The 144,179-nt window shown below is 40.3% G+C and overlaps 2 protein-coding genes across 6 annotated transcripts in view; one reads left to right on the forward strand and one right to left on the reverse strand.

Annotated features, from left to right (window-relative positions):
• Window positions 1-2,907: 2,907 nt before the first annotated feature.
• On the forward strand, window positions 2,908-116,850 carry bsna (bassoon presynaptic cytomatrix protein a). 3 transcript variants are annotated; one of them, XM_046396890.1, is made up of 17 exons: window positions 2,908-3,387; window positions 35,456-36,796; window positions 74,678-75,136; window positions 82,662-88,031; window positions 88,859-88,900; window positions 89,504-89,668; window positions 90,366-90,622; window positions 91,229-92,165; window positions 95,929-97,579; window positions 99,320-99,820; window positions 102,296-102,624; window positions 105,026-105,119; window positions 105,690-105,821; window positions 106,064-106,119; window positions 108,054-108,193; window positions 108,816-108,909; window positions 113,966-116,850. In XM_046396890.1, the coding sequence occupies exons 1-14, from the start codon at window positions 2,914-2,916 to the stop codon at window positions 106,102-106,104; spliced, it is 11,793 nt and encodes a 3,930-aa protein (XP_046252846.1). In that variant the 5' UTR covers window positions 2,908-2,913; the 3' UTR covers window positions 106,105-106,119; window positions 108,054-108,193; window positions 108,816-108,909; window positions 113,966-116,850. The 3 variants fall into 3 exon arrangements, with proteins under 3 accessions (XP_046252846.1, XP_046252845.1, XP_046252847.1); XM_046396891.1 differs by lacking the exon at window positions 2,908-3,387 and adding an exon at window positions 30,858-30,957 and having other exon boundaries at window positions 99,257-99,820; XM_046396889.1 differs by lacking the exon at window positions 88,859-88,900 and having other exon boundaries at window positions 99,257-99,820.
• Window positions 116,851-122,578: 5,728 nt separating this feature from the next.
• The window catches only part of LOC124063116 (oxysterol-binding protein-related protein 2-like), a 26,986-nt gene continuing 5,385 nt past the window's right edge, over window positions 122,579-144,179 (reverse strand). Inside the window, exons 2-15 of one of the 3 annotated variants that reach the window (XM_046396437.1) lie at window positions 140,459-140,525; window positions 135,865-136,231; window positions 133,000-133,126; window positions 132,103-132,178; window positions 131,766-131,900; window positions 130,989-131,086; window positions 130,704-130,886; window positions 130,479-130,586; window positions 129,365-129,454; window positions 128,896-129,016; window positions 128,183-128,308; window positions 127,789-127,912; window positions 127,281-127,371; window positions 122,579-127,044 (exon numbers count right to left, since the gene is read on the reverse strand). In XM_046396437.1, the coding sequence (XP_046252393.1) occupies window positions 126,942-127,044; window positions 127,281-127,371; window positions 127,789-127,912; window positions 128,183-128,308; window positions 128,896-129,016; window positions 129,365-129,454; window positions 130,479-130,586; window positions 130,704-130,886; window positions 130,989-131,086; window positions 131,766-131,900; window positions 132,103-132,178; window positions 133,000-133,126; window positions 135,865-135,901 (1,419 nt within the window). In that variant the 5' untranslated portion in view covers window positions 135,902-136,231; window positions 140,459-140,525 and the 3' untranslated portion in view covers window positions 122,579-126,941. Of the gene's footprint in view, window positions 127,045-127,280; window positions 127,372-127,788; window positions 127,913-128,182; window positions 128,309-128,895; window positions 129,017-129,364; window positions 129,455-130,478; window positions 130,587-130,703; window positions 130,887-130,988; window positions 131,087-131,765; window positions 131,901-132,102; window positions 132,179-132,999; window positions 133,127-135,864; window positions 136,232-138,676; window positions 138,833-140,458; window positions 140,526-144,179 lie in introns of those variants that run through there. The other 2 variants (XM_046396435.1, XM_046396436.1) reach the window with 2 other exon arrangements.

Raw genomic sequence — 144,179 nt, forward strand, 5'->3', positions numbered from 1 at the left:
GCAATATCAGTACTTGCAAGAGCATTTCTTGGACCTGTAGACTTGGTAGAGAAAGACAAAATGGGTCACATAAGTTTACTTCTATTTTGAGAGCTTAAATGAAAATGTCAATAAAGAAGCAATTCAACAAAGGAAAAAAAGACAACGTGGTCAGTGCCGATTAAAAGGATAATAGAGAGTGAGGGGGCAATGAAGAGAATAGCAGTTGTGTAAAGAGAGATGCATGAGATGGAGAAAAAGAAGTTTGTTGAGAAAAAGATGGCAAACAAGAAAGAGAAAAAGAAAATGTCAGACATAAAGAGAGAGAGAGAGAGAGAGAGAGAGAGAGAGAGAGAGGCCAGACATGATCAGAATAGCCACAAGAAGAAACTGTTTCAGTGAAAAGGGAAGCAGGCTGCAGGCACACTGAGCCTAGACTCATTCAGCACAGACAGTAGAACAGTTCATCACACATCCTATCCCATTTTGGAGTAAAGGAGTGTCAATACACGATACTATACATGAGATATGATAACGTAAGACACTAGTACAATAAATAAATTTGTGGGACCTACAGTAGAAGACTCCAGTAAGTTAAAAGTGAAACAAGGAATGTAAAAACTATAACAAACACTGCCTTGAAAAACGAGGTGCGAGAACAATGAGGTTTACTCTCTTCTTTTTCTTTCAAACATAAAAACAGCATACAAAAGAAGTCTTTAAATGTTAGTTTATGTTTCAGAGGCGCAGGTAGCTGGGCAACAGGGCCAAAAGCTCTTCCTGTGCAGAGGTTACAATGTTAACTCTCGATCACAGGAAAAGATTTAGGTGTGTATTTGATGCATATATTACTGAGTGGGTTTCATGTGGGCCTGCAGATTGAAAATAAAATAGTTTCAGCTGTTGCTTTGGGGAAAAGAAACTGTGGAATTAATGAAATGTTTGAATTCTGAGCAGAAAGTAAGACACTGTAATGCATTAAATACTTGCAGAAATAATCTCAACATACATAACTCTCAAAATTAAGATTTAAAATATTACCAGCAGAAGAATGTTGTGTATTAACTTCAACAGGTTTCATATGTTCTCATTTTTACAACAAAACTGCCACAACACAGCACACACTCACACTCGTGTTTGTCACATTATTGAGAAGAGTCGCTCATGCTGACTTTCTATCACCACACGTACAAAGAAAAGGGAAACAGCTTTGAAGAATATTTCAGAACTGTTTACATGTTCTTCTTTTAATAATTTAAAAGTGTCTTCAGGCAGAGTTTTGTGCCGATTTGCTTACCCTCAGGTGTGTGTTTGTGTCTCATGCCTAAGGTGTGTGTTGAATTAATTTTGTCTAGGTGCGTGCATGTTATTTTCTGCCTGAGGTGTATGAGTGCATGACGCCTTTGACACACGGTTGAAACGCGAATGTGTGTGCATGCATTCTCGGTCTTGCAGCAGTTATGTTTCACTTTCATTTGTTGCTGCCTGCGGATGTTCAGAGGTCCTTTTGTGGCTTTCAGCAGCTCCAGATGAATGAATGCGTAATTATTTTGCTGTTTTTTTAATGTTGTTTCTGCTGCTGTGTCTCTGGCAGTGAGAAGATAATTGAATTTGTCTGAATACAGTGACAATTAACAGACTGAATTCTCCTACAGTGCTTATTCATTTAATAATCCATTAAATAAAATAAGATATTTTTCCATCACGTACTGGGGTGCCAATACTGTATAGACTGTATAAAAAATAATTGCATTCTGCAACAAATTTCCTACATAAAATTCAATTAACAAAAACAAAATAGATATTCAACTTTAAAAATAACTTGAAAAGGTCTTTGATGTGCAGTTATGGCTTCATACATGATGTATTGAAAGACAAACTAAAGCTACCTGTCCCAGTCAAAAAGTCTTCTTCCTCACCAGTCGACCGCGTAGAAAACATGGAAATAAAGAAACGGCGTTATCCTTGTATTGCATTCTAGAAGAAGTTAGTGCCGCAGGACAGAGACACAAGCTAACATTAACTTACACTCTAATATGCACCCAGGCTCCCACACAAATAATACATAGTGATTGTGCTAGTTTTGTGATCTTTTAAAAAGAAAATAACTTGTAACCCCACAAAATAATGTAGCATGAAACATCTCTGTTCTTGGAAGTTACAGTTGCTGTAAGCTAGCTGAATGAGCATGATAACATTTGTAGCTTTTGTTAGAGCACCAAATATTTTTATATACTCTTTATATATGGCATTTTGCTTTACTACAATTAATGCTTGAACAGCATGTGGAGCAATTCTAAACTTGACAGATCTGCCATGCCTTGTTGAGATTACTAAGACATAACAACAAATGTTGCTCAGTGGAGGGCTTCAGCAGATCACATCTCAGAACTGCTAATCTGAACTACTTTCTACAACAGAAACAGTCCACAGTCATGCAGTTTCAGGGTTGTTTTCTGTGAATAAGGAGTGAATAAAGTTCATTTAATTCCCATTGTGCCAGAGTGATAGCTAGATGAAATCTGCCCTGTCTTTGTAACTGTAATTGTTGAAGTCCTTTTGTAGAATTTGCAAGCAACTTGTATTCTAATTGATGTTAACCTGTTTTCTCTTACTTTGTCCCTCTTTTTCAGGGGTCCTATGGGTCCGATGGGTAGTCCCAAGCCAGGCATGCAACAAGGAGGAATGGGAGGAATAGGAGGAGGTGGTATGGGAGGAATGGGAGGAGGTGGCATGGGAGGCATAGGAGGAGGGATGGGAGGAATGGGAGGAGGTGGCATGGGAGGCATAGGAGGAGGAGGGATGGGAGGAATGGGAGGAGGTGGTATGGGAGGCATAGGAGGAGGAGGGATGGGAGGAATGGGAGGAGGTGGTATGGGAGGCATAGGAGGAGGAGGGATGGGAGGAATGGGAGGAGGTGGAATAGGAGCAGGCATGGGCACTGCTGGAGGAATAGGGTCCAGAGCTGGCGAACCCTACCGCCTGGCCACTCACGAGAGTCCAGTTTCCCCCCGACATATGCAGTCCAGCCAGGGGCCAGGCATGGGCCAGAGTCCAGGGTCTGGTCATGGGATGGGTCATGGTCCGCCTGGGTCCAGCTTGGGAGGCCATGGAGGTCAAAGTCCTGGTCAACACGCCTCGCGTCGAAACCTCCAGGTTGACTTCAGCAGTTCAGGTGGCTCCAGGACAGGCCGGTCTCCCTCGGTGTCTCCTGACCGTGCCGTGACACCCACCTCACCCTACTCACTGCCGCAGATTGCACCGATGCCAAGCAGCAAATTGTGCCCAGTGTGCACCACCACAGAGCTGTCCAACCCACCGGCTGTACCCAACTATAACACCTGCACCCAGTGTAAGGCCACCGTCTGTAACCAGTGCGGATTCAACCCCAACCCGCACCTCACTGAGGTGGGTCAGTTTTCACAAGATGTCTGAGTGGATTTGTCAGTGTGTGTATGTACAACATGGTTTTACAGGGTTTTTGGTTTTTTCCCGCATCATTTTACCTCATTATTTTGTGCAACAAGGAAAGACTGCTGTAGTTTTCTGGCTGTGTAAATGGAATCAATAAGCAAATACTGCTGATTCATAGTAAGGAATTAAGCATTTGGGTATGAATACAATTTAATCCGGACAAAAGGCGGACAAAAGTCATTGTTGATTAATGTTTCAGTTTTGGATGAGAAACAAAAGGACATATATAAAAACAGACAGCATAACGAATTTGTCTGGTTTGTTGCTGGAGTCAGCAAGGAAGGAGAGAAAAGCTTTTATTTTGGCAGTAGCTACTTTATGTTTTTGTGCCAGTGATACACCTTTGACTTGAACAAGACTGAACAGAAGTGAACAAATGAAGAGTTAGGGTGGAGAAAGTGATTGAAAAAGTTTGAGAGGGATGGTTTCAGGTGAGGGGGATAAATGAGGTCAGGGAGAGAGAGAGAGAGCGAGAGAGAAGAAGAGCGAGAGAGAGGAAGAGAAAATGAAATTTTTGAAAAATATCTTGCTTATCAAAATCTTCCCGTTACTGTTACTTATTTATTTATTTTGGTGAAAATCAGAAAAAAAATAACACCACCAAGATTTAAACGTGAATACTTATATATGTTAATCAAAGAGTAGTAATTTAGTGCATGAATGACCAAATGAGAGAATTAAGCATGAAAGCAATGTGTGTTGTGTTTTTACTGCAGATCTGTGTGTGTTTGCGATAGACAGTGACAGTAAGGGCTGTGCCAGTGCCTCTGTGTATGTGTGTTTTAGTTCACTGTGCTCAGGTGTGACGTGAACACAGGAAGTCACATGCTACAGTTTTTGGAATCCAGAGAGAGATGGAGGAAACATTCCCTGAGAGGTTGAGAAAGACAGTCTTATGCGACTGCAAAGTTAGTCAGAGATTAATGGAGGGGAGAAGAGGAGGGAGGAGGTTAAGAGGCTCTCTTTGATTGAGAAGAGGTTGACTCTTGCCTTTGGTGACAGGTTCAAACTATCAGCCGGGTGTCAGCAATTGAAGACAAATATCAAATCTCAGCCTCCCTGGGCAGACAGGAAAGACTTCAGACGGAAAACACAACCATGCAAGGTCCAGAGGCACGAGGCTACGTCTGATATATTAGCCATGCTGGCAGCCATTGATTCCCACTGATGCCAGGTCCAGGGGCATATCATGCCAAACAGCACGATAAACACTCTGCTGGATTAAACAACTGAGTTTGTGCTGTTGTGTTTCATTTTTCATTTGCTTTTGTGGAGGAGAACCTTGGCACCAGAACCATTCATGTGTACCTGGTACATCATTCATCCTGATGCTCCATGCTCACAAATTAGTATCCACTGCTGAGAAATAGCAAATGACTAATTCCTTTAATAATATCACTTAAATACTGTACTGGAATTGGTTACTGATATGTTTGCAGATTCATACATTTTCTTAATAATAATAATGTGTTGTCAATAACATAATATTATCAATCTTAATAAATCTGCAGGTTGTAAATTATCATTAGCTGTACACCATATTTCATATTTCACCATATTTCACAAATTACCTTGCTTCCTATGTGAACAAAGAATTGACAGATCAATATGAGATTCATAAAGGTAAACAAAAAGATATGTAAAATGAAAAGAAATTTTGCATTTTTCTGCATTCATCAATTTTTGCTGTGAAAATATTTGAAAATATTTCCATTCAAATGGATTTTTTGCAGATAGGGGAATCAATGAATAACTGGCAGAGCCTTAAAAGTTCATTGTCTCCTTATTTCAGAATCAGAACATTTTTTTCACTGTCCATATTCACATTTCCTTCTGTGCCTCTGCCACCCCGTGTCCTCTACCACCGTAACTGGGCTGCAGTCCATTGCAATCCACTTTGCAAGGGAGTTACTTAGTCAGGTTGACTGCCACTGAATGCCTGGTCTAGTGTGGCTTGATGAGGCTGCCTGCCAGTGCTAGCATCAGGGGCCATGCTAACTCGGGCCTCCGGGTTTGTTTTGAAATGCTTTACATTTAGGTGATATTTCAGGTTTGAAGTACTTCGATGGTATGAAAATTCCTTACTGCAGAAACAGCAAGGAATGTTTAGCAACATGTTCTTGTCTGCCGCCATCTTGTTTCAAAGCCACTGTGGCTGGAATGGGTCAAATGGCATTGGAACGAGATTAATTTTTTAACGTGTTAATTTGATAGAACAAGACAATCTAGCTATCAATGTTTCTATCCCCAAACCAATCTCAAGATTTTCACAAACAAATGTGTACTGTCGGCTGTAGCTTGAAGTAGCGGGTTGAACGGTGAAAGGGATGTAAGATGATTATTTATGTGATAGCCTACAAAATAAGTTCAGAGGGGTATTGTAAGCTCCTGGCAGCTGGTGTGGTGACGATGACAGACTGAAGGACTTTAATCAGTGTTCATACTCAGATTTTCATTAATGTAATTTACTTCTACTGTTGAGATGTCCGCAAGCAGCTCATTAATTTAGAACAGTGAACAGACAGTTTTTCTACGTAGCACTTGTCCATTATCAGGAATTCACTGACCCCCTGCAGCCAATCAGAATTGAGGATTCACCCAGACTATGGTTTAAGTGCTTTTAATTTTTATTTACTGTACTACTTCCACATAATGTAGATTGCCTCTTCGTATACTTTATGCAATGTTAGTAACTGATTTTGGTCTTTGTGCCATTATCACCCAACAAGCGTATTGTCAGTGTCCTGAAAACAGTCAGCAGTAAGTTTTTTTTACATAAGTCTTAGTCACAGCATGTCATGGATGTTTTATTGGTTGTGATTGGTTGTGGTTGTGATTTAAATTCACTTGCTGTATTTACAGTACAGCCGCTTCTGTCTGGCTCATGTGGGATCATCTTTAAGACCAAACTTTGATCTCTGCTCAGGTAGACAGGCTTGTACACGGGCTTGTGTTCTGTCTGTGCACGTGTGTGTGTGTGTGTGTGTGTGTGTGTGTGTGTGTGTGTGTGTGTGTGTGTGTGTGTGGATAATGCTAATGAAGTGGAAGGAGTGAGGAGTTGATAAGCCTCTGACTTAGGGATTTGGGCTGCACTTAATATTACACACACAAGTGCAGATACGATTTGTACACACCCACACACAACATATACTTACCCCCCCTTAGCTCAACATAATTCATGCAAGAACCCTGTGCAATAAATTGTGATGTTAATTAATTGAAGGAACCCACAGGGATTTCCTGTTGGGCAAAATGGAAAACACAACACGAAATGCAACACAGCAGCATCACATCCAACCACCACCTTTAAAGGAGGAATAAAACAAAAGTTACCCTACAAATTGGGAACACATTCAAATGTGCTTTGCACACAAAGCTCTGCTATATTTTATCTCCTACTCCTTCATCTTGTACAGCTTAATGCACTGGTCCTGTTATTGTTTGTGGTCTCATGAATTATGAATTAGCTCCATATTCTCATTAATTTTCACTGTTTTTCACTGTTCAAATTATTGTCTTTGCTAATCAAGATTTACTCAATCCTTCTAATCTTATAATTGGGATTTTGTTTCATTTTTAGAATATCTACCAATGGATTTTCAGTAGTAGTGTCATGGGAATGCACATACAGGATGTATGTTCCTTGAGATGTTTTAAAATAAACATAAATATTAACTTAATTTTTAAAACTTAGCAATATATGGCACACTTCTTTCATACAGCAAATATTTGCGAGCAAAAAACCCTGAAAGGATCCAGCTTTGTTGTGTCTGCAATTATGGATTAATACTTAAACTGAACATTATCCATTATTATCACAGCTAATCAATGTTCTGTGTGTCCTGGTAATCTAATAAGCAGCACCAGGCTCCATATCTGTTGTACTATGCTCTGATTCCTTTTGCATCAGATAACATTTAGCTGGCTTAGCCAGGCAAGCCAAAGAGATTATTTTACATTAACAGGTCTCACATGTTTCATTATGACAAGCACAAAGCTGCACAAAGTCCCGTCATGCCTTCCTTATGTGTAAGTGATGTTCACTTGATTGGAGGAACATAAGATAAAAAGAACTATGAGCCATTTTGTAACTTGAACCTTTATTTCAAAAGCACAGAATTTTTCTTTGACAGCAGTGTGCTGAGAGTCGACTGTCCTGCTAGAATTGCAGATTAATACTTAACTTAACTCAACTCATCTTCCTCTGTCATTATCACACTTAATCAATGTACTCTCTTTCCTGGTAATCTAATAAGCGTGGCCAGTATCCATATCTTGTTACATTCTGACACCTTTTGCATCAGATAACGTTTAAAAGATGGAACCAAGAGACGGGCAACAATTATGAGGCCAAATAGAAGGATCTGATTTAGAGTGTTTAGGAAAATGACTTTCTACATGACTTAATGAGGAGTCATTTGATTTACAGAATGTGCCTAGCACTTAAACATACAATTAAGAAGAAAAGAAAAGATTGGCTTTTCATTTTATTTTTACTTTATTTGTTTGACCAAAAGCTCAGTCAGAACTCAGTCCAACTTATCAGTCTAGTTAAATTGCTTATAGTCAAATCATGTTAAAATCATGTTAATCATGTTAAAAACATTTCTGCAAATTAACAAATTTGAGTCTTTAAACATTTGAAACACTGAAACATTTGATCCTCCTAAAATGTAAAGCTTTCAGCAAAAATCAGATCACTGAGCTATACACATCTCTTGATGGCAATATCAGTCAGAAATATATCAGCTGTTGAATGGACTGCAGTGAAATCTGGTTCAATATTAATGCGGCGAGGAGGATGAATCCTACCGTCTTTGTTATCCCATGAAGTTTTCTTGAGCTCCTCCAGCAGAGGTGGATTCCATATAACTTAGCATAGACATTCATGTTCCCCATCAAACAATTTGTAATAACTTTTGTGGTCCCTTTGCTTTTCTTCTAGCACCATCATCAGTTGAAGAAGGTGATTATGGTATAAACATTGTACCAACTGTGTGACTGTGGTATGCCAGTGTTAGCATTTAGAGCATGGCTGTGCCTACAGTAAGCACAGATTCACACAACTGCTAGCATGGATGTAGACTTGCACAGTAGTGGCCAGTGTATGTTGCCTTTAGGTCGAGATCACTAATTTGATTCTAAAGTGTTTTTCTATAGTGTTCACTGTCTGAGATCATTTCCATTGCTATTATAAGGCACATTAGCAGTTAAAAAATTGAGAAAACTTCTGTTCTTGATACTACAGTGATTTGTGCTTTAGAAATGTTAACAGCAAAATTACTGGTAGCATTTTTCTCTCCAAAATGGATAAACAGCACGTTGGAATGAACCAGCTGAACACCTTTTCATTTCATGTTTTTGTGTGTGATCTATGCTGCCATTGTCAGTTTAGCGCCTTAAAAGGATAAACCCTGAGTGTTGCAGCACTTATGAATATGGATGAGGGATATTCAAACACCCACACGCCATGTATCTGCAACTCATTTGTATGAGTTATTCAATCTCTGAAAAAGTACACCTGAGAAAGATGCTGAAAAAACATAAATGTGGTGGCTTATAGCTGAATGCTGGGCATGAAAATGTTGTGTGGAAGTGCTGCAAGTTGTCACCTTTTCCAGATGATCTGGAACTGAGAAAACAATTTAAGCAATTAACTGTGGCCTTTAAATGTTTTGTGCACTACAGCTGTTCAGTAATACCACCCACTAGTCACACAGTGACAGCTCGAGTTTGAACCAGCAACCAACTGCTCAGCTTTCCTCATTTGCAGAGCTTTACTGAGTTCTAAGTGGCAGATCAACTCTGGAGACTGAAATAATAATCTCATTGGCAGAAACTGATCCTTTGCTCCATTATGAATAAATATACGGTAATATCTTCCTTTTTTATGCAGAGGCATTCAGTAGGTCAACATGCTATAGATTCATGCTGTATATTTAGCCTTTCCCTCTCTTACCTTTTTCTTTACTTCATCTCAATGTTATATTTATGTAACATTAAAACATTATATTCAACTTCTACAGCCAGGATTGAACATGAGACTATTGCTGTCTCCAGAGCAGCTCAGAGAAAGAAATTAATTTTCAGAGTTAAACCAATCAATTGAAATTGGTTTGAAATTGTTCTGTAAGTCATTTCTTGCTTTAGCAAAGAATTGGCCTGTCTTTCAAGGTAATGATCCTAGGCAAGGAAACAATTAAGCACCTCTGCTTAGCATTTTGAAAATTTAATTAGCTCCAATCATGACTTGCAATGTTTTTCAGGGTCAGTTCACTCAGTTTGGAGCATTGATAATAATAATAAAAGTGATGGAATGGATCACTGTGTAAAAACACGGGTGCTTTGTCTATAACACCACCCAAAGGATTCTGCAGGGACATTTGGAAGCTTTGAGTTTGTTTGATGAATTTGACTATGTCAATATGATACCAATACTAGTCTCTTTACAATGTCTTACTTTATGAAACAGAAATAAAAAACGTGTTTCTGTAAAATTTTCATTTAACTAAAAGTTTTAAGGTCTCAAATGTTAAATATTGTCGACGAGACCTTTGTAAAGTGCAGTCCAAAACTAGCAAAATTATGCACTGCTTTTCCTCTGTCAATGTGTTGATTGTTGTTGACTAAATTACAGTTTATGTCAACTGTGATTCAGTCAGTCTCAGAGATGGAAAATACATTAGTAGCCTGTGGTCATGCAAATGATGTATTGATCACACAGTTTTTTGCTTCAGTTTAGCCAAACACAGAGTACCATGCAGACGTGTGATCCTTGATGCAAATATGCTTAGAAAAGTAACTCTATAAGCCATTAGTTAGAGGAATGTAATGCGCGCAATTTTGTGGAGGCGTTTATCCAAAGTACCTTGAGTGGGTGGTCCACTGGAAATGGAAACTTTTAACTCTGGCTTATGACCACAAACCAACAACTAACGAGGCTCATAGGAGAGATGAACCGATGGGTTCAATAAATCAAAACACATGTGAAAATACAAAGCAAACAATTTAATCACACAGTTTATTCCACAAAAGCAATATTTTCTACTGCCACGAACTTTAAACACATCACTTCCTGTGCGAGGTTTCAAACTGCAAATTAGAAATGTATACGTCCTGAGTCACTCAGTTAATTCACGCGGCTCAGTTTCCTGAATCCTCCTTTTCATTAACCCTGATCTGTTGAGTCCTTAGCTGCACTTGCTGCTAACAACCCAAATAAATACAAAATTATAAATTGTGTCATTCATAATCTCCTTATAGTCTACCCCAGCATAAATTACATGCACTAGCAGTGGTTCCTACCTTATTCCTCATCTGGGGACTTGGGGAGCTGACAGAGATAGGTTTTTGGATAACTTCCTGCTTGGTCGGGAACATAGCTGATCTGGCTCAGTTGGATCAGGCTGTAACCGACTGAGCCGAGTGAGTGTGCAAAACTCACAGTGCCAAAAAGAGCCAGATCCATAGCACCATAGCACTTGTAAGTGTCACGAGTCCTGCGGATCCATTGGCTCCATTGGTTCCTTGAGTCCAATGATGACAAATAAGAAAGCAACTGCTGGTAGACCATGTAATTTATGCTACTGGTTGCAACAGCTTCTTGCTAACAACTACTCAGAACAAGTAGGGTAGATTATGAAGAGTTTGGATTTAAATTGGTTGTTAGCAGTAATGTTACATTTTGCTTATTTAATACCCCTATTGACTTTATTTATCCCAAAGACATGACACCACATAGCAATCTAACGTGTAGCTAAAATCTTTCAGTGTTATGTTGGAAACAAACATTCTATAGTTCTATGCTCTGCTCCAATCCGTAGCTGGAAGTGAAACATCATTTGTTATGTGTTTCATAGTGATATAGAGATATTGCCTGCACCTGTAATTGTGCGAACTTGGACTTGCACGATGCAAGAGGACTTTGGAGTTTGGTTTCACCAGTAGGTTCTTGGTGATACTGACTCAAGTGACGTGCTTTGATAAGCTGTCAGTTTCTTGGCATCATCGTACTTTTGTTTACTAGGCTGATTGCATTGCAGGACTCAGGACTTAATGCAAGTCTTTGCAGATGAAGACAGATGAGCCACAGCTGCCCTGACTGGAGTTTTTTTTTTTTTTTAGTTTAATGTTTAATGCCAGTGAACAAAACAAACAAAATGATAAAAGCAAAAGAAAAATAGACACTGTTGTTAACACATCTCGACTACCTGCATCCGTCTCTCCAACTCTCAGCCATTTGTCATGTAAGCCTTTTGGCAGCACATCTTCCTCTCTGTAGCCTGTTTGTTGTTCAACAGACTGCGTACTAATTTTAGACTCAGCGTGCACATAGAGCTGCTAATAGAAATGGGAGTGTGTGTATGTGTGCACTTGATTAATTAGTTTCCGGTGAAATCTGCATATTGTGCTTTTCTGTTCCCTCCTCTCAAATCTTAGCACCTGCCTGTCACGCACTATTCATGTGAGTGTGTGTTACTTCATTGTGTACAGAAGACAGTAACACACAAAAACAAAGTGTTCTCCCGTGACTGCAGATGAACACTGTAAGCAATGCACCATTTTGAAACATTATCGAAACAAGTAACTGTTTATTACTACTTACACAGAATTTCTGATCTTGTAAGTTCTTTACTTATTGCTTTTCAATTATCATCATGACAGTACAGTCATTTAATTTGTAAGTGACTCAAGTATTTACAGAATGTACAGTTAAGGGAACATCCATCAGAAAGTCAAAACATCATTATATTAACATTTTATTTTCATAGATCTTTAACATAAAAACCAAAATAATGGTTTGGCTTGATCACTGGTATTTAGTTTATTATTTAATCTGAAGGAAAAATGTAAGTAATTGAAACAAAAGGTTTTATATCTGACATGCTTCCAACAACAAAACAGAAGGTGAATGTTACCTTCTCCAAAAAGAATGAGTTTGGATCATCCACTTGTGGATGGATTGACTCACAGTCAGGACTTCCAGATCCCTCCCCTGATCCCGACAACATGTTGAAGCAGAGAAAGAACAGCAAGGTGAGGGGGTGACCGAGGTAGCAAACCTACCCATGCATTGATCCACCTTTCTACTGCACCTCCTCCTTCCCGCCGTCTCTCCATCCATCCATCCCTACCTGTTTGTGGTGCAATCAGCTGAGGAAATGAGGCACACGCTCAATATCCACAACTGCTTTTTCCACAAGTCCCACAAATTGAACAACAGAATACATCACTGATCCATGCTGTCCAGAGCAATGATGAGAAACATTATCTGACTGACACCACTAATGACATCTTACTGATCTTACTCCCTTGTGGCGAAACTTCGCTTAGGTTTAGGCGCAGAAATATATATATTTTTTTATTATTACGTCGAAATGGCTTTAACAAAAAGTTGGTCTGAACCTGACTTCTCTCTTGTCAGACTTTGTCACTCCATGATAATATCCTGATTCTAGCAGCTGCTAGAATGCTTTGTCACTTGTAATATAAATGAAAAAATATTGTTGTTGGGCCTTTGGAAACAAATGATTTTCTTGTTTTTCCCTCAGGACAGGGTCATTTTTTATACCTCAACTATAATCTTTCTTTGCAGACATATTGAAAATGTTTCCTCATGAAGCTGATAAAAATGTAATGCAGCATTTTTTCAAAATATCTTTTTTGTTTCAAATTATTCAGCGTAATTTCTGAGAGATGTAGATCAGATAATGAATGTCACCCTGTGATTGCTATGTATTATTGCCAGGTTTGTCTAATTGACCCAGGCTTTTGGGTGAGCAGTCTGGGCTGTTTGGCAGCTTTGGCTTCTCAAACTACATGTGAATGAGAAAGGAAGAAAGAGAAAAAAGGTGTTACAGTGTAAGAAAAAGTGAGACAATTACAGCAAGGAAGAAAGTGTTAAAACAAGGTTTAAAAAACCAGAGGTGATAGACAGGTACAAAGATAAAGACAGATTTACAGTGAGGACATCAGCACATGTTATCACCTCTGCTGATGCCTGATGTGGAGAACATTCCAGTCAGTTTCACTTTTGAGCTGTTGTTCATCATGGCCAATTAAACCTCACATTTGCAGTTCTCTCTGTCACACGCAGATACAACAAAAGGCAGCGTTATTATTAATAGCAGAACTTGCTATTTCTGCACATGCACACGCACGCACACACACACCACACACAGATTTCCCCCTGAGAGCACTGAAAGATACAATTCTGACAAACCAAAAGTAACGTGTTAGCAGAAACAAATATTAGAAAACCAGAAAATACTGATACAAGAATAAAGACTGTAACAGGGGTGGGTAACATTTATTTTTTTCAGAGGGCCATACTGACTTGGACAAAGTAAGTGAATTACCACAAAATGGGAGCTTAATTATAGCAAACTGGAACTTTTCATACTGATCTTTGTTATCTAGTGAATCCAACCCATACAGTTAAAATATTCACCATCAGAGAAAGTCTTAGATTTGAGAGCTTGTCTGTTGTTGTTTCTCTTTCCCTGTGATGGCAATTTTGTGGTATAGTTTATAGTTAGTGTGCTTGGTCTTAAGAATGTCTTTTAATGTTGTATTCCTGTTGTACTCACATTCCCTTTGAATGGACATTAGTGACAGCATGGCCTGGGGGAAAATAATTTTCTGTTACTCAACCATAATATAATGTCTGTAAGTAATTCGGTGCATTCACTACATAGTAGTACCATGTAAATAGATGAAATTTTAGCTGGAGCATAAAATACATGATGTGATGAGTGCATATTGTGTGTGTGGCTCCAGTGCTGGCAGCCCTGTTCCTGATAGCACTCCTGCTGCCGATAAAAACAATAATAATAATAATAATAATGCTAATGACACAGGTTACAGGAATGACACCTTGGTAATTACTACTTACTCACTGATGACATAATATACTTATCACCATAATGGCAGTTTCCCACCCAGAGAAATGGAACCAGCCGCTAATAAAAGCAAGAAACAATTTTTATCTGTAATGACGGACACGACCGCGCTGACCTAAATGAGAGGACATATTTTCATCAGTGCTGACAGGGGATAATGATTATAATTCAGAAGACACCTAGAATTAAGTTAAATATAGTAGCTGGTGTCTGCTCATCACTGCTTCATTGTCTCTCCCGTTTCTTCTGTTGTTTGAGCACCTACTGCTGCTCAAACAACAGTCTTCATGCAGTGTTTCAGAGCAAACGTATCTTCACGTAACATGCTCTGTATAATATACTGGTATTATATATGTACGACCAAGGTAGGATGATTCTTTTTTAAAATTTAATCAAAACTTTCTTTGTATGCTACAACAGAAACAGACCAAAGTATGCTCATCATAATAAACAAAGCTAGCCAAATGGCTTCAGAAGATCTCCCCCAACTGAAATCAAGCTGAATGTAAGTTTAAAAAAAAGTGAGCCAGTCTGTACCACTGCACATTATTACTGGCAAACTCTTCCTACCGGCAAACTCTTCCTACCAATAACAGTAATCCTAATTGAGAAGCAGAAACACTGGCTTAGGTTAAATCATATGACAGGACCAAAAAAAAAAAAAAAAAGCAGTCGCAAATAATTTATATTAGTCATTAATGTGGTTGTCGTTGCCAGTGAGAATTTAAAGCGATTGCCTGAATCCTGACATGCAATTAAGTTTCATTTTAAGTGATGAAAGTAATCACGTCTCACCACCTTTCAACTTTGCTGAGATGTTGGTAAAGCATTTTCCGAGCTGGGTTGGAAACATCCATTTTCCTTTCTTCACAACAACTACAGAGCAGAGACATTTTTCTTTCTGTCCATCACTCTGTCTCCGTCTCTCTCATCTTCCCTCATTCTTGGCATTTTTGGTCTGCATTACTTCCTTCCTGCTCTCTTCTCTAACACCCTCTGCCTTTTATTCACCTCCCTCCTTTCTGTCTGCCTCTCATTTCTCCATCTGCTCGTCTTCAGTCTGTCTCTCCTCTCCTTGTGGTATAGTGGAAACAGTCTGCCATGCATGGCCGTCTGTGAGTGAATGGGGAATCAAAAACTCCAGCATTGGCAGAATAAACCTCCACCAAGCTGCAGAAATCCTATTTGAAAACCTCCAGTTGCACTGACAGCTCAGTGGAGATGCACAACCCTAACCCTAACCCTACAACATACAGTCGCTATGGACTCACATTTGCTTTTAAAGAGCATTAACCACATTTATTCTGAGGACTCACTTCCTCACTGCACCCGTATGTCATTGTTCTGCACCAAGAGAGGACAGCACAGTGAAAAGAATCATTTAGTTAGTTAAAAGTGATTAATTCCTTATAATGTTATTGTTTTTTTTAATCTGTTCTTTATTTCAGGTCTGTTGTGTCATGTAATGACAAATTCATGTACTGTATATGACTAGCAGGGTGGCAGGACGGGACATTTGGCACACCCATATGGTAAACCACACTAAGTGATTAACAAAACATCTGGTGTAAAACAAATCTATTGTGCATTATTAGAATAGGAAATCAAGACTTCATGACCTGCTAATGGATTGAATAGTAGACTATCCAGTTGTATCAGTTACTGAGGGAATCACCAACGCAGCCAGTCGTGACACTATTTTGTAGGACATGTTCATCTTTACCAGACTTCTTCTGACTATGAGTGGCCCCAGTAGGAATAACACCTCTAACCCTGTCTGTGTTACTGTCCTGGTCTTTCCAATTAGGCACACAAAAGCACACTTCCTTCTTCTTCTTTTAAAAATCTCCTTTCCACTTGACATTTTTCTATTCCCCTCTGTCCTCCTCAGCCTCACTCCTTCACACCTTTTTCGATGCTATCCTGCTTCCTTTTATTTTTCTTCCTGTCATTCCTTTCCGACACCTTTATCCCCTCCTTCCACTCGTCTCACTCAGGGCTGTTAATAGTTTTCACACCTTGACAGGGGAACAAGACAGTCGCCATAGAAACCAGGTCATCCGCAGTGAAGGTCATTGTATCTATAATGTGTGTTTGGGTGTGTATAAACTGAAATGGCGGCCAGCATGTTTCCATGTGTGAAGCTCTCTGGGCGTGTTGGAACATCAAGGCGGAGAGGTCTGCTGGGAGTGACTGTGATGGCAACGGCATTATCCGGGCCACCAGGGGACTGTTACTGTACATGCAAACACAGAAACAAACATGCATGTAAAGTGGTTCAAAATCAGGAACAGAAGACACTCACAAACATAAATAACAAGAGCATTTCTTGTTCCTTCTGTCTCCTTTCAGTGTCTCTTATTTTTCCTGTCTCCACAGAACTTACTCATAGCCTTCTCTCTGTGCATTGTTTACTCTTGTCTAGTTGTTGAGTGTGTTGTTTCAGGATATTATGCATGGGTGACAATTCGTAGAAGTGATTACTTTCTTTTCCAATTTCCAGGAATACCTCAAAAGCTGCAGACACAACAAAATCTAAACCTAAATATAAATAAATAAATAAAGAACAACAACAACAGCAGCAGACCACCGTCACTTCCTATCTACTTCTCCTTCTTCTTTTCTTAGTAGTGGGTTTTTATCTGTTTTATTTTATTTGCAGTCATAGTAGGCCTCTCTGTGACAGCAATAATGGAGAGTGCAGCAACATCAAATAGAAGCCCAGTGCTGAATCTTTATGGACAAACTAGTTTGACATTTGTAGTTTTTACTATCTGTGCATTTTTATTGGTCCTGATGATAGCTAAGACTGTAGGATTTTACTATCTATATTAACAACATGTGAAGTTCAGTTTTGGAGGACCTAATATCCACAAACAGTCACCTTCAGTGGTGGTTTGAGACACATTGTAGCCAGATGTTGAAAAGGTATAACTATGATTTGTACTCCTCTATGTCAGTAAACAGTGAGTGGAAATAGTCACAGACAGAGACAGATGTTCTCTGTCTCATCAAATCAGCAAGGAAGAAGAACAGCTCCAACAACTCCAACCAAAAACACGATCAAATGGTGCACCAAGCTGCTGTAGTACACCTCTGACCCATGATCAGTTCAACTGAATAATCAGTGTGGGTGAGAGAGCGTCAGTGTATACAGGTGTGGGAGTTAGACCCTGTGAAGCAAATAAAGCTTTAGATGATAGAGATTTTATTCCTTCTATTTCTGAACACCCTGTGTTTCATCCTGTCCTATGGTGGCCGTTTCAAATACAGTGTTTGGTTTGTCCATTCCACACTACTGTGGAAACTTGTTGATGCAAGTGACAGTGGTGTGTAAGAGGACCTGCTCCCTCAACACAACAGATTTAGTTCAGGTGATTATACACTGGTGAAAACGAATGTATGATTATTATATTCCATCTCTGCCCATACTGGACCTTTAAATATCATGCCAAACAGATTTCACAAAAACTGGACTCAAACACACCTTGTTGGTTTCCTAGTGTGGCTTTTTGAATTGAAACTGACCCTTAAGGTAGAGTAAGGCGAGAAGCATCTGCCAAATGGCATGTTTTTTTGTTTTTGTTTTTTTTGCTTGTGGTTATTCAGGAAATGGAAAAAAAATCACAGCAAACACCAATGTACCTGCCTACAGTCGGCTTTGCTGTTGTGGAATAAATTTTCCACTGAATAACAGACATCGCTTATGGGAAACTATGACTGGTTGTGTGTGTGTGCACCTCACTGTGAGGCTTGTTCAGCGATATCCCTTAATATAACCCAGCGGAAGTATCACAGTGAAACCTGTGTGTGTATGTGTGTGCGTGGACCGTGTCCGTTCTGCATCTCTAACCTGGCACCGGTTAAAGCTGTGCCCACTTGGCAGGAGAAGCTACCAGAGAGACAGAAACAGAGCAAGAAAACAAAACCTGAATGTGGAACTGGGCCATGCTTTAATATTATGCTTAAATATTATGCTCTCCGTATTGATCCACATTATCATGTGGATATATTGTGATGGACAATTAAGTCCAAATAATTTGATTGATTTTAAGTTCTCCTGTACATACTTCCTAACATACTGATATCAAAATAATACTCTCAATTAATAACTTTATTCACATTGGCAATCGAAAACCTCCGCCTTTTTTAAAATTTCTTGAATTTGTTTTTCTCTGGTTTTCTCTTGAATTTGGGAAGTCCATGGCATGATCCCTCACTGGCTTCCCACCGCAAACAATGAAACATTTATTGGTATGCGTTGGTTTCAGGTACTGCTAACAGAACTGATAAGGCCTGGTCTGCACAGGCCTGAAAGAGAGACCCCAACATGGACTCTATCCATGCTTTCCCAACTGAACCCCTATGACACTACTGAATTTGAGACCTGAACCTGACATAAGACCTGACGCTACATTTTGTGTATCTTCTTCAAAGACAAAGTTAGGCTTAGGCTTTCTCCTCTCTGTTGTACCTCCTTTTACTCCCGCTCCTCACCTCACCGTTTCTGTGTCTTCTTATCACCCCTTCCTCCATTTTTTTCCATCTCTTGTCTCGTTCTCCTTGCTTTTCACCTTTTCTCTCACCTCTCTTTCTCTCTCCCTGTTTGTGCTTTTCTTACTCATCCTCTGAAGTGTGCACCAGAAACATTTTTCTTCATGTACGGTGGGTATCAGGTCTATTTTGAAGAAGTAGGGTGGTATGGAGCAGAAAGAATGGGAGAAAACAGGAGGGACAAGGATTCTCTCTACACATGCATTAACCATGAGAACAGAGCAGCAGAGAGGCTCCAGCCAGGCGAGATCTGGAGAGGGAGAAGCCCCAGGCAAGCAGCAAACACCTGGACACACACATGCACACGTACACACACACACACACACACACACACACACACACTTAGAAAAATAAACATGCATCAGCTCACATACACTCACGCTAATACATACATGTGCACACATGTAAATGACTGCAGCTGCAAGTCCAGAAGTTCAAGGACTGAAATTTATAATGAGCTGCTTTAAATGATTAATGTCTCCCTGCTGGCACACAGATGCAGCCATAGAGAGAGAGAGAGAGAGAGAGAGAGAGAGAGAGAGAGAGAGAGACAGACAGACAGACAACCAGCACCTATGCTGATCAAGACTAACTGAAGAAAGAAAAATGTAGAGAAGAAAAAGATGTGACCTTTTTAGATAACCTGAAGTCATTTGATTTGGTGTTAAAGTAACATCATGTACCTATTTACCTTACAGCTTTAGAATGATTTTGATGTTGTTGTCTCCCTCTTAGCTATTCGGCGTATCCACGTATCATTTGTTTCTACAATATGTAGCTTCAGTGACAGAGTAGGAACTCGGTGTCTGCAAAGACAGACACTTAGCTGGACTTTGTGTTGTTGGACTCGTAAATAATATCAGCTGGCTTGCTAAGTTGTGTTGTTGTTGTTGCACTTGCTTTATGTCTTGCTGTATTCGCAGTGTTGTTGACACTCTTGTTTTTGATCGGTAGCTTGTTATATCAAGGTGCTACTGCTTACTGTTCTACATCGTGTTCACCACTTGTGCAAAGTTTGACTGCTGCATGGCAAAAATGTTTGAGCGTCACTGAGAACAACACACATTTTCGAAGTGATTTTTACAATGAGCATCCATTCTCTGCATTGCTTCACATGACACTTGTCTCTGTCTCTGGAAGAACAGCAAGCTCTTGTGAAGCAGTAAGCTTTTGTTTCAATCTTTTCAGTGATCCAGTGATTCTTGCCTTTCGACTCCTCCGGTGTAGGTGACAAATTTCGTTGTCTTTTTGTAACCACACATAGAAGGGTTATCATTGATGAGGCCTCTCTTTTGGGAGGACAACTTCATTTATCACTGCCTTTCAAAACACAGTTATAAAAATATTGCATATCACTGTTGAAAAATACATATGTCTTATGATGCAGCAATGCTATGGCTAAGATTTGGTTATGTTAAGCCAGAAAAATGAAATGCTTAAGGTTAGGTAGTGTTCACCGTCATGCTGTTCTGGGACATTTGCTAAAATGAATGATGCCGCTCGTCACGTCAGTCAGTCAGCTACCTGTCAGCTGAGAGAAGGTGTTTAAGGACACAGCCACGGACACTTCCTCTTCGTGTCACTGATGTCTCACACACACATTTGTGCATATCCACACACTTTTGATCATCCTCCCTCTCAGACTCAGACACATGCAGATGCCACTGATGTCCAGTTCTGTCACACATGCACACACCAAAGGGGAGGAATATGTTGGAGATAAAAGAACAAGAGGAGAGAAGGAGCGTCGTCGGCAGAGCGGTGGTTGATGGAGCAGGAGAGACTGGCCGTAGGAGGCTTTTTTAAAGGCTGACTGGGCGCTGCTCCCTACGTGATAAGACTGTTGGGCGTGGAGGTGATACGACTCATTCACACACGTTTACCTCTGCAAACAGGTCTGCGCTGTCTGGCTGGCTTCCTGGGTGGAAAAATGTCTTGTCAGTCTGTCCCTCGAAGACCACACACACACACTTTTGTGCTGTGTCCTCAATATCATGTCTGCCTCATGGGCTGGTTCAAGTCATCAAAGGAATCTAATCAAAGCAGATAATTAAAATGTTAAATCAATTAATCAAACTCTGTTAGCAGGTCACTCTTCCCCTCTGAGAAAATCTGAAAAACTTTTCACATTTCTTTTCTTTTAATCTTCATCTCCAACACACCCAAAAATGTGAAGGTGTGCCGCTTGTTTGCTTTAATAATGTGCAGTCAGCACATGAGACTGCAGGTATGACGCTGAGCTGATAAGCGACAGGTTCTGGTGATGCTGCAGTAAAATTTTAATTAAGCCTTTCGCAGTCCAAAAGCAATACACGGCATTTTCTGGTCTGCTTCTGCATACACATCTGCTCTGTAAATCCTTTCACTCCTGTAAATCAGGATTATAAATGTATATGTATATATTTTTTGGCCTCATGACATGACTCTGACTCTGACTGAACAACAACACACATTAGCTCTTGTGCTAATGTCTCCTTTTTGTCTACTTTACCAACATGAACACATCTTGTCCTGCACAGCAAGCAACCAAACAAGCATTCAGCGTGGAAAAGTCCCAACATAAGAAAATATCGGTCATCAGCTTCTCATATGCAGTAGATTAAACAGCATGTCAATGTCACTTTAGTCCGTTTGTATGATCCTTCCTCTTCAGTGCCACTCCTGAGCAAATTTTTTAAGTTCTATAACAATGAAAAGTAAAAAAGCAAAAGTAAAAAAGGAGCATTTCTGAATTTCTTTTAAATTTCTATTAACAATAAAAAAACTATTAAACAACATTATTAACCATACATTTTTAAAAAACATATTATATAAACATCAGTTTCAGTTAATTTGTGATTTCAACTGAAACTGTTGGCTGTACTGTAGCATTTCCAGATTAGCCCACAAGTAACATATGAACAGTTTCTGATCGGCAATCACTAGTGTTAATTTACGGTTAAGGTTGAAGCAGCATGGCTGGTTAAGGAACATCAGGAAATAATTAACAAAGACTGCTATAGGAGACAGGACACCTGCATAAAACATGTTTCAATGAGGAGGCCTCTATGCTAACTTTTCACTGCATCATGTCACAATACTTGCTCTACTAAAGCTCTAAATTAACACTGAGCTGTTTGAATAAATGACCAGTGCTGGTGATTTGCTTAAGAAGACAGTTTCTCCTCCCCCAACCAAATATGTAGCAGCCTGACATCCCTGCAGACAGAAAGAAAGCGTAATATGAGTTTTGAACCCCATTAGCTGGCAGAGCTCTCTTTAATGAATAATTGACAAGTTAAGGCTCGCTCTGGTCTTTCCCCGGCTCGTCATGGTCTCCTCCTCCGCTCTTTTTCTCCTCCTCTGTCAAAAACTGCTCTTTGCGTTTTGGTGAAGAGGGTACAGCTGTGTATCTCAATTGTTTTACCATCTGCCAGTTTGGGCAGATTTGTGAGCATTCAAAATAAAAAGTTGCTCAGCTCACCCTCTTTTGGTAGAGGCACAGCTTTTGTGCTGGTTATTATTCATCATCGCTATAACCTATTTTATAGATTTTTTCATTGTTAGACAGTACATTTAGTAACAATTTGACTTTGTTATTGTCACGACTGAACTGTGGATCAGAAACCAAATGCACAACTCTCAAAGTTTCAAAATAAAGGTTTTATTCAAAAAAGTACAATCTGAAAATCACTCTTCACAGAGGAAAAACCCTACACTAAACTAAGAAACAAAAACTCAACAGACTGAAGCTTGGCTAAGAAAACAGAAAATCACTAAAGCCAAGCAACAAAATAACAAGACCTGGCAATGACATGGAGATGACACTGGTTGTCTGACACAAGTGACAAGACAAACTAACACAGGAAAAAGTGAGACAAGGACTATATACACACACAAGGTAAGGGAACAGGTGGAGACAATCAGGGCGGAGACAGGTAATTCCAAAGGAGGGAAAACAGACAAAGGGAAAAAGCAAAGCTGATGACAATAGACACAGGTAGGAGGTAGTGACAAAATAAAACAGGAAATCACAAGACAACACACACAAGACAAAAACTGATCAAATAAATTTAACGATGTTAAATTTCTTGGACATGACAGTTATCATATTCTATACCTGCTCTAATATGTCTGCATTTTCAGATTTTTCCATCCTGGAATGTCAAACATGAAGAGTTGTTCATCCCATGTAAAAGAGCTGTTGATCCTAAACAAACACTGTTGTCCGTGGCTGTGTCCTTTTTTTTGTCCAATATTACTTGTTCATAAATTTAAAACCTTCTGTTATATGTCACAATAATTGTCTGAACCTGATATTATAGTAGCATACTGAAACAGTTTCTCTTGGATAATGATAAATATACACAGATAAATATTCACATGAAGCGTCCCTTTGTGTCCCTTTCTCACTTTCCCTGTCCTATTTTGCATAAAAATGCACATTTACACACACACACACACACACGCACACTTCCCTACATAGTGTTCACATCGAGGCTGTGATCATATATGTTTGGGCTCAAAGTGCTGAGGCAGATTTCAATTAAGAAACATGCATTAAAGTGTGATAGTGGTCAATACAATCGACCTGCTGGGGTTATTCAGTGAAGGGAGGCAGTGGATGATAGACATCAGAGGTGCGTGTGTGTGTGTGTGTGTGCTTTGGAGCACAATCTCAGAAGTGAGAGGCGAGTGTGTTTTATGACTTTCTCTTGGCCAGGGGTTTGCTGATGGTAATCATGCTGAGATAGACCTTTGTGTGTGTGTGTGTGTGTGTGTGTGTGCGTTTGTGTGTGTGTGTGTAGTCCATTCATCAGGACAAAGCAGAGAATGAACTGTCAGCCGCAGTGTTATTAGATCTTGAATGAAGTAGGAGTATTTCTCTGTGTCTTATGTTGTATTTCAAGGTTCAGACTTGTCTCTCTTTTCCAGAGAAATGCATGAATGTAGAGCATGGATTAGCAGTTTAATAAAAGTCACCTTTAGTCCTGATTGTCATCATTTCCACCAATTTGGAAACACAAGTACGACAAAATGAACTCAATATAAAAACCACTGAGATTCTCATTAAGCTGTTTCCTTTGTGGAACAAGAGAGAAGCGCAGGCCATGTTACTGCTGCTGACAAATGTCCCACAGCATCTGTTACATCTGGTATGAGTATTCAATTATTAGGGAGAAAATGTTTGTTCAGTGCGCCACTGCTCACCAACAGCCTCGCTTGTAAATGTACAGTGTGAACCCACTGTAAAGGGCAGCGCACACAAATTAACCAAATCATATTCTACAAATTACCAGTAAATGAATGATTAAGTGTGATGACATCCCTAGTTTACAAAATGCTATGTATCAATTTATCATTATCTGTTTATGTTCGTTAAAATTGATACTTCAGCATCATTAAAATCTCAGGCATCTAATCTGTCAATGTGTTCTAATTCTGTCAAAGGAGGACTTACAGAGCCCTCCTTTTAAACTGCATAGTTTTTCTTTTTGACGCCATCCATCTTTTTGTCGGTGCTAAGCAGCAGGTTTACCCACCTTTTAATGGTAGCATAAATCTTTAGAAGTGATATTTATAATACAGCAGTTGCACTATGTATTGACTTTACTGCAAGGTATGCAAACTTTTTTCTAAAATGGTGATCATCTTAAGTTTGCACATTCAGTATATGCAGCAAACGGGTGATGATGGCGTGTTGTGTTCGAATGTCTCTGTAAGTCATGACAAGGTAACAGTTAGCCAGAATGCACACTACAGCACCTTGAAACTGAAGTCAGTATTAAATATTACAGTATTCACACCTTTTTTTATTGTGACATGTCAAAATACATAACTTAAAATTGACCCACATAATATAATTATTTGTTAAAATGAAATGTAAAATTTGTTTCATTCTTGCATGACCCACCAAACTGATACATCTTGACTAAAACATACACATGCCTTCAGGCTGCTGTCATTACAATAACATCACATTAAACACATCAATCCCACCTTACCTTAACTTATTCATTCTGCTTTATTTTAGAGATTATTTTGCATTTCAGTTGTTACTAGTGTAAAATACCAGGTTTTCAAAATAAGTTAAGTACGGTTTTGGCCAGCCGAAACTTGTTGGTCTTCTGATCCTTAATCTTTGTGTTGAGTTATCTGGTGGTCCTCCTGCTATCCTGTTGTGAGACAACTCACCTTGTTCTATGGTTGCTCCTTCTCTCAGTTGTCCTCACAGTTGTGTTGTCCCTAACATCCCGTACGCTTTAATTGGGTTTGCGTAAAATTCACCAGACACTTGAGCTCATGGGAATGTCTGTTGACCTGTGTGTTTGTGGGCTTTCTGACCTTCGAAAGACCAGTTTTAGACCTTGAGAGTGAGGACAGCTTTGGAAAGTGGGGACATTTTGGCCCATCTCCAATATTTCAAAGGGCTTTTTTAGGTTTAAGACTCAGAATTAGATTATGGTCAGCTTAGGCATGTGGTTGCTGTGGTCAAGGTTATGCTTAGGGGCTAGAGAATGCATTATGTCAACGGATGTCCTCACTGTTACATAGAAGAAATAAAAATGTGTGTGAGTGTTTCCATAATTAGCTGTAAAATCTCAGTGCTTCATCATGGCAATACTTCCTGGAAGGTCCTCTCTCTCTGTGAGGAATATTGATCAGTACATTAGTGTGCTGCCATGACTGTGAGCGGTCAGACAGACTGTTCACTCACTGGAGTCACTCTGCATAAGAGCCTCCACTCAGTGACTAAAGTCAAGATAAATACGAAACATGCAATGAGCCCACATGTTCCTCCCTGCAGAGCTGCTAATGTTACATTTTATGTTCTGGCCTTTCTTATATTCCTTAGAGTTATAAATCTAAAGTGATGCACATGTCTCATACTGTTAGGACGTGTTCTATAAATTAGGACCAATACTGCTGCTGCTGTTGTGCACAGCCTTGCTTATCTTAGTTTCCTCATAGGTATCATAACAATTTGAGGAAAATACAGTCCTGCAAGGCCGGAAACAGCACATGGAGGTAATAAATGTTTATTGGAGCATTATATTGTGTGCAAACTCTCTGATATGTATATATATATATATATGTAAATATATGGGGTTGTTTGATTATTTAATCTTATTCCACTTCCTGTTACAGGTATGAGATGTAGTTGAAAGCTCGAAAAATTTAGTAATTGTACTAAATCTGTTATGTTATGCATAGTGTTTTCAAGGTCTAGAATAAATGTCCTTACTGAACAACATACTTCTGTTTTGTCAACCATATGGGGATTTTTTTTTTTTATGTTTTTTATCATACACTGGTGGGAATATATAACAACACTATGACATAAAATATTCTAAACTCCACTTACTGTAATGAATTTTGTTAGGCCATGATGTAGCAAAATTCCACAAAAAAAGAGGAAAAACTTTTCTGAATGTGAACAGTGGCCAGTTGCATGGAGACACCAGGATCAGCCGAGGTCCTTGGCTTTGCTTCCACGTTGGAAATGAGAAAAATCTCAGCCCATCTTTTTTTTTACCAAAGCGATCATGTGAACGATTGCAGCAGTTAACGACGCAGCATGTTTGCACCATGTTTTAACTTGTTTAAACAAAACAACAGAACACAAGAGCAGCCGGCGTAAACACACAGTAGTTCAGTTGCCCGCAAAGCCCACAATGCATTGCGGTTTTCCCACTCTGCTATGTCACACTTTCGAGCCCTATAGCCTTCTAAGCTGGGTGTCTCAATTTGGCTTTATGAGTCAGTAGTTCGTCCATCGCCGCAATATGGACTGATTATGAGTTGATCATAACGTTTAAAAAATTGCTACATGTAATAAAACAATCAACAGCTATTGTCTTATACACTGAATTTTATTCTGCAAAGCTCAATCTGCATTGAATTAAAATAAATACAATCATAAATACATTTTGTTTGAACATATATGCACATTACATCATTTGCAAATAAAGTGAGATATATGCATTATGTATGGCATATATGCAATAGTCAGACATATATGAGCTATATATAAGGCATTATGTATATATGCACCTGACTGTGGCATATATGTGGATATATATGTTATATATGTACATACAGGCACATACATGACCCTAAATATGGCATACATGCAACATATATTCTATGTATATTCTGCATATATTTGGATATATGTTACATGTGGGAAAACCAAACAACTTACCCCCACTTCACAAAGAGTTATTGGCTGATGTGAGCACAGTGTCAGAAATGACACGATGAAGTGGAACAGAATGGAAATTCAGTTTCTTTCATTTGTTTTAAAGTACTCATTCTGATCTGCATTATCCTTGATTTATGTTATGCTTTTAGTTCTTTTGATAAGTACTTTGTAACGAAATGATCCATAAAGCATCTGCTCTTCTCTTCTGTTTTGTTGCCTCGACACTCTATATTCATGTCATGGTCATCCTCAGCCTGCATGCCTACAGACACTCCTACTCTTGTATGTTTGCCCTTTTCCGGTGCCTCCTTCGCTCCTCTGCTTTTCCCTGAAAGGCAGCACACAGAGTTGATAGACAGGTCTATTAAAAGCTGCATACCATGTCCCTGCGTCAAGATGCATATGGATTCCGCAAGAACGTGCAAGGCTGTCTAATGCACTACATGCATGGTGGTGTTTGTGTGTGAATGTATAGTGTGTGTGTGTGTGTGTGTGCGTGTGTGTGTGTGTGTGTGTGTGTGTGTGTGTGTGTGTGTGTGTGTATGTGTATATGCATATATGTGGCCTGTCACCATAACAGACCACAACACCAAACCAGAAGCAGCTTCTTACACCTGTGGTGGGTTTCATTTACTTTTCATTTTATGTGACATTTCCAGCCACTCTGAGCCAATTACAGCTCATGGCAAGTTAATTCAAGCTTACTTTGATGTGATAGAGGCACCTGTGAGCATGTCATACTTACTTACTTTTTGTAATAGACCTCCACTGTTACTCCATGGTGAGTGAAATTGTGCAACAACAAATCTGTTACTGTTATGTTTAGAAGCAGCTCTTGTACTCTCTTATACTCTACTTCCCCATTGTATACTCGAGCTGGTGTTGATAGATGCAGTTTTGCTGATACTGTCACAAAGACCACAGCTTCGATTGAGAAGTGATGCTTAAAGAGTGATGCTTGAGAAACAGTTTCACTTTGTCACTCCTCGCGATGCATATCTGACCCTTAGTTTGATGTGGACAACAAGATTAAAACTCATAGGATTTTCCACTTGGGTGGAAGCATAAGAAATAAATAAATTTTACTTTTAAAAACTATCAAGGTTTATCAGGTCTGTGATGTTATATGTAATTTTAATTTACTGCAAAAACACTGACATACAAAAGCACTGCACTCCTCCCATGGCAGACAGTTCTCCGTGTATATTTTATTCTCAGTTAGACTGAGGGGAAATACTTATTTATGATCAGCTGGCAGGTGTCTCTGAAAATATATCAGACCATCTCAAACATACATACCACTGCTCTGAGTCAGCCACAGAAGAGAACGCTGACATTGCATAATTCTCCAAAACTTGTATTTAATGCTGTTTTGAAATTATCATTTATAATTTATTTCTACAAATTTATGCATTGCAACTACAGTTTGGTTAAGGGTTGGGAAAAGCATTGATTGAAGGTTAGTGATGGGATGTGAGTCTGGTTTGACTAGCCTCACACTAGTGTCCATATCTCTGTGTCAAGGGCATAGCTGTGATTAAACGTTTAATTAGTTAATACATCCATTTTCTATACCAGCTTTATCCATGCAGGATTGTGGGGGGTTTCGAGCCTATTTCAAGGGGGGCGAGAGAAGGGGTGCACCCTGGACTGATTGCCAGTCAGTCGCAGGGCTGACACCCAAAGACAGACAACCACATGTGCTCACATAACGTAGCAATGTAGAGTAGCCAACTGACCCCCTCAAACCCAGAACCCTGCTGTGATCCAACAGTGCTAACCACTGCACTGGTTTTGTTTCAGTAGCACCTGATGCATTCATACAACATATGCTACTCTGTACACAGTAACATTTATTTGACCATTAATCTCATCTGCAGTTTGAAGTACATAGAAACAATGAGTTTGCAGTTCTGTAGTGAAACCTCTTTGTGACACAAAGGTGGTCAAATGAAAGGAGAAATGGCTGAAGACAGTCCAGCATGATGGGGCTAAGAGGTATTTATCATTCATATGGTCCATGGACCTGCCAACAGCGCAGGACTGTGCCTGGTTGCACTGGACAGTTTTCTGGCTATGATTGCGCAGCAGCATGGTGGACAACTTCCTGGAAATAGAGGCATTTTCAAAATTAAATCTAAATGAGAGTGCTGTTGGGATGTTTGTCCTTTGTACTGTGTTCAGTGGAATGCAAAGGAGAAATGTATGTGGATGTTGTGAATCACACCTCGGGTCTTCTCGGCTTTAACACCTGTTCAGCACTCGTAGTGTTTGGAGCTCTGTGACTTGAATATTTTATGTTGACAGTTGGTATGTGTGTGCTAGTGTGTGTGTGTGTGTGTTTCTGAGTGTGACTGGGGGTTGTATCCATGTAACACTTTGCATGCTACAGCCACAGGAAAAAACTCATCCTGTCATCTAGGTCTAAAATGTCAGACTTTCTTTTTTCTCTCTCTCCTGTTGACAGAACGGTGGCTTAGTTTCAAAAGTTAGTGTTTGTGTGTGTATTTGTGTGTGAGTGTGTGTGACTGAGAAAGTCACCAGTCAAAAGAGAAAGGGTACTATTGCTTGGTTCTATAAGTACTGCATACTGTGTTATTTAGGTCACTGAATACAGAATAATCAAATAAAAAAAATGGTACTTTATTTCCATCCATCCATCAATTTTATGTACCATTTTCTATAAAATTTATCTCTCATATTCTAATCCTTCTTACCTGAGTTAACTGTCAACAAAATGTGGTACATCCTGGACTGGTCGCCAGTCAATCACAGGGCCAACACACAAAAACAGACAACCGCACACGCAAGCACTGACACCTAGGGGCAATGTAGAGTAGCCAGTTAACCTAATGTGCATGTTTTTGGGACGGTGGGAAGCCAGAGTACCCAGAGAAAACTCACACAGGCACAGGGAGAACATGCAAACTCCACCTGGAAAGGGGTCCAGACCTAAACTTGAACGTGGAACACTCTATCTGTGAGGCGACAGTGCTAACCAGTGTATCACCGTGCTGTGTGGTACTGTATTTCATCAGGGATAACTCAGCTGATGTCCTTTTCACTTTTGTAACTGGCAGATGCATAGTAGCAGAAAAAAACAACACAAACACTGAGACAGAAGAAAGGGAGCGCTCATAGATTTCCTCCTCTAGCTGTCTTAGCTCTCTGATTGGAACTTGGTCCTCCCACTTCCTCCCCATTCCTCTCTGTGTCTCCTGTCTAATTAATCTAAGTTGGAGTCACAGTGAACTCTGCTCTGTGAGACTTTCACTTCCTTTTTGACTCCAAAGTAGAACTGCATGATATGGACTAAGTCTCATATTCCACCTGTTTTGACATATTTTACAGCTGGTGTTTAGTTGATTCACTCTCTGTTACTCTGTTAAAGCCAATTCATGTATACTTCTTGCCACGTCCTGGTTCTGTCTTTTTGTTTTTGAGGCCATGTGTCATGTTTCTTGTGTTCCCATGTTTTATGTTCAAGGTTTCTGTCGCGTCCTGGTTCTCTGTCTTTTGGTTTTGAGTCCATGTGTGTCTTGTGTTTCCATGTGTTATGTTCAAGGTTTTTGTCATGTCCTGTTTTATTTTGAAAGCGTTACTTCCCTTTGTGTCCCGTTTTCATGTAGCTTTGCTTTTGGTTATCCTGATTGCTTTCTCCCTTCTAATGTGTGTCACCTGTGTCTCATTGTCTTGCCTATTTAATCCTTGTCTTCCCAGTCACCTGTGTCAGAGTGTTACATTGTCTACCTCTTCAGGTTCTGTTTTTTTTCCATGATTCCATGCCAGGATATCTTTTGTCTCACCTTACCATGCTACGCCGTGAACTTTTCCACAGTCTTTTTTCATTGATCTCATGACACAGTAAGTGTATTCTTTTTTTTTTGAGTTTTGCTTTAATTAATAAAGACTATTGTTCGGACCTCTGCCTCGCATCTCAGCCTTTTTGACTCTGCATTGGGGTTCAGCTCTCCCTGCATCAGGGGAGAGCTGAACCCTTTTTTATGAGAGAAATGAGAGAAAACATTTTCTCTCCATGTTTCTGTGATGCAGTGATTAGTACTTTTCTTGAAATGAGCTATACTTTGACTTGCAAATCAATTGTAGACACAAGTGTCCCTATAGAAGGGGAAAGGGTCACACAATGGAGCTAAAGCAGCAAAATGCAAGTTACTTTAATCTGCTTTAAAAGCTACAACTGAATGCTGTATGATTAGAGATTTATAGCTCCTGAATGTGCTTCCCCTAAGGAGGCAGAATAGCATTGATGGAGTGTCTGGTTACCTATTTGTAAGATTTGTGACTGTCTAAATGCATTCTTGCTCCTGATTGCTTCTACATATAAACCTCAAATGTGGTAAACTGTGGGTGTCAAGTTTGGGAACAAGAAGCAGTGCATTGTCAACTCACGCTTACCAAGTAATATATGATACAAGTACATTTCAAGAAATTGATCATATTATGTATTTGTTTTGATGTATATTATTAAATCCAATAGTTCCAGTTCTTCTTTATTGGAAGCCATTAACCATGGTTCTGTGGTGTGTGTATAAAATGTTGCAAGGCTTTGAATACAGTTTACAATAAATGAGAGAAGTAAGCTCAAATTTGCTTTTGCAGAGGAGGTTTTTCAGGAAAATTAGGCCTGGTTTCATTCTCCTTTACAGTTCTTCGTACTGGAAAGCTCAGAGTCAGAATCATTGGAGATTGTCAGGATTCATTCTGTTCCTTTCAGAAAGGATATTTATAGCCATTTGTTCTTGTAATAACTTCCCTAGGCCCGAAAATTGCCTGAGCCTGGCCGACACGCCGACTGACTGGTTTGTGAACTATACACACTGAGTAAAGTAGCAAATAGACTATAACTTGAGGTGACTCGTGTACTCTCATGCTTTAAGGGACATCAGACACCTGTCAAAGCTGTCTGGAGACAAGCTTATCAGTCGCTGTCGGAGCTGTGGTTTTCAACATTGGGTCTGTACTCTGTAAAGGGTCCCTGGAGGGCCAGATGATGGGGATCATAAGCAGAGTCGGATGTTTTGTCTCAGGCTGCAGGCTGTGTATATTTATATATTTTTTTGTGTGTGTTTTTTTTGTTTTGTTTTTTATTATTGACCTCCATCTGCAAAGAGTAAAACTGTGTCCTGTTTTTACACACCGTGAATGATAGTTGGATTCCATTTAGCTGCTTCAGGATGCCAACTGCAGTTTGCGGAGAAGTTTTTTTTTATTCGCACCCACGCACTTGTAGTGCTGTCGTCCTGGGTTACTGCATTAACCCGCTTTCAATACATTTTCAGTACATGCTGCGTTCCATGGAGACCCGTTTTATTCAAAATGAAATAAATAAACATGACTTTGAAATAGCTCAATAAATAAATGAATACATGTATTTATTTCACCTTTATTTCATAAGTGCAATGAAAGAAATAAATGTGGCATTATGAAATAAAAATTCTGTGAAATAAAACAAAAAAAAATCATCATATTGAAAATTAATGAACATATTTATTGGGTTTATTTTATTTCATTTTGAATAAAGCAACACTCCATAGCTTTCTGGTCAATGTTCTTTTGAGAAAGGCACATTTCACCTTGGTGGCTTCATTGGGATTCTTTGGTTAAAGGTTAAGTGATTTAAAAAAAAAAAAAACTCTTCATCTGAGTTTGGCTTTGTGCTGTAGCTTTGTGGGAGTACACATATTATATCATTTGATTGTTTTATTTTGTTGCTCTGTTTTTGTTGAAACTGTTGGTGGGCGGTGTAAGCTGATAGCACTTAAAAACCAGCAATCAGTACACATGTTGTGTAAGGTATAAAGACTTACTCTTTTATTTTATATATATATATGCAGTAGTTTCACTGTCACTGGTGGTATTCAGGTGTGGAGATATGTATGTGTTTCTGTTGCCAACCCTCTACAAACCTCAATGGAACCACTTTTGTTTTTTAATTTTATTTATTTTTTACAAAAGTAATAGTCCCTATGTAACCCATCTGTGAAGTAGTGCATCTGAAATACAGGCATTGCAAGTTGCTATTTTAGCATTTTTTTAAGACAGCAACACAAGTCAAATCTGAAAATTTGGGCAAGCAAAGCCAAAAGTATCTTTATTGCTAGAGATCACTCAAAGTAGGTGAGGAAAATATTTAATTCAGAACTTGGTGAAGCGACTTTTGAAACAAACTCTTAACGTGATTCTTCCTCACCTGTTAGGACTCAGATGTGTAAAGGATGCATTGATTTTTCCGCAGTGAAGCAGGAGTGGATATTTTGTGCTTCTGTGCTGTTGATTAAGCTTGACATGATGAGAGCTGAAAAGCTGCTTGGATTAAAAAAAACTGCTGACTCCTCTCCCTTCACTGTTCGCTCCCTCTCCATCTCCCCCCTGCTCTGTCCTACCCCTCCATCCCTTGTTCTGTCCCTCATTCCTTTTGAGTGTCTCTTGTGATGTTGCTTATAAAGCAGAGGGATAGACAGGGACTCATTAAAATGCCCCCCCCCATCTACTTCTCTTTATCTCCCTCTCACCATCTTCATCAGATGTAATTATGGCAGCAGAACGTGGGAGGAGTCTGCACAGCAAAATTATACTTTCAAATCTCCTTCCGCTTCAGCTATTCAAGGAACGAGACCTATATTTTCAACTGATCAGAGAGAGAACAGAAAATCGAGAGTAAAGACAGGAAAACAAGAAAAAAAGTATAGGGGGAAAAAAGAGGGAATGCTGAGAATGAAACAGGAAGAAGGGAAGCAGTGAGGAGAGCAAAGATGACTACAAAGAGAATGTGTTAAGAAGGAAAGGAGGATGTCAGGCTGTAGCAGGGGCTGTAGCCGCTGAGTTAACAGAACATGGGATCAGTGATGCTGTCAAGCTAGAAAATGCCAGACAGCAAAGCAGACTGGGACAGCACAGTGGGAGGAACTGCTTAGTTAGGGTACGTGACTGATGCAGGGAATTTTTCTCCTCTCCTCTCCTCTCCCTGTGTTTTCCACATCATCCTCTCAGATTTAAGGATCTACCTTGTACACATTACTTGGGGGGTGGGGGGTTCAGTGAATAGAGGGTGGGGTGATACAGTATGTTTGCGCATTGCATTATGGGAAGGAAAGGGGATGGGAGAAACGCTTGGAACGTGCAAAGATTTACTAGCTTTGGTTGCAGAGGAGCTAAAATAGCACTATTTATGGCAGCTGGGTCGCTGTGGCGGATGCAAAGCTGCTGTCGGACAGACAGGACGTGAGCAGGTTGACACGGTTCACAGAGGAGCTGTGTGGTTTTTACAGTCGAGAGAAAATAGAGAGCCAAGCGAGGTTCGGACACAAGGGAGTATCAGTTCTTATCTGGAGGAAGAGGAGAAGGAAGGAGGAAGATAGGAGAAGAGGAGGAGGAGGGGTGATGTTGTTTTTTATTTATTTTATTTTCATATTCGTTTCTTTTGACTGTATATGTCCCTCATTTTATCTGTTTGTGTCTTGCTTGTGTCTACTTGATTGCTATGTGTGTGCATACCTGTGTACCCATGTGGATTTATGAGTGTGTATGTATGTGTGTCTGTGAGAGATGCAATGCTTTTCACTTTGGTTGCGGTTTTGGCTCAGCAATCACTCGGCGCTGCAGTCAATTTGTGGTTGATTTACCTCTCTCTCCTTCTATTTCTGGTTGATTACAACTATTCTCTCTGCACTTCTGTTTTCCACGACAAGAAAGATAGACCATATTCTGTGTAGTCATCCAAGTGCACTCTCTCCATCATGTGCAGCTTTGAAGTTGACTGAATAAATACAGTGTCCATGTGGTTAAATGAATAGAGATGCTTGTGCATCCTGTCTGAGTCAGCAGTGATATTTAAAGTAATCAATAGCAATCTGCTTTCAAAGACAGAATTAATGGATCATAGTGGTGTTTATATCCATACTGTCCTCTATGGCAATTCATTTATTCTCTTTTCTTTTTATTTGCTTTCTTTTACCTGGTTTCAGTGCTAAGACTTTTCTTATATCACTAAAGCAAACTTACAGCAGTCACAACCTCTTCAACCTCGCTGACCCAGTCAATACAAACACATGTTATGCTGCCAAGTATTGTTTAAACCCTCAGAAACGTATTTCAAAGTCCAGTGGAGATCCCAGAGATACAAAGTATGTCAGGCTGTTCCTTTTGGCTGGATTGATCCAGTCATAAAGACAGTTTGGGATTTAAATATTTCATGCTATCTAAATATAAAGCTTGAATGAAGAGTCAGAATAAGCTGATACAGAACGTATGTGATATTGTCAAGCAAACAAAATCGTTTGGAAAACTGGAATTTATGGTTAAAATATGATTTTAAAAAAAACTGTCTGTTTTCTGTCTGCAGGTCCAGGAGTGGCTGTGTCTGAATTGTCAGATGCAGAGAGCTCTTGGCATTGATATGACCACGCCTCGCTCTAAGAGCCAACAGCAGATTCACTCTCCGTCTCACCAAGCCAAACCCATTGTCCAACCTCAGCAGCCTGCACCTCAGCCAACACAGCCAACGCAGCAGGCAGCGGCAGCAGCAGCAGGGGCACAGTCCAAACCTTTGGGACAGAGTCAGGCCACCCAGCGGCAGCAGCAGCCTCAGTCTCAGCCCTATGGCCAGACTCAACCCTACTCCCAGTCCCAGCCATATTCTCAACCCCAGCAGTATCCCCAGTCTCAAACCCAGTCATACCCCGCACCCCAGCCAGGGCCCCAGCCTCATACCTCCTCAGGCTTGCAAAGACACCCAGGCCCTGCTGGCCCCCAGGCTCGGACAGGGCCCTTTCAGCAGGATATGAGGTCCGACTCGTACTCCCAGAGAGTTCCTGGAGCTCCAGGAGCAATTCCCGCAGGAGGCCCCAGCCAGCCTGGGGGTCCACGGATTCCCCACCCTGGTGCTGTGCCCCTTCCTGGCCTGACCAAGGCTCCCTCCCAGCCCGATTTGGGTCGTAGTTCTCCGATGCACCAGTCTATGGCACGGCACCATGACCAGACCAGGAGTGCCGGTTCCTCTCCAGCCCACAGACCGCAAAGTCAGGCCCCTCCTCCTGCCCAGGATGGCCTGACCAAACTGTTTGGCTTTGGGGCATCGCTGCTCAATCAGGCTAGTACCCTAATAAATGTTGACCCTCTACCCACTGCATCCACCCAGCCAAGCCCTGCACGTGGCAAAGTGGTGTTCAGCAATGCTACTCCTGACAACAGGCAGCAACAACAAGGGACCCCTGGTGCCAAACCATTTGGTATGGGGGGCCCTCATGCTCCAACTCAAATGGGTGGCCCTCATGCACCGAGCCAGATGGGGGGTCCCCATCCGCCCAGCCAAGTGGGAGGTACTTATCCATCAAGCCAAATGGGAGGTTCCCAAATGGGTGGACCACCACAGAAGCAGCAGACCATGACCCATCAACAAGGAATGCAACAGCAGCAGCAGTCGCCTGCTCACCGTCAAAAAGGGCCTCAAGGACAACAAAATCAGCAAGCACCTGCTCATCTGCAGAAAGCACCACAAAAGCAGGGGTCCATAGAGGCTCCTGTGCCTGCCCCAGAGCCTGTGAAGCCTAAAGTAAACTGTCCTCTTTGTAAAACGGAGCTGAATATCGGCAGCTCCGACCCACCCAACTACAACAGCTGTACGCAGTGTCAAAGCCAAGTGTGTAACCTGTGTGGCTTCAATCCCACGCCTCATCTGGTGGAGGTAAGAGATGTACACATACATACAGCACAGTGTACACACACTGTCTCGCACACAAATACATGTGTATATAATGCGATTAAAAGGTTTTTTACAACATATAGTGAAGAACAAGATACACAGACACACATTCAGGATCTTCTCCTCCCAGACAATCAATACCATTCAACACAAATAGAAAATAGGATTCATTCCACTGCTGAACTTCTTCCTGCTCACCTTGTGGATCAAGTTAGATCTGAACCCCTCATCTTTCTCTTTCCTCCAAAGAGTATTCCTCTATCCTTTCTGTCCTTAACTTAGTTTTGGATCTGACTGCAGGGTCAGCCTTTCAACCATGGATGCTTGTGAATGATTGAGTAGCAGAGTGACAAAGTTACATGATTGGTGCAGCCAGCCGAGCATCGCAGTTTTCCCATTGGTTGTTGCTTTTTGAAAATGAAGCGGTGGGAACTGTTGTCCATTAAGTCATGAGGAGATGTTTCCATTCTATTGACAGCCAGAGAGCCCGGCTGGGAGCTCTTGAGAGTGCGTTGGAGATGTACAATTTTTTTCACCTGGGGTGCTTGTCATATGGTTGCTGTGACATAGTGAAATAATAGTTAATTTATGTGTTACAGGTACCTTATTTCGCTTAAAACGCCTTGGCATACTTTGTTGGTAGTGATTAGTATTTAGTTTAGTTTATTTTTTTAATTTAGAAGTTTTAATTAAAATGAAAATTGATTTCAAATAAAACATCCTAACATCACAACCGTATTTAACTTTTTTTTTTTTTTTTTTTTTTTTTTAATAACAAATATTTCTGCAACCAGTTGGCCACATTTTCACAGACTGAACCCGCCAATAAAAAAGACCACAGCAACCTTTGAACCTTAGCTTCTCTACAAGTTAATAAGCAAACAAATCAACCAAATAGATAGAGATTATTTTCTCCAAATGTGCATGACAACTTTTATGACCCTCTGGGAGGAAAAAATACAAGCATATAAACTTTCTGTTTTATCAGTGCACATTCACATTCAAGTAACCATGTCACTTTGAAATCAACTCATCATCAACTTGGCATCCAAAAATTCATTAGCTGTTAAATGATTGAAGCCTTATTTTTAGAAACTTGAGAACAGGCCAACAACTTCCTTTTTCTTCAAGGCTACTCGGTTTACAAGGTGTGGGAGAAGAAAAAACAACCAGCAAAGAGTAGAATAAAAAAAATGAGAAAGCAATGAGCACGAAATGGAGATAGAAGAGGATCAGAGAGAAAGGAAGAGTATGAAAAGGAGAGAGACTGAATAAAGAGAGATAGAACAATAAAAATAAAGAATAAAGACCAATAAAGGGCATAAAGGTGGAGAATAGGAGAGAATAAACGTTTCTAGAGAAGTGGAACACAGGCATCATTTTCAGTTATGCTTTCTTTCTTTCCTCCAAAGTGATTCTACTCATGCCACAATGAAACGGGTGTAAAGGCCGACTGCTCTCTCACCTCCCCTTTATCGATCCAGATGCAGGCTTAGAGGTCAAAATAAGAAAGAGAAAGCAATAGAAAAGGGAAGAAAGCAAATTAAATGAGTTAAGGAAGGAAGGAAGTTAGAAAATGAAGAGTGGAGTGAGAAGAATTGAGGGAAGTATGTCAGGTAGAAAGAGAAAATGTTAGGGAAACGATGGTCAAAGAACAGGAGAGACTCAAGGATATGCAATATGTAAGGAGGTAGGGATGGGAAAGAGATATTATTAAGGAAAAAAGAAGGAGGGTAATGAAAAAGACAATAGTGTGGGTGGGTGAAGTGGGAAAGAAGGGCAAAAATAAGGAAAATGAGAAAGAAACAGATGAAAGAAAACACAGAAAGAAGCAAGGAAGCATGTAAGTCAGTCAGTCAGGCAGATTGAGAATGACTCTTGTTGTATTTACTTTAAAGCAGCCTGATGCCTTCAGGGTCTGTGGGGAGTGCAGTTGTTCACAGTACTGTACTGTAATTTACTGTCACCGCCTTAAGATATGGAGTTATATATAAATACTACTTCTGTGTACAGGACACTCATGAACATGTACACGCAGAGAAAAGAGAAAGAATGGATCAAAATGTTATTTAGACCGTGAGAAATCAGCGCCATTAATACTGTCACACACATGTAGATCAAAAGAGGACATGTAAACAGTGTGTGTGCATGCATGTCTGTATGTGTGTAATGTGGGTTAAGGCCTGCGGCTCTTGAGAAAAAGTGAAGGCAACAGAGAGGGAAGCTAGACAGAAGGAAGACAGGATGGAGAAAGAGAGACCACAGAAACATAAAGATGATGAAGGAGAATGGATCAGTAGAGACGTAAGGAAAAAAGAAGTGGGGATGTGGAGGCCAAGAGTGAAGAAAAGCCAGAGGATAAGTAGAAAATGAAAGGGAAAAACTCTTAAATGGTGAAGAAGAGGAAGTCAAAAATGAAAGAGACACAGATGAATAAAGAGACAAGAGTGAGATGAAGAGCAAAGGAGCAGTGCAAACAGATGGAAAGAGAACTGCATAGAAACTGAGCAGGAAAACAGACATATAGAGCTGAATCACGTGTAGCCTTCGGTCCAGAGGGAAGTCAGGCACACACACACACACACACACACACACAAAAGTCAGTAAGTAGAACACTAGGGAAAAAGACAAAAAAAGATACAGTGAGTGCAGTAAAGAGAGGGAGGAAAAAATGCGAACAAAAAGACTGTTGAAAATACAGAAGCACAGTTCTTACTAGGCTGACAGGGCAGTAAGGCTAAATTTGTTCATCTAAAGGCTTTCGATTCTTAGAACAGGGCTATTCAAGGGCTTTCCTTTTAGCCGTACTGACAAATGTTAAAGACAAATGAACGTAGTAAAAAAAAAATAAAAATAACAAGTGTTTCTTGTTTTCCTTTGAAATAACAAAAATATTTTGGTTCACATATCAGGACTAGGCACATCACAACGGAATTTAAAAAAGCTATCTATGTGATAAATGAACAGGAACCATAACTAGAGGTCATCACAGTAACACACATACACACACACACACACACACACACACACACAGCGCTGACATGTACATCACATCTATGAACATATGTGTGTGAGACATACATATCTTTTCAAATATTAGATTCATTTATGGGGGGCCACTCTCAGCTTTCTACTCTGCTGGAGAGATGGTGATCATGGTCAGATGGCTAAACCGCCATTTCGGTCCTGACTGAAATATCTCAGCTGGTTATGAGTGAGTTCTCCTCTCTTCAGCAGGTTATTCTCTGCTTTAGTCAGGTTGGTTCTTATTTTGTGCTCAGTAAACGAGCCAGAGCCATAACTGCAAACTCAGTAACTACTGCATGTTTGAATTTTGCCACTTTGCAATGTGCACACCAGATGCACATATTCACCAAACAAATACATCTAATCTATAAATAAATGCTAATGTGCTATTTTCCTAATCTTACTGTCAGACGATTGAGTTGTCTGTTTTCAGTATTTTTCAACAGGTCACTCCTGTCTTCACCACACAATATAATATGGACTGTGACAGAATACACGTTTGTGTCTTTACTGAAAAATGAATGTGTCTGACAAGGCAGTGCAGATGAGAGTTAGTATTTGAGAAAGACAGGAATGCTGTGTGATGGAGAAACATGGATGGCAGCGCTCGCTTTATTTATCAATAATTCACCAAAGTTTTTTATATATATAAAAATAGCAGGAGAGATGAAATATGCAGGGGGAAAGGCGGTGGCGTCTCCTGGAACAGAAAAGTAAAAAGTCAGAAGGTTTATCGTGCCCCGTCTCTTCTCTCTTTTTCTCTACGTAAGTCTTACCTCCCATAGATGTTTGCTTCTTCCATTCTTTACATTTTCCTAATAACCTTTTTTCTCTCTCTATTTTATTCTGCTCATTCTGTATTATGTCATTTCTTTTTTTTTTGTCATTTTCTTTCTTTCTGTCTGATTTTTTTTTTTGCTCTTTGCTCTCTTGCAGAAATGTGCACAAGTATATCTTAAGTGACAGTCTGAGCTCAGAATTCAACATGAAAACATGTTAACTAAACTAACTCAGTGTCTAGTATTGTACACACAGCCTGCTTATTAAGGTCTAGATGATGACACACCATGACACACACACACTCACACGATAAGCAGGTGTTAGTGAATGAGTGAATGAGGCCACTTCTCTGTCCAGGCCTGTCATTGGGGCGTTCACGGCTGTCATCACTGTTGTCGGAACAGTTATTAGGATTACTGCTCCCAGTCCACCTGTGAGCTAAATTAAAATGGAAGGAATCTTGGACATCTGCACTTAGATTTCACTTAGATTGGACAACCGTTCATCCTTTTGCCTTCACACTTGGTGGGTGCGTACCACTGAGTACACATAGAAGGGCTGTGTCGAGTGTGTAGCGGTTGAATGAGCGGCTCTCCAGAAAGATGCAAGCAGCAACACTGGAGGCTGAGCAATCACCCCGCTCTGAACAGGAGACGGTGCAGAGCATCAGGGAGAAGTGACTGTTTCCACACAATAAACAGTGCACAGATTTCATTGTTTCTATTCCACTGAACATGTAGTACGTATTGAGTTGATTGGTAGATGAGATGTGGCACAAATTCAGAAAAAGTGCCTAAACTTGCATTCTGCCCAATGAATGGAGCCTGTCTGGGCATAAAGACAGCTCCTTGCAAGCTGTCCTCCTCTTGATGGTGTTGCACTCAAATTTTTCCCAATGGCTTTGCTGACCTGCGTGGTCCCGTTATGTGCCTAAATAAGGCATTCCTGCTCAGTGAAAAGACGCAAAGCGACAGAATAAATGTTATATTCTACATACATGTAATCTTTGTGCAGATAAGAATATATTCAGATGCAATCACATTGTAACTGCCAACATTTTGATTAGCAGTGGTAATTTAATTGCGTATTTTTCTTTAGTAACTGTAACACATTAGAATTACATTTATTTTCTAATTTAATAACAGAAAACCATTTCATGTAACTTGTTGCTTCCCAGTCCTGCTTGCTGCTATAGTAACCATCTCATTGTGATGCCTTCTCACTCAGAGGCAATGTTCCGCCTCAGGAAAATGCCACAACAGCCAAAAGGTTAACGTGGGTAATTTAATGAGATTTTCAGCGTGTATATTTTTAATTATGTGTTTGTACGTGTGTGATAAGTTCCCACAGGTTGCCGTCAGCACTTTGGGGGTCATTGGGGCTAATGGTAATTTTTGTTTATTCCAACGTAACACGCTTCATTCATCTAATATTTCTTCTTTCTCTTCAACTAGCTGCTATCTGTTATGTTCACCTATTGTTTTCCCTGCTTTGTATTTTAGTTGGAAAAATAAATGAACAAATAACAATCTGTAAATTGATGAGAAGACGACAAAACGCCCAAAGAGGCACAAACTAATTGAGTGGGGAAGCACGAAGAAAATTTAGAAGCTGCATAATGTTCCATAAACTTTGTGGCTTTTATTCAACACCAAACGAATTAATGCTATAAACTAAATGAAAGACTATGACCAGGTCTGATTTACATTTAGAGACCAAAACCCTGACATACACATAGAGTCTTGCGAGTCTTTAAGTTCATATTCATCCTTGCATCTGCTCGCTCGAGTTCTTTCTTGACGCTAAGTGATTACAGTTAATTCTCCTTCACTCCAAACCGGCCACAATAATGACGTCTAATAACACAACAAAATCCGAATACCCCAATCAGAAAATAAGTTCGTTTGTGCAATATAGATTTAGAATACAATGTAAAAAATGAGTGAGGAGATGTGACGAGGAGAGAGGAGTCAGAGGCAGGAATTAAGTATGGAGTGAGTCATGCTTCTGTATTTAGAAAGAAATCAGAACAAAAATAGAGCACAGCGACGACAGAGCTCCTAATGGACGGACGGTTCGCTCCTGCACTTCAGGATGTCTCGCTACAATTAATAATACAACAACTCACCATCCTCTCCTCTCCTCCTCCCCCCGCCTCTGTCCTTCTCTCCATCTGCTCTTTTCATCTCATCTTCAGTGCTGCCTTATTTCAGGCTTCCTCTCCCACCCAGATTTTCCCAGGTGGGATTCAAACTGGCAACTTTGTGATCACTGCCTTGCTTTGAGCGTCTATATAGATAGCCTTCCCACTTGCTTTACACTTCTATCTCCTCTCTCTGTTCCATTTCTCCTTTTATTTCTATTTTCTGTCCCTTTTCACAGTTTGTCTTCCTTTGTCCCTCCGTGCTCTCATGTCTTTGCAGGAAGCTAAACATTTCCACCGCACTCTCTCTCTCTCTCTCTCTCTTAGAGCTCTTGACTTATTCAGCATGCACGTCACCTCACTTTTTTAAGCATTCATAAAACATGCACACAGAGAACTGCAAGACAAGTAACTTTTCCTGCGCATTTTGTTGGCTTTTCTACCCTTTTTTTACAGCCAGTTGCTTATTAAATTAGCCACCGAGATCACGACACAGTCAAGAAAAAAAAATTACCATCTGGTAGTCCAAAGTCTTTTAACTGTAAACTCTGCTCACTGAGGAGGTTTTGTTTTTTGAAGGGCACTGAAATTATAAATATAATTATAACTATAAAATCTACTGTCTATGATGATGACAACCTCTTCAACCACAGGCAGACCTGTCATTCAAACATAACATGGTTACTTTCTGTTTAAATCTTGTAAGTTCTGTATTTTAGAGAAATGTACATGATATGCCTTGATCGCGTGATGATCACTCAATAACATCACATAGCTTCAGTGATGAATACAAACTATGCTGTGTATGCGACAAAACATTCCACAGCTGAAGCTTTTGAAAGATTGAACTCTCTCAGCCCATCAAATGATTGAAATGTTATCCTCTGTTCAAACAAAGAATTGCAGAATAATTCAGTGGTTACGGAAGCCGAAGGTCCTGCCACTTTAACAAAGTAATGTTCACCGACTCTTTCCTGTTAAAGGACAAATGAATAAGGCTTTAATTTTTTTGTAACATGAAACATCTTGATGGATTGTTAATCACCCTTTCTCTGGAAATGTAGACAGATACCATGATTCTCTTCAGTATTTGAACTACTCAAACTGCAAAACACGATACCTCCAACAGGTTTCCAACTGATTCCTGACATTACACTAATGTACTGAGTTACGTAATGGAGATGAATGAATGAATTCCAATCACACATACTATCTAAATGTATGTCAATGAGTGCAATGAGACTTAAGACTGATGAATACCTGCCTGTTATTCAAAGTGACAAAATGTAAAATAATTTTCCACTCCACAGTCTCCAGACTTTACTCCTCCTCCTTCAGTCTGTCCACTTCACTGTTTGTATCCTCCCCTCCCACGGGTCTATCTTCTCCACCTCTACCTCCTCCATATCACCCCCTCAGTCCCTCAACTGTCCCAGTCCTGCATCTTTTCCTTTCTTCCTCTGCCCTTGTTCATCCTTCTGTCTTCCCTCTTCAGTTTGCCTCCACCCCTCAGTCTGTCTCCCCTTCATCCACTTTTATCCTTTCATCCCTTCATCCCCTTTCCCTGTATTTGCCTCTCTTCTTCCTCATTACTTTCTTGCTTTGAGCAGTTCGTGTTGTGTGGATGAGTTACAGTCCCATCTCTTTCACTTTTTCTCTTTATGCAGCTTGTGTTACACTCTGTGAGAGTCATCTCTCTGGTCCTGATCTCGCTAACTGTTTGTGTGAATATAAAGTTGCCTGCTGGAATCAAAGGCCTTACTTTGAAGTGCACACGCACACACACACACACACACACACACACACACACACACACACACATGTCTTTAGTTTTGCCCCCCTTGAACACAAGAGCTCTTAATCAGAGGCAGAGAGAGACTGTGGTGAAAAAGACGAAACATGTTGCAGCACATTAGTTTTCACTGGTTAAAACTGTTTGGAAAAAATCCTATTGAAACAGAATTTAGGGACCAGAGTTGTGTATTAAACATGATGTGGTATTGTGATTAAATGATTTAAAGAGAGAAAGAAAAGCTCATTCCTCCAGTAGAGTTCAGCAGGCTTATAGGGCCCCAACCGCGTTCAAAACATTAAAATTTCACAGCAAAATCAGTTCAGTCAAGTGGAATCACCACAATCAGTGGACTCACTTGCATCCCATATCAAGCCGTCTTGACAGTGCTGCACTTTGATGGAACTGAGGGTCAGAGAGTCTAAAATGTTCAGCTTCCCTGTTGGAGTGTAAACTTTTTTGACAACAGAGGGACGACTTGCAGGTCAGCACGGTGGTGCAGTGGTTAGCACTGTTGCCTCATAGCAAGAGGGTTCCAGGTTTGAATCTCGTTCTGGTCCTTTCTGTGTGGAGTTTGCATGTTCTCCCGGTTTTCTCCGGGTACTCTGGCTTTCTCCCACAATACCAAAAACATGCACATTAGGTCAATTGGCTGCTCTAAATTGCCCCTAGGTATGAGTGTGAGATTGTGTGGTTGTCTGTCTTTGTGTGTCGGCCCTGCCGTTGACTGGTGACCAGGCCAGGGTGTACCCCTCTTGCCCATAGTTAGCTGGGATAGGCTCCAGACCCCCTGCAACACTGACGGATAAGCGGTATAGAAAATGGATGGATGTACAAAATAACTTGCAGACATGAGACTATAACTCTAATATTTCATTACTGGTTCATATTACAATCCAGAGAACAAGACGCTGTTCTTTTTCTTATAATTTGTCATCAGTATGTATGTGTTACTTACATTTATATGGCCCCTGAACAGATAAATTCATATAAAAGACTACGTCAGGAAAGGAGGAAGAAAAGGAGGGCATTGAGTTTGCTTCGTCATTTTAACCACGGAGGAGCGGCTGGGGGATGTTTGCAAGGAAATGTTCTGTTCCAAAATGTACCCTGCTAAATTTTTCAGGATTGCAGGTGAGGACATCCTCTATAAATAGCTCTGGTTAGATAGCGATCTGTGAAAATAGTCCTTCATCACTGGCAGTGTCAAATTTGTTTTGTTTTTAAGTCTATGAATTTCAGTTTAGTGCTGTGTTGCTGGCTTACAACCTCAGGTATTTAAAGCTTAAAGAAAACCCCACACCGCAAAAAAAAGAAAAGGTGAAAGCACTGACTGATTTTAATTAGTGTATATTTTCAATCTAAGTTTTAACTTTTTAACTATTACATTTAAAGAAATTAAGGGAAACTTCTACATAAATGTTATGTATTACAAGTGTTAATTATTCAAACATTATACATAAATATATTTCATTCTGTCTCCTGTATTAAATCACACATTAAGTTATTCAATTTATACACATTAGCTCAGCATTTAATGTGACTATTAATATTGAACTTATGTCATTAAATTGTGGGGAAAATGTACTTATATTTAAAATATTTGAATTCATGGTTTTAGGCATAATTATTTTCTGTGTGTTTGACAGGTTTATCTTGTCTCATGTCTTTAAAAGTCCTGAGAAGTAGAGTATTTGGATGCGTGCCAGTACAGTGTCAAAATGTGTGAAATTCTCCTGCTGAACACCTAACGTGCATCAGCAGGCTGTGCTGAAGTACTCCTGCAGAAAATGCACGTTAATCGGAGTCCTAACATGACAATGTTATTGACCAGTGCTTACACGTGTGAGCATGGCAAACTGTGAATTACCAGTAAAGCATAACGCTTAAAATGCAGCAATGCACAAAAATAAAACAACTGTAGCTCCCATTCAAGCAATATAAACATATTACAACTCATAATTTAAACGATCAACACTGATGGCACACTCACTCAGTAACACAGACGTTTTAGCAGTGTAGCGCACACACTTCAACATAGATTTCACCCCAGCTGCAAGATACCGCTGAAGATATCAATGCTGGTGTTTCAGTGATATCTTAAACATAAAACATATGAAAACACAAAAATCCCATACTCTGCTACACCTGACAGTAGACCTTACAACCCTAAACTGTGATATGAGGTGAAAATGCTCATACATCATGAATATACTAAATGATGCCCTTAAATGCAACTCTCTCGCTTGCTCTGACTTGCCGATAACACGCAGAGTTCCATCCATCACTGACTACCATCACTACCCCATTTCATGTGTGTTAGACCGTACCCTTCCAGGATCTGGTGTGTTACTGTCCCCCCTGCAGTCAGTGGTAGCAGAGTTATTTTGAAGTGGAGGCTGTAAGAGAGGCAGAATGGCCCTCCTGGGGACCATCAAGTGATGCCTCCCTCCGAGAGCCTCAACATCACACACGAGGATGTACGGTACAGCTACACCGTCCACTACAGGGGGATTCAGGAACAAAAACACCTCAGTGCTTGATAAATGGAACCAGTTCACAGTCCCTTGAGGGTAGTAATGCACTTATGTAAAGACACGTTTGACCAAAAGGACACATAATGTGCGGAGACATGAAGAGACAGATCAATATATCTATCTATGGTTCAAAAAGAACAGATCTCGTAAGATGTAAGGAGATAGATGTGTGTTAGCCTGTGGTGCCTAATAGAGGCAGAGGCAGTACTTTTAAGTTTTGTATTTTTCCTGTCCTACTTTCGCTACTCTCTCTACCACGTTGCCTTTAAATGGGTCAGTGAGGAGAGCTGTTCCCTCCCCTGGGCTACACAGCTGATTAACAGCACCCCTTGCAAACACAAAGAGAGACTCCCACAGAAGCGCAATGTGTGATTCTGAACAAGTTTAAACCCAAAGGTGAAGGGACGATACTGCGGAAGAGAAGAAGGGAATTCCCTCACTGGGATGAGGAGGGACAGAACATGAATCCGAAGCTGCCCAGGAGTCACAATGGAGGACTTTATTTTAATGCCTTTAGGTGTGGAGGTGTGAAGGATGATTATGAGGAGGGCTTATCTCTCTCCAAAAAACACACAGCTGTAACTAAGGTTTTTGCATGTCCAAAATGCAGGATTCAATTGACCTGTTAGTGCTGAGACAGAATGCTTAATTAGGACAAAGAGTTTCACAGCATCTATTCATGAAAATAGTGCTGGCTGTATGGAAAATTAATTCAACCAAAACTGAGTCTTAAATATCCCTGCCATTAAAAATTATACTAATTGCTTCTCTAAAAATGGCGTCTGAAGTCAAGTTCAGTAAAGATGTAGAAGTACATGGTCAAAAATATGTGGACAACTGGACAGTATACCTATATGCCACTGTTGCTCCCATTCAGCCACCTTATTCATATTGGACAACAAAGTCTCACATCAGGATCGTCCTAAAGTTGCTGTGCTTTGCAGTCAAGTTCTTCCTCACCAAATTGGGAAAACCATTTCTTTATGGACAGCACTGTGTGGAAGGGAGCACTGTCATGATGAAACAGAAAAGTGTCAGGCTGGGGCTCAGAGCAGGACTCAGACACAGAGACTCGAGTTTCAAAAGATCAGACTTTATTAAAGACGTCTGAGACAAACCACTTGGCAGAGTGAAAAAACAATGAGGCTATGAAAATAACGTGTGTTCTTAGAGGAGAACACACGGCTATGAAACATTAACAACGAAAAGAGGAGAAAAGGAAAACAACGACTGGCTATGAAATTTTACGAAACAAAAGACGCTCCCAAATGAGGAATAAATCTACAATCTAAGGTAATAAATCTAAGAACAAAAAATCACTCCAACAGGAGGAAAATCTAAAATAACCAAACGAATAAATCAACAACCAAAAATCACTCTAGGAAGCTATGACTAATTCTGACTAGAAACTAAACTGAGCTCTAAAAGGTACAACAAAAAAATCACTCTCAAAGAGGATGCTTCAGTGAACTGACGAGGCAGGATACTATGACTGTGACTAGGAGCTGGCAGGAACACACAAGGACGAAACACACTGGCACAAGACAAGGGGAACGCAGACTATTTGAACACATGGAGGTAACGGGGAACAGGTGAATCGGGTAATCGGGGAGACAATCAGACTGAAGACACTTGAGGAAGGGTAAATGACCTGAAATGAGAGTGACTGAGATATGATGAGAGAGTTACTTTTCAAAATAAAACAGGAAATGACAAGACATAAACCCAAAACAAGACAAGACCTCACCACAGTGTGACAGAAAGGGTCTCTCCCAAACTTTTGGAGGCTTACTTTTGACTAAACTATCCTTGTATGCTATAAGTTTAAGAGTCAACGGCCTTGCTCTAGTGAACATCCAGTGTTACACATGGAGTAGGTCACATCTGTAGAAGGTTGGAATGGTTGGTTAATTGATTTTCATCCTCCATGAAAATAGACTGAAAACAATGGCTGTCTGAAAAGCAAAATGAATAAAATCATGAAAAAACATGACAATTGACTACATGCACTGAAAGACAAGACCTGTAACAGTGTTACAGTGTAAATATAATCCTTGCATCTGGAGTAAAAGAAGAAAACATCCTCTCCAAAGGTTATATAACGGCATATGATTGCCCGTGACACGGAAAAATGGCTTCCAGAAAGACTAAATGGAGAGCCCAGCAATCTGCAACCTGTTATCATGGACTGTGGAAATTTAAGACAAAATGAAGCAGCAGATTTCCAAAGGGATTGGAGAGCTAAAATGAGGCACAGCACACATCACAACCACTGAAGAAAAAGCAAAGTAGCAAAGGATCAAAGTGGTCTTAAAATTCTGAACCTCAGTAACTGCTTTGCCAATCGACAGTGATGGAAAACAAGACAAGCACTGTTTTACTAAGACAAAGCCTGAGGGCACAGACGAGATGAAGAAAAAAATAGTGTTGCTATAACTGAGTCCGCTGCAGAGCCATACTGAAGAATTCTCTTTGAGCAATATGGAACGAAGACACTTGATCTCCTGGAGTCATTGTGGCTGACTGGAGTAATAGTCTGAGTCTGGTGATATGGAGCTTGTTATCCCGAGAAGTTACAGCAGAGGAGGAATGTGGGTTTTGTTATATGTTATATTTTATGTATATGTTATATTTTACAGTGGGTATAAAAAAAAGAATCACCTCCTCCAAAATAGTCACATTTTGTTGCATTGCAGCCTGAAATGAAGACAGACACAAAATAATAATTTTTCTAGCTGTATTTACTCAGTGCAACTTATAACATCAACATGAAAGATATATCATAAACAGTAATAATAATAAAAATAAAAGAATAACCAAGATGGATAAAGAATCACTCAATACTTACCAAAATACTAAACTCAATCAGGTGTAACTAATCACCATCTCACTGGCACACCAAGCTGATTGACTTCCACCTGTGATCAATTGTAATCATTTTGATTAGTTCAGCATAACAACAGCTATTCCTGGAGCATTGCCGTTCTCGGTAGTGCAACTGAAAGCAAGCACTCAACTGTGGGAGGCAAGGCACTATCAGAGGATCTCTGGGATAAAGTTGTGAACAGGCACAGGTCAAAAGAAGGATACAAAACAATTTCAAAGGCTTTATCAATCCCTAGGAGCACAGTAAAATCTCCAGTGAAGAAGTGGAAAGTATTTGATACAACGGAGACCCTCCCTAGATCAGCATGCCCATCCAAAGTGTGTGAGCAGGAAACTGGGCAGAGAGGCTACCAAGAGGCGTACAGCAACTTTGAAGCAGTTACAGGAATTTATGGCAAAGAGTGTCATTGTGAGCCTGTGACAATAATAGCACAAGTACTTCACAAATGTGGGAAAAGGCCACACTGAGCTTTGTCGAAATGGACCTTGAAGGTCTGAGGCCAATTGGGGAAACATATTATGGTCACGTGAGACCAAAATCAAATTATTTGGCCTAAACACCAACGTTACGTCTGGTAGAAAGCCAATACAGCTCGCCGTGCAAACAACACCGTACCTACAGTAAAGCATGGAGGTGGTAGCATCCTGCTGTGGGGGGTTTCTCTGCAGCAGGGACTGGGGCACTTGTCAGGATAGAGGGGAAAAATGTATGGGGCATAACTATCATATTCTTGAGGAAAACTTGTGCCCTCTGCCAGAAAGTTGTCAATGGGAAGAAGGTTCATCTTCCAACATGACAATGCTTCAAAGCACACACCAAAACTGACCGCACATTGACTGAAGAAGAAAAAAGTGAATGTCCTCGAATCCTTGAATTGCTTGAAAGGTCACTATTACATTTGAACAGATCTGTAAAGAAAAGTGGGGAAATATTGCACAGTCTAGCTGTGCGTAGTTGGCAGAGAGACTCAAGGCCGCAAATTGGTTCCACAAAGTATTGAAACAGGGGGGTGATTCTCCATCCGTCTGACGCTTTGTTTCTTCATGGTAGAAACTCAGACTTCACTGCTGGCAGATGGTCCTTACAACCACACCTCTCTAGTACAGGAAAAAATAAAAATATTAATTAAAAGGTTTCTTTGCAGACATGCAGATATGACACACACTTCACAGGGATTTTTGCTTACGTTTTCTAGAAATCTAATTTGGAAGATTTGTTTGATTACCAGTAACTGTGATTATGTTCATATATGTTCAGCAATTTCATAGTTTATTTGATTTCACAATCTAAGAAATGTCTTGCCTTCACAGACTTGTAAATTGTTGATTGTTACATTTAAATGTTAGATGCTGACCCATTCTCTGCACTGAGACAAAGAAAAACAACCTGGACTAGTTGACAAAATGTGGAGCATCAAACAAACGTCGGATACTAACCGCCCGATGTTTCAGTTCTAAACTAAGATTATTCAGATAACGGTCTACTTTTTGTGTAAAAGTGCAGCATCTGTTCATAGCATGCCTTGAATTTTTTATTATCGTGTGTTTCCTAGCCAGAGTATCTGCATAACCCAGTTCTCTTAGTGACAGGGTGCATCTGTGGCTCAGGTGCAAAGAGCACTGTTGGGTCCAGGCACCTGAATGGTGGCAGGTGGGAATTGGAGGATATAGTTTGAGCTTCCTGTATCTTATTCCACAGTGTTGACCAAGACAAAAAAAATCTAAGAATGACCTAGCAAAAGAGGAACGGCCAAAAAATTATCGGATTCCTCTTTTTTGTTTTGGTTACAAATCCTCCCCAGGCTCTCTGAACACAGTATAATTTTTACTAAAGCAACATTCTAGCTTTAACAGCAGAAAACTGCCAACCTCTGCAACTGAAAGAGAACTACCGTATTGTGTACGCATATGGACTGAAGTAAAAAGAAATGTCTCCTTTTACGTCTTGCTGCCCCCACAGCTCTTTCTGGTTCTCTCCAGGGTTCTGATGTTTTCATATCAAAGACCAACACATTGATCTCCCTTTCTTTCCCATGTTATCTCTCCCTTTCACACCATTTTTCATTTTTCTGCAACATGAGTGACTCATGAGCTGATTTCTGCATGTGTCTGTTTTTGTTTGTGTGTTTTTCTCCATGAGGGAGGAAGATATATAATAACACACATAGTACTTTAGGAAGAAAAACGGAAGCACACACACACACACACACACACACACACACACACACACACACACACACACAGAGAGAGCTATGACTCACATCGATTATTGAGTGAAAAGGGTAAATGACTCAGACACTCTTCCTGTCTTTTTTTGTCTTTCTTCTTCTTTCTTTCTGTCATGGTACCACCACTCTCATTTATTCAGCTAATGCACCTTTTATACTTCCACATTTATATGGAGTATGAAGATGCGTGCGTGTGTGTGTGTTTGTGTATGAATGATGTGATGTGGAGGTGTGTGTTTTGCGGTCATGACAAACTGGGAGAACATTGATTCATGCCTTTGTTCATTCACCCACTTCCTGTCTGAATCTCCGCAGGTTATGGCTCACACCTCTCTCTGCACTCCACCAGGGTCCATTCACAATTTTAGATTTTTTTCTTTTTTTTCTTATACAGTTTATTTCAGGTATCAGAACTGAATCTGAGACACTCGTGAGACATAGAGTTTAAATGTTAAAAGTGTGAATTTAAACTGTTGGTAGTAGAACCCATAGCTTCATTCTGGAAATTGTGTAGGATTGATTTGTCAACAAAAAGATCCATATTAACATAACAGTATTAACACTTTGCAGGGATCCTGCAGCCTCTATGGCTTGAAGTTGCAACCACCTGACATCATAACGTATCGATTAAACAAATTGTGCTGGCCTGTGATACAAGTTTCACATTTGGAATCAGGTCATGTTACACAAATTTTAATACGTTCAGTAATGAGCAGGGCCATGAGGTACCCGGAATACCTGCATGCTGTTCTGGAAAACGGAGTCACAAGCTGGTACAGATTCAGTGTCTTTCCCAAGGACGCTTCAGCATGACAGTTGCTTGATATCACGTGCAACGCCCATTTAAAACATGAAAATCTGCCTTGTAATCATTCATCAGTCAGCTCAACAGTCAAGTTGTAGGCTCATGTGCACATGTGAGTCTACATAATAATAAACAAATTCAAAACCTTAATAACGCCAGTATTCTATATTAACTCCCCCTGACAGCCTGACATTGTCCGCTGTGGTTCCATGACGAATGTTGGTGGTCCGGCTGCCAATCAGCTGTCATATCTAGTGTGTGTGGCTGCCCGTCGCTGACACTGACAGCTACAGCCACCAATACACACACGCAGAAGAGAGACATGTGCATGCAAATATAAACAGTTCATCATTCAAGCATATGTGTTCGTAGAAATGTGTACTTGACCGGTCTGCTCTGTACACATACGCAGACACTCACAAAGGCATGCAAACACACACACATTTACATCCGAGATGCACATACACACAGATACACATCCCTAAAGATAGACGCAACTCAGTGTTCACAGAAAAAATCATGTAGACATATATATATAAGATAGAGAGTGTAACAAACCAAGTTTGTTGCTCTGTAAATGAAGTATGCAGCATTATTGTTATTTAATTTGAGAGTGAAAGACAGAAAGCCACAAAAACAGAGAGACTGACAGGAGAGAGAAGGAGAAAGAGAGAGACTATGGATGACAAGACTGAGAGAAGAGAGGAAAAGCACCAGACAGCCATGAAGGGAGATGAGAGGGGAGCAATTGAAAGTGAAGGATTGAGAGAAGAGAGAAATCAAGGGAATGACTTATATGATGACTCAGCCATGAAAGAGAGAGCGAATCTGACAGTGCGAGCAAGAGAATTAACCAGAGAGAGAGAGAGAGAGAGAGAGAGAGAGAGAGAGAGAGAGAAATGGTCAGAGGTCGCAAAACTGAGCAAGAGACTGAGGGATCTCGTGAGGGAGAGAGAGACAGAGACAGAGAGAGAAATAGATTAGATGGTATAACAAGCCAGATACTTTTACTGTTTAAAAGAACACCTCCCTGTCCCCCTATGCTGCTCACTGAATGGTTGATTCCCATGCGGGCTGCGCCATTCAGTTGGTGTTTGTGGGGGTGTTTTGTTTTATTTTCTCTGCTGGCTGTCCTGCCCCCGAGAGTAAAGCTTGATGTGTTTCTGCTCCATTACCTCCTCCATTCATCCCTCCCTTTTCCCCTCCAGCTGTTCTCCTCTACCCACTCAGACTTTCTCCTTCTGTCTCCTCTTTTCCCCACTCTGACTCTCTTCTCTGTTGCTTTATTGGCATTAGGATTCATGGGATTATGCATGCTGAAATGGATACTTCTGGACTGAAAATGTAGATTATTTCAAACAATTGACATCAAATGCATAACTTCCAAAATGACATAACCACCATAAACTCAGTATCAACCGTCTGTCAGTTAAAGACCTCCTTCAGATATTTAACAATAAAAGCATACCAGAAAGAAGAGAAATTATGTCCTTTGAACCATTCAAAGGATTTAAATTAGAACATCACTGCAGTATAATGGATATTGTTGTACTTACATGGCTGTCGCAGTGAAAATGTACATCTCACTGAACTTATTAAGACAGGTAAGCATGGAGGAATTGCTAAGTTTGCATAATAGCATAAACCAAATAAACTACATGTGGATCAGAAAACAGGAAGATCTTAAAATATAATTACATTTCCACTCCTATCCACCTATTCCGTTATAGTCTCTTATTCTTTGGAGGCTCAAAGGTGCTGCAACTTGTCCCAGCTGACACTGTGTGAGAGGCGCAGTCCACTCTGGACAGGTTGTCTCCTGTTGTAAAGAGTCAGTAAAGAACCAAGAATTTCATGGGACATTAAAACACTCTATTGACATCCAGACTAATGAAAGTCTTTCAGGAAGGTTAGCAGGTTTTTTAAGGCAGTCTGAGCCAGATTTTATAGACTAACACCCCCAAGGTTGTTGTGAGTGAAACCCTCCCACATAGCATTGCACAAGTTGGGCCAGTTCTGTAGTCACACAGAGCAGTATTGTCTCTTACCTCTGAAGGTCCACAATAGGAAATACATCAACAAATGTCAAGATGATCTCTCTGTCCCCTAACCCCGTATTTTTCGTTGCTGTCAGTAGCTATAAGAGCCAAAAGAAGCAAATGAAGAGTGATTTCAGACTTATTGAGCAGATATCTCAGTCCTCTTTGGATCTCACTGGACTGCATTTTAAGCCACACACTCACACATATGCTCCGACAAATTCTGTCCTTTTGTAATTTAGGAGTGGGTGGTTGAATTAGCTCTTTCACTAACATGTTGTTCATCTGCTCTACTCAGTGGGAGACATGACAACTACTGAAAGTGTGGAAAGACATGCATGTGGTCCCTGTCTATGCACGGTGTGTCTCGCAGTGCTTAAGAGCTGCTAGTCAGTGCATGTACACATAGTAAAGACACACACTGTCTCTATCTCACAGTGTGTACATGGCCACAAATCTCAGCAACAATGGCTCTTCTTAAAACAGAGAGAGAGAAACAATTTAGCACACACACACACACACGCCTACACTTTTAATGCATTCATGGTGTCAAATCTGAGCAATCTTGTCCTCAGAAATGCCATGAGAGAAACACATAGAGTGATGGATGAGTAACGGACAGTCAGATGGAAACAAACAAAAAGGTTAGGATTGGACTGTACCATGAGGCAGAGTGGGGGTGAGAAAGGATACAGAAAGAACATATTAGCTATCCTCAGTCTGACAGAAAACTGACTCAGTATATCCTGCATGTTTATTTGTATGTAAATGTGCTTTATCATATGAACAGCATTAAAAAGCATCAGAGCGGTCAGTCCGTTTGTGAGCATTTGCTGGACAAATATCTGTGTGTTATACAGAGCCGCTGATATCAAGATGAAATCACTCAATCAATTTGAAAATTAAACCTGAAATAAAAAGCAACTTTCAAAGTGCTGAAGATTAACATGAAGACCCCACTGGCAAATGTAATTGAAATTTTACATGGGGGGAGATTTACAACATCACACTGCACCACCACAGATACTCAAACACTGGCTGCAAACATTTCAGCCTTGACTTCCATAGTATGTATGTGTGTGTGTGTGTGTGTGTATAGAACTAGAAAGATCCAGCTGCAACCAGCAGCTCACTGGTTTGCATTCTACTGCTGCTCTCTCTCCCTCTCTCCCTCTCCCTCTCTCCCTCTCTCTCTCTCTTAACTGTTTCTCCTTCCCTCCCTCCTTTCCTCTTGCCTCTATATCATTGTTTCTTTGCTGAGTGTTTCTGAGTGTAACCTCATTGCTCTGTGTACTATGTTTCATTGTCCAGTCTATAGTAAAACAAAAACACAACACTCTTCTTGGTAGCTGCCTGTCCCCCTGCTGGTGAGCTGTGGGCATTGCGCTTGGATGTTGCCTCTGTCCGTGGTGCTGATCTCAGCTGTTTCTAGACCGCTGCTTGAATTAATAAACTGTTATCATGTTCTTAATGGATGCATTTCAATAACATGCATTCAATTTAATTGGTATATGCAGCAATTGATCATTAATAATAAATGACACATAAATTGACATGTTTTATAATATCACAAGCAAACATGACTACTACACACTCACTGTGCAATAATAATTACATATGTATATATGCTGACTGACTTTTTATACAAAATACCTCATTTTCAAGTACTTTTTACTGCATATTTATTGTGTGTATATATTATATTTTTTATTTTTTTCTTTTAAAAAGAAAAAGTCTCTCCAAAATAACCAAAAACTTCCCACTTTTTTGTGTCATGTATTTTGCAAGCTGTGCACCACCGTCACAGCTCAATTATAACCATTTCTTTAATTTGTTAACTGCTGGCCAACAGCTAAGTAAATAATGACAAAACACCATCACACATTCTATTGACTCTCTGTCTGTTTGTTGGTTCCAAACCCAGTTACTCTGTGAAAGAAAAGAGACGACAGTGATGGGGAAATAATAGAGAGAGAGAGAGGGAGAAACAACAGAAAACAGAAAAAGCAAAAGAGATTAAATTAAAAGATGGCGAGAGTGAAAACAGAATCTCGGTAAGAGCTCCTGCGCAGCTGTCAAACTATTGCTGCAGCTTCATATTTGTTATGAATCACTATATTTAGTGACACATCTCCTCAGCAGGCTGTCAGCTCTCCTTGTCTGCCGCTCAAATTACCATCTTCACAAATAGATACTCCTCCACTTTATTATGTTAATAGTGTTGGTAGCCAGGGGATGTCTGTTTTTTTACTGAAATATAATGGATGTTAAATAATCATCTCTACTAGACCTTTATAAATGTTGAAAAAGCCTGCAGTTTCCTGCAGTGCCTGCATCCACTGCAATAACTGCTACGGTTGGGTGGCACAGTGGTGTAGTCGAGCATCTGTGATTATCTGTCTTTGTGTGTTGGCCCTGTGATTGACTGGCGACCAGTCCGGGGTGTACCCCGCCTCTCGCCTGGGATAGGCTCCAGGAATACAACAATTGTGTACCAGTGAGACCCATCGCTTGTGATAAGAGTATGAAAATAAAGTAGAACTGAAATAAAGCTGTTTTATGGAACTTTATGGCAAACAGAAAGCGAGGGAGAAAGAAGAGCAGGTGCACTCCCTCTGTGACCCCTCTGAGACAGAAGAATAAAGTGATCTTTCCTTACCAGCACACACACACATGCACACACACAAGCACCGTTACCTCTGTGCACACAAGCTTTAAACCATTAGAAACACCCCATGGAGCACTTCAGCAAATCAAATAACAGTCCAGGTTTCTATGTATCCAACAGGAGTAGATTCTGCCCTGTAAGTGACCAATTGGCTTTCTTGGGTACTAATCAATAGAACTTCCTGTACTGGAGTCTGTGTATTGGGGGGGGGCGTTGTTTGTGCACATATGCTGAAGTGTTGATAGGCAGTAAATTTCCTGTAGGGTTTAAGGTAGCTTCAACACTAAGTTGTCCCAAGGGGGGACAGTGTAGTGTAGTGCAGTGTGTGAGTGTACGTGTGGTGTAGCGTGATGAGACATTATTCTGTTCTGTTCTATTCTATTCTGTTCTAGTCAACATGCCTCATGGTCAGTCACATGCTACAGAACAAAATCTACTTTGTTGATTGACTGATTCAGTCCAGTGCAATTGAATGAGCTACCAATATCTGATATGTGTGTGTGCATATCTTTGTGAGGGCCAGTTTAAGACCTTGAGAGTGAGGACATTTATGAAGTGAGGACTGTTTGGCCAGTTTTTTTTTTCAACATCTGTAAAAGGTTTTTTTAACAGGGTGAAGAGGTAGATTGACATTTAGAAAATCGGCCTAATTGGCTTTTTTGCTGAATGACCTTCTCATCTAACTCTAGACAGCAGTGCTCAAAGGTGTAACAAAAATCCCTCACTTCCACTACCTAACCACTTCTACCTTTACAAGTTGGTTTTAGTTTTTAGGTTGGAGTTGTACATGCACTTGTGAGGATTATGTTGTAAATACAGACTACTGTGAAATCTCTTTCAGTTACTTCTAAATCCACACAGAATGAGTGCAGGTTGTGTTTGTGTTTTTTTCTGACATGGATGTACAGGATTAGATAAGAGCTGTGCTGCAGCCATCACCTTTCATCTTCCTTCACTTCCCTCTGATATGTTTCCCTTTATCTCAATTCTCCTGCCTTTCAAACTGAGAACATATGTGAGCCTGAACCGAACGCTGTCCTTTTACTTAATTTCTTCATTTCTTTTTTTTAAAAAATCCCCAAACCAGCCCTTTCCTCTCCTACATAACCAACCTTCTTTCTTTTTTCATTTGCTTCATCTCACCTTTGACTCCTCACCACATTTTACAGCTATGCTGTCGCTTATGAATTACTGTGTTTAACATGAAAGCAGAATGGAGGGGCTTCAGTGTGAGTTCACTTTGTATATGCTGTGTCAGCTAAATCTTGTGATGAGCTAATATTAGGATAATGAGAATTTTGTATCGTTATCTTATTAAGCCTTTGGATCACTTCTTTATCCACAGATGACTCTATAGGAAATTCTAAATCTTTCAAACAGCCATATTGGACTTGTTTGGAGGGTGTTGAGAAAAGTTTGTCTTTACTGTCTTTTATGGTAGATATTGTGGAAATAAACTCTTCACATATTTTATAACAAACTGTATATCTGTTTGAAAACAGCAGAAAAACATACAGTAGTCCGTCTTCCTGCTTGTTTTACCTCAGTGTGTAATTTCAGATGCTGCCGTCTCGTATTCTCCCATGCATCCCTTCCAATTTTCTTCCTATTGATTGCACCGTCAGGGTCTTCCTAGCTACACATGTGATTTATTGGTTATTGGTTATTGATCTGTTAACAGCTGCTTTCTCCTTACTTCAGTTCTTTAGGCCCAAGCAGAAGACAAATAGACTAAATGCACAAACAGCTTTTAAAGTTTAAATTAAATACTTTAGTAAACCTTAATTTGCTGAGTTTACATAATCTTAATTGATGGCTAATGATGAGACTAAAATTGTAATAAGCTAGAATTACTTTAAAGAGGATTCAAACCTGACTCTGTCTGCCAGTTCTGTCCTCATGTTTGGTTGTCCTCACAGCAGAGGGACAGCAGTGCCTGGTTAAGCCTCTCTGTCCTGCTCCGTGAGGAATGAACAAATGATGAAGGACTGAGTATTGACACTGACACCTAATCAATGCCTATCTGAGCTGCAGAGACATACAGGCAGCATGTCATCACTGCACAGAGATGACAAATAATCACCATGGAGTGATCGGGTTGTCCCTGGTGCAGATCCTCCAACAACTACGACCTGATCCCTCACACACTGACATGAAATTAAATGTGCAGTAGGGAAGGCCATGAGACTCTTAAACATTTAAATAAATTAACAGGATTATATGTTATATGCAGTAACATGTCAGCCCTGCGACTGACTGGTGACCAGCCCAGGGTGTACCCCACCTCTCGGATATAGTCAGCTGGGTTAGGCTAAATGAAAAAACAACATAAACATACATACAAACAAACAAACAGAACAAAAATGTTACTTGAAAAAGAAATTCAGAGAATGAAGATTGCAGGTGGGAGGGGAGAGAAAGAGAGAAAAGGGAAGAAAAGAAAGAAGATAAGCTGGGAGTGATAAAAAAAATGAATAAACAGAAAGAAACAATTCAAGAGACACTGAACGTAAAACGAAAATGAAAGAAATGGGGAAAAATGGACAAACAGCTGCAGCAGTGTGATTCAACGGGGGCCCTCGCCTCTCAGAGCAGGTGGATAACTCCACAGCTCAGTGTGAGCACGCTCATACAGTGAGATGTGATTGGATGGGAGGGTTTAGGTCTCTGCTTTCTGAGTGTATCTTTGTGCATGTGCACTATGCGTGAGACTGCAGGTGTCTCAATACATTATGTGATGTATCATTAGTAATGCTGGGGGAGTTGATGTCAAATGCTGCACTATCCTCATTCTGCAGCTGCAGTGTACACACACACACACACACACACACACACACACAGATAGATAGAGAGAGAAAGAGAGACATGGTGGGTCCCTGCTGGGTACAATAACAGTGATGTCATTGTCAGATTTGGGTCTTGGGTTGTGGTCTTTCCTGAGCTTTAATCCAGCAGGATGCTGACCAGAAGACAGACAACACCTGCCACTCAGTGTCGGAAAAAAAATATCTACATATTTCTGCAAAGAATCACAGATTTACATTTTTAATAAAGAACTCAAATACTGAACAGACAATGTACACTGTATAGACAAAAGTATCCAGACACACATCTTTATGGGACGGGTTTTCAGGGGGTTGGTCTGGGCCCCTTACTTCCAGTGAAGGGAACTCTTAATGCTTCAGCATACCAAGACATTTTGGACAATGCTATGCTTCCAACTTTGCGGCAACAGTTTGGTGAAAGCCCTTTTCTATTCCAGCATGACTGTGTCTCAGTACACAAAGCAAAGGCCATAAAGACATGACTGAATGAGTTTGGTGTGGAAGGACTCGACTGGCCCACACAGATCCCTGACCTCAACCCCATCAAAAACCTTTGGGATGAACTGAATGAGATTGCGAGTCAGGCCTTTCTGTTTTGTGCCTGATTCCACAAACACTCTATTCCATAAATGGGCAGAAATTCCCACAGAAACACTCCAAAATCTTGTGGAAAGCCTTCCCAGAAGAGAGGAAGCTGTTATAGCCGCATAACTGTTGATGTATTTAGAATGTGATATCTTTAAAGTCCTTGTTGGTGTAATGGCCAGGTTGCCCAATACCTTTGTCTGTGTAGTGTCCATCTTTAACTAGTCAAGGCATGCAGTAAGCACATTGGCATTACTAACATGTGGCTAGCGCCCACTGAGTAGCCTTACAAGCAATGAGTCTCCCTATCCCTACAAATCTCAGCCAACCAAGCAGGAGGACTGAATACATCACAGATGCACCAGCTGAGGTGCCCTTGAGCTAAGCACAGAGTCAGTGGCAGAGCGCAGACCGACCCAGATGTTTGTGCACAAAGAAAATGTGTGTCTGTGATTTTAGAAGCAGACTCAGCACACTGTAAGTCAGAGTCAAAACACATATATTTACACACACGCATACACGCATATGCACACACGCACACTCTTGGAGGGGGTGAGGTAGACAGGGAAGGACAAACAAAACTGACCTATAGACACTGTTCCTGTTTGTGTATGTGTGTGTGTGTGTGTGTGTGTGAGAGAGAGAGAGAGAGTGTTCATGATGTATTACTGCTGAGGTGGATCTTCATAAAACTGTAAACCGTTTAGTCATGTGAGGACATTTTTAACTCACACTTACAGTATTGGTACACTTTTACTTTCACTCTCACGAATCCCTACATGCACGTGAGTTTATATACTAAGTTACTACTACAGTTACTACGGTCATCCCAAACTACAGCAGCTCAAGTTTCAATAATACAAGCCAATAATAATAAGAATAAATTAACAAATTACGATGGTTAAGTACAAGGTGAATTTTGTTTACCTGAACAAACAGATATCACATGGCGAAATTTTTTCAAATGATGTTACTATCAATAAAATAATAAAAATATTTTTATTATTATCTTTAGATTTTTCTTCTCAGCCTCTGATGGGGCAGTTGATGGTGAAGAAATATGTTCTTGTTGTTAGATGACTTGTTGGTAGTGACTTTCTGGATAAGACAATAAGTCACTGTTGATTGGAAACTTATTATGTATTATGTTTTATGTCATTGTTTCCACAGAATTCAGCTCTGGCTGATGATTATGACACCAATAATATGCCTGTGTTTTTCCATTATTAATGTTTACCTCAGAAGTTTTAAGGACAAGTTGAAGATTAAATTACGTGTTATGGTGTGACAGGTCATGATTTTTATTTTTTATTTTTTTTTTGTTTTAGATTCTTTTTTTCCTTTCTGTTTTGTACTCAGTGGCAACAGGAGCAGTCATGTCTGACCCTGTCAGCTCTCTGTGAGCTTCACTCTCAGAGTTGCTCTTTTAAAAGACCAAGCTTGTGTTTTTGTCTAAATGTCAACACGGCATCAGCTCTCTTCTGAGGAGGCAGTGATGCTCTCTGCAAAAAATACACACCCGGACATGCACGACATACACACAAATTATACGCAGAGAAATACACCAGCACATGCTTTTTCATGCAGATACACAAACATTGAAATGGAATGCTTGTGCTCACACACACACATACACAAACACACACACAAACACACGCACAGACACACACACACACACAGACACAAACACAAGCACACACACACACAGAAATCCTTCCCCCAAAGCATTTCTCAGCCAGAACTGCCAGTTTCATGAGGCAGAACTAATTCACTGTACGTTTTTGGAATCCGCCTCTCTTTTCTCCCCTCCTCCTCTTCTTTCTTTTCTTCTCTTCCGTCATCCTCCTCTCATCCCTTTATAATTCCCTAATATCCTTATCCTCTCCCTTTGCCTCTCTCTTTCGCTCTGACATTTTGCGTGCATTTCTGTTCATTCTCTGATTTCTTATTTTTCCCTCATTCTCTTCTCCCTCCTCCTCCTCTTCTTCTCTGTTCCATCCTGTTCCTCTTCACCCACCTCCTCATACATCCACTCACTTTCCTCACTTTTTCTCTCTTTCAGTCCTGTTTTGTGTATTGATCCCTCTGTCCTCCTCATGCTATCCCCAATCTTTTCTTTGTCTTCCTGCAAGCATTTGATGGACAAGACAGGCCATCCTGTCCTGCCTCAAACATTTACCTTCAGCAGCTGTAGCCCACTCCTGATTTCTGCTTGAGGTTGGTGACTTGAAGCTACATGTACAACTACTAGCATTACTCACCGATCTCTGACCAAGCTGCCGTTCAAGTTGTACTGTGAGTTATACTTCTGATTCTGCTGCTACCAAAGTACATTTCCTTTCTACACCACAAATGATAATTATTATAATAATATTCCACCTTTTTCTTAGCTGTTGGTTTTAAGTGAATATTTGCTTCACCCCATCACAAACACCAGTATATTATCAATTCTGGTCCACTAAAATTAGGCCTATGACCAAATTTAATTTCAATCTGTATAACATTTTACTATTGGGTCAGTATAGTTCATACTGTGCCTGTATTGATTCCTTTGTAGTGAGCTGGATTAAGCAGGAGGACACCAGATCCTCAAGAGGTTCTTATTTCCCTCTAATTTTACCCTGAACACCCTCTAATTTAGTTCTCACCCATCATTCTCTCTCTGTTTTCCATGTTTTTGCTCCTCTCCCTGCAATGCTCCATCTTCTCTCACGTCCACCCCCACCTCTACTTATTTTCCATTTCACAGCCTCCTCGTTCCTCCCCTACCATCTCATTCACTCATCTCATACTGGAAGACTTTCTCTCTCTCCTCTCCTTGCTCTAAGCTCTCAGCTAAACTTTCCTCAAGATTTGTTCCTTCAACTTCCTTTCTAGCATCTGTCTGATCATGTCTTTTTTTCTTTCTTTCTTTCTTTTTTTTTCTTTTGCCCTGCGGGATGAGCCAGCAATTTTCCCTACCCATAATGCTCCTGTCCAAGTGAGGACTGCCTTCTGCACTTCAAAGTACACACTTCAGCACTTCAAAGGCTGCAGTCTCTCTTATACTAAAACCAAGGCCAGATCAATTAAATCCAAATAATACTCAGCAGCCTGTTCCAGCACCCCCCACCCCTCCCATCTCCACTGAAGATGAGGTTCAACTCTGGGTAGATACAACTTCAACTTGGTAAACCTTTGTGTCCCTAAAAAGGTAATTTGTTTTGCAGCTGTGCAGATAGAAAAAATTGGATGTATCTCAAAAATGCAAAAATTGAAAAAAAGTAAGTAAAGGCATATTTTTAGTCAAACACACAGAGACTAAACTTAGTACAGCATTTATTTTTGAGTTACTCAGAGGTATTATTGGGTGTACTGACCTAAAGCTTCAGCTCAGCTCAGCCTCGCGAATGAATAAAGAAGAACACAGACCTGATGACTATATATATGACTATATGCATATTTTATGACGTAGCTCCTGACAAAGCATATTTCTGCAAGTTGTCTCTTTGGAAGTTAGTTTGTACTTGTCATTTCCTCTTAAAAGCTGTCTGAAGTTGTTATGACTAACAACCTTCACACATCTGTCAGACAGAGACAAGCATTAGCAGTCATTTCCACTACCTTCAGCTTCTTTGTCTCCATCAAGTCCCGAGAGAAATCGTTGCCTCTTTAGCTACACTGGATTGAGGAAAAATGCCCTAAAACCACAACAATGACCTAAAAGAGGCTAAAAATCTATCTGCACAGATGGTGAAAGCTCTCAGGGATCACGTTTACATTACACATAATAATTGGATTCATTGCTAATACAGAAAATAATAATTAGTGCAACTTGAAGCGATGCAGGACAAACCTTATGTACTGCCTGTTAACTTTATTTGTTTCAATGACAAATAAAGCAGTTGTCAAAGTTAGCGGCCTTGTCTGCCTTCATGTTCCCTGATGACCCAGAGCTGAGATAGCCAGACCCACTGTAGCTCTGCCCTGTTGTGCTGCTGGCTAGCTGCCATCCTATTACTGCAGGAGTCAAAATCCTCTGATCCCTGCAACCCATACGCACACTCAAACATTACACACATCAATGCCCGTACAAGCTCTTGCAGGGATACACGCATGTGCATTGCAAAGATTATACTGTTGCTCCCTGTGCTTCAGTGGTGTTTATTTGTGTGCATGTCTGTATGTGTCAGTCAGTCCCAATGAGACGACAAGCCTGTTAAAATTAGCTCTTATGACAGACTAGTAGGTTGAACCCTACACAAACCATGGTGTGCCTTTGGTTTGTTTCTGTCTCTCCACCACAAAGGCTTCTGCCTAAACTGGCTTGTCGTAGTCAGATCGCTGGTTCAAATCCCTCGTCTGTCTGGGTGAATCCAGGGGAAAAAAAAAAAATCTCCTTCAAAAGCAACTGACAGAGTAGTGTTGAGGCATTTAACGTCCACGCCCTGCAGCGGAGCTGATCAAGGGCAAGTTTGAAGGATGACACCACGGTCCTGGGCCTTATCAAGGACAACGATGAGTCAGCTTACAGGAACATGGTGTATCAGCTGGCAGCAGGGTGTACACTTAACAACCAGGAGCTCATTATCAACAAGACTGTGGAGTTTGTCATGGACCCCCAAGGTTCGCACCAGGCAGAGGGCTAAAAGGATAGTGGGGAACCCATCACACCCAGCTCACTCCCTGTTCACAACCATCCCATCAGGCAGCAGGTTCAGGTCCATCAAGACCAAAACCACCAGACACTTGAAAAGTCTCTTTCCTCAAGCCATCTCTCTCCTGAACAAACCATCCCAGTCCCCTACCCTTAACCATTAACACTTGAAACGACAGTAGCACACACCCCAATCTCTGTATGTACCATCCACGTAAATACCCATTCTTGCCTGTATGCATTTCTAGTCACTGTATATATTCTGATCACCGCATTCTGTATATATCCCAGCTCAGTTGTATATATTTTTTGAGGCACAACCCTTTTTAACTTTTTAATTTATTTTATTTTTATTATTTTATCTATCGGTATGTGGCGCTGTTACGCCAGGTCAAATTCCTGTGTACATTGGACATTTGGCGAATAAAGAGATTCTGATTCTGATTCTGATAAGAAGAAAGTAGTCTTCAGGGAATAAATTAAGCTGATTAGTAAATAGACTCAGTGTGTGAGCTAACAGTTTCTAAAAGAACAATGTCTTATTTTTATTACCACACATGTCGTACACAAGACACAATTTTTTGTTCGTACATGCAGATTGTTTTTGATAAAGTTATTAAATTTCCATGATGGAACTTGATATCATCACAAATTAAACCAAACAGATACAGGCTATAATAGAGGGTTAATCTGAAATTAGATTAGAGTGTGTGTCATTTTTTGCTGATGTCAAAATTGCTCTGATATGTACCATCATCAGAGGAAAGAGGAGGAAAGAGAAGGGCAGATCATCCTCTCGTGGGTTTTTTTTTTCTCTCCTCTGTGAAGAATAGCTGGCCGGTGGGTTGCCGACAGAGAATAGGAACGAAAAGTGAAAGAGGTGACAGTGGAATGTGGCCAGTAAAACATAATGTGTAAACATCAACACACACGCATATCCAGCCTTGTGCCCACACCTCTGCCTCTCACAGCAAGGTTACATAATTAAAGAGGCTCCATTGTGATGATCAAATGAGAATAGGAGATTTTGAAAATATCTGTGAAATGGAAACAAAACCTGTTTCAGTTATATAATCAGGAAAGAGAAACATATTCTCCTCTTCTTTTGCTCTTTCTGCCAGTCCTCTCTCCTCTCCTTTCATACTACCTCTCCCTGCCACCCCTTTTTCTCCTCCTTCTGTAATTTACTCCCTGTTTTTCTGCCACTTGTTTCTCTATTCCTCTCCACCTCTAATTTATTTCTTGCTTATTCTCTCCTTCACTGGTTTTCCACTGCCATGATTCAGCCCCTCCTATCTTTCCTCCTCTAGCATCTCCCCTCCTCCTCTATACTTCCTCCCTTTCTCTAATGTATTTCTCTATTTCCTTTCCTCTGCTCCTTCACCTTTAATTCATCCCATCCTTTATCTCCCTCATTTTATTTCCTTTCCTCTCATTCTGTCTGTACTCACTTTCTTGTAAAAGTGAAAAAGGGGTGTAGATTAAATTCACCACCTTTAATCTAGCCAGTGTATGGGAGTGTGTGTGTATGTGTGTGTATATGCACACACATGTGGTTTTGAACAGAATTAATGCCTTTTCTTTCCACATGTCATTGATCACTGGGTGTGTGGAGTGTGTGTGTGCGTTTTGTGTGTGCTGTGTTATATAAGCGTGCGTATGTGTGTGTGTGTTTGTGCTGTATATTTGTGTGCACAGCCCAAGATTTCATCCTGCAAACGTGGTTGAAATTGCTCCCTCCTCCCTCTCTTCAAATATAATCAGATCAAATCAAATCAGTATTAGGATCCATCATTTTCAAAATCAAACTAAATAGTTAAATAACAAACTGTATAAAGCATGGACGCAGTTTCTGAAGAGCCATTGTGAAGCTCAGTTTGGCGAATCCATCTGACGTCTTGAATGGTCTGTTTGTACAGTTAAACACAAATCAAGCCATATTATTTTTGTCCTATTTGCGTTAAAAAATCTTCAGAAGGCGCCAACACCACAAACACAGCAGAGAGAGTTCAGTGACTTGAATTAGCTGAGGTGAATCCTGGCCGACAGCTAGCAGCTAGCTGTTCCTCAGAGCGGCCACACTCTTAATTAAGCAAAACCTTTAGCCCTGATATAATTTAAATGAGTGAGTGATGTAATAATTGAACTCCTGTACTGTTGTTATGAAAGGGGAAATTAGCTATAGAAACCAGAACCACCTGTTATGTACCAGGCTGTAAATGTGTTTATTTAAGTAAATTTGGCCATTTGAAGAACTGCAATTCTGCAGTTCTGTGTAGGGTTAGGGTTAGGGTTAGGGTTATTTTTCAGCTCTGGAGGTTACAATACAAAAACATGTATTTTAGTCCAGTGGTTCCCAGCCTAGTAGTCAGGTCCCCTCCAAAGGTTTTTAAGATAAATATAAACTGCTGTGAGATGATTAATGGGGATTCTAAGTTTTGCTTTTTTTTGTCTTTTGGGCCTTGGATTTTTCAGCTATACTGAAACTTGAAAAGTTTTCTTCATTTCTACTGAAAGTTTAGAGATTTCTATTTGGTGGAACTGCCAACAACTCAAACAACTCTGGACAATGGGGCAAAAGCAGGCACTGTTCTTTGGTAAAGGGGAAAGGGCAAAGAGGTGCTACTAGTTTTGTGTAAGTATTTTGTATTTATAGTCGAGTTGGGGGATGTTTTTAAGTAAAATCCTAAGCTGAGAAGAAGCCTAAGCAGCAACTATACCTGTCAGAAAAATGTAGTTGAGCAAAAAGAAGAATATTTGCATGTGAAATGTAGTCTAGTAGAGTTATAGTAGCATAAAATAAAAAATACTGGGGTTAGGGTTAGGGTAAAGTATCAGTACTCCAAATTTGTATTTAATTACAGTGTTTAAGCAAATGTGCTTATTGGCATTTGGCCACTGCATGTTTTATCTGACCTCAAAGTTTCTGTCAAATTGTCAGTCATTTCTTTTTCCCTTTTCTCTCTGTTCTCATATCAATCTTGTTTGCAGTATCTCCATGATACTGCAGACAGAGAGTGAAAGATGAGAGAGGCATGAGTTGGAGAGAAACAAAAGAAGAGCGTAGAAAGAGAAAGCAGCCAAAAAAATGTATACACTGAATGTATCTCAGTGGAGGAAGAAACGAAAGGAAACTAAACTGTGAAGCAGAGATGGAGCTCAAGGGGCAGGAATTAAGATGGAGATGGTGAACAAGAGTAAATGGTTATGAAAACAGCAGGAGGAAAATGAGTTTATGTGTCAGGGCTCCTGTGAAATCTGCTCTTTGTTGTCATATATAAGTGAGTGCCCTCACATACCATGACAAAACTGATGCAACTTGCGCACAGAGAAGTGAAACCTGCTCCAAAACTCTCACAGCGTCATTTGGGTTCAAGACTGTTAAAAAATAATGAGCAAGTCAGGAAACCAGAACATAACGAATTATGACAAATCTGAAAATTAGATTTTGTTCTCTTATTTTTGTGTAAAAGGTGTACATTTTTTATTTTGACAGGATATTTTTTTCTGTGTGGATTATGTTTCATCATTGCAGGCAATTAGTATTCATAATCATTTCAGTCAGTGGGAGAGGTTCATGAAGTTTGATGTCAGCTTCACACATAACCTTCAACCCTGGAAATTATGTTTACGCACCATAACCCTTCCACTAATTTGCAACACCAAAAATCTATTGAAAGAACAAGACAGAAATGTAATTTTGAAATATTTAAGCAGCTAGCCTAAACTTGAGTCCCTGGTGCTTCCATCAGCCACCTCAATCACCTTCATCTGACACACGAGGCTGTGAACAGGAATACTGCAGTGGCAAAAACTCTGTACAAACCAACCTTCAGTACAAACCTTCAGCAGCAGCAGCACCTGCCTCCTGTCCACTCCAGCTGGATAACACCTCTTCTTCTTCTTCTCTCTCCTCTCCTCCCACTTCAAGCCAGTTACATCAGACTCAGACCCCCCCCATCTTCCTCCTTCTGTTTATCATCTCTCCTTCTGGTTAGCCTTCAGCTACACAGGCTTCCTCCATCTTGCATGAACCGTGTGTGTGACTACATGTGCTTGTGTAAGTATGAGTGTATGTGTGGTGCAGTAGAGTGCAGCCTAAAGCAGCAGCCAGCCAGTGCTAGGGAAGTGTGCGCTCGAGCAGAACAATGGAATTCTGGGTAAAAATAGCCCTCTCTCTGTTGGAGAGAAAAGGAGACGGAGGGTGACGGGGGTGGGGTGGGGGATAGAGCTGAGAGGAAGGAGAAAGATAAAAGTTTAGGAATCATGAAGTGAAAAGAGAAAAGATAGAGAAAACTGCAGGTGCAAATTTGTGAAGAGTAAAACTGAAAGACAAAAGCATGAGAATAACTCAGACTATAAGTGAACTGAAACTGAGAATTCTACTGAGTATGTCAAATCGAACTAGTGAGTGAATAATCGTTGTGTATTGAATACTGGGATATATTTATCATGGCTACATTGATGAAAGCTGTGCAGTATGACTGAAAACAATATATTATGTGTACTTTTATCCAATATCAATATGTACATATGTATACGCACAATGCTTATATACCTTAACCAATCTAACGTTTATTGTAATAAACTTTGTGCTGTCTTAGCTCACAATGAACCATTGATTCTGACATTACTAGTATCAGGTTGTCACTCTCACTTGTTTCACTTTAATTGCAATGTGTAGATCATGATTGCATCATATTTTTTGTTTACCTGAATCACGGTCTTTTGGAGTAAACCAGGTTTCCCCAAGGCTGCATAAGGTTTTAAATGGGTTTAGTAGTATATGAACAGAAAAAAAGGCAGACAGGGAAAACAAGCCAAAGCCAAACATTCCCTACAGATGACACAGTTTCCCTCAGGGTCAAATATGACGAAAATGTCTTCCTCATTGATGAGTAATTGTAAGCCCTTTCTTTGGCTGAGGGGTAAAATGGAGGTTGAACACAGTCAGGTATTTACACAGTTTTGCTGTTATTTAAATCAAGTGACCGAAGCGATGTGGTGCCTAATGGACATGAATAAGTAAAAGATGACCCTATTGCTTTTTATCTTTTGATTTCTAAAAATATATAGAGGAATTAGAAAGAGAAAAAAAACAGAAAATGAGCATTAAGGAAAAACAAGATGGAAAGAAATGTTAAAGGAGGATGGAAGGAATTGCTGAAAATGATATTGAAAATAGAGTAAAAAACAGAAAATGAAACAAAACAATGCAATGCTAAACAGAAAAGGACACACATTTAAAAAGAAGACAGAGAGAGAGAGAGAGAGAGAGTTTGAATGCAAGAATTAGGATGGAGCATTTTAGTGAACATTATTGACTGGGGGAGAAAAGGCCTGATTGTTTATGCTATGTAGGTTAAGTGGTGCAGCAGTGGGTTGCTCTGCAGGCCAATACACACACACACGGACTGAATGTGCTCACTCAAGGGCTACTGTACACTGTCCTGTTTCAGGGGATGGACACACACACAGAAAATGTGCTCTTACTTGTACAGTTGGAAGTGTGCTGCTTCTTTGGAGGTAGCTACTCACACTTGTAAATAAACACAAGGTCTGCATTCTGTATTATAGCGGATTTTCTTGAGAATCCTTTGTTACTGCAGGACAAATACCCCGAGAAAAATATACATTGTATGTGTAAGTGTTTACATTGAGTTATAAGATTTAAAAGCTAAATTAATCAGGAGATAGTTAAACTGTGCAATCAATGAGATTTAAATTCCTTACAGTATTATACAGTTGGTATTGGTCAGCTGTTTTTATCATTGAAATAAGGAAAACATATCAGACATTTGCTGGTTCCACTTTCTCAGACATGTGATACTTTTTTTTCTCCCAGTCATTTGTTTCACTTTTGAAAATATTTCTTTACATTTTTGAAGCTGAAATCATTTTGGTGGGAGAAAGATGTGCAAAGCAACTTTAACAAGAGAATCAGAAAAAGGTCCTGTGTGTTGACGTAAACCTTTAAACACAAGAAGTTTATAGCTTTACATCCATATCTTGTTTGATCACAGTCAAAATGACTGTGACTGGAAAAACAACATCACCATTATTATTACACAAGTTTCACCACTTGTGTCCTTCCTTACTCAAAATTTCCTGTTCTTTCCTCTTTCACTCTATTCCTCTTCTCATTCTTTTGTGTTTCCTAATCACAGATAAAGTATTAAAGAGACTAGACTAACAGAAAGCTCCTTCTATTAGAAAGCTCCTCAGTAGCAGAGCACCTGGAGTGGATGAGATTCGTCCTGGGTACCTTAAGGCTCTGGATGTTGTGGGGCTGTCTTGGTTGACACTACTCTGCAGCTTCGTGTGGCAGTCGGGGACAGTGCCCTTGGATTGGCAGACCGGGGTGGTGGTCCCTCTTTTTCAGAAGGGGGACTGGACGGTGTGCTCCAACTACAGAAGGATCGCACTCCTCGGCCTCCCCTGGAAAGTCTATGTCAGGGTACTGGAGAGGAGAATCCAGCTGACAGTCAAACCTCGGATCCAAGAGGAACAATGCGGTTTTCGTCCTGGTCATGGAACACTGGACCGGCTCTATACCCCCTGCAGGGTACTTGAGAGTTCATGGGAGTTTGCCCAACCGGTCCACATGTGTTTTGTGGACTTGGAGAAGGCATTTGACCGTGTTCCCCGCAGCATCCTGTGGGAGGTGCTCTGGGAGTATGGGGTTCGGGGCCCTTTGCTGAGGGCTGTGCGGTCTCTGTACTCCTGGAGCAGGAATCTGGTCCGCATTGCCGGCAGTAAGTCAGATCTGTTCCCAGTGCATGTTGGCCTGATGGGTGTCTGGTTTGGGAACCACAGGATTTCATCTCTGCTTTTTGCGGATGATGTTGTCCTGTTGGCTTCTTTGGGCTAGGACCTGCTGGGGAGGTTTGCAGCCGAGTGCGAAGCAGCTGGTATGAGACTCAGCACCTCCAAATCCAAGGCCACGGTTCTCGACCGGAAAAAGGTGGTCTACCCCCTCCAGGTTGGAGGAGAGTTCCTGCCTCAAGTGGAGGAGTTTAAGTATCTCAGGGTCTTGTTCACCCAGTGAGGGAAGATGGGAGTGTGAGATTGACAGGCGGATCGATGCAGTGACAGCAGTAATGCAGTCGTTGTATCGGTCCGTCATGGTACAGAGGAAGCTGAGCCACAATGTGAAGGTCTCAATTTACCAGTCAATCTACGTTCCTACCCTCACCTACGGTCATGAACTTTGGGTCATGACCAAAAGAACAAGATCTTGGATACAAGCGGCTGAAATGAGCTTCCTTCGCAGGGTGGCGGGGCGTTCCCTTAGGGATAGGGTGAGGAGCTCTGTCACCCGGGAGGAGCTCGCAGTAGAGCTGCTGCTCCTCCACATCGAAAGGAGCCAGTTGAGGTGGTTCGGGCATCTGTTTTGGATGCCCCCTGGACGCCTTCCTGGGGAGGTGTTCCGGACATGCCCCACCGGGAGGAGGCCCAGAGGAAGACCCAGGACACACTGGAGGGACTATGTCCCTCGGCTGGCCTGGGAACACCTTGGGGTCCACCCGGAAGAGCTGGAGGAAGTGTCTGGGGAGAGGGAAGTCTGGGCAACCCTGCTCAAGCTGCTGCCCATGCGGCCCAGTCCCGGATGAAGCAGAAGAAGATGGATGGATGGACTAATAGAAAGACAAATATAAAGGGAGCTCAGTAGAGTGAATAGAAAAGATCAGATGAGGAGGGGACAGGAGAATGAGAGAGAAGATTTGATGAGTGGGTGGAAAGGAACAGAGATGGAAGATGAGGGTTGAGTAGGGAGGCCTGATAGATGACTTAAATTAAAAAATAAAAAACAAAGACTAATGTCTCTTTTTCTGTCACAGTGTTGCTGAACTCACTCTACTGCTTTTTCTGTTTGCACTTCCCAGACCTGTCAGTTTAACACCATGGGCAGGGCATTTTAAGTCCTAAGTAACACTCTATTCATCATCAGCAAATGCAAAAAGGCTAGAATATAATAGTGGTAAAAGATAGACTATGTACAGTTTCTGAGTATGCGTGCATTGCACCCTAATGTTTCGTCAGTCAGCCTCGCAGAACGAGAAAAGAGTGGAGCTGATGAGATGGAAATAGGGTGTAGCTGTCAGTGTGACTGCCTTTTAGAAAGCATATCAGCTTAGGCTGGCCTGCTGCAGCTCTGACATCTCTGTCTCAAAATAAGATTTCCAGAGTGTATACAGTACTCGTGTGTGTGTGTGTGTGTGTGTGCACGCACAGTGCTGTCTATACTCTCTCTCTCTCTGCAATCTGCAGTTTCAGTGGAATGAACATATTTCATTTTAAGAATATTAATCAGAACATTAAGCAGTCAATCTTATTTAACCTGACAAGTCGAATAAGAAACCAATATTTTCATGTGGCCCCTGGAGGAATAGTCATGGAAGGAAAGAGAGTTAAATGGCATTTAAGTCACACACACACACACACACACACACACACACACACACACAAACCAAACAAACCCCCCCTCCCAAAAAAAACACACACTTATCTGGGAGCTGCACAGTGTTCCAGTCTTTACTGTTTGCTGTTAAGTAGCAATAACCTACTGGTTGAATTCTGACTGTCCTGCTATTCAAGCCTGCAATATTTCATTCAACATATTACTTCATTAGGTCTTTAAATTGTATTTTCATGATATGCTGTGGTAGTTTGTGATAGTGCCTAATACTTCCGCTCCTCCGAGGTTAATATTGATTCTTTGAAACTTTAAAAAAGCCTCTCAAAAGTATTAACAATGAACTAAAAGGTGGATTTTGGAACTGGAGTAGCTATTATAAAATCAGGGATTGTCTTTTCTAATCCATTTTTTTCATCATATAGAAATAATGTAATAAAAAATGTCCCTAACAGCAGTAATGCAGTAACTGTGTTTCGTCCTCTCTGTGTTTCAGAAAAAGGAGTGGTTATGTCTGAACTGCCAGACCCAGCGACTGATGTCTGGTGGTGGTCTTGATGATCCTCCACTTCCTGTTCCTCATCCATCTCCCAAGCACCAACCAATGGGCTCACCACGTCACCAGGCACCAACCAGTCAACAAAGCCCTCTTCACAAACCCTCTGTTCAACAAGGTCCCAAGCCAGTCCAATCCCAGACCCAGAAACTGCAAGCAGGGACTGGTGTTAGCGGACCGTTCACAGCTACTGCTGCCAAACAGCCAGCTGACACCAAGACTACAACACCAGCTACGGCACCTGTACCAACTACAGAAACCCAGAAACAGCTGAAATCCATAGAGGAGAAGCCCAAAACTGAGCCTGATAGCCAAACTGCCAAAGAGACCAAACCCTCTCAGAAGAAAGGAGAGCAGATCACACCAATCAAGGATATTAAGAAATCCAGGCACTACGATGTAAGTCTGATTTTCTTTTTTTTTCTTTCTGTGTAAAATTTCTTTAGTCCAGTGTACTAACTCTGTATGTTAATCTATGGAAAAGGTGACTCAAATTAATAATGCACCAACAGAGATGAAATGAAAGGAAAATGTTAAAAAAAAAAGAGTCTGATTTCAGTGAATATTCTGCTGAAACCATAGAGTAACACACAGGCTTAGGTACCAAAAATGCATATTGTGGTGAGGCCTTTGTAAAGTATGTATACAGGACATTATGTAACTGTGCATGGTTGTTTCAGCGTGGCCCTGCTTCTCATTCATACAGTTTTTCCATCAAGCTTATTGAGCTGCTCCTGTTCACCACAAGATATGTGTAGTCAACAGGATTCTGGCCATGTATGACCTCTAAACAAAATCCTTGTGGCCAAAATATGAAAAAAAAAAAAATATATATATATATATATATATGATAACCGATAATCCTGACAATACTCGTTACAAGAAGCACCTTAAAGGTAATCAGTAAAATCTTAAAATCAATTTTGAAACTTATTGGGGTACCAGTGAAGGGACACTAAACAGGGATGATTAAATGTCTTCTTCTATTTGTTAAAAGTCAAGCAGGTGACTTTTGTACATTAGAGATAGATAGATGTATGGATGGATTGATGGATGGCTAGATAGATAGATAGACAGTCGGGAAATCTTAATATAAGTAATGTATTAATAATATAGCAAGGAATAATAATCAAATTTTATTTTGAAGGAAAAGCAGAAGGAAAAGAGGGAGCTGACGAGGACTTTAGACCCAAATAATAATGTAATGACCAACTTTCTTCATTCACCCCAGAAAGCTGCTCCCAGCTAGGTTGACGAGGTGAAAGATAGCCCAGATGTAAGGTTACTAGCCAAGAGGTAGCTAGCATCAGTGAAGGAGCTGTAAGAAGAGGATTATGTTGACATTAGTGAAGATGTTCTGCATGTGTTTATACAGGAGGGAAAGAAAATTCTCATGCATTGATATGAAGAAAGCAGATTTATGGAAGACCAGTGTACTGGACATTTGGGCTTGAACACATTCATATCCAGCAGGTGCATGGTAATGAATGCCAGTACTATGTGGAAGAAAGCTAGAGGGAAGAGTTTAGCGTCTTGATAGCTTAGAGGAAAAAGCTGTTTGTGAAACCTTTAGTCTTAGTGGACAATGATCTGTAGCACCTCCCTGTGAGAAGGAGCTTGGTGACATAATGAACAGGGTGTGAAGGCTTGGTTGGTGACTATGTAGAGATTCAACACAGGGAAATGGGTAATGCCTATAATATCTTGACAGTCTTTTTTCCTTGTCTGACTGTCCATGCTGCCGTGCCACACTGTAATAGGGAAGGTAATGATGGACTTGATGATAGCTGAGTAGAAACAGAATGAGAGGTTAGTGCTTGGTCTGGTCTTTGTGCAAGGAAATAAAGTCATGGTTGACCTTTTGCAATGATGTGTTGTGCGTTAGTTTCCCCCTTCAGGTTAGGATCAGTGATGGAGGTGGGGTTTCCATTTATGTGTATGGGCCTTTTATATTTCTCTGCTACTTTACTGATCTTCAGCTTCTTTAACTTAGCTCTCACCTCATCCTCCTCAATGCAGATCATTAGCATTGGAGTGGAAGTAGAGTGAATGGCTGGTGGAATAGGTTTTTCAAAACTTGAATAAAACATGTTTAATTTATCTGGGAGGTTAGGGTCATTATGTGGAGGGGTACAGAAATATTATTTGCAATATGTCATGTCCTTAAGATTGTTGCATATGGATCTGGTATTACTGCAATCTGAAATTCCTGAAAACTGTTGATCCAATTTTGTTACATTGCTTGACTTAGCTTTTTTTTCTTAGCTTTTTTTTAATGCAGCAAACCACTTATATTTAGTTGCATTGATGAATTAATCTCCATTTTGTACACACAGTTCTTTTCCTTGCACACAATGCGGAATTCTATGGACAACCACTTTTTTGCAGAACTTGATATGCAATGTGACAAAGTCAGTGACTTCATCGAGGGAGTCGCAATCTGCACTAACCATACTCCAGTCAGTCCATTAGAAGCACCCCTGTAGCATATCAGTGGCATCCATGGACCAGGACCCAACAAATTTTGATGTCTTCTTAATGGATTTAAGCTTCTGTCTGTATTTCGGTAAGAGAAGTAACACAACATTGATCACACTTTCCCTGTGGAGCCCTAGAGAATGCATGGTAAGCATCTAGAATCGAGATGTAACAGTAATCCAATCTCATGTTTTCTCTGGTATGAAGTGAGTGCTTGCTCGTGACATGCCGTGATAGTTTGTGATGCACAAGTGCACAATCCCTGTAGCTGAAAAGTGCAAAGGACAGGTTTGTGTGGTTAAAATCACCTAACAGATGTCTCAAGTTGGGGTTTCAGTCGAGAGGGTATGTTGCAAGTGCTCCCTAATGACTGTTGTGGTGGAATTTAAAATCCAACTAAACAATTGATGCAGTTTATTGCAGTTAACATGGTCTGCATTCCAAACTGATGAATTAAAGATCAGGAGAACAAATACAAAATATAATAATTTGCCCTCATCAATAGAATACTCCCACCATTTGATTTGTGGGAAAATTGAACTAATCTGTCTGCTCTGAAGATAGTGAACCTGCTTGGTCCAGGAACTGACTGATCCTGATATGTTTTTGGTAAAATAGAAGGCTGAGTAATCTCCATAGTCTCTTTCGCTTTGTAATAAAAGCAAAAAGTCATCCATTTTATTTTTGAGGGATCACACATTGAGTAAGATCATTTCTGGCACTGGAGGTCGATTGAGGTGTGTGCTTGGTGTATTTCCTCAGATTGGCAATCCAGTGATGTTCACATAATGTATGTCCTCTGGAATGCTGGGAGATAGTTCCGAATCACCAATGTAATTCTCCTAATGTACTGCATTTCAGTAGACATAATGCTTTCCTGACAAACCACACAAGTGCAAGACAAACCTGCAGTACAGGCAGTCGACCAGGCCTCACAGCTGCCATCTTTTGCCTTTTTTGACATCTGTAGGCAAGGACCAAAGATATTTTTGTAAAATAGGAGTAGGCTTTGGAAGAAAAAAAGAACTATTTCTGATTTGAGTTCCTTTTTAAATGGAGAACATGAAACTTGAAACTTACATCACCAGTCTACCTCCATGACCTGAAAGCTTGGGCTGGTGAAAATAATTAATTTCAATTTATTTATATAACACCTTATACAATCAAAATTGTCTCTAGATGCTTTACAGAGACCCAGAGCCTGAACCCCTGAGCAAGCAGACAGTGGCAAGGAAAAACTCCCTTTTAACAGGAAGAAACCTTGAGCAGGACCCAGCTCGCAACGGAGAACTATCCTGCTGATAGTCGGCCGGGTGAAGGGGGGGAAGAAGAGGTAGACAGGACAGAGAGGATGAAAGAGAGAGAGAGAGAGAAACACACATGCAATAAACATCATAAATTACAAAGGACAAACATGACAGGTTGTTATAGTTGGAATTCTGAAGACTATGTAATGCATGTATTTGTTTTTAGCTGATATGTTGTTTAAGTTAGTTATAATAATACTACATAGAAAAACGACATGGGCATATGTTGACAATGAAGAGATACCTGCAGAAAGATACAGAGAGAGAAAGAATGGGAGGAAGAGGAGAACTGGACACACAGTTAGTGACATAAAATAATGAATTATATAATTTGCTTCTGACTTTAAACACCAAACACTACTACTGCTATGACAAAGTGAATATGAAACAGGACTGGCTATGGAAGCATGGGGTGAGATAGTGAGGCTGACAGGGAACGGATTCTAAACATTCAATGCATGGCTGCAACTGACTGGTGATATACAATAACATCACAGCCAAACATATTTTTGTTTGGAGGGGTGTGATATTTCAGGTCCCTAAAAACACATACTAGACTCAACAGCATACCAAACACTAGAGATCTAGAGATGCACCGACTGAGTGGCTAGGGACCGGAATCAACCAGTTTTCAGCATTCTTGGTCCGGAATGAAGACTGGCTGGTCAGTCTCTCATATCTCAGAAAACAAGCTGGTCCGTTTTACACATGCACATATGCAGAGCAGTGCATTGCAGCTGCACACTAACATGTCTTTAGTGTGGACGTTCTTCATTGTGAGTGAAGAAGACACGAAGCTGGCAATTTGTAATACATGTAAGGGCAAAGTAAACTGTGGGGTCCATCTCAAATATGTTCGGAACAACAAACCTAATCAGACACTTAAAACACTATCACCAAGACCCTGTTTGATTAGACACTGATCTCCACATTTCTTTTATTATGAAAGTAAAACTTTGCGTTGAAGAAAAGTTGATTTTTGTTTGTATATGCTGGCAATTATAGCTCTTAAAAATACAATCGGAATCTGTAAATATCAGTATCAGCAAGTCACACTTCCAAAAAAAAATCGGAAATCGGAATCGACAGAGAAAATTGCAATCAGTGCACCTCTACTAAATTCTGCGTTGACTTCAGTATTACAGTCCAGTTGATATTTAAAAAATGATAATCCTAGCCAGAGACTCCAGAGTAAAGCAAAAGAATGAAAGTGGCATCTTCAGGCCATTCATGCTACTGTCAATATTATCTGTACCACATTTCTGGAGACTTGCGCTCATAGAACCACTTGTAAAGGTCTGTAAAGGTCGCTGGGAACAAATCTGTGCAAATACTGTACAATAGTTTGGACTAACTCTGTTTCTCACAACACAATGAGTGACCAAAGCTACGTTGTTTCAAACATCTTTTAAAAGACAAATTAAATGCCTCTTGGTTTATAGTGGCACTGAGAGCCTTTGTTTATTTACAATGAGATGGGATGGTTTTGAGTTTAACTAAAAAATAAAAGAAAAAAATGCTTTTGCTTTTCTCTGTTGCATTTCTTGCATCTGTAATCAATCAGGTATTTCACATCACATAATAACTGATAATAACATAATAGAGAGAGCTGCAGTATGCCAGTACTCACATTTTCTGACAGACTTGGTTCTTTTCTTTTATATAAGTTAAACCGATTACTTTCTCGGACATCCGTGGCTGTTGCATCTCACTGATTCCTCAAAGAATGCTGAGGCTGCAAGAGGCAGCAAGGCACTCATGGACTACCTTCAGGAGTCAGGTAGAGAGAGAGGGAGAGAGACAGAGAGAGAACACACAGAGGAAGTGAAATAATGCCTTTTCTTACTCAGAGGCATTGCTCCTGCTGAAATATTTATAAAGATTTGCTGCTTTGGGCTTTTCAAAAGCAGAGCAGACCTTCCTCATTTGGAGAACTGCTATGAATTTAAAGTGCAGAGAGCTCAAAGCAAAGTCTCCTCTGAAGTATTGCAACCATTGTGAGAGGTTTTCTAGAAAATATCTAAAATATATATATATTTTTTATCAAATTTCTATACTATCCTCAATCCCTCTTTCACTTACCAGGTTAGTCCCTTTGAGAATATGATCTGGTATATTAAGAGACATCTGAGACAGAGCCACTAATGAATGAGTTCTCCACAGTCTTGCTATGTGGTCATCAGCAAATAACTGAAATTTTCTTACTCCTAAATTCAATTTTCGGTTTCAGTTTATTTATATAGCACCTTATACAATGAAACCCACGAGCAAGCAGACAGTGGCAAGGAAAAACTCCCTTTTAACAGGAAGGAACCTTGAGCAGGACCCGGCTCGCAAGGGAGAACTATCCTGCTGATAGTTGGCCGGGTGAAGGAGGGGAAGAAGAGGTAGACAGGACAGAGAGGATGAAAGAAAGAGAGAGAGAGAGAGAGAGAAACATGCATGCAGTAAACATCATAAATTTCAAGGACAGACATGACAGGTTGTTATAATTGGAATTCTGAAGACTATGTAATGTATGTATTTGTTTTTTAGCTGATATGTTGTTTAAGTTAGTTATAATATCACTACATAGAAGAACAACATGGGCAGATGTTGGTAGTAGACAGGGATTTTGTTCAAAGGATGGACATAGCTGTTAGTGGATGTCATATGTAATATGGTTTATTCAGTTTTGGAAATAGGAAAGAAAAATCACTGTATTTTGTAGAGAGACACTTAAGTGTCCTGTGTTTTCATAAGTAATTTCTTTGGGGTAACTGAATAACAACCTCAAATCTATTCTCTTACATATTTTCTGTTAATTTAGTCTTGTCACTTTAGTCTTGTTCTTTTTGCAATGAGGCAGTTTATTTATGAGCTAAATTATAAGTATTCAGTTTTGGCCCACATACCAGTGTGTATGTTACATAACGTAATGTAATGGGATTTTATGGCTCATATGAGCCATAACAAACTAACTGAATATTGGTTATTTTGCTGTCTTTTAGGGCTGTCTTATTTGACCAAAAACTTGGACCTTGATATGGGCCATTTCCAGATACTCATATTTTGACAGCTTTTTGGCCCATGTTACACTCTTTTCAACACAAACTCATTGTTTTGTCTTGGCTGGTCAGGGTCCTTCTCTAGTTCTTACCCCACTCTGTGTCACGTTCACTTTCGTACATTTGTTTGTGTTGCTTTCATGAGAATTGCATGATGGTGAATTGCAAATAATATTTTTTGTGCCAATCGGAAGAATGCAAAGCATCGTCCAAGTGACAAAGAAATATTTATGCAAAGAGTGTGATTTCCTACACAACAAAATAAGTGAATCATTATAAAATAAAAAGAATAAAGGCTTTTCTGCTATCACACAAAATACATAATGATATCTCACAACCCTACTCTCTGTTTAGTTTTCTAGCTGACTTTGTTACTCAGTGGAATGGTAGATAATATTATGACAGTATTGCAAGAAATATTTTTTATTAAAACCCCCAAATGTTCAAGAGAAAGCCACTGTCATGTATGTTTAAAATACTTTTTATATAAAGCACTTCATTATTTGGTAGCTAATGTTCCAAAATCAAAGAATAATTCATGTTAATCATATACCATTATAAACCTATTAAAATCACAGAATGTATGTTAATCTCCTGAAATGCTGTTTGAATAAATTTAAATTAATTCACCTTATGTTGTATTTATCTAGATATTTTCAATATAGAGTTAGAAATGAGAGCTTTCTTCTTGGCATGATAACATCAGAATGTAGTCTAATGATATATTTACATTCTATTAAAAGCTGTGGACTGCTGTTTTAGAACACCAGCTCAAGCACTGGAAAAATATTAATTGATATCTAGCACAGAAAGGAGGTCAATGTCCTTTATGGCAGAAGTGAGGATGAGATACAGTATACCACTTCAATCATGAATGATTGTTCATTCTTAATTTTTTTAAACTTACGTTTTTTCAAAGATGAATATTGAAATCAGACAGAATCATAAATATTATATCCAAAAACTAAAATATAAATATATGTGGGCTTAAATTGTATGCAACTGATGTGGTTATCCGGTATTAAATTATGACTCAAATTAAGAAACATGGCCCCTCCAAATTTAATTTTCCTTCTTTCTTCTTCTCTATAGGATACAAAAAACAACAGCACCCAAGACTTGTCACGCAGCCCTCAGAGCCTCAGTGACACTGGCTATTCCTCTGATGGCATCTCCAGCTCCCACAGTGAAATCACAGGTCTAATCCAAGAAGAGGAGATGAAGCTGAGTGAGAGGGGGATCAGTGGGCGGGCATCCCCTCCAAGTCCATCTGAGATTACCAAACTAGAAAGCTCCATGAGGCCTTTGCTGGAGAAGAGTCTTTCTGAAGAGAAGGTGGACAGAAGGGGGCGGAAGCACAGAGATAGGGACTTGGATGACAGAGGAAAGCAACGTCCACGCTCCCTGTCAATCCCACCAGATGCATATGACTCTGATGAGGAACTAGAAGATATATTGGAGGAAGAAGAGGATGGAGGAGACTGGGAGAGTAAACGGAAGGAAGGGAAGGAGGAGAAGAAGGAGAAGAAAAAAAAGGAAAAAGATGCAGAGCCCACAGAGATGACAGATGAGGAGTTTATGAGGAGACAAATAATGGAGATGAGTGCTGATGAAGAAAATGATGATGATGAGGAGGAGGAGGAGGAGATGGAGGAAGATGAAGATGAGGAAGATGAAGGATATGGCTACCAGAAACCCAAGAAAAGTCATCACAAGCACATTATCTCTGACTCAGGAAAGGAAAAGAGACGTCTTCAGCACCACTCCAGCAGTTTTGAGGAAGAAACTAAGAGCTCTACTGATGTTTATAAAGGCTCAGTGGAGGAGGGTGAAGAAGATGTCATGGCATCACAAGGAGGCCTGAGGCGTTTCAAAACCATTGAACTCAATAACACCAGTAGCTACAGCAGAGACATGGAGCTGAGCAGTGAAAATGACTTGAGCCTTGATCGGGAACCAGAGCTAGAGATGGAGAGCCTGACAGGATCTCCTGAGGAGCGCTCTCGTGGTGATTACTCCTCCACTCTTCCAGCCACTTCTTCCTCATATGGCTCAGGCCAGTCTCCTACTTCCATCTCATCAATGGAGGAGGACAGTGACAGTAGCCCCAGCAGGAGGCAAAGGCTGGAAGAAGCCAAGCAGCAGAGGAAAGCACGTCACCGCTCCCATGGCCCTCTCCTTCCCACCATTGAAGACTCCTCTGAAGAGGATGAGCTGAGAGAGGAAGAAGAACTGCTGAGAGAGCAGGAAAAGATGAGGGAGGTGGAACAACAGAGAATAAGGAGCACAGCACGAAAGACTAAGAGGGATAAAGAAGAGCTGAGGGCTCAAAGGCGCAGGGAGAGGTCAAAGACACCACCTAGCAATCTTTCACCTATTGAAGATGCTTCTCCAACAGAAGAGTTGAGACAAGCTGCAGAAATGGAAGAGCTCCATCGTTCTTCTGCTTCTGAATATTCCCCCCAGAGTCTGGACTCAGAGGCTGAGGGATATGAGTCTAAACTTTACAAGTCAGGCAGCGAGTACAACCTGCCTACCTTTATGTCTCTCTACTCACCAATAGAGAAATCATCAACTACAACAACTACCACGGCACCATCTTCAACTTCCAAACCCCTAAAGAGTGCTGAGGAGGTTTATGAGGAGATGATGAGGAAGGCAGAGATGCTTCAAAAACAACAGAAACAACAGCAGCAGCAACAGCAACATGGAAGACATGGGCAGTACTATGAGGAGGATGTTAATGGACAAGGTTATGATGATGAGTATGAATATGAACAAGATCAAACAGGATATGACAATGAGGCAATAGAGACAGAAACAGATATTTATGAGGAAATCCGACAAACATCTCAAAACATCACCAAGATGCAGCAGGCCACTGATGAGCAAGCAGAGATTGAGATTGAGAGTTCCTATTCGGACAAACAGCTCCTGGACACAGGATCAGCCTTTGCAAAGTTACTGGAGCAAAGCAATGCTCTACTAACTCCAGGGACCAGCCCCACCCAGATCTCAGCTCCTGTCTCCTTTGCTGAGACTGGGAGGATTCCTGATGTCCGAGTAACACAACACTTCTCTGCAAAGGATGGACACAAAGACAGAATCAAAGCAGGAAAGAATGGAATAACTCCAACCGCAGCTGCCACCACTATTGCAGCTTATGGAGTTTATGCCAGAGATGCAGTGACTATTTCTCAGACCAGTTCAAGCCACACTATGACGTCTACTCAGTCTGGTATATATAGCCGACACACAAGTCCTGCCACATCCTCAGCTACAGTCTCAAGTGTATGCAGCAAGATTGCAGAGATTACTCAGGCCTACAGTCAAAGAGAAGTAATCACCAGAAGAGTAGGGGAGACCAGGGGTGTCCAAGTGCGAGACAGCTCAACATCTTCTACTGAGAGAATAATTGAGCCACGTTCTCCGAAGTATACTACTTATTACAGGAGCACCAGTCCTCCTCTTTCTCCATCACCACCACCACATAGTCCCACCCGTTCACCTTCCAGAAGGGCTACAGCTGAGTTCTCTACACAGACTTTCAGTTCGGCCTTACGAATGGAGTCAGCTGACTCTGGACCTTCATCACCAGTCATGGCTCAGGGAACTCAAACATCACATCGATCAGTTTCACCACGGCTCTATCGACAGCAGTCCTCCCAGGATGCCCCATACTCCCCACCACCAAGTCCAGCTAGGCCAATGACAGTCAACACCGCTACTTCTCCCCTGTCTTCACCTACCCGATTTAGCCGCCAATCAACGTTTGACACTTATTCCCCGTGTGGCAGCCCTCCAGACACACCACCCTACCAACAGTCTCCTACACACAGCTTCTACCGAACGCAAAGGGTTGAGAAGGTAAATGTGGGGACGAGTATGGTCACCACAGCCAGCATTTACACCAGAGGGTCTATGTCAATGGATAACATCTCCCTCTGTCGAATTTCTACAGTCCCAGGCACATCAAGGGTAGAGCAGGGCCATATGATCCAAGGTGGAAGTGTTGTTGATCTTAGAACAGCCACCAAACCAGCTCCTATTATCATGACTGACCAGGGTATGGATCTTACCTCCTTGGCCAGTGAAAGCAGGAAATACCATGGGGGATCGGAAGGTAGCAGACATTCAACGATTGTACAGCCACTGATTATGAACTTGAACACCCAGGAGACCACCACACCAACCACTGTGAGTGTTACTGTGGCTGCTTCCATGTTCATGACACAGCCAAAACAGCCAACAGTCTATGGTGATCCCCATCAAAACCGCATGGATTTGGGTCAAGGGATGGGTTCAGCCATGTGTCTTTCCCAGCACAAACCACCACTTTCACCTCCAGTTGACCCATCAATACCAAAAATTGATGCCAAACTTGAAGACCTTAGTGTACAACAGAGAGAGCTACAAAAACAACAAGAGAAGCTGCAGAAGCAACAGGAACTCCTTGAACAGCAGTTGCAGCAGCACCATCAGATGCAACACCAACAGCAACAGGCATCTGCATTGGTCAGGTACAACCTCACTGGCCAGATCTCACCTTTACTGAAAAAAGACTTGCTAGTCAGCCAGACTAGCACTGCCTCAGCTGTGGTCAGTGCAGTATCACCAGTTATTAACCCTGATATGTATGGTACTGGCCCCATTGAGCTGAAAGGGAAGCCCAGTCCTCCTGGCTTGATGCCAGGAGGTAAATCACCTCATAGCATGATAGTACAGATGGATGGAGTACCAGAGCAGGCCAGGGCAGTGACCCAGCTGGTGAAAGTAGAAGAGGGACAGGATGCTATGGATCTGACAGGAGGCCAAATTAAACCTGACAACCAGCCAGCTTGCTGCGATGTTTATCGACTTCCATTTGGTGGGAGCTGTGTTGGCGGTTCTGAGAAAGAGGGTATAAGACCTCCATCTGCGCCACCTCTTACCTACGAGTCTGACCAAGAACAACAACCTAGAAGTTATCATGAGTATCCAGTGGATGGACGTAAGGCCTACACATTGCCTTTCCCTGGTAGACTTCAGCCTTCAATGTCTGACACAAACCTAGCTGAAGCTGGGCTGCATTCCTACCATTCTAAACTAGAACCACACATCCAAGCCACAGGAGAACTTGCTATAGACCTAACTGCAATGAAACAGGGCTACGGAGGATATATGGGCATGCAGTATGGTTCCTATACAGATTTACGGCATGGGGGAGACATAACAGCACAAACATTGCCTATAAGAAGATATAATTCTTTGTCTAACATCAGTTCAGACTATGGCTATTCTGCTCGTGAGATTGCTAGCTTTCAAGAAGCTAACTTGGCTCAGTACAGTGCTACAACTGCCAGGGAGATCAGCCGAATGTGTGCAGCACTCAACTCCATGGATAGGTATGGAAGCAACCCGGATTTGATGCAGTTTGGTAGTTTGGGAAGAGGAACTGGGCCTGGGACATCCAGACTTGCAGTAGGTCTTGGCATGAGACAAAACCTCCTCTTTGGACTCGATGGGAAGCCAATCTCCCATAGTCAAGCACTGACCAACCTTATCAATGCCAGACAAGCCAGTCTCAGAGCCATGTACCCTGCTGCTATTAGGTCCTCTGATGGGATGATCTACTCCACCATTCAGACTCCCATCGCTTCTACACTTCCTATCACGACCCAACCTGCCTCTGTTCTTCGCCCACTACTGAGGACAGTCTACAGGCCATACCCCTCTGCTAACATGACACCTATTCCTTTATCCAGTCTGAGCAGACTACCAATGACCCCTAGAATTCCCATATCTGGACAAGGTCCAATCCGTTACCCAACACCAGGTCTTCTCCAAACAACATCAACCACTGCCACTACTGCTGGTGCTGTAACAACTTCAGCACCAGTAGGTGCCCCAGTGTCACAGCCAATTACCAGCTCTACAGTCCAGGATGAACCAGTTTACCTTGGTAAAGGTGCCACAGTGACTTCCTCATCAACAGAGGTCACCTCAGTACAGGGAACAGTTGTTATACCAATGGAGCCACAACACCAACCAATAAACCTGTCCCAGGCACACCTAAACAGTCAGCAACAACAGCAACAGGTGACAACTGCTCAACAGGCACAGCAACCTCCTCCAGCAGCCCATGCCTACCCACCCTCAGCTCCTTCACACTCTCATGGCTACACCCAGCCTCCAGTCGGTCCCACTGCCCCCAGCAGTGGATTACCCATTGCAGGGGGTCTTCCACCCTTTCCTCCACCAGGTGCCATACACAAGGAGGGTGAAACCGAGGCAGAGAGGCTGCACCGGCAACAGGAACAGCTTCTGCAGATGGAAAGAGAGCGTGTGGAGCTGGAGAAACTCCGACAACTGCGCCTGCAAGAGGAGCTGGAGCGGGAAAGGATGGAGCTGAAGCTACACAGGGAGAAGGAGCAGATTCTGGTGCAGAGAGAGTTGCAGGAGCTGCAGAACATCAAGGAACAGGTAGAGGGATAAACAGAAGGTGCAATGGAAAGTTTGACATAGTGTCTTGTTTAATATTTTGTGGTGGTTAGTTTCACTTTGGATATTGGTTTGGGTTTTTTGCTTTTGTGATGGTGTTGCTTGTGGTTTTGATTTATGATCTTTTTATATTATTTACGTTTCTTTTGGTCTGTCTGTCGGTGTCATGTCTTTGATGTGCAATCAGAGAATGGACCTGCTCTGCAGGATTAAATACAAAGTTCCCAGAAATAACCAAAACTAACCAGGTCTCTTTACGGTATATAGTATATGCATGTCTTTTAATATGTGACTCCTATCAATTCGTAAAAAAAGTGCCTGTAACTAACTCTGAGAGTTTTATTGAATACTTTTTGCCAGAGAGACCTTTAAATATCCATTCTGAGGGTGATGTTAACATTCTGTCATTGTTAGAGACAATATTACTTTTGATGGATGTTTTATTCAAAGAAATGTTTGCATCCAGCCTACATTGCAAAAATATAGCTCTAAAATCTGCATGCTGTGTTATTCACTTTACTGAACATTTCCTGTATATAAAGTGTGCATGAACATGCTTGTATGTATGTGTTATAGAAAATGATGAGGCTCTGATTTTGTTTGTAAAGTGGTTACGTGTTCCATTTGTTGGTCTGATTTATATGAAAAAGAAAAATTGATCCAGTTTTGTAAAAATGTAATAATCATAAGAACATATTTGAATATATTAATTTATTGATTTTCTCAATTCTTTATAGCCTAGTGAAGATGTTTTGACAGTTTATAGATGGGCTAACATGACAATTTTCTACTCTTTTGTTTTTTGATAGAACAAGCAGTTGAAAATCTTTCAAGTTAACTCTGTTAAACAGGTGTGGAAACCTTCTTTTATGAGAATGAACTAGAGATGGAATGTTTAATATGCATCTCATAACCTACCCTATATAAGCAAAAATCCTAACTCCTATTGCACTGGTCTGCCACTTATGCAACAAAGAAAATGCATTAAATATTTTCTTGTAAGCACTGTATGACTGGCGACAGCAATTACCAGTTCATGCTGCACTTCATTTATTTTGCGCTTCCATTCTTGGTTTTTGGCAGTGTATAGAATTTTGACTAATTTGGAACCATTTTCAAAACTAATTCATCAGCACAAGAATAACTCCATGCCACATTTAGTTTCAGAAGTCTTGTGATTTGGTTTGTATTCTTGAAAAATCTTTTGTATAACACAGTGTGTCAAAAGTCAGCAACTTTGTCCTCTTCTGTCTGTACTGTCTCTCTCTCACCTCCATCTTGTCTTTTATCCATCATTCATTTTTCTTGATCATTGTTTCACCTCTCTACCCATCTATTCTCACCTCTCTCTTGTGCTGCTTTTCCACTTTCTCTGCTTTCCTGTCTTGTCCTCTTTCTTTCTGTTTTTGCCAATGGATGCTTCTGTCTGTTCCCCTTTCAACAATATATCTTAGGTTCTACAGCAGCAGCAACACGAACGTGAGAAACAACTTGTTCTCCAGAGGGAGCAGCTGGCCCAGCAGAAGTCCCAGCTAGACCAGATCCAGTCTTTACAGAACCAGCTCCAGCAGCAGCTTGAAGAGCAGAAGAGACAGAAAACAGCAGTTCAGACCATGCAGGTGAGGGGAGTGAGGAATACAGGAAAATGGTATACTCTAGCACTGATGTCGAGTGTTTCTGCTTCTGGTCAGCAGTAGCTGAAAATTTTATGATATGGAGAGTGGACAATACAGAGGACGCATGGCACAAGAAGATCTCACTAATACATTTATGGCCTGCCGGGCATGTGCATGTATACACCTTTCGGCCACAACATTAAAACCACTGACAGGTGACGTGAATAAAATTAATCATGTCTTTACAATGCAATTTTCTGTGGGGAAACTCTGGGTTCTGGAAATCATGTGGATGTTCTAACCTGGAGGTCCCATCTAACCAGTCAGAGGAAGGGACCCAGGACTTCTAGGGGTATTTTGTGTTCACCGGCATTGGCATGTTGGATCCTTTGGGTCCTATGCATTGAGGGTGTGGCCTCCAGGTGGATTTGGCTGAAAGGTGTATATTGCTGTCCTTGCAAGACTTCTATATTTTCTAAAGCATGAATGAGCTTCAAGGGTTCATTAATCCACTAGTATCTAATCATGATCAATTTAACTATTAACCAAATTGAATTCTCAAGCTACAACTCACAATGTTTGCACGAATGACTGTGATTTGAAGTGCCATAGCAAAGCATATTCAGTATCAGTTCAGTCAAAGGTAGGTGAGGTATAAAACTATAAACAACCAGCCTTAAAACATTGTTTTTTTCTTCAGTTGGATGTGAATGGACAACCACTACACCCTTACATCGACTCTCAAATGGGCTCCCGTTCCCTCCCTAATTCTTCATCAGAGATGTGTCTGAGGAGCCAGGAGGAGCACATGGAAACCAGGAGCAACATGAGGAAACACAGCTCCATGACCAGGCTGAGCAGGGACAGCTTGGATGGTGATGGTGTGATGTTTTATGGCTCCCCCCGCAGGATCGTGGACAGCTGTGTGCAGACAGACGATGAAGACAGGGAGGAGAGGTAGAGATGTGTGTGTGTTGATGGATGAAGGTAGTGTATATGTGTATGTGTGTGTGTGTGTGTGTATTTATGTTTGTTTGTGTTTATGTGTGTGTCAGCAGGGATTACTTTGATAGTATTCCTATTTACTTCACATCTGTCTGTAATTAAAAAACAAGACCCAAGCTGAGATGTAGATGCATGCTTTATGAATAATTTATAAACAATTTCACAGAGAATAAATGCGAAGGAATGTATAACTCAAAAGTTGATACTATATACAATGTTAAATAATATAGTGTGTAAATTACATTTTCTTTTCATTTTCCTTGTGTTGAGGTAATGCTATAACCTACCAAATAGGTTCCTCTCTTTATATCAGTATTTTTAAATTGTTTTCTCAAAACTCATCATTTGGAACAGGGTAACAATATTACTGTAACTTGCAAATACTCAATAAACTAAAAATAACAGTCATAATTACCTGTTTTAACTATTGTTGTACAAATTTGAACCGTCAAATACTCAGGTATTTAACTGATATCTACAAAGAAAATGTGTACATAATTTTCATATGTAGCATTATTGTTTTCTTCCTGATTGTTTTCTTCTTTTCTCCATCACCAGGTATATGATGCGTCATCGCACCAGGAGGCGTGGCCGCAGTGTTGACTGCTCTGTGCAGACTGATGACGACGAAGACAAAGCTGAAACAGAGCAGCCAGTCCGCCGAAGACGTTCCCGTTTCTCACGGCACTCTGAGTCCAGTGCCGCGGGGAGCAGTACTGCTGCCACGACCACTGCAACTACTGACATCAAAACTGACACTACCAAGATGGTATCCTCCAGTATTGCCATCCAGACCATCAGGGAAATGTCTTGCCAAACAGAAGTCGAGCACCTAGGAAGGGTCTCTCCAGCAATCCATGTTACAGTACCAGACCCCAGTAAAGTAGAGATTGTGCACTACATCTCCGGACCTGAGCGGACCCAAAAAGGACAATCTCTAGCATGCCAGACTGATCCAGAAGCCCAGTCACAGGGTGTCGTAGCCCCCCAACTCAGTGTACCAACCACAGTCAGTCCATATTCTTCCTCTACCAGTGCAGGAACACAGCAATCCGGTTCTGTAGACCTTCTGACCCAGCAGCGCCAACAACAGCATATTGCAGCAAACGCAGCCAAGTTTGAGCGACGCCGTCCCGACCCACTTGACATCAACTACCAGCCTCACAACCACCTGCACAATGAGTCCATCTCCAGCATCATCCGGCAGCAGCAGACAGCCCCCAAATCCCCACAAGTTCTCTACTCTCCCGTCTCCCCAGTTTCCCCGCACCGTCTTCTGGAGACTTCGCTGTCCAGTGAGAGGCTAAACAAGGCCCATGTCACACCTCAGCAGAAATCCTACACAGCCGAGTCCCCCCAGCGACACCCCTCTGTGCCCCGACCCATCAAGAGCACCCAGAGGTCCATGTCAGATCCCAAGCCCCTCAGCCCCACCACAGATGAGCACACCAAGGCCAGGCTCTCCCTCTATCAACAACAAGCACTCCAGAGCCAGGTAAAGTCACTCAAATCATACTGACACATGCATTAGCACACACTGAAGATAAGTGAAGAATGATAGAAAATGATGTAATTAAAATTGATTTATGATACAGTCTAGATAAGCTAATCACTGGAGATAAGGTTCTTTTCTCAAAATAATAGGAAGCATTTTTTAAAGCTAGATAGGGCAAAAGTCTATCTGTGTTGGATTTGATATTTGTTTGTTAAAAAACAGACAGCAGAACAGTGTTCAAATCTCATGTTTATCAAATTTGATTACATTTTGCCTCCACTGATATTAATTTTTGTAGACCTAGTACAACCATGTTATGTCATGTTAGACCCACACTTATCAGGTCGACAGTAAAAGAGTAATCATTACTGTCATCGTTGCAGCTTTACGCAGCCTGGTTCTGGCCATATTATGCTTGTGTGCCTTGGGGTTTTGATGGAATTTCATCAGTTTAAATCCATTCAGGGTGACTCGTGACAAAATTATTGGTTAAATCAGAATCAGAATCAGCTTTATTGGCCAAGTTTGCATATACAAACAAGGAATTTGATTCCGGTTAGACTTTGCCCTCAAGTACAAAACACCTAGCAGTAAGAACATAAAAGATATATATACAATAATATATACAATAAGATGAGGATAAAAAATAAAAAATATTACATACAATAACATGTGAATCTGTGGAATAGTGTAATGACAGTGTAGGTAGACTAAGATTTTTAAAAATAAATAAATACAGTGCAAGGCAATGCAGTGCAAATCAGCAATGTATATTTGATAAACGGGTACAGAAAGATTATCAACAAAATAAAAAATATTTATTAAATGTTTCATATATCATATACAATTCTGCATAATTATATTATATTATATTAAGCATTTAAACCATGAGGGGCCTAGCATAGTCATTATCTTTGCTCTAGTCAATAGTCTGACTCACTTTATGTTCAGTGGCGTCAGAACCTGCCAAAGGCATTAATACTGAATGACTTCCATGTAACTGATTGAAACCATTCCTTTCATTCCACTTTGGCCCTGTTTTTATTATTGTGAGCGCTATCAATGTTTTATGTGTATGCTATGATGACAAATTCCCTTTGTTGTGCATCTTTCAGAAATTACTATTGTTTGCTTTTCTACGTCCTTTAGAGTTCACAGATTTTATTGTGTCCCAGTTTGAAACAAGTGACTGTTGTGGCCTGCTGTTATGAAGCTGATTAGAGCACAAGAGAGAAAATCATCATAACTTCGTGTTAATAACTAGATGAACAATACTTGCAAACAGAATGTAGTAAATTTCAGCATTAAATGTGTACAGTTTACCCCAATTACAAGTTACATGACAGGTGGCAAACCACTCTAACATATTCTTGAAAAATAAAATAATTTCTTAAGACCAACTAATAAAGATCATATCAAAAGCTGAGGAAATGAATACATATTAATAACTATTACTCAATTTGTAGAGCACATTTCAACACCAAAAGTTCCTCATAAAAATAAAGTTGACAAATAAATTTACAAATTGAAATAAAAACAAAAGCATATAGTCAATGTGGAAATTTGAGTGCCAAAAAACATTAACTGGACCAGAATGAAAAACTAATCCCAGTAATTTCTGCCTAAGTAATTAAGTCAAATCTGATAGTGTGTATGTTTTAAGAATAGATTTAAAATGTGATACTTAGTCAATCTTTCTCCCTCAGGCAGGTCCTTCCCAAAACTTGGGGTTCCTAACAGCAGGTTAGGCTTTTCAGACTGTGTCAACTAATTATTGAGTGATGCACCATCTGTGCATTATAGTGTTGCAGTCTGTGTCCAAAGACAGTTGATATGTTTTGTTATCAAAGGTAACTAAAGCCAGCAGTGCTTCTCCAGAGTCACCTGATTTAAAAGTGTCCTTCAGTTTACTCAGGAGCAATCCACTTTCACATTATTGGCTGTTGCATTGTCATATCATTGCCATTCCCAATGCCAAGTATGTGCAGAATGCAGCAAGATAAATACATTTATTTATTTTATTTAAATGTATTTTCTTTAGAATGTCCCATCTTCCCTCATCAATCTTGAGTCATACTGGTTATTACAGGAATGTTGTTGTGAACAAGCCCTTTGTTGTGTATAGATTTTTTTGCACTGTACAGTATTTTCTCTCCTAATCTTTTGAGGTGTTGGGAGTGTTTTTCCACCACCCACATGCTAAGATAGGATTATATGATTAATAACTCCCATTAGGGATGTTTTTTTATGTTGTCACCCCCACACTGATGATAACCACACATGATAAACAACGCATGACACATGGTGTGAGCTATTTACAAATTCAACATGTTAACAAGTTTCATAGAGGAAATTATGATGACATTTTCAAACATATTGAAAAAAAAACAAAACATTGAACCATTTCTTCCTGCCTTCCTGCCATATCATTCATAATATTGATTAGCCACAGGAAAACATCTACTCATCGAAACAAGAAACAACTATTTGATTGATTTTGACAGGAGCATTGGCACCCTACATATTATAAGCATTTAAATAAGCTTTTAAGCCATTTTAATAATCTAAAATTATAATCAAATGCTCAAAAATAGTTATTTTTTGTTTGATATTTTTTATGGTTTTAAATAGAAACATTGGTGCAGCAGATTTGAGGTTTAAAAGCTAAAAGAGCAAGCATCAGAAGCAATCAATAAGTTATTTGCAAAAAAATCAATATTGCAGACATATGAAAATATACAAAGCAACATCTGTGGAATAGATTATTCCATATTTTGTGTTCAATATGGTGTTGAAAACTTCACTTACTACTATTTATTATTCAAGGTGGTTAATTTCCAAAATTTGTTTAGCAGAGCTTTAAGGGTCATAGACATGCCACAAATTTCAATTATTTTATTGCTCTATTATATATTCTTAACTGCAACTGGCTTTAGTTTGAAGATGACAAAGACCGTCCTTCTAAGACCATCTTAATGATGTCTGCATAAACACAACCTGAAAAATAATTGACTATTTGTTCAAAATGAATGGTTTGCATTAGATGTAGTCAGTTGAAAAATGAAATACTGTACCACAATTGTCACTAATGTGTGAATGTTTTTGTATGTCCTCTAACACAAGCTCCACTCTTGTTTTCTGTTGTCCTTGTCTCTGTGTCTATATGTCTCCTTTGTCTCCCTTGTATTTCCCTGTCCTTGCGTCCTTCCTTGTTTCTTCTGATCCTTGACCTTTTTCTCTTTTTGAGTTTTCCTCCCTCCTCTTCCTGCTGTTCTATTCATCTGTTGTGAACTTCATGTGTCCTCCCACCTCCTCACCTTTCTCTTCCCACTGTGATTTTTTCTCCATGAATTTCCTCCTCTTCCTTCTCTTATTTTATTTTATCTTTATTGGGTTCCCCACATCCTTCCTTACCCCTGCCCCTTACCAATGTTTCTTTCACTTTTATCTCTTTATCCTACGCTCTCTTTAATCATAACTCCTTTTTTATTCTTATATATGATATTTGCCTCTTTTGTCTCTTACTTCTACATATCCCTGTCCATCTCACTTTTGAATATTGTTTCCACAAATGCCCAATCTCCCATCCCTCTCTATTCAACTTAATGTTCTATCCTTCTCTACACAACCCTGTTTTTCTGTTTTTGCCTCTCCAATCCCTTTCTTTCCATGTGTCCTTGTCTCCCCATATTCTCCTGCTCTCCCATCCCTCCTTTCCTCTCTCTCTCTCTCTCTCTCTCTCTCTCTCTCTCTCTCTCTCCAGCTGGCAGCCCTACAGCAGAGTTCATTACTCCGTAAAGTCAAGCGAACCCTGCCCAGCCCTCCTCCGGATGAGACCACCACATCAGCTCACCTGCCCATGATGACACCTGCTCTCCAACAGGTCTACCTGCCCTCCGTGCCCAGCCTCAAGCCCAGCTCCAGGTCTGGTCTGGCTGCCAAAGCCAGCCTCCTCAAAGACCTCACCCACGAGCTGAAAGCCGTGGAACAAGAGTCAACCAAGCTGAGAAAGCAGCAAGCTGAACTGGAGGAGGAAGAGAAAGAGATTGATGCTAAACTGAGATACTTAGAGCTGGGGATACATCAAAGGAAAGAGACACTTGTCAAGGAGAGAGAGAGGAGGGATATTGCCTATCTGAGGTGTATGGGGGACACTAGGGACTACATGTCTGATAGTGAGCTGAATAACCTACGTTTAGCAGCTGCAGCTGCATCACATGAGACCAATGGGCTACTGTCAACAAGGCCAAGTACCGCCCCTCTCAGCCAGTTCACCAGTGATGTGAATACAGCAGCCCAGTATCCACCCACCTCATCCTTCCTCTCCTGTCAGTACCCCCAGAGCCAACCTGCAGCACCAACTCAGCAATCAAGTTTGCTGTATCAGTCCTCGACATTCAACCAGCCTCCCTATCCAACAGTGTCTCAGTCTCAGGCACTTCCACAGCCCACACCCCTCCAGAGCCATGTCCCACCTCCTGGACCTGCTTACCAGTCTCAAACCTCCTACCCCTCCCACTCCTACCCCCAAACTCAGCCCCCGTACCCCCAGACAGACATGGGGTTACCAGCTGCACCTCAGCCTCAGCCCCAGCCAGGGCATACAGGTTTTGGGCCTGCACCACCAGGTCAGCCCCCATACCCCACCCACAGCTCACCCTATCCCAGTGCTGTAACCTCCTACCCCAGCCAGACCACCCCATATCCTGGTCAGCCCCAAGCTGATATCCTGACTGTCCACCCAGGAAGACCAAGGCAGACTTCTCTCGCCGATCTGGAGCACAAGATGCCTACCAACTATGAGACGATCAGCAACCCCACAGTTGTGGTCACTACCACAGCTCAGGATGCTACCTATTCCAGTGCAGCCCCCTCTTATGGTCAGTACACTGGATCAACAACTATGTCCAGCTCCTATGGGCCCTACGCCTCAGCACCAGTGTCCAGCAGCTATGGTGGGTACTCTACTGTGCCACCAAGCACTTATGGCCAGTATACTTCAACCTCAGCTAGTTCATATGGGCCTTACACAACAACCAGTGCTAATACTTATGGTTACACCACCACCACAGCCAGTTCTTATGGACAATACACTTCTACAGTTTCCAATGCCTATGGACACTCTGTGGACAGTCCCTCCACTTACAGTACAGCAGATGGGATGTATGGGGCTCCTGGCTTAGAGCAAAACATACCAAGAAACTACATGATGATTGACGATGTAAGTGAGCTGACGGCAAAAGATGGGCTGGGCACGACAACAGGAGACATCATGCACCATGGCGGCAGTGGGCGTTACCCGGGTGACATCCATGGCAGCACGACGCGTGGGGGAACTGGCAGCTCCTCGTACGGCAGGGCACCTGAAGAGGAAGCAGCGATGCAGGAAGAGCTATACGACCACCATGGCAGGGGTAAGAGCAGCTACAGGCACGGACCTCTAGGGGGCAGCAGCAGCAGCGTGAGCACTAGCATGGGTGGGGGATCCCCCTATTACTATGACTATGACTACAAACATGGCAGCCTCCGCTCCGGGGTACAGAAACCTTCGTCCTCCAGAAGCCTTCTGGCTCCTGCTGTCATGTCCTCCAAGCGCAGCAAGCACAGAAAACTGGGGAGTATGGAGCAAAAAATCTCCAAGTTTTCCCCCATTGAGGAGGCTCGGGATGTGGAGGCAGACCTGGCCTCCTACTCCTCAGCGACAGGTGGGGCCTACCCCTCCTCTCACATTCGAGGGCGACAACTGATTGAGGATTATGGCTTTAAGAGGAGTGCTTATGAAGTCACCAGCGGCACTACCACTCATGGTAGTCGATACTACGGTTCAGTTTTGGAGGAGGACGATCGGATTTATTACACTTCCACCGGCCGCTCCCGTTCCACCGGATACGGCATGGATAAGATCTCGGCCAGAGACTACCCTGGATATCGCAGCAGATCCTATGAGAGGGATGACCGCTCCTACCGATCTGGCTACAGCCGGGGGCGCCACCCAACACGGCAGTACTCTGAAGAGGAGAGCCCACTCAGTCCCCTGGGGAGGTTCATGGGTTCTGGGCGATCATCAAGCTTAGGTCCCAACCCATATGACAGTCGCAGCAATAGATATCATTACTATTACGGCAATTACGGTTCCAGCCACTCGCTGCCAGATGTACAAGACCATATACGGGACCTCCCCCGGACACATGTCTACAAATCGGATGATACATACATTATAGACGATTATCATTGTGCTGTGTCAGACAGCGAAGGTAATTGTGGGAGTTGAATGCCCACACAGTCTCACTACCTACTACTACTCCCACCGTTTATCTAAACGTCCCCCACCCACCCAGAGGCTAGGCTTAGCAAAGAAAAGGAGAAAGAAAAAAGCGAGAGAGAGATAGCCGTTGCATGCTGATGTTTTCTTCTTCCTGAGAGTCACTTGGAGCTCTCTTATCAGTGGACTGCTGTCTGTCTGTCTGCCTGCCTGTCCGTCCTTCCGCCTGTTCGTCCAGTCGTCTGTCAGTCCAATACTCGCATGGTTCTTCGGCTTCGTCGTTTTCTTCGTTTGCTACACTCTGATTCACTCGAAAGGTCTACTTTGCACGACACAGATGCATTGTTTTTCTTTACAGGGTTTTATCTTTAATTATGTTTGGCATTGATGTTTTGTTTAAATGTTTTTTGATTTATGAATTCTTTGTCTACACTGCAAAACAGTCCTGTATAATCAGTTCTATATTTAAATCTTATCTTTCAAAAAGGACCAGTATTATTGTCTCACAGCAAGATTATCACAAGATAGAAGATTCAGATGCTCTTTGCAATTTGTTTAAAGTATGTTTCTTAAGTATGAATCTTCTTTTATGTCATTGTAAATTTGAAGATGAAGCATTTGAGCAAGAACACAGCTGCCAACTCAGACAGTTTTGCAGTGTTTTTATTTATCCTGTTTATATTGTCTTGTAATGTGTGAAGGCGACGTGAAGTGTATTCTGCATGGATGTAAAACTTTTGTTTTTATTTTCTGCCTTTCTTTCTGTGTCCCTTCTGTTCTTTTCTTTTGCATGTGGTTGGTCTTCTTCCTGCCTCCTTCCTTCTCACAGCCTGCATGCCGCTGTCTCCAAACGACATGGAGATTGACTGTGATCTGCTCTCGGTTTCCAAAGCCTACCATCTGGGCCAAGAAGAAACCGACTGGTTTGAGAAGCCACGTTCCAGTTCTCGACATTACGGCAGCAGCCACTCGTCTAGCAGGAGCCGGCATGGTTTCAAACACACCTACCATGATTACGATGAACCTCCTGAAGAGGACCTGTGGCCCCAGGATGAGTATGGTCATGGAGGGCGACACTCTTCATCCCGTGACCACCGGCACCATGGCAGCTCTAGCCGACATTCATCCTCGTCACGTCATTCAGATGAGCCGAGGTCTTCGAGGTCATCTAAGGGACACCCCAAAGATCCTTCAATGCGTCATGACCCTTCAGGACGATCCTCTTCTTCAGGAAGGCGGGGCGACTCAAGGTCTGGAGGGTATCACTCTTCAGACTACTCCCGGGATCCATCTGGGCACCACCATGGTCAGCGCTCCTCCAGGCAAGGCGACCCACACCGCTCCTCACGCAGCAAGTCACAGCAGGCAGTGGACATGCAGGGCCAACCACCAGGTACATAAAGGAAAAGCTTTATGCCTAAAATAAAGTAGAATTTTTTATCCACTCTAACAGCATAGATTTCAACTTTTAGTATAGAAGAAACAATATGTTTAGCCCTTTGTCTTAATTATATCTCAAAATATTTCACAGGATAGATACACAGTTTGTATTTATTCTGTTGGACTGGAGCAGATTACACAAAATAATCAGCATCTCACATGTTGTAGAACATACACAAAAGACCTGTAGCTGGTGCAAGTATTATTTTTGTAAGGGTAGACTGATTTGACCAACTGTAAATGTAAGTTTAAAGTGAAAAAAAGAGAAGAATTTAAAGAGAAAAGACAAAGGTTTAAAGAGAAAATAGAATTTTTCCTCCAAAAACATTTGGTTGCATTCATTTTTTAAGTGTAAAGTGAAATATTTTTATGTTTGACTTTGAAGTAATCCTGAAATATTCCAAAGGTATTCAGATTAAATTACATTTTTTGTAATCCACTTGGATATGCTGCTAATTTTTTTAAAAAAAATCATGTAATATGTGTTCAGTAACTGCCTACGTTTCCTGTCTGATCCAACCCTGGACATAATATTAAATATTATGAGGTAATATGGGCAAGTGGTATATGTAGGAGAAGTAGTAAAAGATACATCATTAAAAAAGCATTGCTCATTCAGTTTTATGACCAGAACATTTAGTGGTTTGAGTCTTCCGATGCAAGACTGGAGCCTGTCCAAACTGAGGAGAGGTGTCAAAATGTCTTCATTAAAACAAATTATATGTCTGTGACTTGATAAGTAGCAGGTACATGAATGGAGTCGTGGAAAGAGTATTACAATGTTTTACTCAAATAAAATAAAATAATTTTGTGAGAATAACCTCAGGTAAAATTAAAACGTAGGTCAGTTAAAATGAACTCTAAACTTTACATTTTTACTTTTCATTCATATTTAAGTTAAATCAAGTCAGTATTCTATGTTATTGTCCAGTATCACAGATGATGCTGTTACTTGACCAGCATCACAATTTTATCAGAATTTAAGAGAAGGAGAAATTTTTAATATCTATTTTATACTTTGAGAATGATCATCAATACAGCTTAATATCTGCATAACACAGGAACTTAAGTCCATAAAGGGCATAATATGCTCAAGAGGTGAAATATAAAGAGAGAGAATCAAAGAGCCAAAAACAGGGCCACGAAAACAGGAAACACATGTATGATGTACAATCTACAATGTCATGTTTCTTTCCAGCCAGCTAAATCTTTCTTTATTTCAGATACTGCTGAGTCATCCTGGATGACTGGAACTACTTAAATGGCAGTTTTATAAATGCAACCCAAAGACCTAAACTAGGTTTCCTAAAACTATGGTACACCTTCAGATTGTTACTAGAACATTAATAAGCTATCATCTTTGGGTAAAAGCCTTGTGAATTTGTTATTGAGGTCTGAGGCACAAATATCCAATACCCCCTGTTTTTCAGAATGAGTTTGATGTTCCTTTACAGTCAGATGTCCCCTCAGGGATCAACAGTTTTAATTAGCTACATCAAGCATAACTTTTCAACTTGACTTTTCTCCCAGGCGGCGCTGTGGCTGTGTTCTTAGCAGTGTATTCATTTAATAGCTGGTTTGTTTTTTAACTCACACCTTTTCTTGCATGTCGTCCTCTGTTTTATTCCTGCTTCACCTGTCACTTGCTATTGTATACAAGCTGAAATGCCATAGCAGTAAATACTGCAGTCCTCTGATCAGCAGATTAGAGTTTTAGTTTTACATGGAAAACTTTGTCTGAGGCGGGCGGCACGGTGGTGCAGTGGTTAGCACTGTCGCCTCATAGCGACATCCAGGTTCGAATCCCAGTCTGGGCCCTTCTATGTGGAGTTTGCATGTTCTCCCTGTGCCTGCGTGGGTTTTCTCCGGGTTCTCCGGCTTCCTCCCACAATACCAAAAACATGCACATTAGGTTAATTGGCTACTCTAAATTGCCCCTAGTGTGTGAGTGTGAGAGTGTGTGGTTGTTTGTCTTTGTGTGTTGGCCCTGCGATTGACTGGTGACCAGCCCAGGGTGTACCCCGCCTCTTGCCCGTAGTCAGCTGGGCTCCAGCTCCCCCACAACCCTGACGGATAAGCGGTATAGAAAATGGATGGATGGATGGACTTTGTCAGAGGCAGGTGCACAAATAACTTAATTGAATAAGTTAGACCTCACTTACTGGAGCTTCTCAAGTAAAGGTTTTCTACCTGGAAACTGTTCACATAAGACCAGGGACAAGTAATGCAAATATCACAAATGTATCGGCTCAGTCTCTTTGGTACACGTGATTACTGTGTGAACCATTCCCTGCATTCTTACTGCATTTGGCTTGAATTTTTGTCCTTTCTTTTGCCCTTCTGTGGTTCTTGTGGTAAGAAGAGAGGGCTTAGGAACAATGAGTGCAGAATGAAAAAATAAAATTCTATCCTCCCTTCCTCTATCCAGGCTCCTCCAGGTCAGGCAGCAGCTCTGCCCGTGCTCAGGGCCCCGCTGGTGGACCTACAGGATCAGGTCGACAGAGTGGTTCAGGTCCTCAGACAGACGGTGGTCCAGGACAGAGGACCCAGCTCCAACAACAAGCCCAGACATCAGCGGCCAGGCCAGGGCAGCCTGGTGCCGCAGCAGTCACTGGCCCTCAGCAGCAGCCCCCAGCACAGGGACAAGGCATGGGCATGGGGCAGGGCCAGGCCAAGCCAGGGCAGATGGGACCAGTGGGCGGACCCATGGGACAGACCAGACAGACAGGTCCAACAAGTACTACACCACCCACCATGGTGAGTAAAGAGGGGGAAGATTAGTAGTAGAAAGAAATAGCAAATAAAAACGTTAACAAGATTTGCAGAGGTTTTTTGTTGATATTTCGAAAAGATTTTGACAAAACTGCCTTTTAATATTTTTTCATCTTGATACAACAAACCTTTTTGATTATATCATCTCTATCCATCCTGCTCTTAATAATTTAACGTTTTCAAACACCAATTTGCTTGCTAGTTCTTCCTTCTGCATCTTTCAGTCCCTCATCTTATGTTCATTCAGGTTTACCTCTCTCCCTCTTAGTTCTTTTTTTCTCTTTTTTTTGCACAAGCTCTACCTTTCCTCTTTCCTCCCCTTTCACCCTTTCCCAATTTGCAGCCAGTCTTCATTCTCAGGGCTTGCGTTCCCTTCATCCTCCTGTGTCCCTCCCAGAGATAAGAGCTTGTCCATCTCCTCCCAGTTCAGACGGTTTATTTATATTCTGCTGTGTCTCTGTTGGCAGGCTTTATCAAACACTGTGATTAACACAGACGCAGCTGATAACTGAATGTGGCTGATTCACTGTCTGTTAGACACTCAAGAAACCAGCACTGAAAATGTCTCCCCACAATATCTGTCCCACCATGCATTTACTCCTTATTCGTAAATCCATGTTAATCTATTTGCTATTGAAGTCTAAAACTATGAACAGGAATGAAAATTCAGATAGTTTAGTGATTCTCTCCCTGAAATCATTTTTACGCCAGTAAATACATGAATTAGTTGTCCGTAGATGTTCATAAAGTCACTGTAACCATCTCCGTTATGAATATCTCCAAATTATTCATGATGTGCTTTCCCTTCTGAAAGGCATTCATGATTTTCATATTCCTGCATTGTTGTACTATCAGATGGAAAGTGAAATAATTCATATGGCCTGATATCAAATTATGCAGGAATTTGTCTTGGAAATTATTCTGAAAGCTCTGCTGTGGATTAGCTCTTACAGGAATCTATAAACAGTAAATAGAATTTGTTTTATGATTATTATTCAGTCTGCAAACTCATTCACTTAAATTCTTGTGTTCGGTCCATTGTGTAATTAAAAACATTGATTAAGAGGCTGTAAATAATGAAATGCTGTGTGCTGCACAGTGCATCATAATGCATCATCTCTGTTGCAGCTGAACTGGAGTGAGAGAGGAAACAAATCCAGAATATTATTTTATTATTTGGCATCAGTCCAGAATCTGTCAAGTCAATTCAAGTGTATTTATGAAGTTACACAAAGCACATTACAGAAAACAGACAACACATTAAGAACATAAAAATAAGAGAGATCACAACAGAGTAAACACTGTGCCATATTTCCTGTGTTCAGATAGCACCAACTGTTATTGTGATGGATGTCAGAATAAGTCTGGTCTGTATTTTTCCTTAAGCTATTCTCACTTTAGTTTACTTATTAAATGTTGAGGGCAGAGCTGAACAGCAACACTCCATCTCAAATGCTTTCACAATGCTCACAGTGACTCAGCAGATATCAACATTTTCAAGTCAGTCCACTCAGACAGAGAGATATGTTGGGGAAAATTTGGGACATCCTCAGTGACAACATTTGTAAATGCTTACTAGAATTAAAATAAACACATATGAATTATGCTTTGTTCATATACCACCTTTCATTCAGGTTAGGTTCACTTGAAATGCTCAGTTGTAAACTTGACTGAAAACAACAGTAGAACTCAGCAATGAATAATACATGCACTCGTGTACGACACAGGAATAATATCTTCTAATATCAAAATAATCTTAATTCAGGCTACATCTATTAGATTTTGTTTAGAGCTTTTGACCAAATCTCATAGTCTTCATCAGAGGATAGTTTGCTCAGTTGTCATGAAATGGTGTAGCCTTGCAACAATGGAGGCACATGCAGTAAAAATAATAGGATAAAACACAAGAAACAAAGCAAACTTGATCAACTAGTTTTCTTTAGATCATGAAATTCTGAATGGCCTTCCCTGCAGAGGTAGATAACTGATCTTTTTTCAGCAGAATCCTCAGACTGACAGTTGACTGTGCTCGCCATGTTGAAACTCATCATACAGTCGGTCATCACTCATGTCATTTACCGAGCTGTCACAACACAATACGACACAATAGGGAAACAGCTTTCTCTGTCGTCCTCTGTCAGATGTCCATCTCTTTTTCTGTCTCTTTTCTTGCTGTCTCTTCTTATCTCTCTCTGTCTCACTCTCTCATTCAGGTTTTGTTTGGCTACATAGAGATAAATCCCGTATTCCTCTCATTTCTGTCACTTGCAGTTTTATTTTGATATTTACTTGTGCTACTAAACATACATGATGCAATCACTCCAGCTATTTCATTTTCTTCTCTCTCTCTCTCTCTCTCTCTCTTTCTCTCTCTCTCTCTCTGCAGGCCAAGATCGACACACCTCCAGCAACGGCTATTGGAGCTAAGGCGGCGCCCGTCATGGCCACAAAGGCTGCGCAGCCCCCGCTCACAGGGATAGGTACAGTATAACCATCACACAGACACACACACACACACACACATAGACTCCCCTCATTCCTACATCTTGCAAGCTGCTGCCTAGTGCCCACTGTGTGTGTATTATGTAACCGGTGTGTGCAGTCTCATCTAATCTGAGACTAATCTGCAGATAATCCCACAGTGGGAAGGGTTTCACTTCAGTGCAGCTGATCAGCCTCAGTGTGCCAAGTCACTAAATTATTAGTTACTCAGTTACTTAGTTAGGTAAGAGGTTTTGGTTGAGTGGTGGTGGGTCGCACCCATGACTTTCACTACGGAGACCTGAGTTTTTTAGAACAAACACACATTACTGATCTTTTCCTAAACCTAAACACATAATTTTAGCTCGTAAACTCAGCCAATGTTCTGTCAAGCATGTGTTAGAACGCCTGTGTGGCAGGAAGCCTTTATGCATCAGCCACAGATGGTAAAGACTACCTTGTGCATCTGGATGAGGCACACAAGAGTGTGACAAAGCATCAGTATTTGACAAGCTGGAATGACAGCATGTTTTTTTCCTCTCTTCTAATATCTGTTTTTTTCTTTCCAGGCTCCAAGGCAGCTCCTAGGCCAGGAGGAATCGGCAGTGCAGCAGCAGGTCAACCTGGTATGGAGGGAGACAGCGTGTTGTCCAAGATCCTGCCTGGAGGAGCTGCTGAGCAGGCCGGCAAACTGGGAGAAGGTACAACAAATGACTTATCAACATCACACTGTAAACAAGTGATTTAATGAAAAGCGTCAAAGAGTCATGTTAAAATTGTAGCAACAATGTATTCAATGCAATCCAAAGTAAAAATCAAAGAACCTCATCATTAGGTTGCAAAAACATCTTGTTTTGATGAGTTGTTTCACTACTGAGTACCTCAATTCTCACCCTTCAGTTGAACCATGTTTGAACTCTTTTTCTTGTCTACTTTCTTCCAGCCATCTCCGGTTTTGGCAAGAAATTCACCTCTTTCTTCTGAGGTGCCAAGATTAAGGTACATATTTTCTTTCGTACCTTTCTCCCAACAAGCCACATGTAGATAGATAGATGAGACATAGTGAGAGTCTTAAAGTTTACTCAGAACAGGCAATGTGTTCCCAAAGCAGTGTGTCTGTGTCTGGCTGTGTGTTTTCTTCTCTGTGTGTTTTTCCTATTCTTTGGTCCTGAAAATCTAACACTGCCAATGACAACCGATTCCTACTGCGATACACTGTGTGCATCAAACAGGATGTGTGTTTACAGAGCATGTTATTACTGATGAATACACTGCTGAAATGTAGTGGCATCATGTCGAGGGCTACATCCACTAAAGTATAGTGTGTATAGTGACTATACACACTACCTCCTCCAGAACTGTGGATGTGACTGCTTATGAGATTTAACTTCCTGATGACATGAAAAAATAAGTTTCAATGCTTTCAGTCTCTGAAGAATGAAAAATAAATAAGGCAGCAACAGATAGTGTGTACAGCCACACATGCTAAGAACTTAATTATTGGGTGTGTGTATTGAGTTGGTCTCAGCTACACTATATAGACAAAAATGTTTGGACACACCTCTTTGTTATTGAATTAATGTGTGATATGAGGCTGTTTTTCTGTTTTTCAAGAGTTGGTCTGGGCCCCTCACTTCCAGTGAAGGGAAATCTTAATGCTTCAATATATCAAGACATTTTGGACAATGCTATGCTTCCAAATTTGTGACAACAGTTTGGGGAAGGTCCTTTTCTATTCCAGCATGACTGTGTCTCATTGCACATAGCAAAGCTCCATAAAGACATGGTTGGGTGAGTTTGGTGTGGAAGAACGTGACTGGCCCACACAGAACCCTGACCTCAACCCGCAAAGAAAATTCTCTAGTAGCTCTTCCGTTGTTTCAGGTTCATGCTCGTTACACAAAACAACAATGATCATGCACATATTGAGGTACTGACTTTAAGTATCCCAGACTCTCTCTTCTACATGAATACATGAAGTGTTTTCAGAATGGAGCAATCTTTTCATAATCCTTATAACCCCCCTTTTTTATTGTATCCATACAGCAAGAAGTAGGAACAATCTGAGTTCTTAGAATGTTGTTTTGAGGGACTTTTAACTTCTATGGGTTACCCTAGAAGAAAAAACCCTAACCCTAACCCTAACCCTAACCCTCTCACCGACCGTTCCCAGAACTGTTTGGTCCAGAAATTATGCCTGTGAATATTCTCATTCATCCAGGTCATGGTTATCTCAAGGAAATGATACTTACTCCACACCAGCTTATGACACCACTGGTCATGTGAATGCCTCCACAGAGGTTAAATACCTGGGTCTCCACACCAGCTAGTTGGACTAGTCCCAGCCTAGTCAAGCGAGCATGAACTGATGAAGCCTCTTGGATGAGAGGTGAAACGTCTTCAAAGACAAATAACTAAGTCCAGAAATTATGGATATACAGAAACCAGAAACCAGACTTTAACCCTGTAAAGCCCAAACCATTAAATAATTGACAGAATTATTCCAATTCTTTGAACTTGGAGCCTTTATTGGTACCTCTGAACAAACACACAAAAAAAATTTCAAGTATCATATCTATGCACTGTATGTATCTGATTGTATACATCAGGTTTTTCAGTGAAAAAAATATTACACTACTCATGTGGAGGGCTGAAAAACTCAGAAAAATGATACGTTTGGCGTTATAGGGTTAAAACACCCGTTTCAGTCATCAAACTTAATTTTTCCACGTGGACAAGAGAGCAAATCGTAAAGGAAATTTCTTTACTTTCAAAGATATCTGTATAGATTGAGACAAGACCTATAATGACTTGAAAAATTTTTCAACCCTACCCTAAGTATGAAAACAACCTGCCCGTTGTGCCTTTTGAGGTCCAGTAAGAAAAGAATATTGTACTGTATAAACTGACTGAATGTATCCATAAATTTGCAGGACTATGTAAATGGCTAAGGCATGAGGCTTCGTACCAGAAAAACTTGTGAAGATCCCCCTACTTTTGTTTTACGAAAGGAGAGAGAGAAGGACAGAGAGAGGAAGAGAGAGGGAAACAGAGAGGAGAGCTGAGCATACTGGTGAGTACTGTAATCTCATTTCACCTACAGACTGTCAACTATAGTAGTTATTTTATCTTAAATGCTGATGGCCAGCAGTCTTTATTTGCTGGCTGTTGGCTTCTCACTAATTAACTCACTCTAAACCAGGGGAGAATTCATCTGCTTCAGTGGTTGATGTACATGTTTGGTTGCAACAGAAACCTTTAAGTCCTAGCTCAATAGTCACTACATGTCACCATGGAAGTTGGTCGTTTGAGGATGCATTGAGCTTTCAAAATAATTATTTTTTTCAGTTCTCCAGTTGTAACTCAGTCTTGACATGAAACGAATCAGAAAGTGGTTCTTACCATAAGTTATATTTTAAATTAACACACGTAACCTTACAAACCTATTGGTGTATTCTGGCAGCTGTCATTAACAAATTAAGGAAAGCATCTTTTTTCACAAATTTTCAATAATTGCCAAGCATCATGCATTTAACTTCATTGCATGTTTGCAAATTGTCTACCAAAATAATGGTGAATATGTCCAAATAACTTTATGCAGCACTTGCTGGGTGACAACATAGCCAGTGGAGGCACTGGGACACAGTGGGTTCTATGTCCAATCTTGTCTAAAACCCTGCTGCTTTCTCTTGCAGCCAACAAGGACTGGAATCCTCTGGATACTTCATGTTTCAGGCCTGAGCACACACTGGCAGAGAGAACACACTGCTCTCTCTGGCAGGCCAGACAGTAAGTTGAATTCAACTCTGCCCCACTGATCCCGTCCAGATCTTTTACGTCTGCCAAGAACCACATTGTTTTACCACTGTTTTACAAATTTAAAATCCAAACCTCTGCTTTATAGTTAATGTTTAAGTGTTATAATAGTAACAATTTAATAATACCATTACGAGGTGCTGAGGTCATAAATCCTAAACCTTTGAAGAATCCTGAACTGGAAAGTTAGCAAGCAGGAAAATCTCCTCTGCTAGCACAGGTGATGTATGTGTTTCACCAGTTATGTCTTTTTAACCTGATACATCCTGTTTACATGTAATCAAACTCCTGCTGACGGTTTCACACTATTCCACTGTTCAACAGGTGGCACCAAGATTTGCTGCGATGTGGTAATAAAGTCATAAACGAGGATGTAACCAGTGCAGCACTTAAAATGCACGAGTTTTATGGGGAAAGAAATGCATTCATCATGTTTCAGATACACAGCATGCCTTTTAGTAAGCAATACTAAATGTAAACTCCGCTGGGCCCCTTATTAAGAAACAGAGAAACCTCTAAGAAACAAAATGGAGTACAAAAGTACCATTATAATTTACCTATTATCTTGTCTTCAGGACATTTGTACATCTGTAATTCTCTGTGTCTCAGTTTTTGTCCTGTGGATACAAGTTTCTCCTCCAGCACAGCCTTAAGTCAGTTTTGTTGCTGCTTCTGTGTTTAGCTGTTCTGTGGCCTGTTCCTGAAAATCACTTTTATCTGGGATGTATAAGTTTAAAAGGTTGTAGTTAGTTCGACCACCAACAAATCTGCAAAACTCCAAATAAGATCAAAATCAGGCTTGTAGCTCATTTTGACTCTTGATGTTTCGCAGAAGCAAAGTGAAATGTTACTCAGAAATGAAACTTAATAGCACTAGTCTTTCATTCTTTAATCATCATTCAGTAGGAGACACTGAGCCTAAAATAATGAGATGTCTCTCAGATCATCTGATTTGTTCTCATGGTGATGTCATCATGCATTACAGCTTTTTAAAAGCTAAAAATGTTCAAGTTATATTTTAGGGTTTATTTGTCTTTGCTATGATAACAACATCACAGAAGTCAGAATTATTCCTGAGGTGTGACAAACACCTAAAGACCTCGCAGCCTAAATATAAATCAGTGAGATGAACAATTCAGAGGAACAATGTATAAAAGTGTCTTTGTAATTAAATAATACAGAACTGAAAATACAGCAAAAGTGTGTTTTGAGGCCAAAAGTTTTGCATCGTCTCTGAGTGTCGGCTTTAATTTGACGCTCTCTTAAATTCACTTCAACTCCTTATAATGTTTTACAAGTAAGTATTTTAGTAGAATGTATCACACAATCATTCTGTATATATTATTGAAATCGTTGTTGTGATATCCTCGTGTGATTGCAGCTGTGTGGATTTACTTTTTCGAGTCCTCTCGTGATGAAAACTGCTGTAAATACAGTGCAGAATTTCTCTATCAAATACTGGTATGACTGGACCTTTGCACAGGTCATTTAGTTTCTTATTTAGTTTTTTTATTTTAAAACTGCCCTCCTTTTGCAAAACAGGAGTTTCGAAATTTATGGTTAACATATTCTTTTTTTTTTTTTTTTGCTATACAACAGTCAGTGAGGGAGCAGTTTCTTCCACTAGTGACTCTTTCATCATCTCCATCTTGTGTGTCACACAATAGGTTTACACATGCAAGCTCATTGGTTAGGTAAATATTGTGGTTTTGGTCAATTTAGCACATGCTATTTCATACATCAGAGCAACACTGACATTTTCAATATTTAAGCAACAGCACAAGCTAAACTTCGATGGTTTAAATATAAAAATGATAATCATGGATTATATAAAATACGTTGGTTATATACTGTCTTGCCAATCGGTTATGTATGACTGTAATTTTCAGGAGACAGTGTCAGCTCATTTCATTTCTGATAAAAGGTGTAGATGTGACTTATGTGAGTTGTGGCAGTGACTATAAAAGCAGCTATATGCAAATCTGCTTCTTCTTTTTTTTTTCTTTTTTTTTGTCTTTTGCTATGATGCAGTGTGTTTTGAAGCTTTTGATGCAGGCATTGATGTTGCATATGTGCCATAAAAGATAATGTGCTGGGCCTGGACTGTGTGTTTCTGTGTGCTGTCATGCACTGACTAACTGCCTCATGTGACTGCTGCAAAGACAACTGTCTCCTCCCACACTCTACTCCTGCTATCAAACATTGCTTTTCTCTCCTTTTGCTCATGCTTTCTCACTTTTTGTCTTTATCAAAATTCCCACTTTCTCATTCACTTTCTCTCTCTCTCTCTCTACATGTTTTGTCTCATTCCTTCTGTTATTCTAAGAATCTCCTCATTTTAGTTCTCTGTCTCCTCTATTTCTATTTCCATGGAGAGAAAAATGTCCTGATCTCTCATCTCCATTCTGTCTATTTCTTGTTTTTAATGTCCTTCATTGTTCTCTTATCCATGTGATTTGGTACACTACATTGGCAAAAGTGTGTGGACTCCCAAACCTCACTCACTCAGATGTGAGAATTGAAATTTAATTCCAAAACTATGGGCATTAATATGTTTTTAGGACAGCTTCCACTCCTCTCAGAGGATTTGGACTTTTGAAATATGGCTGGAGGAACTGTCTTCCATTCAACTGCAGCCTTTACTTCTTTCACTGAGAAATATATTAATTACAGACTTCACTTTGTGCGGAGGGGCATTGTAAAGATGACTCAGTAAAGGGCCTTACCCAAGCTGAGGCTATGATGTTGGAAACATGTCATTGTCAAAATATCATTATATGCTGTACTACGGGCGGCACGGTGGTGCAGTGGTTAGCACTGTCGCCTCATAGCAAGAGGGTTCCAGGTTCGAATCCCGGTCTGGGCCCTTCTATGTGGAGTTTGCATGTTCTCCCTGTGCCTGCGTGGGTTTTCTCCGGGTTCTCCGGCTTCCTCCCACAATACCAAAAACATGCACATTAGGTTAATCGGCTACTCTAAATTGCCCCTAGGTGTGAGTGTGAGAGTGTGTGGTTGTCTGTCTTTGTGTGTTGGCCCTGCGATTGACTGGCGACCAGTCCAGGGTGTACCCCGCCTCTCGCCCGTAGTCAGCTGGGATAGGCTCCAGTTCCCCCGCGACCCTGACGGATAAGCGGTATAGAAAATGGATGGATGGATGCTGTACTACTAAATACACCTTAACTGCAACTATGGGGCCTAACCCAAACCATGAGAGTTAACAGTGTCCATATACTTTAGGCCATGTAGTGTTTTTAGTCCTCCCTCACTCTGTCACTCTGTGACTCAGCTAGTGTGTTTGTGCATGTGTCCATGGTCATATTCATACATCCTTGTGTGCGTCATTGTGTGAGTGTATGTGTGTGTGTAAGTTGTGTACCAGCCCTCTGGGGACCTGTGTTCACTGGAACAGATTAAGTCTGGTGCTGGGCACATATAAATATACAGCATGTTTGGAGCAGTTAATCTGGGTCACAGTGGGAAGGAAAACCAGAAGGCAGTGATTCTAAACTGATGCATATATTCACTTTGGAAACACTTCTACTTGACCTACCAGGAAACAGCATATCATGGAGGAAGACAACCTGTAAATGTGATTACGGCTCCCAAAGCTTTTTGAACTACTCAGCAAAGATTTTTTTTTCTTTTAACATTTGTAAATAATTATAAGTTACACATGCATATATGTTCTGCAAGTCCTCACCAGAAAATGACAAAATAGGTCATTTTTGTGTGGGTACCTGAAGGTTTTACAGATTTAAAACATTTCAGGGTAGTATCACTACTTCCTGCATTGACAGTTAATGCTGAACCTGAATGTTTTCATTTAAATGTAAATGTGTGAGCTAAACTGTGGAGACGCTGGAGGCCACACGTGATGATTGGGCTGGGGTACACAGGTGTTTTTCATTGGGGCTAATTATTGCAACATCTATATATGCATTTGAGTGCGCTCTCATTCTGTTTGTCCTGTGATCCTGAAGCAGGGAAAAGGTTTATGACCAACTGAGAGAATGAAAACGATTCCAGTTTGCAACAGATGAATGAAATATAAATGAAGTAAATACGAAATGCCAGATCATACAAGTGAGGCAGCAATATAACATGCGGCCTTTGCATTATATCGACAGGTGCTGTGTCAGCACAGGCTGACATGGTGTTTAGGGATGTTAGGAACATCTCTGGCCTCGTTCTACAGCTGGAAATGTTCACTGTAAACGTTGTGAATTAAAAAGTAGCTTTTGCTGGTTGAAGTACTGATCATTTTTTGGTTTTGTTGTTTGCACTGATCGGATGCTGAGGCACAAAGATGCATGGCATGCTTGAGGGGAGATCAGTCTGTGACAGAAGTGGCTTATCAAACACAGAACATTTTGATTCGACAACGATCTGCCAGATAAATGTGGCTTTGTTTAGTAAGAACCCTTCACTGCACTAATATGCTGTGAAGGTAATTGTGAATAGAAATAATACAAATCATGTATAACCCCTTTAATTCACTTTATTTCTGATAATATTTGCAACACTTGATTTAAAACATATGCAGCCCAAATGCATTTGATTGACTAATGAACGTCTCCTGAGCTGGGAACCTTGTACTATATACTGCAGATCAGCAGTGCATTTCTCAGACTTATCCACCATCTAGTGGCCAAATGCATTTTTACATCATTACAACAATCAGCTTCCTTTAGGTAGAGAGACTACCCGTGTGCCTACTTTAGGGTTTTCTCAACATTAAATAGTTTGTGCCCCCAGACGTTGCTGATTTATCGAGACATTCTGTTCTATGAGTTGGTGTCCTGCCATGCTGGTCTTCATATACATGACATATTCAAGCATAATTCCTGATATGGTAAAAAAAAAAAAAAAAAAAACATTTACTGGTAGTCATTTTGTTGATGTGACAACTGAATTAACTAATGCAAAGATTCTACCAACTGTCTTTAAGTGCACATGAAAAAGGCTATCAAAATGAATGTGTTCAATACTTTTGACTAAATTACTTTTTTTATTTTTTGTATTTTCACAGATCATTCCAAGCTAACATCCATCTTCAAAAAGACCATCCTCAATCTAGCATCCCCAGCCAGAGAATTAAACGCCACCAAACTACCACTGAGCCCAAGAACCATCCTGTAGCAGTTCGACAAATCTCTGCCCCTTCCATACAACAAAGAACCTGGCAGCCAAAAAAAGACAGTGAGATTCTTCCTATTCGCAACTGCTGAAGAAAAGTGGAACTATGGAAGCCATTTACCTCCTCATCCCTCCATGTGGCTTCAACACTGCAGCTTCAATGGAAGGAAATTAAATGGTGGTGTAATTTTACCCCAATATCCTGATGACTTCACTGTTTATATGAAAGCTGCTATTTCCTAATAATAGCAAACAGGAAATGGTTACTTTACCATGGGCATGGTGGCATGCTAGGATCCTTGGTTTCACAGTCCTGTGCTCAAACTAAGAGTAGCAGCAACGAACCAACCTCTCTCCGCTTTTCTATCTCTTCTGAAAGTTAAAAAAGACTGGGGGAAATGGAATAAAACTTGCTGAAATACTGCAGGCTTTTCTGGTACGAAAGACCTCTTGTTACACCACTTGTCGGGAGGACAAAATGGAAATGTCATGTTGAATGAGTAAGACAATAAAAACGACTTAGCCAACACACAGGAGTGTGTCGGCTTGTCTTTCTTTCCAAGGTTTGCCCTGTTTCTATCTACATTCCAGATTGGAACTGTTAAAACCTTTTGCTCCCTCTCTTCCTCACCTCTCTGCGTTTCTTGAATGCTGATTCTTTCTTTCTAATCCCTGCCCAACGTTCCTCAATTTACCTTGTCTTTAAAGTCTAGTGGATTTAAAAAAAGTAGGAATTTGGAATGCATGGGACTTTATATCCAAGACCTTACACTGTTTATTGTTACTTAACAGAGGCCATAAAGACACTGGGAATCACATCTTAGTTAGACGACGTAAACAATGACAAAGAAGAGAGATTTCCGGAGCAACACAATGGAATCTGGCCACGGGAATAAGAGGAGCTTTTTGTTTTATGTTTTATTTAAGGAAAAAAAAAAGATTGGTGGAGTGAAGCCGTAAAGCCGTATGGTTGGGTTGTTTTTCAGCCATTTCAAAGCCATTAAGACAACACTTACCTGCAGTGCTTGTGGTGTTAAGGTATCTCCAACTGCTCCACAACGTTTGGCTCTCAGATATTTCTCCTATTGTTGTAGGTCGTTGTCATCTCTTGTGTTCTTTTCTTTTTTTTCTAATTTAGTTTTGTTGTATACCTGGTTTTTATGTTGCAGGTTACCAATATCGCCTTAATCATTTTTAAAAGTGGCATTTTTTTTTTATTACATTCTGAAAACACATGTCATGTTCATGTCACCCTTTTTTTATGTAGTAAAATCAGCCGGAACACTGGCCATGGTGAGATTAGTTTATATTTTTTAAATTAACTTTGTTTTTATAATTGTTTGTGATATTATTTTTCTTTGTTTTGTAATGTTTTGCTACCTTCATACAGCCCCATGTTATTTATTTTCAAAACTTATAAAAGCAATAGAGAAAGAGCTAAGAAAGTAAAGAGCACAATTTTGTGTCATTCTAAAAGTCGGTGGAGCAGAAACGTGTTGCCTCCGTCTGTCTAACTTACCACCGATGTACCACTCAAGTCTGACTTAAACATACCACAGAACCTACTCCAATATTGTACTACTGCGCTACTAATACTTCAGAGTGCAGGAGTTCATCTCTGAACAAGAGTTTGATACCACCTAGATCTTCTCCTTCAACCAACAATGAGACATCAGTCAGCCCGTCAGTGATCGGAGTGATATGCTGCTTGTATTGGCTGGAGTCTGATCTGAGGGCACTGCAGGGCAGCAGAGAGGCACTGAAAAGCAGACCAGTCACACATCGCGGCAGAACTGGACTTCTCACCTGCGGGGGTTTGGGCTTCGATGTGATTCTTCTGACCCTTCAAGATGGACGTTTATTGGGAGTTTGCTGAAAGCTCCTTACACATCAGTGTGTATCAGCATGTGTCTTCACTCTGTCAAATGTGCACAGCGCACGTGAAAGCACACTCAAAAAAATGGTGTCAAAAAGAGAGGAAAAAAAGCAGCACTCATGTGACTGAGGAACCAAAAATAACACACTTCGTTGTGTCACAAAGTCACTCGCCTTTTTTTTACGTTTCATTTTCTATTGTGGTGGCGTCCAGAACTATAACCCAACCCCCAAAAGCCTCTCTCTCAGACTGTCAGTTGTCATGGAAACTTCTCAGGTCAGTGTTCTCCCTGCTGTTGCTCCTGCAGTGCATTGTGGGATCTGCGGTTCAGTACTCAAAACGTACTCTGTCAGGCCAAACATTGTGAGGCCTTCAGCAAAACCAACGAAGCAACAAACTTCTGCTGTATATTGTCTGTGTGAACGCTCGCTGGGAAACTTCGCATGCCGCCCAGCGCAGAAAACCTCAAAGTCACCTCTATATTGTTCTGTTCCTAATGTTTGTATGTATGTGTGTCTGGGCCTGTATGCGTGTAACTAAATACCATCATCCAATGTGGAAAAGAAAACAAGACAAACATGAGTTCAACAACAACAAATGTGGTGGGCAGAAGAGGCGACCTCTCATCTCCAGTCCTTCTATGCAATGAATTAGGCAAAACAGAAACATGAAGAGAAAAAGGGAAGTGAAAATGCATAAATGGAGAAAAATCACACAATCATTGTTTATCACGCATGATTTATTCTAACGTCAAGAATTGCATTGTTTTGGCATTCCTCATATTTCAAATGAGATTTTATGAAATAGTATGTGTATAATATAAGTAGGTTAGGAAATGATAAGAAGGGTTTTTGTATTACTTGTGTTAACCTGGCATGTTCAGGGACCTGTCTCTCTCTTCAAATGTGTTCACAAACTTTGAAATGCCAGTCAGAGCTGAGAGGATGTGTGAAGAGACGCCATTGCTGCTGCCACCGATGCTCCATGTTTCATGACATTCGAAAATCTTCAAAATACAAATACTTGAAAACCTTTTAGGCCTACATAAAAATTCTAAGCTACGAAAATGTTTAGATTGGTGTGAATCGGAACTGGTATCGACTATTAAGAATAGTCAGTCTTAAAGGTTACCCAAAAGATGCTATACAGTAAATAATGGCACATTTGCTGTTTTAAACACTGATATTCTAGAACATTCGAGAAGTATTTGACAGGAAAACAAAAAACATGCAAATAAAATCAACAACAGCAGCAGCTTGTTTAGACTTTACAGACCAACTGTGCAGTTAGCAGAAACACAGAAAGAGCAGGTGCGATGAATGCATCAGAACAGCTGTCAGCCACCCTATTTGGTTTAGCTTGGAACAGGGGTTAACTGAGTATACACAAAAAAGATGTCCAGAGATTTATAAAAAATAATGATATTTATGAAAATAAAGATTTATATAGATATAGGAGATACAGTGTGTATATATATATATATATATAAAAAAATTAAATATATTCCCTAATATGGATTGTGTCAGCTCAGGGGTGATGAAGAAAAGCTCCTCTTTTATTTATTTATTTTTATTTATTTATTTAATGAGGCTGAATTTATCAGTCTAACATTTCTTGTTCAGGCTACCAGAACGTGCACTTGCTGTCGTGACTGAAGACTGAAGTGTTTAAACAAATTTTAAGTGAAACACAAAGCCACTAAATATTACAGATTGTAACATTCATAGATTATAATTACATTCAAAGTACTGCCATAGGCTACCAGTGCAGCAGCATTCATAGCATTCCTAAATTGAAAGTGTTTGTGTGTGTGTGTGTGTGTGTGTGTGTGTGTGTGTGTGTGTTGGAGTGTTTAATGGTGTACTGCCACAACACACTAAGATTTATAAGCTAAATACACTGTGGGATGTAAATTTCTGTACCTCAGAATCAAAAAGTTATCTGCAAATGTACCATCATGGCACACTGTGATGGGACAATTAGAGGCTATTTATGGAAATAAGATTTGAAAAGAGGTGATTTATGCAGCGTCCCTTAACTCCCATCTCCTTTATAATTCAGTGCAGTCATTAAAACTGTAAAAGAAGTTAGTATATTTATATTTTCTAAATGTTTATGAGATGATTTATCTATGTATGAATTTATTTTATCATACTGAGAGGGGATAGAAGGCCGGCTGGGAGCGAAGCGAGAAGAGAGATTTAGGATTGAGATCTATAGACATACAGAGAGAGATTATGTTTATGCAGATGTTATTTATCATTGGATTTATACACAACGACAATAATCAGATAAAACTCTAAACCGTTTTTTTTTTTTATTGAAAGTGTGTCTACCGGATCCATCCTGTTTATTTTATCTCAACAAGAAACTTCAAGTGGTCTGAAAATCCCATTTTCTGGTTCTTAATACAAGAAATGCAGATGTGCTGTCCAGTGATTGGTTGTTTTCAAAGATTTAAAAAAAAAAAAACTTGTAAAATGTACTTCCATAATTTTCCCTCAGTTTACTTAAATATTACAGGCCATAACGCTTATTAAAATGAACCTCCTTTAGGGGGGCTTGATCTTTTCTTTGGCCTGCATAGTCCTAAATTCAGCTGCAGGGCTAAGACTCTGATTATTCTGGTTCTGGTGAGATCTGGTCATTTTTCTTCACATTAAGTTCAAGTTGCACCTCGCAGGTATGCTGCCACCAGACCAGACTCCACCACAGAAGCTTTGAGTGAGACAACAGTGTCAAAGTAGAACAAATAATATGAGAGAGTTTAAAGTTACCCAAATTAATACCAACTTCCTCTATTGCATGTCATGTGTTTTTGGAAGTTTTTTTAAATAATGAAGTGTTCAATAAAATGTTCTTCAATCACTTTTGCCTCAGGAAAGCACACACTAAATGCAGCATCGCAACAGAGATGTTCAATAGACAATAGAAAATACTGGATGGATTCGTGCAGGAGCAACAAATCAGATTTTTAACACCTTACGGCACAGGCGAGATCTGTCCAAAGCTGCTGTTAACTAGAGGGACTCAGTAATGTTTGAATGACACAGCCATGAAGACATCAATGAGGTCTGTGTCAAAATAAAAAAAAAAATCAATTTTTTTGTTCCTGTATGAATGCAGCCACTGAAGGTGACTTAAATATGCATAGCAGCAAGGGCTTTTATACTATAATACTGGTCACTGAAGAAAGCCATCCTGTTACTGCTCTTTAGCCAATTGTGGTCTCTGTCTATACTCTGCATTGTGTCTGTCTAAATCCAGGAACGCAATGGACTAACCACAGCAATCAGTGGTTTTTCAGAGGTGTTTGAAGCACAAAATGTAGACAATAAGGATAGAAAAAACCAGGAGTTGTGTTCCAAATGACATCAAGACATCAAATTAGAAGTGAAATCTGCTCGGGAATAGCTTTCCCAAAAACAAACTAGTTTTGATGAGAGCAAAGTGGAAATTTTTCTGGATCAGGAGCTACAATTCAGACATTCTTTCAAATTATGTTTTGGAACAAAACTCTTGTGTTTACTAGTTTGCAATAGAACAGAAAAGGTCAGATTCACAGACATATAGCCAAGTGAGGTTGCTTCCATTGATCTGTGTTTAAAAGAAGGCAGATCTCAAAAGGCTTCACTCATCTTTGAATCAGAAAAGAGTCCCAGCAATAAGGCTGTATTGATACAGAGTCAGAGAATCTCATTTTTGACCCTTTATGGCGCTGAAGTGTTATCAAAATGAGGTATTTTTCTGCCTGTACAGCCATGAGAGGAAAAATGACAAACTTTTAGCGTCACAAAGAGTTAAAAAGAGTTTGAGTCAACTGTATTTAAGTGCAGCTTGAGATGCTATTGGGAAACACAGACTGTGTGTGTTTGTGTGTGTGAGTTCTTAACCAAAAAAGGTAGCATTCTGTGCTTGTACAGTACGTAGTTTAGCAACTGTCACCACTGCTGCTCGGTTGTGCAGACAGTCGATGTATAACAAGATCTGGGAGAGGATCGACTTTCAAATACGCAAAACTATGTATAAATATATAAAAAGTAAATGTTTCATAGGTGAGAGGTTGTGAAAAGAGAGAAAGAATGCTGAAACAAACTAAACCATAAGGGGAAAATCCATCCATCTCTCCCCATAAAACCATCAGGGAGTGTTAATTCATCTTTCACCAGGAATGAATCATCAAAGTAAAATGACAAGTGCATGATCTGGACCCCCCTCTGCCCGGTACTCCCCTCCCCTTCCCCAAACTAAGCACCCCATCCTTCCCTTGAACCCCTTTGACCTCCCATTTCACGGGCTGACATCTTTATTCAAGTGTAAATACCAAACCAGAACCACCCAGAGTCCGCTTTGAGCAAACAACAACAACATGTAAATGCCATCAAGGACATGTTCTGTACAACATGTAAATCTCAAACATGCTAACATAACACAACACACCCACACATGCACACACAGGCATGAGAGAGGCCTTTGCACACAACACAGCAACACATGCTGGAGCGTAGGCAAGTCTGAACCTCCCTGCCCAAACCTGTGCATAAAACCAACAAACCTACATAACAAGAGCAGTTGTTGGTCTGAATAATAAGTGATAAAAAAAAAAAACTCATTGTGTACGTATGTGGCTGGCTCGTGCGGACTGTTTAAACTCATTAAAAAGGTGTATTCGGATATAAAAAAATAATAAAAACATATTGGTCTGTGTAGAGTTTCTATACATGTTGTGTTTGTAAAAATGAGATGACATGAAAAACAAAAAAGGGATAAATTTTCTGGCTTCCATATAATTTTGGGAAGATGGAGATGAAGAGGGTGAACTGGACAATGGTGATGTGTAATTTAAAAAAAAATCATAAAATAACCCAATTGAATGAAGAAAAAAGTGAAAATAAAATACAGAAAATGACTAAAAATGACTCCAAAATGTTCCATTCACTGTTGTAAGTGCAATGAGCTAAACTTCCTGTTTCCCCATTGTAAAACCTTGTGTATGTTTTCGTGTATTCCTCCTGTAAATGGGTGTAGTAGACCTGGTGCATCATGCCATGTAATGTGATGAATGAAAAATTATGACCTTACAATACATTTCAATCAGGAAAAATAAATAAAAGACAAATACATTAAAACAAGTGTTGTGTAAGCTCCTGTTTTCATATATATATATATATATATATATTTTATGCAGTGCGACCGGTCCAGGGTGGACCCCGCCTCTCGCCCGTAGTCAGCTTGGACAGGCTCCAGCTCCCCCGCAACCCTGAGGGATAAGCGGTATAGAAAATGGATGTATGGATGGATATATATTTTATTATGTCCCTTTGTTATGCCATGTCATTCCATCTGATGTTACGAAGCATTGAGTTAGGAGAGAACATTAGGGAATTCCAACCAATGCAAACGAAGGACAATTCTGACCTCCTAAAATATTGCCAGGGACTTTACCCTACCATCCATATGAAAACCTATGCCTTGGCAAAGAAGTCTCTTTCTGATGAAAGAATCATGTATATGAGTATTGTAAAAATAAATAAATAATTAAAAAAAATGATAAAGAAGACACTTGAATAAAATGACAAAAGATGTTTTATATCATTATGGTTGAATAAGAAACAATTAAAAGTGTTACAGGCTGTTCCAGGCTACAGACCAAAACCCTCAGGCTGCTTTAAACAATAATGACAATCATCAAGTTGTAGTGCCTTGACAATTACAGGCTTTAGCTAACAAGTTCAGTGAACACCCCTCTTCTTTAGACCCTTTAAATGCCATCTACAATTCTGTTTGCCGAATTTTATCACACACAAAGTGCCATGTGTATCTCTGTAGACCAATTACCCTCCATGATGTGTCCATCAGTGAGCACAAACAGGATTCCTCACTCCTCACATAAAACTCAGAGGAGAGCATAGAGTTTACTGTCTTGTGCATCTCAGGAGTCTCAAGTGCTTTATTCATTTATTTTATTTTGAATGAGACAGATAATATGTCTCTCAAGATGTCTCTATCACATGCCTCAGCAGGGTTTAAAACCTTCCTGATCATGCAAGGCAGTTATTGGTTTGGTACATACATAGCCACCATGTCCAAAGAACCCTGACTTGACCTCCAATGAACACCTTTGGGATGACCCTGAATGGAGACTGTGCGCCAGGCCTTTTGGTCCAACATCAGTGCCTGACCTCACAAACGCTCTACTGCATGAATGGGCAAAAAGTCCCACAGAAACACTCAAAATCTTGTGGAAATCCTTCCCAGAAGAGTGGAAACAGTTGTAGCTGCAGAGCTGTCTGTGTATTTAGAATGTGGTGTGATTAAAGTGCCTGTTGGTGTAATGGTCAGGTGGTCCAGTACTTTTGTCTATATGTTGTACTTCCGCTTTTCAGAGGGGTCACCGCTCTCACAGAGGATTGTATGCTATTCAGGAAAAGGCATGTTGGAGAGATGGGCATGAACCTTATTGGCTGCACCCCCCTTGTTTTGGATTACTTGAAGGCGTCAACCTGGGTCATCAAACTACTGCAGGAACAGCAGGACTGACGAAAACTGGTTGATATCCATTGTATTTTGACTCGGTAGTAGTGCAAACATATTTCTTTCAATTCATTTTACTCAAAAAAGGAGACACGGTCAAAACTGAAGTAAAGATTTTATTAGTAGACATTTCCCCCAATTCATTAATCTAGGTTGTCCACAAAATGGAAACGACCCCTTACAGTTCCCACCTCAAAATAAAACATCTGGTACAATGTTGTCACCAAAAACTGTTTAAATACTATAAAAATAAATCAATTACACAATATAATATGCCATTTTGCTTGTGATTACCTCTGTGCAGCACTTGTACACATATATAACATCGAAAACCCCATGATACAGTCCAAGGGAAGGAGGGTGAAGACTTTTTCATAGGAAGAACCAACATTCAAAAGCAACATAACAACTTGGATCTGGTTAAACAACAGAGCTTTAGTTTAGTGACTGATAGAGTCTGAATCAGTGCTGATGAATGCGGCTGTTCATACTTACTAGCTGCTAAGATGGTTTCAAACTACAGTTTAATAAAGACTGGTGTTCCTGTTTGGAATCATTTACTACTGCAGCATTTGACCAGTGTTAAGCTCACATCCTTCTGTGAGTACAACTCAAGTAGTGTTTGTGATTTTTTTTAATGACAAATTTACATTTTTAGACAAATTCTGGGCATGAAAGGAACTCTTGAGATTTTCCCCACAAGAGAGTGATTCCACACACAGAGGTCTACATACACACCGTACTCGTTAGTAAATCTGATGCTTGGTGCGGTCACACCAAAATGTACACATTAAGCTGGTGAAAGACGTTCACTTCAAGCCCTGATTAGATGCTTTGCTCCTCTAGAAAACCAGTTCAATTTTGTGTTTCAGTGAAAGAGAGAAATTAAGAGCTGTTTAGACAGGCTACGCAAGCAAAAGTTTTTTTTCATAAAAGTTCAAACATCATAAATAATACACATAAATTAAAAAAAAAAAAAAAGTGAATGAAAAAACAAACTGACAAATCCAGATATTTAGCATGACACCGAAATACATTTAAAGAACAGGCACAAAGAAAAAGTTGGTCCAAGATGTGATACATGGCTGGTTGTACTGGCAAGTAATTCAACACATTAGAATCATATCCAATTATTTGGAATATATTAAGGAATGAAGAGGGCAAAGTCATTATTTGGAAATACGTCAACTCAAGGCAAAAGCTGAAGGTGTGTGTGTGTATGCCTGTTGTTGGAGGGGGATGTAATGCTACTACACACTAACAGACCAGACATTTCCTGTTCATATTGAGCTGCAAAAGTTGCATAGAGTTGGTATTGTGAAATACGTCAAAGCTCCTAAATGCACTGATGAAAATGCGATTTTTAAACATCTGATATGCACTTGCAGGGAAAAACATGCAGGAAAATGATGAGCAACATTTTCAGAACAAAATTACATAAAATCACCTACAGCTCATTAGATTTGTTGCACTCCATGCCCATTGTGTTGTTTAAAAAGACAGAGAGCTCTTAGTTGTTTGCTGTCAAAAAAAGAAAAAAACAAATCACATTCTCACCAGTACAAGCAGGTCTGCAGGTAATGTATTATGGTGTGAAGATAAGCTGGACAGCTGAGCCTTGTAACCTCAAATCAAAATCCTGATGCAAGACAAACTGGGGTTTTACATGAACAAGCCAAATTAAAACAACCATTGACAGTTTAGTACCAGATGACAGGATTTTTAATTTTATTCAATGCTGGCTCTGTAATTTTATCTCAACATAAAGACCGCTAAAATATATATATATATATAAATAAAAACATCCCAACTACAATGCCTGAAAACAATACTTTTTTTCAGCATGGCCTACCTATTAAATCTACAAACTTAATGTAAAGCTGTTCCTGTCTGATATTTTACTGCAGGTGTTTGCGTGTAGCTTGGTGTCCAGTCAACAGGATTTAGATCCTACATCTGCATTTGGATTTCAGCCCAAGTCTAAACAGAAAGTCTCTCTCTTGGCTGCAGTGACAGTGAAAATACTGAAAGTCAATTATCTAAATATCACGTATTTGTATCATCAACATGAAGCGTCAGAGCAGCTAAAGTCCAAATATATATTTAATGGGCGCAACTCAGAGTCACAATGTTGTGTCTCATGTCGGACGTGGAGCCACTACACTTAACTTGATTCAAAACATGCAGAAGAAAGACACACTGAGCACAGAATGTCTCGTCGAGTTAAGAGTCTTTGTACAAATACCAGATACCCAGTCTGTGCAGCTGTGTTACACTCTGTCGCCTACGAGCTCTCTTTTGTGCTTACATTCTATAGAGTAGTTTTCACTTTCTTTTTATTAATTACTGTTTTAGAATTAAACTCTTGATGGTGCAAGTGTCCTTTTTACTACAACTGGAGAACAAGAAAACCACATGGACAAATTATGGGAACATGAGCACTGCTGTTCAGTGTCCATCTTGTTCAATCTTTCTATGACTGTTGTGTGCCTCTGATTTGCATCTCTTTGTAGTCACTTTGTATGTCCCTGTCAGACATTTTGTGTCTCTTTGTAGTTGTTTTAAGTGTCACCTCTTGTCATTTTGTCTGTCTTTGTGGTCATTTTAGGTCTTGTAGTTCTTCGTCAACTCCAAGTTATTTTGCATCTCCTTGACAGCAATTTGTGTAACTTGTGTTTCTTTCTCTGGGCCTGTGCCCTTGGACTTCAGTTCAGCAATCCATCCGTTCTCTAACAGCCGATCCAGCTGGACAGCAAAATATCTAACGGTGCATGTTACATTATATGACACTTCTGTTAATATGGCTTTGAGTGTGTGCACACCCATGCACATGATGAATGCACATGGATTGGTTCTGTTCTTGCATCTGCTCAGTGTTGTCAATTACATTACTGTCATTTCACTCAGATGGTTGCGTCTAATGATGGAATTAAATATCTTCTTGATGTCAAAATGTCTCCATACAGTGTGAGATTTAAATGTGGGAGTGAAATTTGTCTTCCTGGTTCAGATTCCCATAGAAATGCGGCTACAATAAGATTTTACCTTGTTCTGTCACTTCTTTAAAGAGGAAATCTATGTGAGTTGCTAAATCCTGACTTCTGACCTGCAGACGAGAAGGGAATCAGAAATGAGACTTCAAACTCTAACAAACCAAAAATTAAAAATCTAATTTTCTGTACCTGTGCCAAGCCTGTCTGCATATCTGTAAAGCTCAGGTTTGACTTAGCAGGCAGTGCAGGCAGCCAGCAATCCAAGTTGCATATTAACATTCAAGTTCAGAGTTTCATGAACTCTGGATCTGAACAGCGGATTTCTTAAAAAAAAAAAAAAAAAAGTAGAGCAGAGTTAGTCATACTGGACATTTCTACTGGGAGTAAAACCAACTGCCATTCTTACAGATGCACAGAAGCTACAGGCCAAGTTTAAGACATCAAAGGTACATTATGAGGAAGTGAATATCTCAGCTGTGCCACCTACACTCCATTCATTCATGTTTCCATGCAGGAGAACATCAGATCGCATGTGGTTTCGTTTCTGATCCCAGGTCTGGTCCTGCTCAAGCTGCACATTCCACTAGTAGAAGTAGACGTCTTGACTATAAACCTTAAGTGGAAAGTAAATTTGAGAGTGACAGTTGATACTAAATGTTTTAGGGATATGACACATAGACAGTAATGAGCTCATGCTTGCATTCAATTTTTCGTGACCAATTACAAACAGCACTATTTCTTTAAATGTTGCTCCTTGAAGAGCACTATTTATTTTTTGAGTGTTTTTAAAAGTTTCCAAAACAGAAAAAGCAACCTCAAGAGCTGCCTTCAGTAAAAGGAAGATTCACGTCCCTGATTTCCCCACTGACTAGGTGTCCGTCCACGTCCACAAATCTTCACTGTTATTATTGTCTTACTTCATGTAGCTTTGTTATTTACTCATTAATGACACACGTTTTAAATGACGCTGTCCGCAGGCTTGGCAGGAAGCTTCTCAGAGGAGAGAGTTCTGATTCTAAAGATATTAAACATTCAGATTGGATTTGTGAGTGATAAATGTTGTTTCACACGTACCAACTCTCTGCCACTGCGAAGGAATAAAATGGTTCTTGTGCTCTTAACGATGTCAGGGCAGAGAGATGGAAAACGTTTGCTGGTCGCTATATGACAAAATTCACATGATGGTGAGAATAAGGCTGAAGTGAAGATAGATGTAAAATCTTTTACATGAAAAAAAGACCTGAAGACTCAGTAGACATCAAGCAGTTTGACAGAAGTGACGGGCATTTGGTGTCTCTGTGAGTCTTTCCAATCTGAGCTGGGTGTGTCGGTCACTTTAAAGGATGATGATGAAGGGAGTGAAATGAAGGTGACTGTGGATTCTTAACATTCCTCTCCATGACAGGCAGACCATTGCGGCTTATAAGAGGAGGAAGAGTAAGAGGAGGAAGGAGACTAGCGGGCTATCAGTAGATATCAGGCAGGTCGTGGTAGTTCCTATTGAAGTAGCCACCGGTGTAGAGCCAGCCCTGGGAGCTGGTGTGTGGGTTGGTGCCCATCTGGAACCACCTGAAAGACACAGATACACAGATTAAACGTACGAAAAAGAATTTCCCTTCGGGGATAAATAAAGGAATTCTGATTCTGATTCTGATTCTGAGATGTAACAGATGTGTTTCTGTAACAGGATGGAACTGATCTTTTATAGCTTTCAACATGTTGACTAGGCTACAGCAGTAGATATGATTGTACAGCCTGTTTAATTACATTGAAAGCTACTATGAATGTGTATGCATGTTTCCTGCCTTGTAGACCACTCCTCATCATTCTTAGCTCTCTCCTTTCTGGCAGCTCTCTGTTTCTCCTCCAGTCTCTCCTTCTCCTTACTGGCCTCGTCTGCACAGGAACAACACAACACACACACAAACACACATATATGGAGATTGCACCATTTAGCACACAGATCAAGTAAAAGGTACTAGTGTTCGAATTCAATGAGAAGTTTTGTTCACATCTTTTTAAAAACACTTCTTTTCTCGCAGAGCAACAAGATGACATGAGACAGACAGAGAAATGCACCAGGGGGCAGCACTGTCTTATCATTGTCTATTTGTATCCCATGAGACGTCATTTAAGACAAGATTCTTTCAGATGTGTTGTTTGGCAGCAGAAACACAGCATTGCAGGAAAGTGTGGAGATTTTTTCTGATATTGAGAGAACGTCTGCAGGGCACTGTTGCCAAACAGTCACTGTATATTCAGACAAACAGAACTCCAGTAAAAACCAATAAAGGACTTTTTAAATCAAATTACCAATGTTGCCATTCTCCATGGCTCTGATGTCTGGCCTGAAACGACAGTCTGTGGGAGCCAAGATGGCCTCCATGCCAGGCTCCAGCTCATTGAGAGACATTGCAAAGTTGGTGAAGTTGTACATCTGGGGAAGGAAGAATTAGGAATATTATGAGTGTGTGTGTGTGTGTTTGTGTGTAAATTTAGTCAAGAGACACATTTATGTTGTGTGACATATCTACTCAGCCACTGACTGAAATCAGTGTATCAACATCATTTTGTTAGAAATCCAATGGAAAAGATTAACAACCGTGACCAGAATGAAAAATTTAAAGGTGAATCTTTCATTTCTTATTTCATGTCTGTGAGCGACATGGATGGTGTTTGTTATTTTACTGCGTGTGTGTTTTCATACTGTAGCAGAGTGTGGAGGTCTGGAGTCTATCCTCCACAGCAAAGTACTTCCTGGGACGACAGAAACCGTCTCCTGGACTTCAGGCATGTCGTCTGCATCATCGTTCTCTGCTCCATCCAGCTCTTCCTGGAAATGATAGACTTCACTGTAACTGTTGTTACTCTAAAATGGTGCAATCAAAATGTTCCGGGACAAGTTACATCTCGAGTCACATTAGAAATAACTTCATTTGCACTGTATCTAAATACACATACCAGCTACATCACAGCTTTGGTCTCTAGATGTTGTGCTTCAGTACAGCTTTTTACAAACCCAGCAAGAAAGCTACACACATTTTGCACCTATTGTGCTTTACTACAAATAACCAAGCAGACTAAAGCTGAATAGCTCAGCACCAACCTACACAGGCTGCTCGTTTACCTGGAGAAGACCACACAGAATGCTGTGGACACCAAAAGGAAATCAAAAGCAAAAGAAAAGAAATACATGGGACCAACACCAAAATCAGATAAGCTGACTGTAAAAAAGAATCAGTTCAATAATATTCAGAATCTGTGTGAAATAGAGCAAATACAATACTGTGTTTAAGTATTTTATATTTGCAAGAGGGGCTTCACTCACTCCATGTTACAGAAGAATGCAACACTGAAAACAGAAATACAAGCAGCTGTTTAAAGAGGGGCAGGTGTTCCAGATTTCAAACTTGCTCTCACATGTTTGTTCTTCTTATTGTCTCCTTTCTTCTCTGACTTCTTGTGGGCCTCATAGGCCTGAGGGTCGACACTCCACATGCACTCAGTCCACTTCCCATAGATGACGCAGTGCTTCTTTTTACTGGACAGACAGAAAGACAGAGCACAGGGGGGAGGAGAGGAGGAGGAAGCAGAAGAAGAATGGGAGGAAGAGGGGCAAGGTGAGGAGAAAGGCAGGAGAAGATAAAAAGCAGAGGGGAGAGAAGAGGCAGAATGGGGAAGAGGAAAAAGAGAATCAATGTGAAGGGAGAACAAAGGACAACAAAAGAAAAAACAGATAAACAAGGAGGTGCACAGAGGACAAGAGGAAGAAACGTAACACGCAGAGAAAGAAAAGGAAGCAGCGGATTAGTGTAACAACTTCAAATGCTATAAAATAACAGAGCATGCATACTGCAGTTGATGTAGCAAAAGAAGGACAAACTCTAACCTCTTGTCCTGGATGTAGCCCTCCACTTTGTGCAGCTCTTTGCCAAACATCCCACAGGGCTTGAAATTCAACACACACTTGTCTCCAGTGCTGCAGGAGAGAAGGAAGCACTTAATGTCTCTTCACTAGCTTTATTCTGAGTTATGGTGAACCGAACTTAAAAAGTGAAATTAAAATCAACATTCCTCACTACTGGCACTTTTGGATTGTTTTCTTTTTAAGAAAGAATATGTAATAAAATCATTACAAGAACATTTAACGCAACTTCCATCACTTTGTTTTATTGACTTGTGCAAACAATTATAAACAAAATGCAAACTGAGGCTCAGGTCTCAGTCTGAGGTTTGTGGTCCTCAGGAAAAAATGTTATATAATATAATAAGAATCTCACTGAACAACAATAACTTCATTAAAGTCTTCCTTGAAGGTGTGGTGAAGTAGTGCAGAAATGAATGTTGATTGAATTTTCCCATTTTTATGTGAAAGGCTCTTATCCAATGAGAGCAGTAAGCAGTAAAGCTCAGTGCTTCCAAACTGTGTGAAAGTGTAGTGAATCTGTCCTGCTGGGTGAACATGATGCAGAGTGTGAGAGAAATGAAGACACTGCAAGGTTTGCAGAGCTTCTCTGAATAAATAAAGGTCTGAAAAATGATGCACATGAAGGCATCAGGCAGGAATGTTGAACAGCTCTGAGAGCAGTAGATGTCACAGTGTCAAGTCTTATTGTGCTTTATTTGAACCTGAATATGATTCACTAACCTCTGTCCAGAGTTTTCACTTAAGTTCTTGCAGTCATGTTTGAAGACTGGAGAGTGGGAGTTTGTTTGTGAGTGTGTGTGTGTGTTGACAGTCAGTGAAGGCCAATGAATCCCATAGATGGCTGAATATTTTATTAACTGAAGTTTTATTGATTTAAATATTTTATATTCTTATTATAAATATTTAATTATAATAATTTAATTTAAAAAATAAAAATAGTTGTATGGGTATTATTCTATCCAGAGCTTCTCTATTATTAATACATGCATAATTAGAAACCATTATGAGCCATCGTGTTTGAATCACCATCTTTGTTCTGTTAAAAGGTAAACTACATGTGTGATGTACAGTTTACCTGTGGTTGACTATTTCCACTGTGCCATACTGCTCTATCCATAGTTTTCCCAGGATGATATTGTGTACACAGCAGTAAGGGTTGCTCCATGTGTACGCCTCATTGTGTCTGGGGAGGACAGGACGGGACAAGGAAAAACGACAGGTGGTGATGAGAAACTGGTTCAGGATCAAATGACTGTGATATGAACACATACGCAGTTTCACCAGCCTCTTTTGGACTCACTTGAGTAGCTCTAGTGTGATGGTCCCTTTCGGCTCAGCCTCAACGCTCTTGCCCCAGAACTTGAGCTTGGGGTAGATGGAGCCGTGGAAGATGAAGTCCCCGGCCAGGCTCTCTGCATGGAAGGCACTGACTGGGGGATGATGGGATACCTGCTCCGATACCAGCCGGAAACCCTGGTCCTCTCTGCAGACAGAAACGAAGAGGAGAAAGGATGAATTTAAAGTTAAACAGGACTCACTCTCTCTCTCTCTCTCTCTCTGTGTGTGTGTATGTGTGTGTGTGTACCTGATGAGTTCATAGGTCTCTCCCAGCAGAGGGTTGAAGGGTTTTCCAGTTCTGTCCCACTGAGACGCAACTGCTGACACAGCAAAGGCAGCTACTGCCTGTAGACAAATAATGACAGATCCTGTTAGTGTGAGTGCGACATGAAAATATTTATGTGTGTGTGTATTTTTATTTCCACCTGTGCTTCATATTCTGGGGTCAGATAATGAACGCAAATGTGCTGCAACATTTAGTAATTGATTTTAACTAAACATGTTACAATCAAAAGCACAATTGAAATAAACATTTGACATTTTTTATGACTTACTAAGCACTGCTTACCTAACAGCTTCATGTGTTCACATTATTTAATGCACTGTAGTGAAAACTTCTAGTGAAACTGAGTAGTTTTTTTGCCAATAAAATTACAAACAAAATTAAAGAAAATTAAAAATACAGTCAGACCACAATCTGCCCCTCTGTTTTGAGTTGTGCTGTTGACAGAAAACATTTTCATGTCACAGAAAATATCATCACTTTATCATTTTATTTTCTGAGACATTTATGTGCCATTGTGTCATAATTTGTGCATGGGTTATGGCTAAAAAACCATGACCTTGTATGTATTCTCCCCTGTCCATCATCTGTTCAGTCTATCATCTGTCTATCATCTGTCTATCACCTGTCTATCATCTGTTCAGTCATTTACATGCAAAACTGCATGTAAATGACAGATGAAGTGTGTGTGTGTGTGTGTGTGTGTGTGTGTGTGTGTGTGTGTGTGTGTGTGTCTCTGACCTGCATGCGTTCTATGGAGTCGGACAGCGAGCAGGCTCTGTTGATGAGGTATGTGTGTTCCATGTATTCTGAGATTCTCTGGAGGAAGCTCAGTGGCTCGTTGAGGACGATTGGCATTGTGATCTTTGACAGCTCCTGTGAAAAGCACAACAACATCAGGACAAGGCCGACCATATCAACCACTCCAGGCTAAAATCACACAAAGATCTAAGTGGCCCAAAAATATTCAGTAGTCCGGCCATCTTAAGCAGTTGCCATCAGTCATCAGGATACTGATGCTGTCATTTACCGTATATGTAGAAAAGTGGGATTTAATTTCAAGTCTGCAGAGTCTTACCAGTCCAATACATTTTTTCAGGATACTCCAGATACTGACAGAGTTTCTGGAAAGCATGGGAGCAGGTAATGATGCCCTGAAAGGAAATGAAGAAAATAACAAATGACTGGACCATGAATAGAGAAGAGACACACACACGCACACACACAGCTAGCCCAGTTTCTGACACTCAGCACTTATTTTCTTAAAAGAAGAAGTTGGGGGTGAAAAACAGTTTCTCGCTCAAGTTTAAACACATAGCATGGGTTTCATAAGGTCTCAGTTGTGGCAGCACAAGTGAAATGCCTTTATGTTATGAGTCAGGAAAGTCGATCCTGCATGGACAGCAGTTCCTGTTTTTGTTCTCATTTCTTTTATGATAAATCTTTGTGTGAGACATAATCATATTCCACATCTAGAACATTGCACAATCAGAATAAGTCACGCCACTCTTGAAGCATGATAATGATAGTTTCGAGATAAAGGTCCTACTATTTAACAGAATGTCCTGACAAAAATCACTGAGTACACTGGACTCGCATCGTCAGTGTCCTTCTTTGCATGTAATTATTATACATTGTGCACTGTAATGAATCTACCTCTTCCAAAGCACTTCAACGTAACCGCAACTTTAGTGAAATACACCTTCCGAATTCAGTTGTCGTGATAATGAACGCGTTCTGACTTACAGGTTCGGATTATTTTTCATATAAAATGAAAAAGTGTGAAAAAAATGTTTATATCATTAAAAAAAGTAATAAATGTCTACAAAAAAAGCCTTCTGCTTTAAAGAGTAAGAGTTTTGAGCCAACACATAAGGTACTGGTTTCAGTAGAAAGATTCAAACAGTTTCTGGACAGCAGCAAAAAGAACAAATACAGGCTGCAGGTGAAATGTGGTGCAGGAATGCAGCAGTACCTGTGTTTCTTGATGCCGTTCTCCTGGGGCACTGATCCGTTGTTCTTCTGACTGCGGCCGTCAAACACCAGCGCATCTTTGAAACTGGACTCTGACGCCCCTTCATACGACTCGTCTGAATCCAGGCCTGAGGGAGAGAAAGTGTGACACTGTGTTTTAGTTGATCTGGACAGAATATCTGCTTCTTCACAAGTCTAACCAGAAGCAACAGGTAAAATACACAGAAAGGTCAAATAAAATAAGTCTTCTGAACAAACACACTGGACTCCCTGCTGGCAGCTGAGTTTGGGTCAAATATGAATATTTATTTCATATTTGTACGTATTCAGACAATGCAGTAAATTTGCATTCATACACATTTCTTGCCATTGTTTCACTAAATTTCACTAAAACTGTTTATACTGACCTCTTCCCTGACACAGCAGTGGGTCACTTTTTAAAGAGACTTCATAGGACGGAAGAGTAAATGTTTAATGGGAATACGTGCTGGGGAGATCTGCACCTGGGCAGCAGCCAGAACATGAGCATGGTATGTGAATATCTAGTGCTGCAGGGTTAAATTGTTGTTTCAGAGTGGGGCCTAACAATAGCTTAAAATAGAACATATGTTTTGTTTTTTTTTATCATTTAGTAAACACAACGTATTCAGCTGTCCAGTACAAGCACTTAAAAAAAGTATGAAGTACGTATTGTTAAAATATCAGGTTTGATATCACTGTGACATAATGGCCTCTCACAGGAACATATATTATGGAAATATGGAACTGAGTGTTACTGAAGAGCCAGACCAGATTAGAATAAGCCATCAATTGATCAGATGTCGATGAGAAAGGAACACCGAGTCAGCAACATGACAGAGCATTTTTTGGTAAAAAAAAAACAAACAAAAAAAAACAGCAACAAACAAACAAACCCCAAAAACTTTCATATACAATCATTAAGACTGTATTATCTACTGACTCAGAAAATTTTATATTTATAATATATATTGTAATATGAAAATAGTTCCTTTGGATACTTGTATGGATAAATGTTAATACTAGAGAACCAAAAAAAAAAAAACCACACAAACAGAAACACCTCAAAACATTAAGGAAATAAGAGAATACAGGCAGGGGGCAGGATCTCTGCAGATACAGACAGCACCACAGACTCCTATAATACAATACTTTTGTTCCTGAGGAAAGTCCTGCTATCATCTGAAATTGGCTATCCAATGACGGAAAAACAGGAACTAGATGATAAGCCAAGCTTGAAACCACCTGATGCTGATCACAGCTTACCCTGTCCTCATGTACTAATGAATAATACATCTGCCCAGCTCTGCATCTGTCTCAGATTAGTAAGGCGATCATAATAATGACACAAAGACAGGCGGGGTCATGTCAATACACACACACACACACACACACACACACACACACACACTTGTGACAGCAATGTCACACAACAAGAACGCAACCTGCAGTAAAGGTACAAAACAAATGTGTTAATAGCTGCAGAAACTAACAGTCTGCTTTCCCCAAATCTTCGTCCTTTTCATTCAGCTCTGCACCAAGCTATTAAATGTTCACAAGAGGCCTGAGACTAGCAATGTTTCTACTACAATGAAATATTCACCAAACCTACCTACCTGATCTTAGGTAGGCCTACCTGATCTTATTTCTCATTATTGCATCCCATGATTCAATGCCGTTTACACTATTGCAAGACTTTTACTAACATCATCATATCAGTTAGTATATCCAGAAGAACTGAAGCCCCTACAACTTCAAGGTGTTTAATAAAGTTCCAAAATCAGGAGAAGGTTGAAATACTCTCCAAAAATCAGGAGTACAGTGAGTCACACCCATGGAATGCAAGCCACGCAACGTCTCTTTTAGTTAATAGTCATAACTATAGAGCAACACAAAACTCAAATAGAACATCGTGAGAAACTCTAAGGATTCAGTCTCATCAAATGTATTTTGTTATTAGCTAATGGATATCATACCCTTCATGGCAACTGTAACATGAGCATGCACAGCATCCCATGGCAGCTGATGTGGAGGAGTGCTAATCTAATACATCCACAGAAGCAAAAATCTGAAACCACTCAAGATAAAACATAAATAAGCGTGTGTGGGGAGGATGGCATCACTACCCAACTGATACCCTGACTCTAGCCCGTCTCTGTCTATGTAATAAATAAATAAAACAAAGAATTTACATTGTAATTGAGCATTTGGGCACAGATTTGACTAACTGCTTTTTGCTCCATCTCTTTCTTTGTGCAAATAAAGTACAAAAACATACAAAAGCGAACATAGCCACAAACTCTCACAGAAACCAATGTGTTGACATTACTGATCATGGCTGCTAGACAGCAGACGTCTGAATTATTGAACTAATCATCAGACTGAGGCGGGTTTGGTTCCACTGTTTGGTATTACGCTTCTATGATGGAGATAAAAACAGGTCTAATTAAAACTGGCAGCTTCTTCTAAAACTGGGTCATGATTCAAGAAGATAAGATAAGATGCAAATACTGATTATTTAAAAATTACTGATTAAATTACTGACCCACATGGATATTTAATTTCATTCTGTAAGGTCTCACAATAATACACAGAAGCTGCAGAATCAACATTAGGAATGATGTTTAAGTGTGAAGATTTCTGGCATTACTTACAGCATTTTACTAGCAGAATTAGTGAATTGTCTCCAAGGAAAAACTTTCTAGTTTTGAACTAGCAGAGGGAAACATCAAAACTGCTATAATGAGCAACGCAACTGCCAAAATACACACTGCTGCAATTTTTTTGTCTTTTCTGGAAAAATCTTTAGACCATCTGTGCGTACACACATACACACAAGTACACTCACCTGTGACGGCGTCGTAGAACTCATCCTCATTGCTCATCTTCTAGAGTCAAAGCTGACCAGTCGTTCAGGACAAATGTACAACTTCTAGAACATGTTCCTTTTGGTGGCAGCCCCTCACAGTTCCTCTGCAGGGAGATCTGTCGATCAAGGTCCCTCTGGAGTGTCACCAAGGCAACAGCACAATGTTCGTTCAATATCCAAGCAGGGAATTTTCCCAAATTTGGTTTTACTACACAGAAATGACACCAGGAGATGTCAGTCAGAGAAAGTCTGCTGTTTGACCAACAGATGATAGGCGGACAGCTGATAACTTCAGAGTTCAGTCTGTGGCTTCATTCAGCTTCGTTCAGGGAAGCAAATTAGTAACCTGTGGAGACAATAAAAACAACACCACCACCATCTTTAGTATATGAGTTTACTCATGATAAGGGCTGCAACCAATGTTAGTTTTATTATCACTTAATCTGATGATTACTATTATGTTTGTTTAGTCCATGAAATATCACAAAATAGTGAAAAATGTTTTTTTTACAATTTCCCAGAGACTAGAGTGATGTCTTCAAATGGATTCTTTAGTCCTTTAGTCCAAAAGACTTCATTTACTACCATATAAGACAAATTCAATTTATAATTCATAATTCATCCTTATATTTAAGAAAAACAGCTTGAAATATGACCAAAATAACTGAGACATTGCAGCTCTACTCAACAATGATGAATGTAAACCATGAGCCTTTCTTAAACCATGAAAAGAACCACTCAGGACTGAAAGTAAGACAAGATCAAGCCTTTTAAGCAGCATTGTGAAAAATTAGATATTTTCACCTTTATGCTGTGATATTTTTCAAAACTTGGGGAATCTTCAGCAACACAGAGCAACGAGATTGCTTTTAAGAAAGCAACATGCTAAGAGGACTGAAAAGAGCACTGCAGTAGTCCTCACACAGATGACACGTGATGACACGAAACGTTGAGGGTCACTTCCAGCTACCTACCAGCTGAAAATCTGTTTAGTCTGGCTGAGCAACAAGCTTGTCTATCATGGCCCACTGAGTGCAAACAGAGAGTTTTCTAGTCCAGTGGTTACGTAATCAGGACACCACTGTCACAGGCATTTGGGGTCTTTGTTACCTTCTGTTTGGTACACTGGCTACATTTTAAACTCGAGATCCAAAATGGCCTTTAATTTTCAAATTCCTAAGTAACAAATTAAAATTTTAACATAATCATAATCACTTGATATAAAAATCAGGGCAGTAGAAGGAGGTTCTTTCAGCCAATTAGTCACCCTTTAAATTCAAATAGCTTTTGGAAGGAAACACTTCACTATACGAGCAGCAGATCACACTATTGTGTCGTATAAAAATGTAATATCTTATTTCTATCATTAGCTCATTGTTTGGCACAGTATCACTGCCCACTTCACCACATTCTTCACAGAGATACAGAATGTGATCCATGATGACACATAATATATCTGCTTGTTTTTCTCAACACTGTAACCCATTTGCTTGACCTTAGTACCACAACAAGGAAATCAAATTGGCACCAATCAGTTTCATCACAACAACGCAACCTACCTGACAAATACAATAAATGCTGACTCACACTAACTCATTTGTAGATGAGCAGCAGATGAGCCTAAAGATTTACTTGCAGAAATGCGAGAGATTTATAACATCCTAGTCCTGACTGAAGTTAGATACAGTAAAATTACAGGGGACACATAGGAGACATATGGGACACATGGGTTTTTAAAAGTGAATATCAGAGATTAGTGGTATGTTGTAATTTTTACTTTCACACTGCTTGTACATTGTAAATTAGTTCAGACATATCTATTTCTGGGCACAACTATTAGTGAAACAGCCACATTGTTAAGCCCTGATAAGGATATGTTCATATTCCTCTATCTAATTAAAAAAACAAACTTAGAGACTTAGTATTAGCACCAACATAAATACCCTGTCTGTGTAAAACTATATTTTTCCTAAGTTAGATTTTTAAAACAAATAAAGTGTGTGTCCTGACCACATTCACGCAACATTGGAATAACTTTACTCATAAGTGTTTGTTATTGCATAAATCTGCTGAACATTTTTCAGTCTCAACATATCACAGTCTGGTGTCATGCTTAACATACTAGCACTTTGGGTACATATTTCTGCATGCCCAGAAAGCTGAGAAAGAGGATGAGATCAATAAAAAGGGCCACGAAAAGAAAATGTCTTTTGGCTCCTCAGTATTTCCAACATGGTCAAACCTAATCATCAAAATGTTGCCCTGTGTGTGTCCTGTGGCAATTAATTAGTAACTCTGAGGCTCTTGGCTATTTCTGAATGCAGTCTAGGACTTTATATGTAGCCATGGAACAAGGAAATATTACTTTCCAGACGACGAAGGAATGACCTGCTTTACTCTGCCTCTGATTAGTTTACCCTGATATTCTAACTGTAACTCTAACCAATCATCATTCTCTAGGCATAAACGTAACCACCTCATGACAAACGTAACCAACCCAGCCATCGAAAGCAAGTACCAGCCAATCAGAGGCATAGTACGGTGGATTATTCCTTTTCCATTCTAGGAATAGAAAACTGGCATTGAGCAAACTGTTCATCATTCCTAATTTGAACACAATCACTCATCTGAACTGGCTTTTCTATTGAAAATGGCTTTATTCTTAATGAAAGGGTACTGCTGTAAACAACACAGACTCACCTCTGGATAACACAGAAATAGTAGAGTAGAATTGAGTATTTTCTCAAAACCACATAGCTAAGGTTATCGAAATCACAAAATCTTTACATACCTGCGGTGAAATTAAATTCCAAAAGAGACAAATAATTAGTTATAAATTACCATGAGGGAAAACAGCAATTGTTCTCATTTGCTTCCCTCTCACTCTGCCTTTTTCAACACAGTGGAAGGGTTTTACCTCTGTAAAGGTAACGCCTTCAGAACAGAAATGAACTTCGGCCTAGTGTCCACAATCAATGAGGTGGACAGAGTGGAAGCTGGTATTGGGCTGTTCTAAGAGCTCATTCAAAGTTCAACTTTGCATTTATTTTTGCTGTAGGTGCTTAGCTTTTATTAAATATATACTGATGTGCTTCATTTAACCAAATAAAACCTATCTTTCTTAGTCTGTCAAACACATATACTAACCCCTTTAAACAAAAATCAGAGAGACTTAAAGTTAACTGCTTATCAGTCAAGCAATCCACACTACAAAGCCTGACATTTCCTGTGTACTCTTAATGCCATAAACCAGGAAACTCCCAAAAATTCCAATAGTTCAGCAGTGCATCTTTAAAATCCAGACTGGAGGAACTTTTCAAGTATCAAAAATGTGTCTCCATGGTCTGAGGACACAATGGTGGCCTTGTTGATCCATATTGCTTACATTTCTGTGTTTCACTGCTTTAGAAATAAATGTTTTACCTGTGCTCTGTGAACATCACACAAATCTCAACAAAATCAGGTCAATGAAACAAAAATTAACTTACACTTACAAATTAACATAAAACAGGTTCCCCAGTTTTGTTATGTTTTATTTCTCCCTCTGCACAACATTGATTCTGTTGATAATTTGACACTGTTGGTAGACCAGAACAGAGCAAATTTACTGAAAATATTTTAAGACCTTTATGTCATGCTGTACCAGCTACTGAGTCCCTTGACAATATATCATCTTCCGAACAAAAAGGCACTGGTGTGCTTACTCCTAGTCGGTAAATTCAGTGCATAATAATATTTGATCCTTGAACATGGCATCTTGGAAACACTCAGTGAAAACTTTGCTGTGAAGCAACAGCAAAGGTAAATGATGCAAACTTGGATATCTGTGAATAAAGCAAACAGTGCTGAAATCTGATTTGCATGAATTATTACAGGCTGACCAATTTGGTCATCGCTTAGACAACACTTTACAGCCCTACTGCTGCTGAACTGTAGGATCCATTCATACCAAGAATAATGACGCTTTACTGCACCTTCCTTGTAAATTTTTGAGATCTAAAATAGGCAGCATGTACAACTGCACCCCCCAGTCAAACTCAGTGAGGCGCTAAAAACACAGAACTGGTTAACTAACACAGTCAGAAAGGCTTATGGTGACTCACACTGCAATCAATAACACTATTGCCTTATTGGTTTGATGCAATTAATGATGGGCAATCAAACAATATTAGATCATGACCAACCTTGAAGCTGTTTTACATGAACATACCAATTGAGAGATGTGCAGCCAAAAAAAGAGATGGCTATGCTGATTATATGAATTACTTCACATGGCTGTTCCTTGTGTGACATTTCATAAACAGTACAACATCACTCATTGCTAGGTCATCTATAACAACTATACCTTTTATTGGACAAACTCATAGATTACTTCAAGAGTAGCTGTAATGTACGGGACATTTCAAGTCAGATTTTTTGGCCAGATCAACCACTCCTTGAGTCAATAAACTAACTGACACTCATTCTTATAAAACACAACAACAAAAGAAAAAAAATATTACTATTAAATAAATATTTACTGCATTACATGCAGTGCACATTTTTCTAAAGTCTTCTTTGTATGGCCACCCACCTTTGTTGAAAAGCACTACTGGCTGCAATTCACGAGTCCTCGGACTGGGAATCCTTCAGTATCCAGCCTGAAATTGATTTAACTATATTTAAGTCAGCTCAAACCTCATAATCTCATATTATATGCTTCCAGCGATCAGCAAAAGCCATGTTTGGGAGTCAATACACAATTCTTACTTTGTATTAGGTAACAGGAAGCGTCATGTTGCCAAGCAGTCCCTGCAGCCAACACAGTCCAGGTTCCTGTTTTTAGATTGTTCTTCGTTTGTAACCCATTCAAACCTGACACATTTTTAAGGTTGGTGTGCACAGAAGCAATGTAGATCATATGAAAGTTCCTTTGATTATGTGGTGAAAAAGTATTACAACCACTGGCTGAACTACAACCCTGAGGCTGGGGTTGGCCTTTCTGATATTAAAGATGTTAGAGTCTGCTCCTTTAAGTGTTCCTGAAACACAGCTGAGGAGGAACACTCGACATGGAGACTTCAATAATTTGGTCTGCATGTTTGAAAAGAAACAGGAACCGAGAATCAACGCAATATCTGGAAATTAATCTTGGCTAAGATGTTAAACTCAATTACTGTCATAAATGCCATGGTCCTGATTAAAGTTATTAAATTATTTCTCTTTTGTGATTAGCAGAATGAGTTTTTGTGCATCCATTAGCCGTATATCAACAACTACACATAAAACTGAGATTAAATTCTTCACTATCTCTGATATATCATAATCTTTACTAAGTATAATCTTATAGTAATCATATACACATAGAGAGAGCTCTCAGACTGGTTGCAAGAAACTCTCTGATCACTTTGTCACGCCTATGAGCTGTTACGTAACGATGACAGAAATGGCACCATGCATACCCCGCAAACACACTCCTCCTCCATACTTGAGCAATAACTTATCACAAGTGACCTCAAACTAATGTGCTTCTATTCCATTAGATACGCACAAATACAAGGGAACTTGTTTGTCATAATGGCTGTGGAGATAAAGTTTAGTAACAGGGGGCAGTGTCACCTTGGTGATATTAACTTGAACAGTTTTTTTTTTTCTGGTCAAATTCATTTTAGTTTTTTTCTACCAGAAATACCAAGTTTAAATAAAATGATAACACTGAAAACACTGTTAAAAAATATGGTTAATATTGTGTTTCTACTCTCATACAATATAAGGGCAAAAAAGCAGAAGAGTATAAAAGTTGTTTCAGACTAGTGTTGCTCAAGACCAGGTGTCATAGTTTCAGTTCAATTGAAAAGAACACAAACATTAAAGTTATGATTAGACAGCTATTGATATTCCTATAAAGACAAAGGGTCATGGTTAACTTTGCACATGAGGGTATTAACAGACAGATCTTGAAATATGAGACCATTTTCTTTTAAACTTTTCAAATGAGTAAGAGCAAGCATTTTTCTGCTCTTTATAACAAGTTTTTGAGAGCTGTCAGTGGTAGGGAGTACAGCTGTTTTTTTACTGTATAGACTTCAAATGCTTTAGGTCTTAAAATGATAGCATATCCTGATTTAGACAACTATGGATACTGAAAAGAAAAAATGCACAGAGAGTTCCAGTCATGCTAAAGAAATACAGATTTGACCTCACCGTTAAACTTCTACATATAGAACATGAGTATGCTCCCCATCATATTTAACATATTCAACTGACAAAGGATCAATCAAAGAGCAATACAATAAAGTACCAGTACCTAGCAGTATTTATCAAAGCAATCTAACATGATTCAAATTGTTATCAAGTGCTCCAACCTAACAAATTCTGCTGACCCCATGGGTTTCAACCTCTCATTTTTCCCCTCTTAAAACAAACTAATAATGCCAAACCTTGTTGCTGTAGCAACCCCACAGCCAAACTTTCCAATGGCATTTAACATCATTAACAACCATTCAAAACCTTACAGACAAACCTACCAATGCGGCTGTTCCATTCATAAGTCCAGTGTACAGATGCTAGCCTAGCAACGTCTCTGTGCTGTCCTCCGAGGGCCAACAAAAACATTTAAAGCCGCAGGGACAGAGAGGACCAGACACAGAAGGAGAGAGAGATTAGGAGAGAGAAATTCATCGAAGAGCTGCTGCGACATGAAGCCCAGTACTGACCAATAAAGCTGTATACACACATGCACACACCTTTCTTTCTCCTTTCACACACCTACTTCAAGAGGTGACACACCTCTTCAGACAGCACAACACATACCACAAGTCTCATACACACATACACACACACACACACACACACACACACACACAGTGAAACACACAGTTTCTCCACTGAAACTGTGAAATAAACCATATGAAGCTTTCATGTAACCCACAATAAAAAGGACTTTTGAGTAAATTGGGAGCTCCCAGGAGACATGTTGTGTTGAACACCTCTGACTAGTTAAAAACAATATTTGAGACAGCAACAACTAGTGTACAGTTTTTACTCAGACTGCAACACTAGAATAAATATTGTGATGAAGGGGGTATTACATCCTGATCTCTTGATTTAGTCCAGTTCGGTTCCTGGGGCTGCTTTGTTCCTGAGATTATTTGGTCAAAAATGACTAGCATCATATACACACAAGTACAGGCACCAAAATGAATTTTATGATATCCATTAATTCTGCAAAACACTACACAGCTCAAAAATATAACAAAATATCAAACTGCTTTTTTGTTTATGCACATCCTTGAACATATTTCTTGGCTCACCAACATTTTAGTGCACAAACTAGAAAAAAACAAAACAAGGAACATAATTCAAGTAATCCAACTATCCTCTGAATTGGCATATTTTTCAATAAAAATTGTTTCTGAGGCACAGATGTTGCAACAACTATGTGTCCTTTTATTCAAATCCACCAAGCAAGCACTGTAGAGGTCATAGCAAGAAGATCAAGATTAGGATGAGGGGAATGGGTTTGATCTGCCAATCCCAGAAGAGGGAAAAGGCAGACCAGTGTGTCAGAGAAAGGCCAACACAGAATGTAATTTTGCTGTGGCTGCAGTCTATCAGAAGAAAAAATGAGGAACAATAGTTGACTATGTAGGATTGTTTTGTGGTTGTGTGGTCTGTATACAAGGTTGTAGGTAAATTAAAGCTTCATTTTATGTCCAAGACTCACTGTTTTCATCCGTACAACACACACACACAAAACACCAATGTGCGGAAAAAAAACTACAGGACACTAAACAACTTGTTCATACTGTTTCACATATAAATTAAATTTCATTTCTATTTTTTCATCTGTAGAAGAACGCATCAGTGCTGCCTGAGGGAAGGGAAATGGAAGTGCATATCACAAGACCTTAACCACTGGAGAGTCTAAATGTGAACAGCTGACAAATAACTTTTTATCAATGTACACTGCGAGTATGAAAACAAATTCACCGAACCTCAATCACAAGACTTGTCAGACTACATCCGCTGAGAGGAGTGCTAATATCACTAACATTAATCCAAGTCTGCAGAGACGGGACTTGCACCGCTGGCCACATAAACAACTGCTCAGCAGAATGAAAATAAAACTCAAAAGGCAAAGTACCACTATAATGTACCCAGTCAGCTTAAATCACACACTGTACAGCTGACAAAATGATAAATGAGAACGCATGAGCTAACCACTAAATTTCAAGAGAAGGAAGTGAATATTGTGAATTGTACACCTTATCAAAGGCTGAAAATGGACCATTAGTTCATAAGGGCTCAACATT

Source organism: Scatophagus argus, chromosome 8 (assembly GCF_020382885.2).
Source record: "Scatophagus argus isolate fScaArg1 chromosome 8, fScaArg1.pri, whole genome shotgun sequence".
NCBI classification, from domain to species: Eukaryota; Metazoa; Chordata; class Actinopteri; family Scatophagidae; genus Scatophagus; species Scatophagus argus.

Coding starts and splice junctions, on each gene's coding strand:
- bsna (XM_046396889.1), top strand. CDS start 2,914: ATGGGCACTGCTGGAGGAATAGGGTCCAGAGCTGGCGAACCCTACCGC. Junction 88,032..89,503: donor TGCAGAACATCAAGGAACAG/GTAGAGGGATAA, acceptor AATATATCTTAG/GTTCTACAGCAGCAGCAACA. Junction 89,669..90,365: donor CAGCAGTTCAGACCATGCAG/GTGAGGGGAGTG, acceptor TTTTTTCTTCAG/TTGGATGTGAATGGACAACC.